This window comes from Corvus cornix, chromosome 2 (genome assembly GCF_000738735.6).
Source record: "Corvus cornix cornix isolate S_Up_H32 chromosome 2, ASM73873v5, whole genome shotgun sequence".
Taxonomy (NCBI): domain Eukaryota; kingdom Metazoa; phylum Chordata; class Aves; order Passeriformes; family Corvidae; genus Corvus; species Corvus cornix.
Window position 1 is genome coordinate 45,668,223 of NC_046333.1, and position 141,757 is coordinate 45,809,979.

Below are 141,757 nucleotides of genomic sequence, written 5' to 3' on the forward strand. Positions count from 1 at the left end.
AGAGACAGCCCACATAGCGATGTAAAACTAATTAGAACCACATTTTCGCATGCACAGTATTTACACGCGATTTTAATCATTACTCAGTCGTCCCTACCATTTGCTGGGCTCTATTTTTAATACAAGGTATTTCGAGTAAATTGAGCCTCTCATGGAGATTTTTTTGTGCCCCCTGCATCTTAGTGACCGCGCTCCTTCGCCAGCCACGGGGATAAACAGCGTGAATGTCCGCCAGGGAGAAACCAGGGAGTCGCAAGCATGTTTGCCAAGCGCTCAGCCACGACTTTAATTCCTAACACTGGACTTGGATCTGGCCGCCTCTTACTTTCCCCCGCGCACCCTCCCCTCCTTCTGCGGAGGATTGTAACCCTCCGCTCGGCTTCCGATGCCGCTAGCGTGTGTCCTGCAGTCACAGGAGGTGCCAGCAAATAAATAACTATATTTGCACATAAATTTGATTCACCAGAATGCGGGACGGCCGACTGCGAACGCCCCTTTGATAGCCGCCTGGAGAAGCAGGGTGCCTTTCGGCAGAGGGGAGACGGGGCATTTTCTCCCGTTTCCCCCCGCTGCTTGCCTGCATAGTTGAAGAATTAATTGTGGTGATAAATACCGCTGCCCGGCTCTGCCCGCACTCCTTCCCTCCCGGCCAGGACGGCGGCTCCGCTCCGCTCTGCTGCGGCCGCTGCCGCCCCGCCGCCCAGCCCCGGCTCCTCTCCCCGGCCTGGCGAGGGGGTCCCCGGTCCAAGGGCAGAGGCGGCGGGGAGGACGAGGAGGGTGTTTCGGTCACTGCCGCGCCATGCCCGGCGGGGTGGGCTGGTGAAGTGCACTTTGGTGCGGGCCAGGCTAAATACCGAGCCAGCGCCTGCCCCTGTCCTTCTCCGGCCGGGCGGGGAGGGCCGGCTTTGCGCCGGGATTTCGGAAAGGGGATACGTTGAGTTTGACTTTCCCCTGCCAGCTCTGTGCCGAACGGAACGGTATTATTTACAGTGGGTTCCCAAACTAAACACAATAGTATAATTTAACCTTTCCAAGCACTCGTAAATTTTTACTGCTGTGAAACACAGCGATGCAAATGAGCGCGCTCATAGTTACTGACTTAATAACAACCCCGTGGCTCCCGAAACAATAACTCCTTATGAAATATAATAAATGTATATTTAAATACAGTATACCGCAACTACTATTTTACTCTTTTTATTGCTTCAGTTATTGTATCATTTTATGTGAAGGTCTCCGATCACAAGGGTGGTGGGATTTTTTTTCACGGAGAACACGACCCACTGATGGGATGATTAATTATGATATAAAATAGTCCGCTTGAATGAAAAAAAAAAAAAGAAGAGAAAAAGAGAGGAGAAAGAGAGAGGGAGAGAGAGAGAGAAAGAGGGAAGGGGGGGCTGTAATACGGAATCTGATCTTTTAATCTCAGTTGGCCGCAATTAAAACAAACCCCGCCGTATAACTCAAATATCCCTTTGCATAAAAACATATGGCCTCGCTATAAAAATTATGGCTGGAAAACACTGACCCATTAATAGCCCGCGGACTGATTTATACTTTATTGTTCTGCTCCCCCGCCACGTGACAGGCGCAGCCAATGGGCGCCTGCGCTGCCTTCAACTTATTACTGACTCTACTTCTCCGCCAGCACCAAGTTGTTACGTGAAACCCGCAGCCCCGAACCGCGGCGGGTCCGCCGCCGCCCGCCTGCCCGCCATGTCGGCTCCCGGGACCCTCAGCAATTACTACGTGGACTCCTTCCTGGTGCCGGAGGGGGACGAGCTGGCGGCGCCCCGCTACGCCCCCGCCCCGCTGGGGCCGCCGCCGCGGCCGGCGGCGCTGGCCGAGCACCCCGAGCTGGCCCCCTGCAGCTTCCAGCCCAAGGCGCCCGTCTTCGGCCCCCCCTGGAGCCCCGCGCACCCCGCCGGCGCCAGCGGCGTCCCCGCCGTCTACCACCCCTACGCGCACCACCAGGCGCCCGTGGCACCGCCCGACGGCAGGTACATGCGTTCGTGGCTTGAGCCTGTGCCGGGCTCCTTGTCTTTCCCCGGGTTACCTACCAGCAGGCATTACGGCATTAAACCTGAACCGCTGGCGGCCAGGAGGGCTGACTGTACCACGTTTGACACTCACACTTTGTCTCTCTCTGATTATGCTTGTGGTTCTCCTCCAGTTGATAGGGATAAGCAAAGCCACGAAGGCGCATTCTCTGAAAGCAATGGAGAAAGTGAGGCAAACGGAGAGAAACCGCAGATCGATCCAAGTAAGTGGGACGGCAAGGGTAATGGACTTAAGGGCTCTGCGCCGGCCGCGGGGAGGTGTCGAGGCGCTGGGGCTAATTACGCGGCCGAGCACCGGCCGCTACCGCCGCCGCTGCGCCAGCCTGCCGGGGTCTGCCATCTGCAAAAGCCAGAGCTGCCTTTCTCAGGCTCGAACGGGATCTCGTACGGCTTTGGCTTTCCAGGCTGAAAGGAAAACAAAAACCCACCCTACAACTGCAACTTAAACAAACATTAAAAAAAAAAAAAAGAAAAAGGAGAGAGAGAGAGAGAAATGCAATAGCCGCCTATCCCCGCTCCTGCCACCCCAGCAAACTCAGCAGGACGTGCTCACATCCTCCTGCCTCGCCGCGCTCCCAGGCGTGGGCAGACGCCAGGGAGAAGGGTGCCTAGAAAGCACTGGATGTGAATCTGATCTTTTTTGAGACGGCTCTCAGGCCAGGGCGGTTATTGCTGGGCTGAGAACAGAAACCTCGCCGTTGACTTGGTTCCTCCCCTCCCCCCTTCGTCTCCTCGGTGGAAAACCCCGGGCTGGATGCTCCCAGGACTACGAGACTGGTGGCAGAGTGCCTCGGGATTACTATCGCGATTAACGCCGTGCGAATGAGGGTCCTAAGAGGGCGAGGGTTTAATTATGCCGGCTGTAGACTACTTCTCCATCTCCCTGGGTCTTGCCAGGGATGACACCGGAGAACGTAGAAATTAAAAAGAGAAACAATTTCGATGACATGTTGACCTGGCTGGTCACTCCCCGGGCTGGCAGTTTGAGGTGTGGGGTGGCCAGGAAGGAGGGAGGGAGCTAGAGAGAGAGGAAGAGAGAGGAGGAGAAAGTATTTTAAAACTGTATGCTACAAACAATAAAAAAGGCGAGGGGAGGCGGGGGTAACGGGGCTTTGCCGCGTGTGGTTGCGTGTGAGCTCCCCATGTGTCTGTATTTTGGAGTCCATTGTGCCTCACGATCCTCTGTGCCTGGGGAAATGAGAGCCACGTCCTAAACACGAATACCGGGACACCTGATCGGCTGTTTCTGCGTGGATTTCCCTCCCAGCCCCCTCCCTCCACACCCCACCCTCCCCCTCAGCCTGAACTTCTGTTGTTTTCGTTGTAGATAATCCAGCTGCAAACTGGCTCCACGCAAGGTCCACCAGGAAAAAGCGATGCCCTTACACCAAGCATCAGACATTGGAACTGGAGAAGGAGTTTCTGTTCAATATGTATCTCACTAGGGACCGTAGATACGAGGTGGCCAGACTCCTCAATTTAACAGAGAGACAAGTGAAAATCTGGTTTCAGAACAGGAGGATGAAAATGAAGAAAATCAACAAAGATCGAGCGAAGGACGAATGATGGCGACACGTGGGTTAAATTGAAAATGCATAAAGTAAAAGGAAAAAAAAAAGAAAAAAGTTAAAACAAAAAAATCATCCCCTCGAGCCCTGCCATGCAATGCATCTGGGTCCAGGCCTCATTTTTTCCCTTGGCAAATTCTGATTATGATTGTACAATGATAGTCACAGAGGCCAGATTGCCAGGAGAGGTACAGTAAGACTTTTAATTTTCTAATAGGAAAGAAAAAGGGGGCATTAGCACGAAAAGGCTGTTTAACTGGCTTGTATAAATCTACCTGTTTCTTCACTTATGGAAAGAAAAAAAAAGAAAAAAACTACCTTTTCATAATGCACAACTATTTACGGACTGTATAGTTTAGTCTACGTAGTTAATTTTATTCGCTCTTTGCGTGGCAGAGAGATCTCTGCTCTAATACTTGAACACTGTGTTTTATTGTGGTAATTATGTTTGTGACTCAATTTATGTGCTTGGGTGCTGTACCGGATGTAATGGTGTAAGCTAGAATTCAATTTGAACTCAGGTTGTTTATTATAAAAATTGCATAGAGTATAGCTCTGTAGTGTATTAAGTCTTTTCTGTATAATTAGACAGTTAACCTTTGATTGTAAAATATATATATTATATATCCCAATGCAAAATAATAAAATAAAGGTAGAAAAAAATTCGTTCGGGATGTCTGGGAATTACGGTTCTCAAAATATGAAGCAAGTCATTTTAGTATGCACAGTTGATATATATATAGTACTGTCTTCGTCGGTTGTATATATAATCTATATATTAAAAAAAAGTAAATAAACAGACTAGCTTAAATATTGTTTTTGCACCAGTGAGCAGTTAGCAGATTTCGGAGCTATACGTATATGTGAAAAGGGTAACTACCTATGGTTTATGTTTGAATTTTAATCGAATGATTTGATGGTTATTGTAATGAAGGTTAATTTTATTGATAATAAATTATACATTATAAAAACCTACATTTGGTTATTGTAAATTTGTATCAATTAAAAAAATAAATCTGGGAAGTTATGTTGATGCAGAACGTACACTGTCTATTTTGAAATAGTTACCTCATGGCCTACTGACCAAATCGTTGTGTTGAAATGATATTTAACTTTTTGCAAAATAAAATATATTGATTCTTTTATATTTTGTGATGTTTTAGCATTATTGAGGAGAGGTTCTTCCACAGCACACTGAATCTCGCCAGCAGATTTGGCAGGGCTAGGGCAGCTGCAGAGGTGAGGCAAGGAGTGGTATTATTTTCGAGCCAAGGCAAACCCACGGTTTTATAAACGCAGCCCCCAGGTGATGGAAATTTGGGCTTATGTTCATCCTAAATGGACAGATTCAGGTCCTAAATGCCATAGCTTCTCTGAGGGTAGGCATCCTTCCTCCCTTCCGGATAAGATTTGGTAAGCCGGTGCTTAGCAGTGTGCGGAGGAAGCCCCTTGGATGGCAGCGGGGCACGGTGCCGAGCTAACGCCGTTTTAATAAAATTCGCCGGCGGGGCGGGGGAACTAGGACCAAACCAAAATGTCCGACGTTCTTCAGTGCGGACAATAATGTAAATCAGCTCAGACAGCGACATTTAAACTGAGATTGTTAATTAGCCTCCACCAGAAAATGTCCAGCACTAAGTGTGCTCCCACAACCCTTTTGAGAAGGCTCGCCTTACCAGGGCGTTAATTTCAAATTCCCTGCTAGAGATAATTGTCCATGCAAAATATGTTATTTCAAACGTCATCCACTTTTTTCCTTCCCTTGCCTTCACTTTTGGGGTTTTTTTTTGTTCCCCCCCCCCTTTAAATGTCCCGTGGCAAAAAATACAACCCACTGCGTTTTACTAGCGCCTCAGATGATATATGTATTTATAGATAGATATAGATACAGATAAAATTTTACTGACAATTATGGTAGAATTTATGGTGTCCATTTTAGTCGCTGATTTAGCCGAAGGAAAGCGGTGGGCTGGCAACAGTCTACAGCAGAGAAGACGAAATAGTATTTATTTTTAAAAAGAGAAGGATGGTTTCTTTGGAGTGAAAGATTTCCATACACCCCCTCCCCATTCCACCTACCCCTCCCCCGCCGCCCCAAGCCAAACCAAGCTCAGCAACAAAAGAAAATAGCGAAGTCTATGAGCTTGCTCAAATTTACCCTTGTTTTGGGCGGACATCTTACTGCTCAGAGTGGATATCCTCCATAACATGAATCGCAGCACAGCTCTGCACCACACCGACCCTTGTTCGCAAATATGGCGAATAACAATAAAATCCTTCTTGTTTTACGAAGGTACCCTTACATATATATATGTATATATATACTTAAAGCAAAATAAGACGGAACACGCTTATGGTCTTGGCAGAAGTTGTTGTTAGGAAAATTCAGAGCCATACTACAGTGCAATAAAAGAAAATGACTGCTGTAACCGTTTATGGGGTGTAAAACGCTGCAGGGCTAAAGACAAAACTTAGGGAGCCGGCAAGAAGTTTACAGATGTGCAGAACGGCGGGAGGAAAAAAAATGCTTTCGACTTCACCTTAAAAAAAAAAAAAAAAAGGAAATAAATCCGAGGTAAGATTTGATGAGTTCTAATTAGCAAAAGGGAGCTCGTTCTGGCGTGCACACACACAAAAAGCCCCTAATTGATCCCTGAGCCAGTATTTGGGGATGCTGGGACGCCCTCTGTTGTTGCAGACAGAGGCAACTTCAAAGAATCAGCATTAAGAGTGTGTAATAAATGACGGGTCTGCAAACTGTCTGGAATTCGGCTCTTAATGAGTTTACAACTGTCCAGCCACAATTAAGATTTTCTACAAAAGCCTTTTCATTTGTTTTGTCTGGCTGTTTTAGATAAAGCGGGAGAGCGGAAATAACAACCTTTTATTGGCCTTCCCGTGCTTAAATCCAGGCTGGGAGGTGGACATTTATCTTGCCGGGGGCTGGCGGGCAGAGGCGCGGGCTCCGGCGGGCCGGGCCGGGCGGCGGCGGGGCGGCCGTGGCGGCCGAGCGGCGGCAGGTGGCGCTGTGAGCCCGCGGAACAGCGCCCGGCCGCCCTCCGCCATCAAGCGCTCGGCCGCCTCCCCGACAGCTCCTAAAATGTCGACTTTATGGGAGCATAACCGTGCTTGGAAGCGCTGGGTTGGTTTTAACAAAGGCCGATAGGTTTGAGGGTGTTTTTACCCCTCTTATCCTCGAGTTTTTTCCCCACCTTATCCGGCCGACCGGGCGCCGTCAGGGTGGCATTTACCGCCTGGCCACGCTCAGTGCACTCGTGGCAAAAGTAAAGCTTGATCTGCACCAGGGACACGCTGTTCATTTATTATTCTCAAAATACCGAGACATTTCCTACTATGTGATAGAGACGGATGGAGCCCTGGCACCGAACTGCCAGCTCCTCTTTCTTTCCCTTGCCCCAAAGGTTTGCTCTTCCCTGGTTAAGCTCTGAGCCTGCAAACAGGGTATCCTGATTTCCCGAAAGGCTGGTGTGAAATGAAATATTGTGAGAAAGGGGGAATTGAAGGGTTCGAGCAGGATGTAACAGAGTCTCCCCGGCTCAGCCCGGGAGGAGAACGCCCAAAGAGCTTCACCTTTGGAGATCTGGGGCTAGCCGACGAATTTTCCAATGCCCTTGTCCGCTCCGCGTGGCTGAGACACAGCCGTGCGGGGAACCGGCAGTGCCGCAAAAATCTCGTTTGAAAATTATTTACCGGCGGCTAAAATTCTTCAACAGCTGTCTTTGATACAAATAAAAAGCCTTGCTTGTGTCCGAAGCAATTTCAGCTCTGTGGGACCCGTTGTGATTATATTACACAGATGTGAGAAGGCTGATGCTCTGCAAACTTGACGTGTCTCTCAAAGTCATTCCTAACTTGTTCTCGCCGTCTATTTTGTTTCCTCGAATGGTTTTCCTTTTTTTTTTTTTTTTTTTTTTTTTTTTTTTTTTTTTTTTTTGACGCTTTGCTTTTGTTGGCTTCCACGTCTTGAGAATGAGGCTTAGTGTGGAGTTGTGGAATATTTTCAGATGCCAATTGCCAAAAGAGACGGGGAAAAAAAGTAATTGGAAGGAAAATAAATGCAGGAGGAAAGGAAGCATAAAATATGGGCTGGAGTATAAACGTTTTATTTTGTAAGTTTAAGCCAGACAACTAAACAAATCGCTGCATAGTATTCCATAACAGAACTACTTTCTCTGCATCTTACTTACATTTCCTTAAATCAAAGCCAATCTCTTTATATCGAAATTCAGCACAGGGAAAGAATGCACTGAGCTAGTTTTTCCCCGCACTGATTCAAAGATTTAATTCTTTCTAGGGATAAAGACTAACAGCCACTCCCTGCTTTCTAACAAGAGCCTTCCTATCAAATGTTTGCCTACATTGGCAGTGCTAAACTTATTATGATTAATTATTTTTTCCTTGGGCAGTAAAATTACACTGAAATTTGAAAGTGTTTATGCATCGTCATACTAAGTAATAACTTGGCGCAGCACGTTCCATTATAATCGTGGATAAATTACGGCGAGAACAGATTCCAAACCAACAAAATCATCTCTAGTATGAACCACATCAAGATACTGCTTAGTACACAAGCCATAATCATGTAGTGCTCCCAGGTCGCTTATAACTTACGAGCACCGTTTTATCACTACGTTTTACTTCCCGGAAAAGCTCAGCGGCAAAGAGGTGTATCCCAGAGTTTACAAGGAAAAAAAAATTACAATTAATCCCTCCTAGACGACTATTTTTAAAGCGTGTGAGAATATAGCCATGACCAAAAACTTGAAATCTGCTCCTGTTCACCCTTTCTCCGATTGGAAAAAAAAATAAATTCAAATGAAAAGCGTGTTTACAGGCGCGGGAATCTAACCTGATCTTGTAAGCGACAAAACGAGATATTTCAGAGGGTGTTTCAGAAGCAGCGTTATGCCTAACTCGCAGAGGTGGGGGAAGTCAACAAGGTGGCGGGGATCCATGTCTAGGGGTCCTTCTAGCATTTATTCAGTGAAGGCTTTTTGATAAATCTAAAGGGCTGGCAGGGGAAAAAAAAAGCTGAAAGCAAAATACATTTTTAAAAACCGTGGCGGCGATAAGAACACGTAAGGAAAGAAAAAAAACACATAAACGTGCAAATTGTAGAGAATCAGAGAGCTCGAAATACAACCACCCAGACAATCTATTCGGTCCTACACTATTCATATTTAAGTCTAGTCATTGGTTATATTTGCTATTTCTTTCTTCTTGCATCTTGCTATGTTGTCACCAGAGGAGCAATTTATTGGTCTAATGTCATCTACTCCAGCCTCTTTGATCTTCTTGGTCGTCGTCTTGTTTGCATCGCATTCGTTTAAGTTCTTGGGCCTCTATTCCTTTCCAGCAACCTCTTCTGCCGGCGTGTTCCCACACCGTGATTGCGACCGCAGGGATATTGTTTAATATTGGTGAATTGGAAGAAATAACCGAAGGGGCTCTTTCGGCGGCTTCTCCCTTATGCCTGCGAATAATAACTGCGTTTTCACATACTTAACACTTGGCAAACATTTACATGCATCTGCCACATCTGCATGCTCTGAAGCACCAGTATCTCAGGGATCTGGCTTTCAAGAATTGACTTGCTTCTGTCAGTAACCTGTATTCATGGGGCTGCAATAACCACGCATAAAGGGTGCCAAAGGGTGCGCGGTGTGTGTGCGGGTGTGTGTTGGAGGTGTGTAGGGGGGCAGAGGGTGCTCCACTTTTACAAAACATAAAGTTTAGGGTCCGTGCGAAATATCGCCAAGAACAATTTTAACTGGTGAGAAAGTCTTTGTACAAGGGGCACCAAACTATAATTGAAAGGAGAATTTCCGGGGCAATTCCATTGTGCTTCTTCCAGTTTATGATGTGCAATACAGGCAGGCAGTAAAAGCTGTCTTTACCAGGACTCCCTGTCTGAGGGAAGGAAACTCATTTTACGATCCGTTTAAAGGAAGGGCACGGAGCAGCATCCTCAATGGAGAGCCATTCGCATTGTTGGGGAGCCCAGTGTTTAGAAAGGCAGCCACTCTCCCCGTCATCCGCGCGTACCGCTGCTGCCTCACGCTCTGGACTGCAAGGTATGTAGGGCGGAAAGGTAACTCGGGCAGTAAACAGGCGGCGGCAATTTGAAGCCATTTGTAGGCGATTTCTTCAACTCTGGAGTTTCGGTTTATTCTGTTTTTTCTTCTTGAGAAGTTCAGAAAGTTGAACCCCCAATTTTTAAAATTCTTTTTGCCATTATTTTTGGTGGGTGGTGGTTTTTTTTGGTGTGTTCTATTGCTGGGTGGGAGTTTTTTGTTTGGTTGGATGTCGTTGTTTGTTTGGGGGGTTGGTTTTTGTTTTGTTTGGGTTGTTTTTCGCCTTTCCCCGGGGAGGGTGACTGTGATTTTTTTTTTTCCCCCGGTGCTGACTGCTAGGGAGTGCCTTGATTTCCAAGGCTCGGCACCCCTCGGGACCAGAGGGGGGTGCCCTCGCAAACCCTGTTGCAGGGCTACCTCCTGATTCTTTCCATTACGAGAAAACAACGCGGGGGGAATGAGCCACCCCCTTTAAACTTGATATAGATACATATACACACACATAGACATATATATTTAAAATTTTTAAATTTGATTTGTCGCAACGCCCCCCGGTCCATCAGCGACCACGCGGGGTGCGCGCGTCCCCGGGGGCCGAGGGGCCGGCCCGGGCGGCGGCTGGAGGGCGGCTGGAGGGCGGCTGGAGGGCGCTGTCGGGCGCGGCGGCAGCGGCGGGAGCGGCGGCAGCGGGAGCGGCGGCGGCAGCAGCAGCAGCAGCAGCAGCAGCAGCAGCAGCGGCGGCGACGGCGGCCCCAGCCCGTCCATGGCCGGGCACCGTCGGGCCCCGGCCGGCACCACCTGTGAGGCGGGCGGGGATTGGCGGGCGGCGTCACATGACCGGTCACGTGCTCCGGGCAGCTCAGTCCAAAAGAAAATGGGGTTTGGTGTAAATCTGGGGGTGTAATGTTATCATATATCACGCTACCTCGTAAAACCGACACTGAAGCCTGCCGGACAACAAATCACAGGTCAAAATTATGAGCTCTTCGTATTATGTGAATGCGCTTTTTAGCAAATATACGGCGGGGGCTTCTCTTTTCCAAAATGCGGAGCCTACTTCTTGCTCCTTTGCAAGCAACTCCCAGAGAAGCGGCTATGGACCAGGCGCGGGTGCCTTCGCCTCCTCCATGCCCGGCTTGTACAATGTGAACAGTACCATATATCAAAGCCCGTTCTCTTCCGGATACAGCCTGGGCTCTGATGCCTACAACCTGCATTGTTCCTCTTTTGATCAGAACATTCCCGTCCTCTGCAATGAGCTAACCAAACCCAGCTGTGAGAAAGCGGAGGAAAGCAACCTGCACAACCAGGCTGAGCCTAATTTCCGGATATACCCCTGGATGAGGTCTTCAGGTAGGGGCGAGCGGAGAGGGCTCGGAGCCGTGGCAGTCAGGCAAAGCGTGTCGCCAGGATTACTGTCAGCACAGCCTTTATGGTTTTAATTATAGCCGAGGCGCCATTGCGTAGAAAGCCCGTGGCATTGTATGTAAATGAGTATCATAAAACTTTTTATTGCCCAATTAATGGGTTCTAGCCTCGTAAATTTATTTAACTCCATTTGCTATGGAATTTTAGCATTGAGTTGATTTGCGCTGTTTGCTACTAAAAAGCGGAGAGTTGGCTGCGGGCTCCCAGAGCCCCCGCGGGTAAGCGTCTCCCCTGCCCTGCTGTCGAAGTTGGGAAAAAAAATCCCGCTCGCTGGGGAAGGCGGAGGGGACAGGGGCGTTTAGGACCGAGGGACGGCATACTGAGGACTTTGCCAGCCCGCGTTGCCGAGACGTGCCACTCTCGTCCCCCCCTGCCCTTTCCACGGAGATAAGGATCTATAGAAATGTACTAAACAGGAAAACGGATGGGGGAGGGGGGGCTGGGGGACGAGAGTCTGTGTGAAAAAGGAGAGCTCTCTTCTGGAGCTAAATGCTATGTATTGTTTACGATCCAGGCGGGATGGGGGGGGTGGGGGGGGAGCCCACGACATTAAAATAAAATAAATACAGCCCAGCCTTCCAGCTTTTTATTTCCCCTTGTGAAACGTGAAAGTCTGGAAGGTTTTAGGGAAATACATCGCCTGGGGGAAAAGTTCCTCCTCCCAAAAGCAATTTCCTCCCCCACCTCCTCTCCTGAATGCTTTCTCTTCACTTTTTCTAGGTCTCGAGCAACTTAATTTTTGCCCTGCCTGAGCAGGGCAGGTCGTGTGGTTGAAATGTCTTTGTTAGGGCAAAGTGTGGGGGCGGGTGGAAGTCGAAGAAGGGGATCGTTCAGTCTGGCTCGGCCACTTTTTTGTTTGTTTATTTATTTATTCATTAAAAACATCAACAAGAAAAATAAAAAGAGAAAACTTTCCACTTCTCTTCTTGTCTAACTCCTGGCCGTGTGTTTGCCTGTTTTCAGGTCCAGATAGGAAGCGAGGGCGCCAGACCTACACCCGCTACCAGACCCTGGAGCTGGAGAAGGAATTTCACTTCAATCGTTATCTGACTCGGCGGCGAAGGATAGAGATCGCCCATGCCCTCTGCCTGACGGAGAGGCAGATCAAAATCTGGTTCCAAAACCGGAGGATGAAGTGGAAGAAGGAGCACAAGGAGGAGAGCTCCAGCACCCCGGCTCCCAACGAGCCCACGTCAGCAGCAGCTTCTGTCGAGAAAGTGGAAGAAGACGAAGAGGAGGAGGACTAAGAAGTCCCACTCAAGGAAGTGATCTCTTAGAATAGTGTATGCACATGACAGTTGGAAAAGCTCCCTTTAAAGGAAAAAAAAAAAGAAAAAGAGAGACTTACTGTTTTTATTAAAAAAGAAAATCAGTTCCCTTTAATAATCATCTTGAAAGCGAGCATTTGCAAACATGAAAACATTTCTTGGGTTGGTTTTCCAGCCTTCTCTCCACTCTCCCATACTCCCCAAACCTGCCCTATGCCGAACCTTTCGGTAATATTTCCTAAGAGCATCTTACAATCAGTTTGGTTTTTTTCTTCATTAACCCAAACCTGGGTGGGCTTCTTCAGGGGACATTTCAGTGGGAGAACTGCTGCTTGCACAGATAGTAAACCGTGACCTTCCGAAGTAACTACCTGACTCAATAGTCCCAATCATGTGTAAGGGGAAAAGTGCATTAGGCTGACATTAAGAAAAACTACCTAATTTTGAATAAGTAGCTCTGCACTTCTCTTTTTGTTTTCTTTTTTTTTTATTGTTGTTAGAAAAGTATCATAAGTAATAGCTACACTAACAAAAGGTTAAAACAGCAAGTAAGGGGGAAAAAATGTTCCACAAACCACTACACTCTACAGCAATTATTTGTACTACCTATTTTCCAGACTACCTACCTATATATCTTGCTCTGCCTACCTATCTTCGAAAGTATACTGTATTTTAGTAGTCAAAAGGATGTTACAAGATTACTAATGTGAATCGCAAAATGCTTTTAGACATGTAAGTGTAGTAATTCGAAAAGCACGCATCAATAGCTTTGGTATAGAATTTGGTACCGAAAAGTCTGAATATATTTAAATTTAAAATAATATATTTATTCCAAAGCAATTATAAATGAAAACCATATGCTGCAATATATCTTTGTTCTCGATTCTTTGCTATTCTGAGAGAGGAAGCAAACACACGCCAATATTGTACAAAGCGGTTTAATATCTCCCGTTGGCTTCTACCTTCGGCTGCTTCTGCTAAAGGCCGTTTTCTTATTCTACATTGATCTTACTTAATACAGCGGAAAGTGTTCTTTGAAAAGTGAATTTAAATGATCATGTAACCACCTTAAAAAAAAAAAAATCCACAAACTGTTTGTCCTGATTATCTGAACGTGTTAATATGTAATACCATGAATTTTCCTACAATAGCAGATATTGTAATTTTTTTGTCATTTATATTCGTCTTGAACCTCATTTGTAAGATCATGTCATAAATTCGGAAGTATGTAATTAATTTGGAAAGTTTGTAGCATGATGTATTGTTAAGAACTCTGTATAAATCCGTCTTGAAGGTTTGGCTAAAGTTTATTCACAAATTGTATGTTACAATGTGTTTCGATGTGTTCGTTGTGAACATTTGGATATGCCGTGTAAGTATTGGAAGTGGGAAAAAAAATGTCTGTGAACTCTCTTTGGAAGTGATACCGTGTTCAACTATCTCCCACGATAAATGTGTTTTATGTTACACAGAAAATAAATATGCTTGTTGACAATGAATTGTGTTTCTTTATTAAGGAACCAGTTCGAGGGAAGCATAAAAAAATATATTACACAGTCAAATAAAGAAATTAGACCCTCTAAACATTTTTTTTTTGTTGTTAATCAGAAAGGAAAAAAAAAAAATCCCAGGTGATGAATTGATAGGAATCAGTCAATATCTCTATCTCGACTTCGTGATTTTTTTTTCCCTGGCGTTGTTGATTAATAAAGCGGAAAGCCTTCTTTATGGGAGAGCTTCCTTCCACCGTGTTCCCGTGTCCTCTTGCAGTCATAACCCCAGTCCAGACGATCGGCGATCAAGTCGAAATCGCATGCAGTGAAAGAATATTTTGTAATGAACAGAAAGTGCAATGCGAAACTTCCAAGTGTAAATGATCTGATCGGATATATATGTGGTTTGTGTGTGCGGCTTTTGGGGGCCAGGGGGCATCACGGTGGCACGAAAATGGGAAAAAATTGCCCCACTTTAGAAAACGTCTCATTTTTGTCAGGTACCACGTAATATCAATGAGATCTAATATTTCCCTTTTTTAATTTTAATTTAAAAAAAAAAATCTAACCCGAAAAGTCCCTTTATTCGGCCGGGTAAATAGAGGTAGACCTGGAGCATTTTTTGCGCTGAAGTTCCCTTTTTTCTACTACACTCCATTCCTGGTCAATGTACTAATTGTAATTTTAATAAAATTAGTACAAAGTCCAGGTCTTTTAAAAAACTCCAGGGCTGCCTCTGTGGTAAGATGGCGCCTCTCTAAGACCTGCCTCTTCTTAGTGATGAGGAAAAGGCCATAAATCCGTTGTTGTTTATGAAAATTTACAACTTTGCAATACAACTTTATGAGTTGTTCGGTTTTTCCATTGGTCGTTGTCGGTCATGTGGATGGTAACCGTGAACATGAACTTTTTTATAATTTCCCTTGCGAGAATAGAGCCGCATTCTTTTGCTGAGCTCTGTCCTGCTTCGGATCTCTCTGGCTTTCAATCCCCATTTCATTTGTTCTTTGTAAGGCAATAGTGAACAAAGTGTGCGGAGGTTCGGCATAAGCAGCCGCCTAGAACACAGATCCGGGATGGCAATTTCCAGTTCCCCCGCTGGAAGGTGTGGCATATTGGATTCAAAGCACTGGCGTGGCAGATTTTCAACTTGCAACCTGGCTAATTTCCTGCTTCTTCTGGCACCAAAAGGAGGGCGATTCGTCTCCTGTGCAGCCAAAGCGACAGCTGTCAAAGTCGCAGGGGCTCCTGTGAGCCAGAACCTAAAAGGTGAGAAATGTATATGACACTACTGTAAGCAGGGAAAAATGGTTTAATACGTTTAAATATTAGACATGTGCAATTAAACCAAATGGAAATGTTACCGGCCAAAAATAGAGATGGCTGCAGCTCAGTTGATTTTGACTTAACCAGTGCATGCAAAAATATGCCTAAATAAAATGTTTGTTTTCTGTGATTTAGCAAGGAAGCGGTGTATATATATATTTCTTTTTTCACGAAGTTGATTTCTTTTTGCATTAGCCAGGGGTATGTTGTGACGTTCAGGTTATTTTCTAATAATTCAGTTTTACAGCATCAGTGAAGGGGATTTTTTTTTCCCAGCACGAGGGAAAAAAAGTGATATCCCCAAACATTTTAAAATATTAATTCGCATCATTAACTCATTAACTTAAATTTCATTTGCGGTTGACGAAATTTAGATGTAATTTATTTTTTACTATTTCATTAAAAAAATACCAAAAAACACCCCAAAAAACAAACAGCACAATGTCTCCTAGCTTCTCTGCCATGTCCGGGAGGAAGGCTATTTCTAGACGGGGGGAAACAGCGCGAATGTGCCTTGGATTTTCTTTATCAGATCAAGCGCTGCCTGCATAAATCCCTTGCCCCGCCGTGGGTCCGTTCCCGGCGGTTCGCGGCGTGGGCGGCTTGCGCGCCTCGGCTGCGCGGAGCGGGCTTGGCGGCGGCTTAGCCCATTTCAGCGCCGGAGACGGAGCTTTCCCCCCCTTTCTCTCCTTGTTGTGACTGTTACGGTGCGGCGCTGGGGAGGGGGAGCGGCGGCCGGCGGGCCGGTGCCCCGCGGTGTGTGCCGGCGGGGAGCAGCGGGGACCCGGGGACAGCGCCCCCGGCACTCCCCGCCGCGAAGCCCGGCTCCGCTCCCGCCTCCTCACGGCGAAGGAGCGGCTCGGAGGGCTTTAAGCGGCAGCCTCGGCTCTGCTTGTGCCGCCGGGCTGATAAAGCACTGCATTTGCATTGCATTGCGGTATCCGCCGGACTGGAGCTGCAGTGAGCGCCGGATTATTTATTGCGGGGCCGCGGGTGCTCAGTGCTGCCACGGCGTGGCGGGATGGGGGAGGCGGGCGCGGAATGGAGCGGCACCCGCAGTCCCTGGAAGAGCAGCGCTGGCAGCCTGCGCTGCTCTGGGGAGCCTAAATAAAAGACCAAGATGGCAAAAAAAAAAAAAAAAAAAAAAAAAAAAAAAAAATCCGGCCTACCTTTTTCTGCGGGAGTATCGGAGCTCGCCCCCGGGCTAAATATTCCGGCAGGGCCGGCTCTGCCCACTCCACTTGCCCTCCGCTTCTACCTCGGTGTGTGTCAACTGCAAGTTACCACGGTGGGAGCCGGCGGGGGAGGACCCGCCCGCGTCCCCCGGCCGGGCTCCCTGTACCCCGCCAGTCTAAACAACGGTCCGCCTTGCCCAAACTGTTTGGATTAGGAGCTATTAGTTAAAGGTTGGTTTTCATGACGCTGGCGAGCACGAGAATGATTTGAAAGTGGTTTTATATACCAGGAGAAGGAGGCTTTTAAGCTTAAGAGGGTAACTACCCCCGCACCTGTATCCGAAAGTGTCTGGGGTCGCGGACGCGTTTTCGGCGGGAGGAGGAAGGCGAAGTGTTCTGTGGAGGAGGTGCTGGGTGGAATTACGAAAACAAATAAACGGGGTATGAAATACACAGGTATCGCGAAGTGTGACTTTGTTTCGGTGGCAAAATGCAGAGGCTGGCTTTCTTTCTGCTTTCCAGAGTGGGGGCAGGAATGGTGAAGGAAAACTGCTGCGAAATGTGTCCAGGCAGGACATTTCCTCAGCAGATCTGGGGGGTAGCAGATTATTGTAATTCGGGGTTTTCTGGGGTAGGGGGAGGAGCGGAAAGGACGCCTGAATGTGACTGAAGCAGAGATTGCAGTGCAGATTGTTTAGCTGTCACTGTAACTACTCTAACACGACCCGGTCAGGCAAACGTGCACATTTCATTTCTTTTCATATTATGGGATCGACGAAGAAATATTTTTCCTGCCTGCGGCCGGGCTTTCACAACTTGGTTTGGACGTAAACAGTAACTTGAAAAACGGGAAAGAAACAAAAAGAAACAGAGGGAGGAAAAATTAGGCTCTAACCGATGCTATAAAATGCAAATATAACTAAGCCTGGAGCGATTTTTATTTTAAATTTTGTTTTGGTCTTTGTGTGATGGATTCAAACAAAAGATCGTCTGCCCATAACTTTTTAAAGTAAGGCCGGTGGGGTTTGCTTGTCCCTAGTATTCATTTTTTCTTGGTGCGTTTTCGGTCTGACCTAAACTGGCGAAAATATGCTCTTTTAAAAACCTTTCCGCATTTAGAGTGCTGTGTATGGGTGCTTGCTTGCTGATGTTTCCTCCTTTTTAAACTCTATTCTCACTGAGTAAAAAAACCTTATTTTTCCGGAGGAATCTGCTTTTCAGGAAATACATGTTTCTGAAATGACCTCTCAAAGCATGCAGCTAGAGAGCTGTAATTCTACCAGGTGTGTTTGTGGATTAGCTGAGCTGAAGAGGTTAAGGAAGTTGAAAAAAAACCCGAAGGCAATCAACATCTGAATGTGAAAGTCCAGCTGAGACTGCAAACAATACAAACTATTGTGGAGCGATGTTTTAACTCGCTACTGTTTTATAGGTATCGTAATCTGCCCCCGGAAATGAGACAAATAGTCTCCCAACAACAACAAAACTCTCCTTTGAAAGCTGCTTTAGGAAACGGGGCTCGTACGAATGTCACTTTAGGTGACAGAGCGCGTTTAAAATTAGTCTATTCAATCTGTTGTAATGGGCACGGATTATGAGTAAACACAGCTTGGAATGAACAACCTCCTGTTATCTGCAGGAACTGCAGGGTTACGGCTGAATTAAATGCGCATCAGCAAATTTCATCAGCACTGTTACTGTCCGAGCCCTGGGCCAAGAATTATATTTCCGCTATGGGGTAACTGCCATGTTGAAAAATGAAGGTGGAAATGTTTGTTTCGTGTATTGTTCTTCCCCTGTTAAAGACACACACCCACGTTTAATCAAATTATTCGGAGCAACAACGAAACCGATTGGCTTCTGCTGACTCATTAGCGGGGTTGTATTAATTAGGAATAGTCCTACTGGCTCGTTTTTGAATTTGAATGTTTGATTCCCTCGGCTCTACTCTGGCGGGAGGGGGGTAGACTTGGGGAGAAGAGACACATGGAACTTTATCTGGGCTGCCGGGGGGCGCCGGGAGCTCATACAGATCTTCCCGAGGCCTCCTGGGGCACTTGGTGCAAATCAAAAATCCCACTCCCCAGAAGGCCTCCGCCACAATCTCCTAATCACGGGGATGTTCATTAAGATACGAGACCTCTTCCATTGCAGGACGCGTTAGCCTCTCTCACAAAAGCTGGGTTCGGCGCCGGGGCGGGCTCCCTGATCTCCGAAGGGAAGCCTTAGTGGAGGGGCAATTTTCGACTGAATGGATAAATAAATACATTTTAGAATCGCTTAAAAACTGTTGGATGCGGTTGTGGCATCGCGACGGCAAAATGGAGAGAGGCCGGCCCCCCCCGGCCCCCACTCTGCGCGGCGCTCCGCTCCCCCCTTCACGTGCTCCCTCCGCTCCAAAGTTTCCCTCCGCAGCATCCTCCACTGCCGCCTCCTTCCCTCCCTCCTTCTCCCCTCCGCCGGAGAGCCGGGGGCAGTTCGCCCACCCTTCCCACGGGGTTGCGCGACTCCCTTGTCGTGGGGCCTCCAACTTTTAAGGGCGCCCCCCTACACACACCTCCAGCAGCCGGGGGTTGTGCCCGTTAGTCGCTTTCCCAACGCCCGCGCTGCCGGGAATTATCGCTGTTGCTGTTGTTATTATTATTGGATTATTTTCCCGCGGAGGGGCGGTGCCGCGGCGGGGGCGCGGCCGGTCCCGCGGGCTGCGCGGCGCGGTGCGGGGGGCGCGGGGCGGCGCGGCGGGGCCGGGGCTGCCGGTAAGTTGGCGGCGCGGTGGCGGCGGCCCCGGGGGAGCGGGCGCCGCGCGCGCTCCCATTGGCCGCCCCGCCGTCAGCTGCTCCTATTTTCTGCTGTCGCTTTTGGCGCTCGGCCATCCAGAAACAAACCACTTCGATGACTCCTAATAGTTATCGCCAGATGTACTAATACACAACAAATCACGGTCCGGGAGAGGGGGAGAGCAAATGAGTTCCTATTTCGTGAATCCCACTTTCCCGGGGAGCCTGCCCGGGGGCCAGGACTCCTTCCTCGGGCAGATCCCCCTGTACCCGGCGGGCTATGATGCTCTCAGGCATTTTCCGGCTTCGTACGGGGCAAGCAGCCTGCAGGACAAGACTTACACCTCACCTTGTTTCTACCAACAGTCCAACACCGTCATTGCTTGCAATCGGGCTTCCTATGAGTACGGAGCCTCTTGTTTTTATTCGGACAAGGACATTAGTAGCGCCTCTCCTTCCGGCAGTGGCAAACAGAGGGGGCCCGGGGACTACCTGCACTTTTCTCCCGATCAACAGTACAAATCCAGCGGCGGCCAAGCCAAAATTATAAATGACGAAGGCACCGACCGGAAGTACACGAGCCCTGTTTACCCCTGGATGCAGCGGATGAACTCCTGCGCTGGTAAGGCATCTCGGCGCAGTCAAGGGCGGGGAGGGGAGGAAAAGGAAAAGTTTCTTTTTTTTTTTTTTTTTTTCTTAGATAAAGTCCAGATTGCTGGAGAAACACGGTTCCTGCAGGGCAATATGTAACATGAAACCTTCCCAGGTTATTTTAGACCTGGCACGCTGGCACCCAGGGAATGGTGGCCAATATCCCAGTATGTAGGTTTACCGGTGAAAGTTACTGGGGAATCCTTAGGAAGTAGAGGGGGGAAAAAAAGAAGTAAAAAGGAGCAAAGCAGTTTTATCACTGTCTTAAAGCCATACCAAAGCCTCTGCTCTGCTTCTTCATTGTCAGAGAGCGATGCATGGAATATGCCCTCTGTACTGAGGATCCAATGCATTTATGGTACATTCCTCCTCGCCCCCCTCCCCCAGCTCATTAGCCTGTGAGTATTGGATATTGAGAGCACGTTTCTGGGGCCGTGGGCGCACTTCCATGGCATCGCGAATTTTTTCTGACTTAGGAGTGAACTTCACATAATTGAACTATTCTGTACAGGAGTGGTGCTGGGGGAGTGGAGGGTGGGGGTGGAGTGGGAGGGTTGTATTGGGGTGACATTTATTTTTTATAATTCCAAATTTAAACGTTTATTTCAAGTGTTTGCTAATGACTCGCCTTCTCTCCCATCCTCCCGAGTTTATGTTTGCTGCAGGGTAGGTCTCATTCCTGTTTTTGAAAATTAAACTTTTAGCAAGATCATTCCGATGCTGCTTTGCATTCAAGAGCAATAAATTCCGGAGCAAATGGCAAAACGGTCTTCTACGATCTTTAGCTGATGTCTATAGTTATACTTAGAGACCTTCTGTAGTCCCAGCCATGGCAATGGCTGTGTGTTTGTGTCAACACAGCCACATGTGCGTGCACACACACACGCACGGACACATGCGTGAGGCTCCCCGGATAGCACACGTGTGCCTGTGTCTGTGTGTGTGTGTGCGCACAGGCTCCCAGAGCGCACAGAGCAGCCTCTGCTCAGCGACTCACACCGTGCTACCTCCTGCACCTTCCCTAGGTCCACCTTAAAGCCTCTTTGTATCCCACTTACCCTGCCACTGCCTCCGTAAGCACACTGCACGTCCGCATTTACAGCTCGTCAGGCAGTAGAAAAGGAAAAGAGAGAATTAAAAAAAAAAAAAAAAAGCCTCCAGGAAACCAGAGCAGCTTCCCCCACTCTCCGTGATTGTGCCTGCAAAAGGAGGCAGAATATACTAATCGCTCTTTCTGGTCTGAAATCACTGGGCCCTGTCCAATGCGATCATTTTGTCTTTACTTCTACAGGTACAGTATATGGAACACATGGGAGACGAGGGAGGCAAACTTACACCAGATACCAAACGCTAGAGTTAGAGAAGGAATTTCATTTTAACAGATACTTAACCCGAAGACGACGCATTGAGATTGCAAACGCTCTCTGCCTTACTGAACGCCAGATTAAAATATGGTTTCAAAACAGGCGGATGAAATGGAAAAAGGAAAACAAATTCATAAATTCCACACAGCCCAGCAGCGAAGAAACAGAGGAAAAGTCAGGGGAGTAGAACCATGTTTAATAAACGCTACCAGGCCTTTCCCTAGCGCTTACTACTACTATTACCATTATTATTTACCTTGTGTTCCTTCTGCTACTGAAATCCTATAGGTTCGTCACAGTCTATTAATCCCCAAAAGGCTTGGTTAAAAGATGTATATTTGCAATCATCTGTGACTTACTTTAATATATGTGGAAGCCCCAGCTTTCGAGCTACAGGCATGTATGTATGTAACCACCTTCCCAAAGCATATATGGCGTTGGTTAAAGTATTAGAGAATTGGCCCAGAATTGTAAATATTTGAGATGAGCATCTATGTGTGGGCGAGTGTCCCTGGTGTGGTTGTGTGAGAAAAGATAAGCAAATTATTTTTAATCTTTTTTTTTAATTAGAAATGTTCATACTGTAGAAAGACAAGAGATTTTAGAAAATATTTGGTTTATGTTTTTGCCAGCTCCCACTACAGCGGGCCATCTCGTTGTGCTGTGTTTGGGAGTTTATGATCTGCAGGGGGAAAAAAAGTTTTAGTTATGTATAAGATATTTAAATGGCAAAAGGAAGAAAAATTCTTTTAAAAAGTCGTTGTGTAAATCCCTGTGTATAAACTTTCAGTTAAAGCGAAGATGAATTGCAGGGAGATTTTTTTTTTTAATGCCGCTAAACTGCTTAATCTGCACTACTAGTATTAAAGTAAAAACTCAGCGTTAAACTTCAGGGGAAGCAAGGGAAGAGGTTCCGAAGCAGGCAATTTTCTGTGGTTGCCGTTGAGCTTACGCTGAGGTTTTTTTGAGCTCCTCTCTACACTAAAGGGGCTTTGAATTATGGACTGCATTTCTTGGGGCTTCGTGAGCTTAGATTGATCCTTTTTTCTTTTATCTCTCTTTCATTCTCTCTTTCTTTCTTCCTCTCTTTCATTTTTTCTTTCTTATTTAAAGAAAAGGTCTTATTAACTCGGGGATTTTCTTTCCTGCTTCTGCGGTGTCTTAATTCACATTTGCATTACTTAGCACTGGAAAAAATAAATTGATACTCTGAAGAAAAATAGCTGCCATAAAATGCTTCCACTTCGAGTTCTGTAAAAGTAAAATAAGAGCAGCAAAAATATTGATTAATATGTGTGTTATACCTCTCTATATTATATTGAGTGTGCATGAGTGTGCATGTGAAGCTGTGTACAAACGCACTTGTATATGCATCGAGGCTCTTTTGTTTGGAAGGCAGCACAATTTGGGCTACCACTCCAAATGTTTTAAAAGCCAAATCTGGAGAATATAATGCAAAATGGCTACCGCCGCATTTAGAGGTTTTTTTTTCCTTCCGAGAGGCGATAAAATAACGGCGGCCGTAAAGCCGCCTGGAATTTGACCCCCTAGTTGGAAAAACGCTGCACGATATTTATCTTCAATAGATATCTGCCATTTCACATCGGCAGGACCCGGCTGCCTCTCGAAAGGTCCAGCACGGAAATAAGTGTGGGAGGAAATTATATATACATACATATATATATGTAGAAGAGACACAAGCCTTGTCAGCACCCGAGAACGGTTCGTATAGGATTTGTGAACTGGTGTAAATAAGCCTCGCACGGAGGAGAAGGCAGACACAAAGCGGAGCGCTCTCTGCACACCCGGCTCTCCGGCGGCCGGCTCGGAGAAGCGATCCCCGCCGGCCCCGCAGCCTCGCCGCCGGTTGCCGGTGCCGGTGGCTGCGAGCCCCGCTCCGCTCCGCGCCTCTCCGCGCCGCTCCGCGCCGCCGTCGGGGACCGTCACCCCGGGCCGACCCCGCGGAGCCGCCGCCATCCCCCGCGCCGCCAGCGGGTGGCGCTGGAGGCCGGCGGACGGGCGGGCGGCGGCAGCGGCGGCGCGCACGGGAGGCGCGCCCCGGGCCGCCCGCGCCCTCCCAGCTCCCCCACCAGTGCACGAGTTTACCTCTAGAGGTCATCAGGCAGGATTTACGACTGGACAACAAAAGCACGTGATGTGAAGCCGTACCCCATATTTGGGTGCCTACGTAGGAGGGAACCAAGTACATGTCCCAGTCATTTCCATAATTCATCATAAATTGTGCAAGGGTGCTATAGACGCACAAAACGACCAAGAGCCACAAATCAAGCACACATATCAAAAAACAAATGAGCTCTTATTTTGTAAACTCATTTTGCGGTCGCTATCCAAATGGCCCGGACTACCAGTTACATAATTATGGAGATCACAGCTCGGTGAGCGAGCAATACAGGGACTCCGCCAGCATGCACTCCGGCAGGTACGGATACGGCTACAATGGCATGGACCTCAGCGTCGGGCGCTCTGCTTCTACCCACTTTGGTGCCAATGAGAGACCCCGCAGTTACCCGGCCAACACCACCTCTGCCTCGACAGAGCCCAGGTACAACCAGCCCGCGACGTCTTCCCACTCGCCTCCCCCTGACCCTCTGCCCTGCACCGCCGTGGCCGGTTCGCCTGTCAGCGAGAGTCACCACGGGGTGAAAAACTCCCTCGCCAACTCCACCAGCACTTCGTCCAATTCCAGCAGCAACACGCACATCAGCAGAGACGGGGTTGGCACCTCGTCTGGGACTGAGGAAGACACTCCAGCAAGCAGCGAGCAGGCAAGTGCCCCGACCGACCAAAGCACAGCCCAGCCTTCACAGCCCCAGATCTACCCCTGGATGCGAAAACTGCACATAAGTCATGGTAAAGCAAATACCCTCTTCTTTCTTTATTTCTCTGGAGGAAAAGGAGGGTTTAATGTAAACCGGGTGGCTGCGCCGAGCAAGGTCGGGGAGAGGGGGAGAGGAGGGCGTGAGAGCGGGCAGTCTCCGCGCACACCACAACTCTGCTCGCAGGGAAGCACGCTCCCTTCTCTGGGCGAGTCCCCCCCGAAAGGAAAAAAACCGCCCGGCCCCGAAAACACCTCCCGCCTGGCTCCCAGCGCCGGCGGGGGGAGTAGAAGGCGCCTTGCCGAAGGGAGATCGGGAGCAGAGGCTGCTCCCGGCTCTCCTCCGGATGGGGTGTCTTCCAGAGGGAACGGCGCGGCTGACCCCATTTATTTTGCTTAGACATATTAAAAAGAGAATAGGAAAGGGCGAGAAGGGCAGTTTTCACTGCTGGGAAGCCGTGGGGGAGGGGGGAGGGCGAATCGCCCCAAACTCGGAGGAGAGGGCTTGAGGGGCGCGGGGAAGCGAAGCAACTTTCAGCCCCGGGTACCTGCCCTGCCCTCGCTGCTGGGAGAGCGGCCGGAGGCTCGCTGCCTCCCAGAGCCTCCCCAGCTCAGCCGTGGGAAAGGGCTGCACGCTTCAGCCTTGCTCTCTCAACTCTGAAAACCCAGCTACCAGCAGACACATCCTCCAAATCAGCTTATCTGGAGGAGGCATGGGGGAGAATTAACCTTGTTAAAAAAAAAAAAAGAAAAAAAAAAAAGAAAAAAATTCAATTAAAAAAAAATCGAATCGCAAATTCAAGCGAAAACTTACCGAGACTACCAAATCCCCCTCCCCCAAGCCTTTCCTAAGAGGGGCTGAAGGGGGAAACTTGTTGAGTGTTTATCCAAACCAGAAACAAAACCAAGCAGGACTGAGAATAACGGTCCTGGTCGCTGGTAGCTGCAATGAGACACGAAGGCTCCGAGTGGCTGCTGAGAATCTAAATCATGTACTTTTCTCTTCCAGACAACATAGGGGGACCAGAAGGGAAAAGGGCTCGGACTGCTTACACCCGCTATCAGACCTTGGAGCTCGAAAAGGAATTTCACTTCAATAGATACCTGACCCGCAGAAGAAGGATTGAAATAGCACATGCTCTTTGCCTCTCAGAGAGACAAATAAAGATCTGGTTCCAAAACAGGAGAATGAAATGGAAAAAGGATAATAAGCTGAAAAGTATGAGCATGGCAGCTGCAGGAGGGGCATTCCGTCCCTAAGCGTTTGATCAATTAAAAGTACTGAGCAGTATTAGCTGACCCTGCGTCGTCTCATGTCAGTACTAAGTTGACTTTCTAAAACTTCCTTGTGTTACTTCTGTGAAGAAACCCTGTTCTTGTCGCCCTTATTCATCTTTTAATCATGAGCCTGTTTATTACCATTCTCTCGCGTGTATAAGTAGATCTGCTTTTATCGTACATTTCTTTGTCTTGAATGGCTTTGTCTTGAAAAAAATAATAGATGTTTTAACTTATTTATATGAAGCGAGCTGTGTTACTTGAAGTAACTGTTAAAACAAAACAAAACTAAACAAAAAAGAACAAAAAGGAAAAAAAAAAAGAAGTTAAAAAAAAAGGAGAGAGAGAAAGGAAACCCTCCCCCGGTTTAGTACAAATGTTATGTGTTGCACTCAACCTGCTTAACTGTGCATGTGTGGTCAAGTGTTAATGTCTGTATAGCTCCAAGCTGTTAAAAATATTTTTATTCAAACTACCTATATAATTCCTGTGTAATTAATGCTGTTGTAGAGGTGAAATGATGAAATCAACTGAACTTGTCCTACGTGTAGTGAATAGTGAATCTGTGACGAAAACTGTGATTCCAAGCAGTATGTCCTTGCTGTGCCTTTGTATATGACTCTTTGCACGAACTCTTAGAAGTGGCTCTTATTAAGCGCAGCTTCTGTGATGTATGTTTTTTGTGAACAAAGTTACAAATATAGTCAAAGTCTGGCTGTTTGAGCAAACTGTGATCAGCTTTTTTTTTATTATTATTATTATTATTTGTTTTTAAAAAAACCTGACTGGAAATCAACAAAAAAATAAACTTTCTATTGTAAAGTTTTTGTGATCTGGTTTGTGCAAAGCAAGAAGTTGTGCTTCCTGATTTGCCTCTGAAAAAAAAAAAAAATTAGCCCGTGCAGAGTTTGTTATAATATTTTACCTGGCTCCTGCTGCACGTTGCAAATGGTGGATGCTGCAATTGTCCGCTATCAGTATTTTTAATTGAAAGTTTGACCATAAGTTCTTCCTTGCTTGTTTCTCGCTAGGTGGAAAGCTGCATCGCAGGACCACAATCAACACCCTTTGTGGCTGAATCAACTGTTAGCTGTTTGCTGATGGTTAAAATTTAAAAAACAAAACAAAACAAAACAAAAAACCCAAACCCCAAAACATGTGCTTTGTTAAAATATGCTGCAAGCTCCAGGGTGTGTTTGCATCGCTCTAGAATTTCTCCTGTGGTTTCATTAAGTATATTTCAGGACAACCATGTCCAAGCCCTCTGCGTCTATTAGTAACCCTCTCTAGCCACATTCCCACTCTTCACCCTTTAAAGATTTTTGGTTTTCTTCGCTACAATTAGTTTGCTATAAACGTAATGTTACTTACCCCATCAGAGCTTGAATGGTTAACTCTTCTGAGCTTCTAAGAGCAACTAAAGATTTGCACATTTACTGACTGGTTACATTGATGCCTTCCCTTAAAAGTTATAAAACAGTAAACTTTATAAGCCCTAGTTCCGGCTATATGACATTTGGGTGCCAAATGAATAGGGTTTTGTCTATGAATTAGATCGTAAAATCATCCATAGCACAGACAGATAGGCTCACTGGCTATAAAAAGTCACGTGGTGCCATTAAAGTAAGTTTTATGGTTTTGGGGAGTTGACATCCAACATTATATACCACATAACATATAATCTCACTGACGCTGGACTTCATTTGACTCTTTTGCAGGCTACGTGTGCCTCCTGGCCATTCAAATTGTCAGGTTTAGGGACAGAAGTATCCAAACCACAAGTTCTCAGTACTATGTGAAAAATGTCTCCTTGCAAGTCAAAGGTAAGTTTTGTGCACAAGTTCCTTAAAGTTTATTTGTACAGTGGGGAAGCTGAGGCTCCTGCTCGCTCTCGCTGCCTCTTGCCTCTCTCTTTCTTTCTCTTTCTCTTTCTCTTTCCCTTTCCCTTCCTCTCTGCCTGGAGGTTTTCAGGACGGTCCCACCGAGCCTGAGAGGCAGGATCAAGCACTAATGATCCAGGTTGTGCTGCAAATACCTCCCCCCCATCCCTTCACTCGCAGCAGCTAGCTCTCTATTTTAATGATCAAATCAAAGTAAACCACAATAAGCGACTTTGGCAGAGATGGATTTTGGGGCCTAGCTTTAATCACTTTGACTACCACAGAAGATAATTACTTCCTTTGCTCCAATAGACTCTCCAAGTTTGGAGAGGTTTTGTTTAGCAAAGAGTAGTTACTGCAGGCGATTAAAAAAAGGGGGAAACAAAATAGATTGGGCTCGATATTATCTGGGCAGCATCTAATGTAGGCATGATAGAGTTGGAGGCGTGATGATATGGTAATAATCTTTGGATTGGTGAAATATGTTGCACATCAGAGCCAGTATTAAAATGGCACAGACTGTATTGGACCGCTTAGATACATATTTTCTGCATTGGGTTGTGCAGAAAGCTTTAGCTGTGTGTATATGTACATCTGCGGCTGTGTAGTGTGTTTTGGGGATGCGCATTCATAACGTTGCTGTAACTTTTTCCTGATTCTATATGTAACTGCATAAATATAAATATATTTAAATTATATGTGTGTGTGCCTGCATGTACAAATCAGTGTGTATGTCTGTGTAAAGCCGTGCACATGCATATATGTGTCTCACATTGGTGTATTCATGGATACAAAGGGTGTGTACGTGTGTGTACATATATATGTTCCTGTGACTTCCTTTTTTTTTTCTTTTAAAGCGAACCAATTGACTGTAACTTGTAGCATTAATACAAGAGACTACAGGTCATTAGAGTGCTGCAAATTATGAAATACGGGCTTGGTTTATTGAAGATTGTAAATATCCCCCTAGCTCTGCTCTCTCCCTTTCTGCCTTATATTGCTGGCTGCCATTGTTGGGTAGGCCCCAGCTGCGTGTTTACTTCAACATTCTTTTTATTTAAGTGGACTGTTCTCACTAGAGTGTGATCACTCAGCAATAAACTTTATGGCCGGATTTAACTTCAGTCTTTGAATTTCCAGGACTTGAATGAAAGGGTGAAAGGAACTCTATCTTTCTCTGGGTAACATTAAGGCCTGATCCTTATCCTCAGAGCTGTTACTTTGGCAAGTGATCTCGGGGGGTGAAAACAGACTAGTCAGGGGCTAGGGTAGAATTTTGAGAATTGCTATCTATCTATCTATCTATCTATCTATCTATCTATCTCTCCAAACCAGCTGTGGCTATCTTTCTCTGCACAGGTTTGGAGTAACATTGATTCAGCAGATTGCACTGTTTTCCTTCATGTGTCATAAAGTCGGGTTTGCAAAAGAATAGGGTGGTTTGATGTGAGAGATGGGCTTTCTTTTATTTTGCTAGTGCTATGCCATTTGAATATTGTGGTTTAGGCTGCTTTTGCTACTGTGAGCAAAAATGGGAGAAAGGTGCAGGGTTTTTAGGAGGGCAAGGTTGTTGTGTACCTCTGCAAGGTCTGCATATTTCTGGCTGATTCCTATTTTTAATTTATTAGTCTTTAAAGAAATGGTAGTATCTAAGGTAGGTTCATCCCAAAGAGCTCAGTTTTAAGAACATTTATTATTTAAAGTCAACCCTCGTGGAAGATAAATAGTCTGATGCCTTTGTGTCTGTCGATCCTTCCTATCAACACTAAACAAACACATCTGCCTATATTTCATATTAAAAAAAAAGAGAAAGTCTTTAAAAGAGCATATCCAAATGCACATTTGAAAATCATTTCCTTATAAACAGCTGGAGATTTTATAGCACTCTAGTTGACACGTTCTCGTCAATAGGAATATCAGAAAGTTATATATGATAGGCGTGTATTATATTATACTATATGCCATAAAATTTTATAGTTTGAGGCAAGGCATGAAAAACCCTTTAAAGTTTGGTCTTCATTTATATATGGGTCCTTTTCCAAGGAAAACCCTTTGCCTGTAAACGGGAATTATACTAGACACAAACAGCTCATGATTACTCAATATTCAACAACACTGCGCAATTTGAATTATCTGGTGAATATATAAGCATGCACAGACACCCGTTTGACTAATATTTTAGGATCCTGGAAAATCCTGGATTGTAATTTTTCATTGTCTAGAGTGAAAAGATTTGCTACCATGTATTTTCCACATTTTTGAATGTGGCTTCTGGACCATATCCCACACAAAACAATGTACAGACGTTCAAGAACTACGGAAAAGAAAAATATCCCTAAGTCCAGAACCGTATAAACCCGCCTGTACTGCAAGAAACACTAACAACAAAAGAAAGTTAGCTAGAAATGACAACTTCACCATGTTTCTGGCCCTGCCTTATCCTAAGCATCACAGTTGAAACCATTCAAACCCAGAAATGCATTAAGATTTCTTAATACGCTTTGAAATTTGAAATTTGAAATTCAAACGAGCCCAGGCTGCCGAACTCTGTGAAAATAGTCCCAGGTCCGAATTGTTTTCGGAGGGAAAATGTCATGGAGAATTATCACAGGGAATCAAGCGAGAGGTTTTATCTGCACATGTTATTTTTCTGATGTGTTTGGGGGATTAATAAGTGCGCGTTTTTTCTAGTTTAGGAATGGCAAGTTGCGTTCGGCAATTCGAAATACAGTTTACCTAATCCTTTGAAAGAAATACTTGCGTGTAGTGTCTCCTGTCTAAGTGTAAGGCCAATTAAAGATTAGGCAGCTGTCTTAATGTGTGGAACCAGTGACTTTGCAAGACATAACTTTCTCTAAACCAGAAGTATAACAATCCAATGGAAAGTCATCCGTAAATTACAGCTCTGCAGCCTTGTCTAAACCATGCAAACGCCCTAATTTCATAACATTCCAGGGAAATTATTATTCTGCCATTTCCTTACATTTAATAAGTGTGTATCTGTGGAAGGGTGACAATAGAGGAGTTTGCAATCTGCTCCATGGGAAATTGAATGGAACTGATCATGAGGGGGGGACCAGGAGGTTTCGATTTCAAATCCTGAATACGGGAGCAGTGCCCCTTCCATCCCCGCAAATACAGATTTAACGCATTTAGTGCAGACACAAGTAAATCTCCTGACTAGGTTAAGATGTCGTTGGCTTTCTTAGTTCTTTCTCTTTCCTGCCCTCAAAATCTTCCCGATTTGAGGTTAGGGTTACTAGCTAGAGCAGAAAACCACAGTTCCCACAGTCGTCTGGTCATCTTTGAAAATATTATGCCTTTCAAATTAAAGCATCTTCACTAATGTCTCTCTGGAAGGCAAATGCTCATGGACCACCCCAGTCACATGTTCCTGTAGCTACGCGCACAAACAATATCAAATCTGACACAGAGAGTGTGCAAAATTTGCATGGATTTTGCCTTATAACATGCAAAAGGAATCTTTTCTATATCCCCTCCCCCCAAAAATGTCTTTTCAATAATAATATTTGCTATGAAGGTTATTGGGTAATTATTGCAATTTTGTGGAACAGTCCTTGCTTGAGGTGAAGTCTGTCTCCGGATAATAAATGGCAGCCCGTGCAGTTCACTGCCAGGTTAAGTAAATGCAGAAAAGATAAATCTGCACACCCTAGGAATCACCAGCAGAGCTCGCTTTAGACCAAGTTCACAGTCAACTCGTTTGCCTAGACAAGGCTTCGCAAACAATTAGAGTTGTTTCTTTATGTTTAAATCAAGGAGAAATGACTAAAACCCTTCAGCAGAGAGCTGCAGCTTTTCCCCCAACGCTCGTCGCTCCATTCCTTCCAACCTCACGCCCAGAACTTACCCAGCATTTCACCTGCAATTGTAACCATATAGCGCCTTTGAGTAACAGGCTTCCCTCCAACGCTGCCGAAAGGCTGTGCAAACTGATCTAACAGCATTTTACAAAGCTGCGAGATTAAGAAAAAGAAAAAAAATAATTAAAAATGCAAAAGTATCCGATTTCTCAACAGCAAGAAGAAGAAGAAGAAGAAAAAAGCGCCCTTAGAAAGCTGGGGGAAACGGCAGAAGTATTGAAACAAACAGTGCGAGTCTCTTACTCCTAAAAGAAGCTGCATAGCTTTTGTATATCTTTGTGGTTAAGGGCGTTACAACTGCAGGTCAAAAAGTTGAGGGTCAAAAGTTTACGTTTTGCACCACTCTTAGTCATTCGCCCAGACAGAGTTTGATGTCAATGTTATAGCCGAGATCTTGACTATCAGCACAAAAGATAAAATAGCTTTGAGTTACGTGTGTATCACAGTATGGACTCCAGGTGAACCCTACTGGCTGAATGACCTCAATTACCGAGGAAAGGATAGAAAATTCCTCTTTTCAAGAGTAATACACGTTGTATTTCATCTTGAATTATCAGCCACATTTGTGTCTGAATATCTTGGGTTCAGCCGCGGCAAGTAAACACGCGTGTTACCCCCACAGAAGACACTGATGTTGCCTCCTCCAAAAGTCAGGTAGCAAAATGCCTCACCCTTGTTTATTATATAATAACCTGCTCTAAGAGGTTTAATGTTACGCCTTCTCACTTTGCAAAATGGCAGGCAGATAAGATAGGAGCGAAGCTATTAACGCGTGTATTGATCCTAGCCGCGTCTTTGTTTTTGCTCTCAATTCTGTAGCGACCGCTAAACTGTGCTTAAACAGGACATGCCGGAGATAATACGGGCTATATGTTTGGTCCGAAGGACCTCGTTTAAAATGAGGAGCGGTGGAGCCGTGTTGCGATACCCATGGAAATATTACAGAGAAGCTGGCGCCCTGCGCCTCTCCGTGTTTTGGAGGGTTCTCACAGCCTTCTGGAATTACCCGGGGCGACAATTCCCAGCGAAACTGGGAGTAGGACGCGTTGTTTTTCCTCTCGCCACCCACCCCTCTTCACTCCTCCAAGAAAAAGTTTAGTGGAATTTCTTAGCGCAGAGAGATTCCCACATTGCTGGGATTTTTTGTTCCCAGTGCCGCCTCTGAGTGAAAGCTTCAGCTCCTTGGTTAGACGTGTCTGCAGAGAGAACTAGCCAATATTGATCCAGCAGCTTCATTCTGGAGGACATAATCGCGATTCAGGGGTCGGTGGAAATGGGAAAGGATATTCCCAAATAGCCATAATCAGACCTGGAAGGTGTGAAGGAGGGGACAGTGCGACAAGGAAATCCGGGAAAGAGCGCACCTCACCCCCAACTACGCATTGCTGCCTTTCCACTCCCAAGGCAGCAGCCTAAACCGGCCTCTGTTTAACTGGTACGCGTGAATTATTCGCCAGAGACACAGCTGGATCGTGGCAGGCGAGCGCTGTATCTTGGGAACAAGTACGCGAGAGATTTAGATATCAGATTAGCCAAAGTGATTATCGGATATTGTGCCTAAAGTACCTGCTGAAGCCTGGGAAGTGTGTAATGCAAGTGTTTGCTCGGCGTGTAGACGCTGTTCACAAGTTGTTGCTGCTGCTCACTTGTAGCGAGCCCTGGTACTGCACGGTTAGGGAGCCTGCCCGCTCTGGAGATAGTATATAACCTTTCACATGCAGACTATTTATTTGGTGTAAGAGCGAAGCCTGATAACAAGCTAAAAACCGTAGCCAAATATCTATTTTGTTAGAGAATAGCAGGCGGATTGTTTCCAAGAATAACAATGCGTCTTTGATATACCCAGAATGAAAGCTGTTACTATAATCGGCTTACTCAAGAGTAGGTGACAGAAATCCATTTACTTCCTCACTAAAACAATTAGTGGTCCGGATTCCATATTTTAAATCTGGTTTAGAATAAAAATATCAACGAGAATAATTTCAAAGAAGTTGAAGCCGCGACTTATATACATATGGACTCTTTTCAATTATTGTTTAAATTGTTCCCCCCCCCAAAAAAAAAAAAAAAGAAAGAAAAAAAAAAGAAAGAAAAAAAAAAGGCAACAGGCTAGAACAGAACAGTTAATAATTTGAGACGAACTCTTTCTGTCCTTTCACTCTCTGCATTCAGTACGCTGCTCTCTGGCGTGGAAGGTCTGCTCAAAAGCCCATTCATTTAAAATCCGGGCACAAATCACATTTTACGTGTGTTTATTTAAGCGCACCAGGACAGAGTGAGCAAATCCCGCCAACTATCCCGTTGTTAAGAGGAGCCCCAGTGCCAGGGAAACCACCGCTTTTACCAAATGCTGAACTTGGGGCAAAAATGCCAACATTGCCCTGGCAGCGCCCATCGGGAAGGACGCTCTCGTCCGCGGAGGCAGGAGCAGCTTCGGGGTTGTATCATTCCCAGGAACAAAGAAATTAATACAGTCGATACATTCCATAACGTTTACATTTTCCCTCGATTTTTTTCTTATTTTTCTCTTAGAAGTAGTGACCTGGGCAAAGCACCCTGCTATCTAAAAGACACTGTTATAGACCTTTTAGAAAAACTAAGTCCAAGGCCGAGGTGAACTTCAGGTCACCGCGTCTAACAAATATGAAAATGTCGCCTGGTGAAGGGCACGCCTTGTTATTTAACAAAGACTGTCAATGTGTAAGATTAATAAGAAACAAAATGCACACGGTGTCACTTTTCGGTCACTTTGAAACTTGGGACAGCCTCGCATTCAAGAGGGGAAAGCTGGGACTAAATATATTCAAAATGGTTCAAATCAAAGTCAAGCCAGGCTGCTAGTGCGATTCTTCCTCCTCCTACCGCTCTCGGTGGAGGATGCCCGGCACGGCGAGAGGTTGACTTGACTTACTATTATTATTATTACTACTACTATTACTATTATTATTGCTGTTGTTATTATTCTTTTCTCTTTCGTGGTAATTACGTTTTAGCTGCGTATGTGGAGGGTAGCAGGAATGCTTGTCTGTTTCACCAGAAAAAGAGGGATCCCCTTTTCCCCCCTCTTTCGGTATGTATTGAGTTGCCTCTTCTTGGTGCATGAGCATTTACTCTCTCCCTCTCAACTTAATTCCAGTGCTGTCCCCATCCTGGTCTCGGCCAGCCTCGGCCAGGAAACTCTCGCTTCTTTATTAATTGATTGAAGTCTCCTTCTCCAGTGAAATCGAGCCTTTAGTCCTTCTGGTAAAATAAGGGAGCTGGCCTATTTTATCCTGTCCTTTTCTTTCTTTGAGAACTTAGGGTGATGGTACAAGTTTGTTAAAGGGAAGTACTGGGGGAAAAAAGGGGTTTGAGATTGTTTATTACAGCCATAAATCTTGCAGTAAAATGTCGAAATGGCCGTGTGCAAGATAACACTTGGTGGTCTTGGCTGGGTTCTTGTTTATGATAACAAAACCACAAAGACACGGAACAGGCCTTTTGGAGGTCCTGCCTCAGCACATCTTCGCAGACTAATAGAACCACACGAAAAAACCAGACTTGAGCTGAGTAGCTCAGGTCACCTTGCAGATTTACACTCGTATACAAAATTGAGTCCTTCTCTCTGTAACCAAGCGCCAGAGCCCCACCGTAGAAAGAGGCACGGTGAAACTTTGAGATCTAATCACAGTAAATAATACGAAGCAGAGCCCGGTCAACTCTCCCAATATAACGCTGAGCTTACAAACCGAGACAACACTTTTCGTTGTGTTCTACTGTGGCGTGGGAACACAGCAGCCCGCTGTAGTGCTCCGGCCAGAGTGCCTCAGGACTTATGCCGAGGATAATATTTACGATACCCCAGTGTAATTCATCTGGTGCTAGCCGGCAGGTATTTGTATGTATGCGTCTCTGTGTGTGCATGTATCTCTTTACGCCGGGAAAATGCTATCGTGGTGGATTGCTTCGGCAATCTTTTGGTTTTTACAGTCATATAGATGGGACCTTTTTTTCTTTTAGGAAATAGGTTGCTGTTGTCTCCTTGTTGTTGTTTTGAATATAAATAAAACAATCTCCCCTTTTCTGTCAAACGTGTGCTGTTGAACAGTTGCGGCTGTCTCTGTGTGTAGCCGCGTGTGTGTAACCGCATTTCCTCTCCACGCAGAGTAAATAGAGAAACTTATCTATACACCAGTTAGAGTTCCATAGATGTGCTGTTGGAAATGAGTAAGTAAATGTGTTTTAACTCTCTTTACAAATTAGACATTCGATAGTAGGAGGAAATGAGTGATTGTTTAGATAAGTATCCCAGTATACCCAAGTGCTGGAAATGTTCTAACATATTACAAGCCGCATGCAATGTGCATGGCTGTGTGTCTGTGGATAAAATATAAATCGATACGATGTGTGTCTTGTTAGATAGAATATATATTCAAATAGAATTTTATTGCATGTATCCATTATCTATAAAACTGCAAAAGACAATAATCTGAATTTAAACCTGGGTAACTGTTAATGTAATATCTTTAGGAGGGTAAGATCTAAACCGTATCATATTTACGCTTGATATATTAGAAGTATTTTCCCATACCAGCAGATGAGATTAGCCACTCAGCAATTATATTCTCTAAGGGTGCGGTAAATATTTCTATGTGTTTATATGCTTTCCTGTAAAGATGAAAAAAATAATCCGAAAAGTTCGCGCCTACTCCAAATGTGGCAGACTAGCTGATGTTCAATAAGCATTTTTTTCCCTCTTAGAATAAGAGCGTAATTAGTTTAACCATCAAATTTCAATTACCTAAGGTCAGGGCGGTTGCCTCGTTTCCCCCTGAGCTGCAAATACCGTTAACAGTCTCAGTTTTAGCAACCTAGAAGTGCCCGAGTGCCCTCGCCCTCCTACACCAGGGTTTGTGAGTTACTTCTGCGAAGGCGCTAGCGTTTTCTCATGGAAGTGAAAATTAAGAAATAAACCCAAGACGAGGCATACCGAACCTACGGACTTAAATTCGTAGTTCAGAAAGCTCTCCTCCGCGGGGAGGGATGCTCACAGTGAGCCCTGCAATCGCCGGTAGGAAGTGTTTGATACCGTCGTGTCCGTCTTCCCCTCTCCCTTCCCCCTCTGTTCCCCGTTATTTTCAGGCTCGCTCTATGCCTCACACTCCGCAAGCCCCCCGATGACTCTCCTCGGCCTCCCCGCGACCTTCATTCTAACTTTTGCATCTATTCCTCCAATTAGCACAGCTTCAAAGGCGCAAAGGGCTGTCCCTGGAGCTCGCGGCTGCCCGCGGTCCGCAGCGGCGGGGCGCTGGGGACAGACCCAGGAGGGCGGCCGGTGGCCTGTGCCCGACAGCCGCTGCCGCCCTCTGCCTGCGCGCAGCCCCGGCGTTTGGAGATGGGCTTGTTTAAAAGGATTGTGCAACGCCTTGTGCAATGCCTGCCTCCCTCTGGATCACGCAGCTGGGCTGCGCTCCGCTTCCTCGCCCCGCTTCCTACACTCTCCCACGGGAGAACGAAGACACAAAAAGTGCTGGGGCGGGCGGGGTGGGTGGGACACTGTCAAAGCCGGATTAGTTTTATCTCGCTTGACACCGCGACTGCTGGACGCGGCCCGGGTCGGCGAGCGGGAGGAGCCGGGGATGCTGGTGAGGAGAGGACGCGGGGCGCTCCCTCGCCAGGCGGCCGCCGCCCGTGGGGGAGGCGCGGTCCCCGCGGAGGGTCCGCGGGCGCGGAGCTGCCCTGCGGCCGCTCGTCCCTCTTCCATTTCCTGATCCGGGGTCCGCGGCCCCGCGCGGTAATTGGCGCTGGCGGTCAGGTGGTGGCGGGGCGGTGGGGGGTGCGGGTGTGTGTGTGCGCGGGTGTGTGTTTGTGTGTGTTGTAGGCGCTCCAGGGGTGGGAAGAGAGGAAGGGAGGGGAGTGCAGCGGGGAAGGGGGGGAAGGGCTGGAGGCCCAAACTTTGGCAGCGGCAGCACTTGACAGCAGCGGGAGGGGGAGAGGGAGGGAAGGGAGGGAAGGGGGGGGGAAGGGGAGGGCCTCGCCGAGCCCAGAAAAACGACAACGCGAGAAAAATTAGTATTTTTGCACTTCACAAATTAATGACCATGAGTTCGTTTTTGATAAACTCCAACTACATCGAGCCCAAATTCCCTCCCTGCGAGGAATACACGCAGCACAGCGGCAGCGCCGGCAGCTCCGCCAGCTACCACCCTCACCACTCGCACCCGCACGGTCCGCCGCCGCCGCCGCCGCCGCACCTGCACGCCGCGCACCCGGGCCCGGCGCTGCCCGAGTACTTCCCGCGGCAGCGCCGGGAACCGGGCTACCAGGCTCCCGCGGCGCCGCCGGGGCCGCCGGGGCCGCCTCCCGAGGCGCTCTACCCCGCGCAGGCACCCTCCTACCCCCAGGCGCCCTACAGCTACAGCAGCGCCGGCAGCGCCGCCCCGGGCCCCGAGCAGCCGCCCCCGGGCGCCTCGCCGCCGCCGCCCGCCAAGGGCCACCCCGGCCCGCCCCAGCCCCTGCTCCCAGGCCATGCCCTGCAGCGCCGCTGCGAAGCAGCCCCCGCCGCCGGGGCCGGCACCGGGCCCGCCTGTCCTCTGCTGCCCGACAAGAGTCTGCCCGGGTTGAAGGGGAAGGAGCCGGTGGTCTACCCCTGGATGAAGAAGATCCATGTGAGCACGGGTGAGTTGCCCTTGCCAGGGGGAGGTGGGGATGCGCCTGCAGAGGAGGGAAGGGGGGAGGGTGCTCCCGGGGCCGGGATGGGTCGTTGCGTGTGTGGCTTTTTTTTCCCTCCTTCTCCCTCCGCGTTTCCTAATAGGAAAAATGAAAGAAAAAAAAAAAAAAAAAAAGAGAGAGAAAAAAAAAAGAGAAAAAAAAAAAGAAAAAGTGAGAAACCTTTTGTATCCGGGGTCCTTTATCAAAAGATTTACGAGACGCCAAACTGTTAGGGCAGTAATTATAGCCCCCATAAATTTAATTGCCCTGCAGTGGCTCTGGGCCATGTGTCTTTGAAGCTTTTCTTCTAACCCAAATGCCCATCACCATTTTTTATTGCTCCTCGATTGTCCCCACTGTCGATAGGCTGTGAAACAATTTTTCTTGCCGTTTATGTATCTTATGTGAACCCGGTGTCAAGTTATTATATAATGATTATGTTCCATCCCTTCCCCTCTCCTTCTTTCCCATCCGCGTGTGTATCTGTGTGCCTGTGTGTGCACGTTTCAGTCAATCCCAATTACAACGGAGGGGAGCCCAAGAGGTCTCGCACTGCCTACACCAGACAGCAGGTCCTGGAGCTGGAGAAGGAGTTTCACTTCAACCGCTACCTGACCAGAAGGCGACGCATCGAGATCGCGCACACCCTCTGCCTCTCCGAGCGCCAGGTCAAAATCTGGTTCCAGAACAGGCGCATGAAGTGGAAGAAAGACCATAAACTGCCTAACACAAAGATGCGCTCCTCAAACCAGTCCACACTGAGCCAGCAGTCCAAAGCACAGACACAGGGCCACCCCCATCCGCTCGATGGGGCTACACCCAACGCAGCCGCGCTATAAATACGGTTTTTGGTTTGAGTCTTTTTGTTGGTTTTTGGTTGGTTTTTTTGTTTGTTTGTTTTTTGGGTTTTTTTTTAAATATATATATTTACCTATCTATTGGGGTTTTCAAGCTGCCTCGAGGTGGAGGCTGGCCTTTTGGACCAAACTGTGTAAAACAAAACAGGAGCAGAAAAGGAAGATGAGACGTGTCCAAGAACGGGCACATGTTTAAACCAAAACCCGGACGATTGTCTACATTGTATATAGATAATGGTTCCATGCCCATCATTTTTTTCTATTTATGGAAACGCTCTCTTGCCCTCGGTGTAAGAGAGGGCTGGATGCTGTCATGGACAAATTCTCTGTACCTAAGACGGACTCTTTTTCTTTTTTCTTTTTTTTTTATATTTCTTTTTTGTTTTAGGGAACATTTTAAAAATAAAAAAACCCAACATTTAAAGCAAAGAGCTCGTGAGACGCTTGTGTAAGGCATTGACTTGAATAGCGCTGTTTTGTGGTGTGTTCATGGATTCCTCTGTGCGTGCTTGTGTGTGTGATGGTGCACAGGCACGTATACACACAGACCAACATGGGAGAGAACGAACACGTCCACAAGAGGTTAAAGACTTATGAAAAAGTCCCCTTACGTTGTCTAAAGGAAAATGTTTTATGTATCAAAGGTAACTTAACTGGTTTTAAGTGTAGCCCCCTCAGTAGCTGTGATCTATTAGTTTTTCTCCACATTCCCTATTGCATTTATTTAAAGAAATATTGCTATAAAGGCTGTTGCTGTCTTCATATTTGGCACCGTCTAAATAGTTTGGGTACATGTACAATTTGTGGATTTTTGGTGTAATGTATAACAGTGCCAAATGCTAGTAATAAAGATTATTCTGTACAAAAGAATTAAATGCTTGAAACACAAGTCCACTACGTGCTCTTTCATCCACCTTGTGCTTGGCTGGTGTTGGCATCAGGAATGGAAAACAACGGTTTAATGCATTGTTTTAGCTTGGATTCATCTTGTCAATAAGGTAATGGTTATTTTAAATGTGATGAAAAACGTCCTGACTCCTACATGCCTGGCTGGGAAAAATTGTGTCGCAGGACGAGGAAGGGTCTTGCTTCATTGTATAGGTGAGTGGTGCTCTCTTTAGCTGACTTAGAATGAGTCTGATACCACTGATGGCCGTGCAACTGTTTTCAGCTGCCTGACAAGAGAAACTGTGCATCTTCTGGGAGCCAATAAGCTCCCATGCCGTGATAACACTTTAAATCTTTAGCCAGTCGTGATTTATTCGTTCATTTTCACCCGATTATGATTTCTTAGCTGGCTAGCCCTATTTAAGGGGAATACATGAACAGTAATCTAAACTTTCTTTTTAAGCTGCCTTTTCTGTTTCTGTTTCTTTTGCTTTGTTTTGAGATTATTTCGAAATGTGTTCGGAAAGCCTCGGTAGACACATGAATTTGTATACAACTCATGAGGCTTATTCGACCGAGATTGTCACAACTACTGTGGCAAAATGGGATTCAACTGGTTCCAGCTCAGCCTGTGCATCTTGCTGCTTCCAGGCAGCTAAGGAGTTCAGGCAAAGCAGGGCTGCTAACAGAGAGCCCTGCTTGGGGCTTTCACGACACGGTATAGCACTGAGCTGAGTAGGAAAAGTCTTGGAAAGGAGCTCAAGTGCTAGTAAATCTTCCAGGGAAGGCCTGAAGGCCAATATTTATTTACTTACCCAAATACATACAAGATGGATTCTTGGAATCAGTGCTTGTCCTCACGTGAGGCCACCCGGACCAGGGGCATCATCACCCCTGGTTGAGGCAGCACCAGGCTCCAAAGGTGGTACCAGCATCGTTGCCTAGCCATGGAATATGGACCATCCCAGAGAAAAATGTAACGTGCCACTGGCAGAACAGGTTCAGCATCAGGGAGGTGGCGGCTGTAAATACCCTCAGCGAACACTGCTGTCCCCATACCTGACCAAAGAGCAGGCCTGAAAAGCACATTTCTGCTCACATATTGCTGTTTACTAAATCCCGAGTAGCCAGTTGTCGCCTTATAAATGGAAAAATATATAGCTGTATGTGAGGTAACTATTATCCACAAATGTGTAACTTTTCATTTGGGTTATTGTTGAGAATCCCTTAACATGTTTAGAGCCAAAATTAGCACAACTGAGCAAAATTCCAGCTGAAATGTATTAACTGGCAGTGCAGGATTTCTTTAGCGTGCAGCCTATGTGTATCAACCTGGTTTGCTCCCATTGTAAAGAGAAATGAAATCACGCTGCAAATAGCAATTTTAGCGAGAATCATTAATCACCTCCTACAATAAATACTTCTTTGTAATTCAACAGCGGTTCTGAAAGGCATTCTCTTGGAAAAGTCTGTGAAGACGCAAAGGATTTTCCTGGGGGAAAAAAAAAGTGGTCATGTGTAAAGACACAGCATCTTGGCTGTCTGCTAAAAAAATGTACACTCTCTTGTTGGAGATTGAACTGCGGACTGCAAAATACCCCATGGCAGATTATCATCGTTTAAGGTAAATTCTCCTTCCGTCTTTTCCCCCCTCTGCCTGTGCTGGGAGCAGAATGCTGCTCCCGGGCTGGGAGCCCTCTGCTCCCCATCCCATACCTCTCCTCTTTACAATAACTTCAAAAATTACATCGTCCTGTTTAAATTCTCGCATTGTGCTCCCTTTGCTAAGGCAACCAGGAGTTCACCGAGAGGACAAATTTTCTATCCCATTAATTGTTTTTTTTAGAGGAGCAGACTGACCCTTCAAACCCTTGACCTTTAAAGACAGTATTCTTTTTAATCCGGCACTTGGACCTAAATGTCTCTTCCCCCCTCCCTCTCTCTCGATCTCCCGGTGTCTCTCACACACGAATTTATCTGCTCTGGCCACAAAGGAGAGTGCAGCCCAAAACGCTGGAAGTGGAAGTGTGTCAATATTTCAAAGAAAGAGCAAATCACCTCGGAGTCAATTTGCTGTCCGCAGGGAACGCCACTCGGTTAACCCCGGCACCCAGCTCCCCTCCACCCACCAAGAAGAATGCTCCTCTTCCAAGATCCCCCTCCTCGTTTCTCCTGCAAGCTCTTGCTATACCTGGTGTTTCATTACATGAGGAGCTGAACTGTGACAAGCGCCTTGTGGTATTTAATAACCAGGGCCATCCTGCATTGGGGGATTACGCAATGCTAGGATTTTTTGGTTTGCTTGCTTGGTTGGTTTTTTAAATTTTTTTTATTATTTCTCTTTTTTCTTTCTTTCTTTTTTTTTTTTCCCCCCCCAGGGTGCTTGCAGTCCCAGGTCTTCTTGCCCCGTGTTTGTAAACGAGAAGGGGTGGGGGGAGCCCTCACACAGGCGGAGATCCTGACAGGCTTGCCGTGAAACTCCAGCTCTCCCCGGCCCCCCCGTCTCGCGTCGGGGCCGTATTCGGGCAGCCCGGGGCTCGCCCGCCGTTCGCCGCACCTCCGCCAACGAGCCGGCCGGGCGGCGCGGCCGCGGGACCCGCACGTCACGTCCCCGAGGGAGGCGGAGGCTCTTGCCATGTCCGCAGCCTCATGGCCTGGGCCGGGCCGGCGGCGGGGTGGGACTCCGGGGGTGTCGCTCCAGGGCTGTCCCCTCCAGCGGGGCCCCTGCGCGGGCGCCCAAGCCCTGCCCACGGGGGTCCCGGTGGGGTCGGGGCTCCCCGCGTGGGCAGGGGAAGCTTCCGCGGCCGCCTCCCTCCGGCCCCGGGCAGCCCTACTGGCTCCGCCCGGGCCCGCGGACAGGCAGCACTCACCCGAGGAAGACGGCCCGTGGAATGCCGCCCTGATGCTCTCCCGTCCCCCTGCCAGCAGAGCACAGAGCCCCCTCCCCGCTGCAGACAATGACGATCTGGGTTCTACTGATTCATCTGGCGGGGGAGGGAGGGTGTAAATCTGACCCAGCTCGCTGTGCAGAACGGGACAAACCCTTGTTAATAACGCCCCAGAGCTCTCCCTGGAAACTGAGGAGCTGTCAAAGGCAGTAGAGATTAGGGGACCCAAGTACGAGCATCCCTGCCCTCTCAGATAAAGGTGTTGCGTCTGTTCTGGGGGAGATATTGAAATTTTAATCTTTAGGGTCACGTGACTCATTAAATAATTAATGCAGATAGTCAGGAATGGATTTGTGGCCGTCAGTCCTCACTAGGAGTGATTCTCTCAGAAGTGAAACTCAACTCCTTATTACTGGAGTTTGTCTTTTCTTTTTCTTTCTTTCTTTCTTCTTTCTTTTTCTTTCTTTCTTTCTTTCTTTCTTTCTTTCTTTCTTTCTTTCTTTCTTTCTTTCTTTCTTTCTTTCTTTCTTTCTTTCTTTCCTTCCTTCCTTCCTTCCTTCTTTCCTTCTTTCTTTCTTTCTCTTTCTCTTTCTTTCTTTTTTCTTTTTTTTTCCCTCTTAAAAAAACCCCCACCTGATTTATCTTGAAAGATTCTAAACTTCTTAAGCAAGCAATAGGGTCTGTGTTGGTAAGTAGGTAGTGTGTATTTCTAGCTTGATGACTTTAATTGTTTGTGCTTGCTTTGTCTGCTGAGCATTTGCTTAACAAGTTTAATATTTAGAAATGTTAAATCTTTGTTTTAGCTGCCTTGTGGTCACATTACGGCTTTTAGTGATTAAGTGTTACGGAGGCAAACACACTTGATAATGTTCTAATTCACACTGTGGAAGGCTGGGTGCCACAGTGCAGGAGGACCTGCTTTGTTCAATTTTCTTGGCGATAATAAATCACCGTCTCTTAATACAGGGCCAAAAAAGCAATGGAGAGGCAGTGAGCATTGCAAAGGAAAAGTCATGGGCGAATTTCTCAACGACTCATTAGTCTGAACGATTTATGTACGAACTTACAGTGCTGCAATGAATATTAGAGTTTGGGATAACAACAAATTTTTAAAAAGTCATAGTTTTCGTAAAGTGCTTTATTGCTACTTAGCAACTCTTTCAAGAAACAGCATACTTTAAAGGACCGTGGCAGTGTAAAATATGGTAGCGTGACCTAATAGCTCCAAAATAAATAACAGAAAGTCGCTGGCACCATTTTCAGGTACACGCTCCATATTTAACACGAGTGGGACAACCCAGTCACGGCACGCTTGATCGATGATTATTGCTGTTTGTAACATGATTATTGATTACGGATCAAAACAGCTAAGGTATGACTTTGAGCCTAAAATGCCAGGGGGTTCCCCCTGCACTGAAGCCGAGTGGAAGGAAAGGTAGAGCTTAGGATAACTACAGGAAGCAGCGCCGGGCTCCGTGATTGCAGTTCGAACTTTCCATTTTCTTTTGTGTTTGCCAGTAGATTTTAACAGTCAGCACTCGGAAATTTATGAGACAGCAATAAACAGTTTAGTAGGCTATTATTGCATGATTTTATGTGGACTGGAGTTCAACACCAAATTTAAAATTATTAGTGTAATTATGGAACTACTAAATTACCAAAGCAAAGTATCTGCTGGAAAAGTTCTCCCAAGACAGACTTAATATTTCCAGGGCTCAGATAACACCCTTCAGCAAGAACGGTGTTATTTAATTATTAGCATTTACATTTACTGACGATTGTAAGATGCATTAGATGGGTTTTATTAGCAAGACTGAATACAGGGGTAGATTACTATGTGTGACAAATTCATATGTAAAAGTGATTCAGTAAGTAGCATGCAAATAATCTGACTATTGTCTTTTTGGACTGTGCAATAGTGTTTATTTTAGGGGAAAAGAAGCAGCCCGATTTTTTCCCCTCTGTCAATGGCTTTCAGTGATGTTGGTTTTTTTCGTTGATTTTTTTTTTTCCCCCCAAGCATTTGGGCCCGATCCCGCTTCACTGAGGTCAATTGTTAGTCTCTTACTGAGCTTGCGGTGGCAGGATTGGGCCCCGGCTAACCGTTTGAATAAAAGCCCAACCACAATACGCCCCGCATTTAAACTGGAACCCTTTCCGAGTTTAATTCAGCAGAGATGAACACCACGACTTGTGTTTAATGTCTGTTCTTGATTAAATGATCCTAAACAAAGGTTTCCCAGAGGAAAATAAAGCAGACGTTCATGTAACAAGAGTTAGGAATGACAATATTTCCAAACACTTGGAGACAGAAGGCATAGCTGTCTACGGGGGAAAAAAAAATTAAGGAAAAAACCCCAACCAAAACAACGGCACGCTTTTATTTCTCAGCTCCCCGTGCTCTTCACCCGGGTGGGAATCCACGTTCCTCGCGGGAGCCCGAGTCCTCTCGGTCCCCTCCCGCCCCTCTCCGGGCTCTCCCAGCGCACCCGGCAAACCATGTATTGCCAATGAAGGAGCAAAATACCTCCCCCTGCACTCCCCGGTAAGGCACTGTTTGTTGCTTGTTTGCAGGGAGCCCCGAAACGAAGCCGCTCGGCCAGGGCGGTGGAAGAAGCTGGGAGCGCCTCAGCCCAACCCTGCGCAGCTGGAGGAGGTAAGAGCAGCGGCCGCTGCTTTTGTGCCCGTGGCAGCTGTAAGAATGCGATTTGCCCGGTACCTGCATGAAGAACAAGACTGCTGGAATGAGATTTTGTTGTTGTTGCGATAAATATTTAACCTAGCTGGAATTTTTTTTTCTGGATTGGCTCTATTCATCTTCCATGGGTGGTGAATGCGCGTGTCTGGGCAGACAAAGAAGTGTACGGGACCTGAGTGATCGCCATCCTTATAAAGGCATTGGGGACAGGAAGGATGCAAAGTCATCTGAAGAGCGAAAGAGTTAGAAAATTTCTTTGTCCGTTCTTAGCTCCTTCCGAATCAAAGGCACCAGGCGAGGGAGAGAGGGTTGGAGCCAATTCGGTGTTGAATGGCTGCTTATCGCGGCTTGTCTGTTCGCCTCCTCCTCGAGGAGTTCCGCAGCCAGTCCTGCAAACGAGAAGTGCGTGTGGGGATGTTAGAAAACCTGATTTTTGTCTGCGTGCATACAACAGAATGGCTCGCGAATAAATTTCGGGTATTTGTCCGTCCTGGCCTGCTTTGCACTCAGTGGAGGTCGGTGTCTGGTGGTTCGGAGTTGCTGAAGTCCTTGATGCGCTTGGTCCTTTGGCAGGAGAAAAGAAATGCTTTCCATAGTGACAATGTTTTTATGTCGGCCGTCGAGAGGGGAGGATTACATAGAATTAGCTCAAATTCCTGCTAGATTTACCTGCTTCTTTTTGGATGTTGATGTACAATTAGTGTATTTTACTACCTTTTAAAAGCGGCCATAAATTACAGGACTACAAGGGCTCTTTGTGTTGGCTTAATGAGCTGCTTAAATCTTAACTACAAAAAGGCGCTGCAAATGTCTATTCACGCTTGTGTTCGGAAATTGAAAGCGAAAACACGGTGCGAAGGAACCTTCCTCCGGTGGCATGTACCCACAACATTGAGGGCAGAGATATTTGGGATTCCTTAACGGACCCAACACCGGCAGACTCAGCTGACTCTGAGCAGAGCTTCTCACACAAGGGCACAGTCGATAACGCTGCTCTTTTTATCTACTTGGAAATGATCAAAGACCAACTTTATCAGACGCACGGATGTAGGTAAACAGCTCTGCGTCCCAGCAGATTGCAAATCTTTCGAGGTAGCGAGGAAATAAGTACTTAAATCGTACGGATGATTCCCATTTCATCTCCACACGGGAGTGATAGGCACACCTCTTACCAACTGGCATAAAAGTAAACTTGAAGCACAGTAAAAATTCTAAATCTAATTATACTGGAGATAACTTTAAATAGCATTAATGCTAAGAGTGGCTATTAATACCAGAACGGGCACAAAGGGTCTCCCTTAATGAAGGCACGTTATGAACTCAGATCTGTTTGTTGTTACTGAGGCTGGAATTTAAACTCAGCTCGAAGCCATGTGTATAAAGCACAGAAAAATCAGTAGCAGACCTACTGATAAACTCCACATTTTTCTACTAGAAACAGTCTTTCGGGTCTCCAAAACACAACGTTGAGCGTCCAGGAACAGGAGCAAAGCAATAAATGGGGTGGTGAGGAAAGTTTAGCTCCTGCGACTCGCAAGATCATTTGAATTTGTATCTGAAAACTCGTGATCACGCTACTAGAGCAAGGAAAACTTTCTCCAAATTCGGCGGAAGGGAATAATTTTCAGCTGCAATTCAGGACAACACAAAGTTAGGCAGACTCCCCCTTCTGCCTTCCCAAAGCACACTCTGTGAAAGGTATTCACACGTCAAGAAGTTACTTTTCTTAAGAATTAATTAGTTTCCCCACTATAAACACCAAGTTAATTGTTAAACAGTAGTTTTAGGATTAACTTGACCATTAATACTAATAAAGATGTTCACAGAAACAGGGTTTGAAGCCAATAGCCACAGCTAGCGTTAAGGCATTTCAGATGACTTATGATTGTGATTTATTGCTTTTGTAGTTTCTATTTGCTCAAGACTGTAACTTCTAAAGCCATCTTTCTACTTTTGACGCAAAGCAGTCGATAACTTTTTACAACAGCCCCAAGAAAGACTTGCTTTGCTTTTTTCAACATCTGCTCCATTCCCCATTAATTTCAGTTTCATTGTTGCAGAAGAACTTCTCTATGTGTTTCTTCTATGGGATGTAAACACACCAAATTTAAAAGAACTGCGAATCCATCTCAAGCAAGTATCAGCCTTGGCTTACAATAAGTATGAGAGCTGTGGAGTTACCAAGCATGCTGATAGTTATAGATTCGGGCATGCCGAGTGTGCCTAATGCCCTCTCTTTTTAAAAAAGTCTGTAGTTTTTATTCCAGTTCCTAGTGAGGGATAATATATGTATACCCTGGTCCTAGCTTAGTCACTTCCATATGAAAAATTGCAAAGTTTTCTCCTGCTGTAACGTCATGCTGACTTTGCTGCAATGCCACTACTCTACACTGTTACTAATGGGTTTACATTCCAGTGGCCCGCTTCTACAATCCAGGCGAGAGTGTAACAAGACTTGGCCATAACACTAAAAGTCACCTTTAAAAAGAAAACTCCTTCCATTCTGTTCAATGAAGTGCAGGTGAAACAGTGAAAGAGTAAGGATATGTAGTTAGCTTCTTTGAGCTCATGGGAGATGGTGCAAAGATTTAGGCAAGGGTGTGTAGATGATGATGCACAATGCTGGACTCGCAGAACTGAACCAGGAGCACGCTAAAAGCGTGAACTATCTGATTTACTTTGACTCCTTCCAGAAAAGTTGTGTGAGTGAAGGGTTTCTTTTGTTTGTTTAGCTTATTGTGTCAATAGCACAAGTTAAACAATCTTACAGGGAGGATGTGATGGGTTCACACACAGGCAAAGCTGCCTGGCTCAGGGGCCACATACAACTTTGCTTTTTCCTTTTTTTTCTTAATTTTTTCCCCTTAGGCAAAGAGCTCCCCCTCCCCAATTCTTTTTTTTTTTTTCCAACGTTAGAAACCTATAATTTTGTGCATCACTCAAACTAGCTGTATAGGAAATGCGTAAGCACAGGTTTAACAGCAAGGTCCCAAAAGATTTTGCAAAATTCAGAGGCACGCCAGTGAAGGAAGGTGTATTCTTCATAGTGTGTTACGAGGACAAAAATCAACTAGCCTCTTAGAAGAGACTCTTTTTTGCCTTTGTCAGGTAATTATAGGTCTTTTTAGTTTCTACAGGAGCCCTGATGTAGCGTGTGGGAGTTGAGCAAGCCCTGTACAATGGCAGAGTAGAGGCAGCTGGGGGTGGGGGGAAGGCTGATAATCGTCCCGTTTAGAAGGGGGCTGGAAATAATGGCATTAAGATTTGGGCTTTCTTCGGGGCTTGCAGAGGACATGCGACGTGGAGCAGAGTGGCGGGCCCGGGGAGCAAATGCCGGTTAATTAGGCTAAGTATCAAAGTGCAGCGTTATAAGAATTCCTCTTACCTTCCAATGGGCTTTGTGTGAAGAAATATTGGTGTGGGAGGAAAGAGAATCAGACCAATCTCTCCCCATAGTCATCTGCATCTCTTAGACTTTTTTTTCCCCTCCCTTAAAACTCTTCTTTAACATATTGGGTTAAGGCTTTAAAAAGCGAAGGCTCGCGCTAAGAAACCCTGTTCCTTCAATGATTCCCTATTTCAAATAAAAGGATTTAAGTTGACGTATGACCACGTGAGCACATAATACAGCGCATTATTGTGGCATTTGGAGTGGAGACCCGGTCTGGCTCTGTCTGCGATTACGCTTTTCCAGTTTCTGTTCAGAGCAAGCACTGCTTTCTATTATTTTTTTTTTTCTCCTGCCCCCATCACCGTCCCCACAAGAGCTGGCTATTTCGCTGACAGCTTTCGTTCCTTATGGAAAGGTTATTGTCGAGTCGAGAGGACGAAATGCTTCGTTAGAAAGGATGGATTTTATTTTAAGGTATTTCCGTTGATTGTTCATTTATGTGGTGAGTTATTGCTGTTCGAGGCAAAGGTCAGTAGCAGAGGCTGGAGTGAGTGCGTGTGTGTGCGTGCGGGTGTGTGTGCACCCGGAGCCAGGCTGCTTCCCCCTTTGTTTCAATTTGCTGTGGTAAATATTCAACTCTACCCTCGCAGCGAGCTGAGCAGGGAGAGTTTGCTTCTTTATTTATTTTTCTCCATAGAGATCCCACACTGCTGTTGATGGCCAGCTGCCTCTGCTACAGCCCCTCGATTGCCATCTTACCATTATTTATGACCGGCTAGAGATAGGAAGCCTCTCTTATTGTCGTGTTTGAATATTTTCCCCCTTAATTTTATTCTATTGTTTTCTCTGTGTGTTTGTGTGTTTATTTATTTATGTATTAGAGCAAGTCGGAGAAAACGATGTGGGGGGCGTGTGATGCTCCTCGGTCGGGGTCGTGCTCGAGTGTGCGGCGATGGTTGTTGTTTCATGGGTGTTTGTTCGGCCGCTGCCGCTCCGTAAATCGATGACTGTGCGATCGTGCTGCCATTTTATTTATGATGCTTTAGTGGTACTTTGTTTATTGTGCGAGGAGCGCTGCATGAGTGCTCGGCTCTATGGCAAAGCTTCCCCTTCCCAAATGAGCCAAGGCGCTCCTTTTTATTTCTCCGTGGTGAGAAGGAGCTGAACCAAGAGCCAGCCACGGCTTCTAACAATAAATCAGTCTTGAAAATGTGGGGGTTTATTCTGTCTCTCTGAATGGGGATCTGGATAGAGAGAATAAAAAGGAGAGGAGTGGAAAGTATCTTCTAGGAGAGCATATACTAGTCCTAAATCCATATCCATGCCGTCGCTTACATAAATATATATATATATCCATATATATAAATATGTAAGTATTTGCATATACTTATCAATATGAATGAATAGATATGTATGAAGGACGTACTTTAAATGACAAAAATGAAAGATTACCTTGCTATCCAAAGAGAGCAAAATGCTATATGAAACCCTATTTCCCTGGTGTGCCCCGGCATTGGGAAAGGTTGGAGCACAGGGACTCGCTTTCCTCCAGGTCGCTCCATGCCTCTCGCCTATTCCTGTTGAACCATTTTCTGTCCAGTTACACGCTGTTTGTAATTGCTCGTCTTCTAAGGGGTCAGAAAGAGAGGGAAAGAAGAAGAAAAGTGACCGATGATAAAAACTCCGCTGAGAGCACCAAAAAAAAGGTTATTTCCACTTGGAGATATTCGCGGCCATTCTGCAGAGACCTTCGGGGTTATGTTTGGGATGGTCTCACATTTTCCTGCTCTTTAAAGCCGCTCTCAAAGCAGAACTGACCCAAATAAATTTTATTTCCCCTTCTCGCCATGCTGAAGCATGGTGTTTCTCTCTTCAACAAGGGAAGGAGAGCTCTTTCGCTCCCATCTGTATGTCTAAAAGGCAAGACTGGCATTGCCGTATTTTGAAATGGGCCAAAACGTGCCTCAAAAATAAAATCCAAGCTTTAATTGCAGCTAAATTACTTGGCAGCCTTTCCTCTGATTTATGACCCAGTTTGGATGCATATTGACCCAGTTAAAATGCTCATAAATAATACAGTCCTGCTCTAGAGTAAAAAGAAGCAAGAAGAGTTCTGGAGGAGAGGGGGATTTCGGCGAGTTATGTAAATAACTTCAGTCTGTTGAGCAAATAGCAAAGAGTGCATCGCCTCTCTAGTGTTAGAAAATATCAACAAAAATTTAGATTGACCACGGCTTGCTTCGATTGTCCAGTCCTTCTCTAATTCAGTTGATATCCCCTTCTTACACTCTAACGACTTGGACAGGGACCACTTCCAGGATTGTCCCACTTCTCCCTCAACTCCCTGCCTTGCTATTTCATCCCTAAGAGATCCCCCAGAACCAGCCTTGAATTATGGTGCTGCCTGCTTCCATTTCGGGGCATCCAAGGACAAGGCGCTTTACAGGCATTATTTTATTCGGAAAATAGTAATTCGGGGGAGGTGGGGAGGGAGGGAGGGAGGGAGTGCCACAGAGTGGGACTCTTCGGGGAGAAAAGGCAGTCATTTCTGACTCAGAAATCAGCCCCAAACACTGCCCGTCCCTCCCCGAGCTAAGCCCTATCTCTCTCAGCGGAATGGAGCAGAAAGAAAATATTCGGCCTCTGGGAGGGAAAGACAGATAAAAGCAGCGGGGATCTGTGCGTTGGGACACTTATCCCGACATCATAGGAGACATTAAAAAAAATAATCATCTTCTCATGTTTAAAATTACCTCTTTGGGGAGAGAGGGGGCGTGGGGAAATGGAACTAATTGGAGAAATCTCGCAAAATACTCTTTGCAGGCAGTAAGATGAATGGAAGAAACACTTCAATATTCCTATGAACCACTTCGGTTCTCACAATTGAAGTCCTTACATATCCTTTCATTTTTAAAAAACCTCCCCCCGCTTCCCGTTCCCCGTTCTTAAATACAGACATTTAGTCAGAATATCCCGCTGGAGATGGTTCCCAAGTTGAAACGCCCTCTTAGGAAAAACTCGTCCAGCTTTCGGCGGGGATCCCCAAACCCGGCAGGCTCCACGGTGTTCGTAGGTTTCGGCAGTCCCCATCTTTTCTCTCCCTGTCCATATCCTCCTCGCCGGTCCGGGGGGCTCCGTCGGGCGCAGCGCTGCCTCTCAGTATTTGGCCGGGCAAGTGGGCGAATGGCAGATCAGCAGTTTCAGAAGAAAGTGTGGGGTTGATTATTGACTAAAAAGAGTTTTTGTTGGGTTTTTTTTTTTTTTTCCTTCCAAAGCAACATTCACAGGATTGTTTGAAGCAAAACGCATACGAAGGATTTTTGCCTCTTCTCTCCTCCTACGCTGGCCGCTTCCCCTTTCATGTGGTGCCTTCTCACTTATGCCATAAGGAGCAAGTGTTTTCTGTTTTAGTGCTCTGTTTACAGCTTTGGTGCACGAAGTCATAAATCTTGCATAGCCATAAATGACAAAAACCATTGGTATGCGTAAGAGGCCACCCCAGCCTTATAGTGCTTTTTATTTCTCGCTTCCTCCTCGCTTTGTTTGTATTTAAAGATGACGCTGGGTTCCCTCGTGCTTTAAACGGACTAGTTATATTTATAATGCCTTAATTAACGAAGTAACGTCAAATTTACACCTAGATTTTATTCGCAGGCTCTGCTTAATGCACGGAGCCCACAGCCCCGTTACCGTCTGCCAGACGGTCAGGGTCTGCAACTTTGTTTAAGTTCTCGTTTGCACGGTCGCTGCCGTGTTTCTGTTGCAGGAAACTGGGGGGACACCACCACCCCCAAACCCCGTGGCGCTGAGGAAAGAGGCGAGCGCCTTCCCCAGCTGTGCCGCGGAAAGAAGGAGAAGGCGAACTGAGAAGCTCCGGGCCCGCGTCCACGCGGGGCTCCCGCCCACGCGTCCCCACGGGGTGCTGCGGGCACCCCGGACCGTCTGTGCAGCACATGTGTGTGTGTGAGCGCCTCTGTGCCCGTGCCGGGCGCTGGGGATATTTGAGGGGGGCAGGGGGTGTCTGTGTGTACATCTGTGTGTGTGTGCGCTCACGCATGCATGAGTTAATAATTAGTAACTCTAATGATTTCCAGCGTGGCTCTGAAAGCATTGCCCAGAGCGGGGATCCTGGTGGGCTTCGGTTGGCTCTCCGGACCCAGCCCCGGCTCTCCGGGCTTTGCTCCCCTCCCCGGGACTCAGCCGGGGCTGTGCGGGGCTCCCGGCCGTGGGGAGAGGCAGAGGGGCTATTCTGCAGCTGCCCCCCAGGCCCACCGGTAAGAGGGACAAACTCAACCCCCCACAGCAGCACCCTGGAGGCTGGTGAGAGCGACCCTTTGTGAGCGCCGTTTGTCTTCATTAGCATAATTTTCCTGGACTTCGGTGACGCCCGGGTGCGGGGGGCCGCACTCCTTCACTGCCGTGCTCCTGCGCTCCCTCCCCAGCCCCACCCTGCCCCATGCTTCCCCAGGCGGCCGCCTTCCTTTCTTTCTTCCTTTTTTTTTATTTTTTCCTTTTTTCCCCCCTCCAACTCCCCCCCCTCCTCCTTTCCTCTCTCTTCTTCCCTTCCCAGAGCAGCCCTGGGAAACAACCCCGTTCTCCGTGCCCCGCACAGGGGGAGCCCGGTACGCCGGGGACCGGCTCGGGGTAGGGTGCGCAGCCTGAAGTGTCAGGGGAGCGGGGTAGGCGGGTGTCCGGAGCCACCGACCCCATCCTGTGCGGAGCAGGACTCGCCCCTCCCGGCCGGGGGGTGCCGGGTGCGGATGAGCTGAGCCGGTGCCCACCCGCGGCCACAGGGATCGAGCTGGGGCAGACAGCCCCTGCTCTCTGGGTTGTGTCGCCTGCAAAAAAAAAAAAAAAAGAGAGAGAGAGAGAGCGAGCATGCTGGCTTCCGCCTCAGTCGTCAGAAGTTAAGGTAAGCAGGCCACAAATACGCTGCTATCAGTCGTGAATGGCGGAGTTTATGTCCCAGTGATTTATGACCGTAGACTTAAATGTCGGTTCAAGAAGAGTTCACAAGCTGGGGCTTCCTTCCAGGCAGTGACTGATACCCTTACACTTCGTGTTCAGGCAGCTCTCTCTCCTCTCTTCCCCCCACCCCCCACCTTCTCTCAACTTTGTCTTTATCTTTCAGGAAATCTTTCAGGGGGGCTGCCTGGTTTTTCGTCCTAGAGTCAGAGTTTGGGGCTCGGTTGGGAGTTACAGGACAAATACCTGGTGTGCTTGGGAAGGGGGGAAGCACAGGGAAGCAGAGGGTGGGAGAGAGCTGAAGTGGTGAGTGGGGGAAACCAAGCGGACTTGCCTCCCCAAGCAACTTTCATCTGCTGTCTCTGGGCTGTCTGGGTTGGGGGGAGAGAAGTTGGTAAAGTGCAGAGCTGTGTACTGCACAAAACGAGATGGAGCCGATAAAACAGGCATTGGAAAGATTGGGGGCCCATGTGTGTTTGTAAGACCTGTCTTTTTGTCTTCGAAGGGGAGAGGAGAGCTCTTCCCATCCCAGGCACCGGCTGGGGTGGTAAACCCACCTCCTCTCCCCTCTCCCGTTAGGACGCTATCGTGATCGTTATCGCTCTTAATCCCGCTATTCCCACTTTCTCCTGGAATGACCGGGCGTTCCTCAGGTTACCCTCGCTCCTCTATAACTTTGTAGGAAGTGATTAACTCGGCGAACCCGAACTCGGGATCTGATTTTTTTTTTTTTTACTTGCTGGCAGACGGCCGAGGCTCCAATAATATTTTGCCTTCCAAGTAAAGTTGCCTATTGTCTGCAGGCCGGCAGCTACGGGAGCAGCCACCCCGAATCCTCGCTCCGCGCTGCCCGTCCTGCCAGCGCTACAAAACTTCGCAGCAGCCGAAGGAAGGTGAAATGTTTGGTGTCGCGGTCATGAAAGGCGGGTGCCTTTGTGAAATCACCCCTGGCTGATTGTTTCCTCCTTCTCCTCTGGTAGTGGTGTCTATCGTCTCTCTTTCAAAGGAATTGAGAAAAATCACACCAGGCCTCGATAGCACAGGGAAGGAGAGGCGAGGAGCTGGAAATTGTTTGTGCGCCTCAGATCTCCATCGGCTTATTAGCTTAATAGCATCCCAAGAGCTTGATTAGTGCAATAACAGGGTAACCGCCCTGCTGTAGGTGTGTTACCTTCATTTTGTTACGATCTAACAAAGGGAATACAGTTTTCTAAGAACTTGTATAACTTGAAAGGCGTAGAATGAGCTCGTTTGGTGCATGTGTTGTGTAAGGCTTTTCGCCCCTAAGCATTTGTCCTCGTTAGATGTTTTGGGGGGGAAATATCCAGCTGCTTAAGTACAAGGAAAGTGGTAAAAGAAAAGAGGCTCTTCTGATCTGAAAAGACGTGGTTATTTGCCAGCGAGGGGGTAGGGGGACGGTGAGTAACACACTTCAATTTCGGAGAACAATGTGAGTGCGTGTGGAAACACCTCCTGGATCGGAGGTTACGCACAGGTCTCCTCTCTCATTAATATAGGCAATTCTTTAATTGGCTATTTTCAGGCAGGTGACGAAGTAGACTTTAAATGGGTGAGTGGGAATCCCAGAAAGAAAGGAGGATGGGTGACAAAAAAAAAAAAAAAAGGGGAGGGGGGGGGGAAGGGATTCGCCCGGGCAGGAGAAGCATTCTCTGAGTTTGTGTCCACCCTCTCCCCAGCCAAGTGACCCTCATACATCAAATTACATAGCAGTTTCCAAGACAGAACCTATTATCGCTAAGTTGGAAGGAAAGTTCAAGCCGTGGTCATGGAGATGAACGCTGGTTTTTCAGGTTTCTGGTGTGTTTTTTTCCCCCAATCCATCATGTTTTAACAGGTAGGATCTGGCTGATTCCACGAAAAGTTAGTGTCTTGAAAACAACTGCTGAAAAAGCCAAACCGACGACCGCCCCTGCTGGTCCCTGAAGGGGCTTTGCGCGGCACCGGGTTCAGTTGAGGCTCCAGACCCACTCAAGAGTGGGAGGCAGGCTCGGGGGCTCCGTGGGGTGGCCCAAGCCGAGTTCCGGGACCGAGAGGTAGCCGCTGCGGGCGGCGGGCGGGGCTCGCCCGGGCAGAAACCGCTGCTGCCAGGGTGCGTGACCTGGGCGGCTCGGGGTGGTGTGCGGGCACGGAGGGGAGAAGGTGCCAGCTTTGTTTATTTTCCTATCGAGCGTTTCACAGACAAGCCAAAATCCATCACTTGGGTTCGGGGTGTTTAAATATCCCTTCCTAGGAAACCTTTCTACCCCGCTCCTGCCCCCTGCCACACGTAGACGGGAACCATCTCATATATTTCTTTGAAGTTGTATGAAGAGCCTTAACCAGGAGAGAAAGGCTAAAAATAAAACAACGCTGGTTAAAGGAGAGGGTTTGATCTTAGAGTTGGACTGAAGTAACAGCCCAGCCCCTTCGCATTACTGATTCCTCGATCACCCTTATCTCTGAAACCGGTATTAAAACAGCCTATTGGTGACAAATGATCAACCCTCTTGCTCTGTTCCTTAAGAAGAAAGAAATAATAAAAAAAAAAACAAACCTAGAAAGCCCCTATCCCAGTGCAGCAAAGCACATATTTGTAGATGCCAGTAAGTCCAGGCAGCTTTTATATCGAAATGCTCCACGCCTGAGGCCAAGTCATGCTGCTAAATATTGCTGACCACTTTTTCTTTTATGGCTTTCATGTCACTTAGCTATTGAAAGTAAGATGGATTTGTACCATTTCTTCACCCTGCTCTGCTCTCCCCACACCCCAGGTCTGCCCGGAGAGGCCATTGGAGGAAGAGCGCCACGTGACAGAGGGGTGCCAATGTTATTCTCCAAGGGTGTCAAGACCCTGTCAGTTTGCGAAATAAATATTGGGAAACAACGAAATGCAAAAAGCGACCTACTACGACAGCTCTGCAATCTATGGTGCCTACCCCTACCAAGGAGCAAATGGTTTCACTTATAATGTGAGTCAGCAGCAATATCCTCCATCTTCATCACTTGTGGAAACTGAGTACCACCGCCCCGCGTGCTCCCTCCAGTCCCCCGGCAGCTCTGTGTCCCATCACAAGGCCAATGACATCAGTGAGAGTTGCATGAGGACCCTCCCCAGCCAGACTCTCCAGCCCCCCAGCCTCGCTGACCCACAGGCTCCACCGCAGCCACCTCCAGCCCAGCAGTCACAACCTCCACCTCCGTCCTCCACCTCACCATCTCAAAATGCCAGCAGCAACCCTGCCCCGGCCAACCCCACCAAGAGCCCAGCTCTTAACTCACCCACCGTGTCCAAACAGATATTCCCGTGGATGAAAGAGTCTCGGCAAAACACAAAGCAGAAAAACAGCAGTTCCAGTTCAGGTATGAAATGTGTTCCCCCTCTCCCTGGGTATTTCTGGGCTGACTATGCATCCTGTGGGGAGGAGGGCTGTCGTACCCACCTTCACTTTAGGGAGGGGAGGATGGGGGGTTTTTTATCCTCTGAGTTCACCCCATGAAACTTTTGGAACGGGCTTGCCATCACTCAGCTTATTCACTGAGGGGAGCTCAGTGTAAAAAACACCCCATGCAAAACTTTCCCAGCCTTGCAGAATGGGTCTGAATTGACTTTGCTTCCTAGTGGCAGAACCACTTGTGCCCTCCAGCATCTATCATATTTCCTAGGTAATCCCCCCTTCAGTAAATCATGTCAGTGCGGAGCAGCCCAGGCCTCAAGCCAGAGGCTTGTCCCGAGTACTTTGTTGGCATGGTGCTGTTAGATTAATAAGACAGTGACCTATCTCTGCTGAAGTGTAACGGGAATAAAATAGCTCATAATCATGTGCAGGCAGGATCAATGCCCTGCATGCAGTCAGAACCTCTTCCTATTTTAATAAGCTGATTGGCAAAGTTACAAGCCTGGTAAACAAAAGTGATTCTGGAGTGCTATAAACTTCAGGCCGTAAAACATTATTTGAGGGATGGAAGTGTATATCAATGCTTTTATTACTCAAGGAAACCCAAACTGATAACACCAGTGCTAGCTCCAATGCCCAGAAGTTGGGCTTATTCTGACTTCTTTTTCACTTAAATGTGCCTTGGAAATAGAGTTCAAAACTTTAGCAAGTGTTCTGCCAGTCTGCTTTTTAAAGCTGTGGTAACACTGCTGTTTACAGTCTTCCATATGATGTATTTATTTTATCAAAAAGCAGCAACACTTAAATATATCTCCATGCCTATATGCAAGCCTAGGTACTGTATGTTCTTCTTTATATATATTATTCTTCCCAATCACTACCATCTGCTTATATTACGCTATATATTTGATATGATAAAAACCATTATACTGACAATTCTATATTTATTTGTTAAAATTTTGTATTGTGGATACCTAACTTTCAGGTATTTGTAGCTGATGTATACATATACATACATGGGTTTTCAGAAAAGAGGGTTTTAGGTCTTTACAGCAATAGAGAACAGCTAGTTTTTGAAGACCCTGGTCCCACTATGTCAGCAGAGGCACAAGTTCACCTTCAGAGTTTGTAAACCTCACTGTGTTTCCCTGAACCCTCCTTGCTCCTCTCCACCAAGCTCAAGACATGTTGCATGCTGTCATTCTTAAGGGAAGCACATGTAGTCATATAGTGACATTAACGAGGTGAAGGAAGTCTTCTGAGTCTTGTAGTTTGGCGCGACTGAGCTCGTGCCATGGGGGAGGACTCGCTCCACGCATGGGCATCCATCTTGCCTTTGGGAGCCAAACTCTCCAGGCGCTGGTGTTGTTGGCCATTTTCTCGTGTTGCCATGTGTAGGTTCGCCATGCTGATTGTGTTCTTTGTGTGATTTACATAGGTGAGAGTTGTGCTGGTGATAAAAGCCCTCCAGGGCAAGCCTCCTCTAAGCGAGCCCGTACAGCTTACACAAGTGCCCAGCTGGTAGAACTGGAAAAGGAGTTCCACTTCAATAGGTACCTTTGCAGGCCACGAAGGGTAGAAATGGCTAATTTGCTCAATCTCACAGAAAGACAGATCAAAATCTGGTTTCAAAACCGCAGAATGAAATACAAAAAGGATCAGAAGGGCAAGGGTATGATGACCTCTTCAGGAGGACAGTCCCCAAGCAGAAGCCCTGTCCCTCCAGCTGCTGGGGGATATCTAAACTCTATGCATTCTTTAGTAAACAGTGTCCCCTACGAGCCCCAGTCGCCTCCACCATTTAACAAGCCTCATCAAAACACCTATGGCATCCCTGCATCGTATACTGCTCCTCTTAATAACTGCCCACCTCCTCAAAAGAGATACACGGGGACAGCAGCTGTGACACCTGAATATGATACTCATCCTCTTCAAGGCAACGGTTATGGGAATCCACATATACAGGGAAGCCCCGTCTATGTAGGGGGCAACTACGTGGAGACCATGACCAATTCTGGGCCTTCCATCTTTGGTCTAACTCATCTCCCTCATCCTCCCTCTGCCAACATGGACTACAGCGGGGCTGGGCCAATGGCCAACAATCACCACCATGGACCTTGTGATCCACATCCAACATACACAGACCTTACTGCTCACCATCCTTCTCAGGGAAGAATTCAGGAAGCGCCCAAACTCACTCATCTGTAAGAGACAGGAGTCACTAAGAGGAACACACCAAGCCCCCAAGTTTTGGAAAGTACTCATCCCTTCCCTTCTCTCTCCTCTCCCCAACATGTGCCCTCCCCTTCCCTTCTCGTTTCTTTTGTTCGTTTTGGTTTGTTTTGTTTCCTTTCGTAAAAGCGTTTTCTAGTTTATGTGACGTAGCAATATTTGTTGCTTGAATTGCTCTATAGTTTCACTAGTGGATATTTATCTTCTTGAACTGTAGCCTTGTGTCTCACTTTGGGAGTATGCAGAGGCTTTATACTTTACCTTCTACACTTTTATCAAAACAGGGTATATGAACAAATTTTCTATAAAAGGAATTCTTAAATGTGAATTTGTTCGTACATGATTGATCCCACGGGGAAGCAATTTTTTTTATTGCACTTCTTTTAAATAGCAAGAAAGACATCAAAAGCGCTTGGACAGGGACTCCCTGGACAATTATTGATACGTGTAAGTCTTTCAATGTGTGTATGCTGGTGAACATTCAGATTTATTTATATTTTTTTTTCGCAAACATTGAATAATCTAAGTGTTTAAAATTTTATTTATCCCCATTTGTTCATATTTATATATATATTAAAAAATCTGTACCCTGAATATTCAGGAGGCCATATATTAGATGGCATATCGGCACGCGTTAGAAATATCATTTGAAAGGAAACTATTAACTCCTTTTATTAAAAATAGTGATAATAATGATGATGACGATGCAATAAAATCTGGGAAAAAAGATCACGGTTTGAATATTTTATGCTTGTGACATCCAGCTAGGCAAAAAGTGTGTGAAGCTGAAAAGGCTAGATTTGTTTTGAAAGTTATACATTCCTTGCTGCTCACGTTCTGGAAAAAAAAAATAAAGTTTTTATTCTGAATAATAAAGAGTTAAGAACATGTTCTTCGCAGCGGAGGGGAATGAAGAGCCCTTCATGACGTGGGGAGCTAGGAAACCCGTCTATAAACTTACACTAGGATCTGCTCGCCCACCCGAAGGGCCCCGCGATGCCTTTTCAGCATTTCATAGGCAGGGAGAGAGATTTTTCTTTTCCTCTCTCTCTCTCGCTCTGTTTTTTTTTCCTTTCTTCCAGCAGGGGAGGTTTCAGGGCCGCGGCGGCCGCCTCCTCCCGCACCCGCTGCGCGGTGCCCGGCGGGCGCGGATCGCCCCCTCCCCGTGGAGCAGCGCCGGAGGACAGCCGAGGGTGTGGGCGTCCCAGCGTGTGTGAAGCACACGGCACAGGAGCGCAGGATAAAGGCCCGCGTGGGTGCGAGGGGCCTCCCGGGCGCTGGGCTGGCGCCCTGAGCCGGGCGGCGGGGGCTGCGGAGCCCTCAGCACTGGGGAGCAGGGGGCAGAGCAGGGTCTGGCCGAGCCGCGAATGCGCTGGCGGGGGGGGGTGGATGCGCGCACCGCTGCTCCTTCCACCCGCTACCCGCGCCGTTTTCCCCTTTTCCTTTAAGAAGTGGATTTTACCTTTTCCTTTCCCTATGTTTCCCCCCCGAATTAATATTTTTTTATATTTTACTGGGGCTTGTTTCATTCTTGCTGAGCCGCCTTTCCTCCCACGGCAGCCTGAAGGTGTGGGGGAGGGGAGCCTTGTGCTCCGTTTCTTCCCGCGGGGGTGGTGTGGATGTGTGTGCGGGTGCTTGTGTCGGAGGGGGGGGACACGGTACTGTAGAAGGGCGACGGTCCCGGCCCCAAACGGGCACCCGTAGGGGTCTCCGGTCCGAATTGGCTCGAGGTAGAACGTAGAAACCCACAAGCTTGTGCTAAAATCCGGTTTTTATTCCTTTCAGGCAAAATGTCTGTAATTTTTAGATTGAAACTTGAAAGATAAATCAAAACGGACCTTAATAGACTAGGTAAAATATACCCCTGCACGTTTATAAAGACATATTCCTATGCTGTGTAGATAATAACACACGCTGTTCACCATCTGTATCTTTTAGAGCCCAGAAAAAAAATTGTCGCCATTTTGGTCTCATGCTGAAATATTATTAATCTTTGGGCTTTACCTTGTTCCCAGAACCATCCTTGCCTGATGCTGAAACGTTGTCATGCACCCGTGAATCTATACAGAGCTTTTCTGCATAAATAGATAAAGCATGCCCAGTCAAAGAAAAGGATAGCAAATAGATTTATGCCGTGCTGTTTATTGTATATATAGACATGTAACCGTGGAAGGAAAGGCTATGTAGGCTAATATTTTTAACTGAAACCTGATTATTACCCAATACAGACCGACGACTGATTATTATTTTTGTAGGCGAAGGAACCATTTTTGCAACATTGCAAGACAATGCTCGTTTCAAAGGAGCGCCCGTATAAAATTCAAGCCGCCCCCCCACCTCTCGGATCAGTTAGGTTAGATACAACAAAAGGTAACGGTGTAGTCACGATACTTACTGTGTGGTTCCTTTAGCACCACGAATTACATTTAGAAAAATGTTCAAATGGAAGGAAGTTGGCGTTTTACTCCCCTCCCACCCTGAAGAAAGAAAAATACAGGGGATTTTCCCCTCTTCTTTCCATAGACCGTATTCAATCCTCTCTTCAGAGCCTGTAGGTTGCAAATAAGAATTTGTAATTTTGCATTTAAGATTCGTCCGATTAAAAGATCCCCCTGGAGGCAGCAGTAATTGATTTTCCCAAGAATTTCGCGTCCTCTCTGCAAAGGTTTTGTTCCAGGTGGTTTTTGTATTAGACTGACCACAAGAAACAAATGTGCAGAATAGAGACACCCACACAGGTTTTACTCACAAAGCCTGGTTAAAATCCAAACCTCTCTCTTTATTATTTGTCATCCTGCTGTTAATCCCAATATTTTCCAGAGGGGAAAAAAAGAAATCAGAGAAAAGAAAAAGAAAAGCCCGACCCCAACGTAGGCACCAAGAAGCAAAATAAAACCGGACTTTTCCCACAAGCAGCCCAGTCCTCTGCCAGAATATTTTAAAAGCAGCTTTTTTCCTTGTTTACTTGCGTTTCTTGCTCTGCCTCTTTTCACGGCCACATTTGATCTTGGAAAGAGCAAGAAGCTTTAAATGTGTTCTTAAGGGCCAGTAGCTGTCAAACCTTTTGGCGGCCAAGATTGATCGCGGGCAGACACCACCAGAGCTTTGTTTGGACTAAAAGCAAGAAAATTAAACCCCTTGCATTTTCCAACAGCATCGATATTTGTAAGGCATCCCTTTCGAGGGATTAAATGACAAGTCTCGTTCTATATTTTATTTAAACAAGCAACCACCAAAAAGCCCATTTAAAGCCTCCCGGCCCCTCCCCTCCCCCTCTCTCCAATGCCTTCGCAGATATGCTACATCTTGTGGGTGCATTAACTTAAAACCGATTTTTAAAATGCACTTCCTGCAGACTGGACGAAGACTGATCCACTGAGCGCTTGGGGTCTTGTTCTCTATTTTTTTTCCCCGTCTTTTTTTTTTTTTTTTTTAAATATAATTACGAAGACGGTTGCCGACCCCTCTTTGGCAACTCCGAAAATAAAGCGAGACGGCACCTCATCGCGCTGGCGATGGCTCCTGGCTCCTGGAGGATGCAGAGAGCGGCTGGGAAGTGGCCTTTCCCCCGGCCCCGGAGCACCCCACCCCGCCGGCACCCCGGTCTCTGCGGGCAAGCAAGCCCCAACCGGGCTGTCTAGGGCGGCTGTGACCATAGGATTCATCCGGTTGGTGATTGTGGCCATCATTGTCATCGCTCTCCCTGTCGCCTCAGTATAGTTGGAAAATTATGCCAAAAGCATCCAAATTCGGGACTTGCCTCGACCTGGCGGGGGTGACTGGAGGCAGCGGCGGCAAGAGCCAAGCATCGGAGGCGAGTGCCGTCTCTCAAGTCATAACCTCGCAGCATTTTCGCTCTGTCTGGCCCCTAGAAAACAAAACCGCTACCAGCCCATATATTTCCTGGTAATCGAAAATACTCACCAGACCCAGCCTACTACGGTTACTAAGCAAATTATGCCAGCAGACGGGAGTATCGTTTGCAAGCTAATGCACGGGATATATACTTTTTTTTAAGAGCCAACAGCCAGACTCGTTTGCAGCCTCGCGATTTGGCTCGCCCAGAGATGTTCTCCTAGGGTTATGTTTTACGGTCCAATCCCGGGAAGCCAACTGGAGAGGGAAGTCATGAAGCTCCAGGGCTGCTGCCTATGTGACTCTTCCCCTCGAAGCAAGGTTGCTGAGGAAGATCCTGATAAACAATGGCTCAGCACCGGCGACCAATTGTTCTCCGTACTGTACACCCGATAGCCACCAAAAAAAAAAAAAAAAAAAAAAAAAAAAAAAGAAAAGAAAAATAAAAGGACGAAAAGAGGAAAAAAGGAAAAAAGAAAGAAAAAAATCGAACAAGAACACAAAGCCAAACAAATAAACAAACAAAAAATACAAAGGAGCTCATTGAGGCTGAGTCGGGAAGGAGAAACTAGTTTTGGAGGAAGTGCTATTCCTAAGAAAAAATCAAGACCCAGTGCTTCAGACTCCTGCCTGGGTGCAACTTCTTATGCGGGGGCCTGACGGTGTCAAAACTTTGAAGATTAATGGATTACTTTGTTAATGACTCAAGGCGTCAGATTGAGGTGCTTAAATGATTTGTGAGGTGCAAAGCGTTTTCCTGACAGTCCCAAACAATGAGAGAAGAGTGTGCGGGTGGATGCAAGGAAGGCAGCAGGCTGCAGGACAAGCAGCCACACACACACACACACACAGACACACACATTCGCAGCCTCTCACACAAACGTATCCACGCACACGCACCCTCCTCCCCACCCCCGATCATTTCGGATTAGGACGCCAAGGGGATAGATACTCGAGATATCATTTCCCCTTTTAAAAAAAGTGTAAATAAAGCCTTTCTGGCCCCCAATGAGGCGTTCCTTCCCGACTTTTTTGGATCAATCAAACAGACAGTGGCTTCTTTTGATTAAAGCCCAAATTGTCATTGGGCAGAGGCAATCATGTGACAGCCAATTCGGTCCAATTTCAACCTTGTCTCCATGAATTCAATAGTTTAATAGTAGCACGGTCCCCATACGGCTGTAATCAGTGAATTAGAAAAAAAACACCCCACCAGCGATCTTCTATGCTATATTTTTTTCTCCTCTCTCTCCTTTTTCCTGGGCCTTCCCCTCCCCCCGAGCCCCCTGAATCCGAGGGAACTTTTTCTCCGCGGGGGCTGCCAGTTGAAGGCCATGAATTTCGCATTTGAGCGAGAGATCGGTTTTATCAATAGCCAGCCATCGCTTGCTGAGTGCCTGACATCTTTTCCCCCTGTCGGTGATACATTTCAAAGTTCATCAATCAAGAACTCGACGCTTTCACACTCGACACTGATTCCTCCTCCTTTCGAGCAGACCATCCCCAGCCTGAACCCCGGCAGCCACCCTCGCCACAGCGGCGGCGGTCGCCCCAAGGCGAGCCCCCGCGGCCGCAGCAGCAGCCCGGGCCCCGCCGGCGCCCCGCCGCCCCCGGAGTACCCCTGGATGAAAGAGAAAAAGGCGTCCAAGCGATCCGCGCTGCCGCCCGCCTCGGCCTCCGCCTCAGCCGCTGGACCTGCCTGCCTCAGCCACAAAGGTCAGTCCAAAGACGTGCCGCCAGCCCCGCCGGGCCGCTATTTTGGCTCCCCGCATCCCCCCGGCTTCGCGGGGGGACGAGGCGGAGGGCGGGCGGGCGGGAAGGACGGAGCTGGCGGGGCTCGATGGAAACCCAAACTTTCCCCAAACTTGCCTAATGCGGGATGATTTATTTGAGTTGGAGCTGACCTCTCTTGTCTCGCCGTCCTAGAGTTAGGATATTTGACAGTAATGAAGAGTGATAGATTGCTCCCGCTCAGCTAAGCAGCTGATGCATTAATTATAAATTGCGGTATGGCTAATATAAAGTTTGCTCTGGTGTGGGGAGGTTGGGGAGCTGGAGGCAGCGATTTGGCGGAGGTGGCCGAGGGGCACGCAGCACCGGGCGCTCAGCAGTGCAACACAATGGGTTTACTGCATCCAAAGGCGGCCATTTTGTTGCAGTTGCTATTTTATGGTATATGGACATATAGATATAGACATATACATGCAGAGAGAGCACTCCCTCCACCCCCCCGGGATGCGATGTGCTGGGGTGCTGAAATTCAATCCGTGCATTTTGTTTTGTGTGTGTGTCCGTGTGTCTTTGCTTTCACTGTTCTGGCTGTGATGCTTTGGGGTGCGTGTGGTGGTGGTGTTTTTCTTTTTTTTTTTTTTCTTTCTTTTTTAACAGACCCCCTTGAAATCCCCGATAGCGGTAGCGGTGGATCTAGGCGCCTGAGGACGGCTTACACCAACACCCAGCTTTTGGAGCTAGAGAAAGAATTTCATTTCAACAAGTATCTCTGTAGACCAAGGAGGGTTGAGATTGCAGCCTTGCTGGATCTGACTGAGAGACAAGTCAAAGTCTGGTTCCAGAACAGGAGGATGAAGCACAAGAGACAGACCCAGTGCAAGGAGAATCAAAACAGCGAGGGGAAATTTAAGAACCTCGAGGACCCCGAAAAAGCGGTGGAGGAAGAGGAAGAGGAGGAGGAGGAGAAATCCCTCTTCGAGCAAGCCCTCAGCAACGTCTCCGGCGCTCTCCTGGAGCGGGAAGGCTACGCTTTCCAGCAGAATGCCCTCTCCCAGCAGCAGGCGCAGAATGCGCACAATGGCGAATCCCAAACTTTCCCCGTTTCGCCTTTAACGAGCAATGAGAAAAATCTGAAACATTTTCAACATCAGTCACCCACTGTTCAAAACTGCCTCTCAACAATGGCCCAGAACTGTGCAGCTGGCCTGAACAATGACAGTCCTGAGGCCCTAGATGTCCCTTCTTTACAGGACTTTAACGTTTTCTCCACAGATTCCTGCCTACAGCTTTCAGATGCAGTTTCCCCCAGTTTGCCAGGATCTCTGGACAGTCCTGTAGATATCTCTGCTGACAGTTTTGACTTTTTTACAGACACACTCACCACAATTGACTTGCAGCATCTGAATTACTAAGAAATTAAAGACATCCTCTCCAAGGGTCCTGCTTTCTCCTCCTTATTCTTCTTTATTTTTTTCCCCCCAGTGAATTAATTTTATTTTCCCCCTCCCTTCCCTCTTCAGTATTTTCTGTTTGTTACTTCCCTCTGATATGCCATTTTGCCGTTTCTTTTGAAGTTTTAGTTGTGTTCAATTTTAACCTAGCCACATTCTAGGTCCTTCTATGAAAGCAATATATGAGGTCTGTAAGAAAGTGATCGTATAGGAATGTATCTTCACTTTCTTTTTATTTTTGTATTACATTAGGATGCGTTGTCATAAGTATTTTTGGTAGAATAAATTCTTGTTTGCTACAAGGAGCTTTCTCTTTTTTCTTTCTCTTTCTCCTCTCTTTCTCTCTGCTTTCAAGATGGATAACATGACGGGCATCTCTCCCCATCTCTTCCACTACTAATTTGCCAATAAACAAAATTCAGTGTTCTAACAACGAGCAATTGCCCTTTTGGCAATTTAGGACATTCATTAGAGAGGAAAACTCGTTCGTTTTCTTTATTGTAAGGGTACTCACAAGGGAAGGAAAAACAGACTAAAGAAATTAAAATCGTTCACGGGTTTGATGGAGATTTGTTCCTTTTAATATATAAATGTGGCATCTTATCTCCGTGAGGATACAAAGCTTGGAAGTGGTGAGCTGTAACAAAAGCATGAACGAGGACTTTCTCTGTTACAGGCAGAACGTAAGAGAGACTCAGTAGGATAAGCATCTCCTGCAGAAACCAGCCTGTTACATGAACGAAAGAAAAGGCGTTGTTTTGTTGTTTTTTGTTCCTTTTTTAAAAAAAAATAATCCTGTTTTTCTAAAAAGTAGTGCTTAGCAGCCAGCAAGATTTTTCAGAAAACGTGTCTTAAAAAATATCATAGCTCACAAAGAATGTGGTTGGTTACCTCTCACGTGCTGAGCAACCCAAGAAATCAGCCCTAGGAGGAGAGGAAATGGAGAAGTTAGTGCCTGTGAAATCAAAAGGGTGGGAGAAACGCAGGGGGAAGAAAAAGTATTTAGGGAGGAACCAGCCTCTCCACTCCATACTTTTCGGGGGCGGTGCGGGGGCAGACCCGAAGATATTTTCCTGTGTAAACCTTCTTGCGAGACGAGACTGATAACGAAAAGGGGAAACTCTGACTTTAAAGTTACATTATCCTCGCCCCCCCCCCTCTTCTGCTGGAGGCAGCAAAGACGGGCTTTCAGAAATCTCCACCAAATTGCCTGCCACCCGGCGTTGCCGAACCCCAAAGCAGAGGGTGAGCCCCGTCCTTCGGGCTAAAAGCGAGCAACAGATGCCAGCGGGCTCTGCTGCTCCGGGGCCGGGGGATCCCGGGCGGGTACGTTCGCGGCTCCTTGCGTGCGTGTGGGTCCGAGTGAGTGTGTGTGGTTACATTACACAGGCGAGTGGGGCTTGGGTGGAGGTTTGTGAGCGGGGCTCTGCTGTCCGTCCATGCGAGGAGTGTTGTCTCCCAGCCCTGTAACACGTTGTGGAGCTGGGATGCGTGGGTTATAGCTGGAAGGGCTGAACGCAATTCTTCCGAAAGTCATAAATCAAACTCTTTCTATGAATGAGAATGTCATCAAAGAGATCAATTGCAGGAACACATGCACAAATAAAAATCCTCTTACGTATTTGCCGGGGCTGGGGATCCCCGTCTAAAACCATTAAGTGAGAAGGCGTTTAGTCATAATTCACTTTTATTGCTCTTTTAAAACAACAGCTTGGCTGAGCTGCGGGCGCGGTGAAACCTCGGCCTTGGTTCTCCTTCTCTCTGCTCCAGCCATGTCCCTGCGGAAAGCGAGCAGCCTCACCGGCATTTTCACTCCTCTGCCACTGAGTTAAATTGGACCGCAATGAGCATGTAAGGGTTGGGGTTTCTTTTGTGCCCAGATTTCCGGATGCTGACAACGCTTAAAGAAAACCAAAGCAAAACGAACTAAAAGAAACCCCAGACATTAAAACAACCCCCCCAAACCCCAATCAGAAACCAGAAACATCAAACAAAAAGAAAAAAAAAGAAAAGAAAAATAAAAAGGAAATGTGTTACAAGGTTTAAACTTCTCGTAAACTCCATTTAAATAAATGGGGGAATTCAGCAAGTAGGAGCCGCCTCCGAGGCTCCGACTGAACCCTGGGGCCACAGCGGGGGCACACTCCCACGGAAAAGCCTAAACAGCCGGGATCGCCTCCTTAGCCTCAGTCCCGTGGCAGGAAACGCGGAGCGAAGCCGCGGAGGGGCGCGGAGGGGTCGAGATGGCCTGAGGGCGGGGGGAAGCGGCAGTAGCTCCCCCTCGCCTGGCCGCGGGGGAGGGAGGGTTTGGTGTGTGTTCCCCCTCTGCTCCGACCCTTCTCATGATGTTGCCCCCATGCTTAGAACGGGCAGCAAAAACCGAAAGCCCCGCCAGAGAGACAATGCAACAAGAGACAATGGCACCAAAAAGGCAGAGAAAAAAGGATTTCAGAATGCTGGAGGCTATAAGAAAAGTGATTCATCGGAATTTACGGGTAAAAGGGATCTACTTGTATTAATTTTTTTTTTTTCTTGGCTGACTGAAAAAGCACTGAGAAGATGTCAGCCCTTTTATTAGTAAAGAGTCCTAATCGCCTGTCTTTTCTCTCTGCTTTATGCAGTACTTATCTGGTTTACAAGAATTAAATAAATGTGTTTACAGCTGTAACCATAGCCAAAATTGGCGCAGTATAATACCATAAATGCCTCTGGGGTGTTGTTGCTCTTGTCCTCCACTCCGCCCCCCTGCAGTTTAAGAAACGGAACCTTTCCAGAGGGCCCTTAACCATCCCTGCCTCTGTAGTAAATCAGAACAAATAGACATACTGAGGGCACCGAGATAGGAGTGTGGGGGAGAGAGGCGCCCTTCGGTTTTGGCTGACAGTAGAGAGGCCGTGCAGATGCCATGGGATAAGGGCTGACCTAACAGCAATAGGAGAGCTTTGCACCTAGGGGAGAGTGTTGTAGTTCATGTGGGAGGGAGGAGCTTGAGGGTGTGTGTATGTATTCGTGAGCAGGGAGTGGTGGCGGGGTAGAAGAGCCTTTTGGATTTCAAAACAAGCGAGAACCGAGCGTGAGAACACAGGGACATAAGAGTCGGCACCTGCAGAAATAGAAGGGGCAGCCCCTCCTGGGGCTGGTGTCAGGGGACATGACTTTCCATCCATCTTTCTCGGAGGCTGACGTTTTGCAGAACTTCTTTCGAAGACTTTTGGTGCCGTCCTTTCTGCCGGCAGACGGCTGGGCGCGCCGGGACAGACGGATGCCCGGCCTTTACCTCCCCTTTCCTTTTCCGCATACGTAAACCGAATATGAGGTCGTAACCCATATCTCACCGCCATCCCTCCTTCTCTGGCCACGGACCCACTTTTTTGACCCAGCTCCCCACGGGGTTGGGGAGGGGTGTGTTGGAGTCGATGCTCAGCGCGGTTCCCAAGGGTCCTGGGGCCGCCTCTGCCACTGGCCATCTGCCACCCCTCCCCACCGCCGACCCGGGTGGCGGAGCGCAGGGACAAAGGGGCCGGGGCGGCGGGCCCTGCGAGTCCTGCTGCTCCTCTGCCCCTGTCCCGGGTCGTCTCCTCGGGCTGCGACCCGCGGCACCCCGGACAGCCGTCCCCCCACCCTGTCCCAGGGCGGGCGGGCGGCAGCGGCGCCGCGGGACCACAGCAGATGGGCTGCGGAGCCCCCGGGCCCCCGTCCAATCATTCGTCCTCCTGCCCCCGGCTCCTCCTTCCCTACCCCAACCCTGGGCTGGCGAGGGTGAGCCCAGCGGAGGTGCGGGGGGAGCAGGGATGAGGGCCAGAGGGTGGCCGGTGAGCCTGGGAGAGCACAATGGCCGTCAGTCCCAAAAGCGCCTCATTTCCATGCTAATGTCCGCGGCCGCCTGGTGATGCGGCTGGGCAAGCCCCTTTAACTCTTGGCGTGGCGTCGCGCTGGCACTGCGGCGAGGCAGGACCGGCGAGATCCCTCAGCACTGGCACTGTTACCGTCTCCATCTCTACCCGCATCCCGTCCACATCCATATCCTCGGTCCCATGCCTATTCTCCACCTTACCCTTACCTTCATTCCTGTCCCTATCTCCATTCCCATCCCCACAGAAGTCCCCAGCCGCATCCCCGGTCCCATTCTCGTTCCCGTTCCAAGGGCTGATGCTCTTAGCACTGTCCCTGCCTCTCTCCGCCGCATCCCTCGCCCCGTGCTGTGGATCCAGTCGCCTCCCCACTCCACACGCCCCCCACCCCCATCCCCACCCCCCCGCTGCTGCCCCGGCCGGGGGTTGGTGGGCGGCAGACGTGCCCCGTGCAAGCCTGACAGCGCCGACAGCAGGGGTGATGCTGGGGCACCCTGGCAGCAGCACTCACCCTGGAGGGGACGGCGGTGGGCTCCGCGGGCCGGGCGCAGCCTCCGGGTCTCTCTGCCTTCCTCTCTCAGCTGGCGGACGAGACCCAAGGGGCTGCGGCGGCGGGCGTGTGTGTGTGGTGTGTGTGTGTGTGTGTGTGTGTGTACAGCTCAGCCCGGCCCGGACCGCCCCTCCACCCCCCGGGGGCCACTGCCACCGCCTCCCTGCCCCGCGGTGCCGCGCCGTCGGAGCGCTCGGCGTTTAAATGCCCCCGACGCGGCGCTGTATCAGCGACAGGAGCCGGGGAAGCCCGCGGGCGCCGCAGCCATGGCTGCCGCCCCCCACGTGCCTGCCCGCTGCCGGCGCCTTCGTGTCATTTTCCTGCCGGCCCCATGGAGGAAGTGGGAAAGTTGGCGCGGCCCCGCCGGACGCTGAAGACCCGGTGGCGGCGTGACAGAGGGACGCGGCGAGGATGAGCTCCTTCCTCGAGTACCCCGTCCTTGGCGGCGAGGCGGGGGGCTGCGCCGCCCGCGCCTACCACCCCGACCACGGGATTACAACTTTCCAGCCCTGCGCCGTCAGCGCCGGCAGCTGCAGTGGAGAGGACCGCTTCCTGGCGGGCCGCGGGGTGCCTATCAGCCCTCACCGCCACCACCACCACACCCCGGCCCAGCCCGCCACCTACCAGCATCACAGCGGGCTTGGGGGTGTCCTACGCGCACCCCGGCTGCGGCCCGACCTACAGCGCGCAGGGCTTCGGACCGGCGTATGGCCCCTACCCCCTGGGGCAGGACGCGGAGCTGGGCGGCGGCTTCCCTCCCTGTGCCCCCGCCGTGTACTCGGGGAGCATCTCCTCCTCCGCCGCTGCGCAGCACCCGCTCCCGCACCAGGGCTACGCGGGAGCCCCCGCTCAGTACGTGCCTCCCCCTTACGGGCAGGAGCAGCAGAGCCTGCCCCTGGGCACCTACAACCATGCCCTGTCTCCCCTCCACGCTGGCCACCGGGAAAACTCCCGTTCCCCCTCCACCGAGACCTCGCCGCCGGCGCAAACCTTCGACTGGATGAAAGTGAAAAGAAACCCACCCAAAACAGGTCAGTGGCCGGCGGGAGGGCCGGGTGGGGGCCGCTCCTCTCTCTCTCCGCCGCGGGTGCGGGGAAAGAGGCGGTGTCCCGCGGGGCGCTGAGCAGGTAGGGCGGCCCGCACCTCTGGGAGCACTCCCGGCTCTCTGCCCGCGGAGCTGAAAGCCAGCGCCGCTTATTCCTCACTTATTCCTGACTCCCCCTTCTCCTCCTCTCCGTGGTCATATTTCTCGTAATTCATAAACCACTTATCAAGTTTCCTCTGACACTAGAGGCTGACTCCGGTTTAGCACCTCGCACTCCATCACTCACCCTGCCGGGGTTTCCCTCTTATCCCAAGAAGTTCTTTCTCCCTATCGCTTAGCCGGTGTGGACATATTGATTACATCGCCTATAAATCATTTGCGCTCACTTACTTACCGCTGCATGTCCCCTTGCAGGCAAGGCTGGCGAGTACGGCTTCGTGGGGCAGCCCAATACCGTCAGAACTAACTTCACCACCAAGCAGCTCACCGAGCTGGAGAAGGAGTTTCATTTCAACAAATACCTGACCAGGGCCAGGCGGGTGGAGATCGCGGCCTCCCTCCAGCTCAACGAGACGCAGGTGAAGATCTGGTTCCAGAACCGGCGGATGAAGCAAAAGAAACGGGAGAAAGAGGGGCTGCTGCCCATCTCCCCCCCCACCCCCACGGGCTGCGAGGAGAAGGCGGAGGAGTCATCGGAGAAGTCCTGCTCCTCGCCCTGCAGCGCCTCGCCCGCCTCCTCCGCCTCGGACACTCTCGCTGCCTCCAACTGAGACCGGCCGCGCCCCGACGGCCGCCCGGCGAGACGCCCCCCGCCAGCGCGGCACGCGTCCGTCACCGCCGCTGTGTCGGTCCCTCGGTCGGTCGGTATCGCCGAGAGGTTCCGGCGAGCTGCCGCTCGCTCCCCTGCTACCTCCGCCGCCCCCGCCGCCGCCCGGCCCCGGGGGTTCCGGCTCCGCCGGGTCCGGCGCCTTGGTGCCAGGGGATTTTCTTCCCGGGCCCCCTCTTCCTTTTCTGCTGGAGGAGCTGTGTTGGCACACGCGTCTCCCTCCTCCACTGTAAGGACGTTCTATCGAGCTTCCCTGAGTGAAAGACAGGTTATTTAGGGTACATAACCTCACAAAGAGATGCACTATTGCAAGTGTTTACACGACTTATAGGACTTTCATCCCCTTAATTTAATGTATTCTTTGTTCGTGTCAATGAGTTCGTTGCTTGTAAATACTTTGTCCGAGAGATTTATCTTTTTACAGATTTTTCTAGAATGATGTTTCGATTATCAGGTTAAGCAGGGTGAGTGCATTCGCCAAACTGGATCCATTTTTATATTGGTAAAGCAGACGACCGTATCAAGTAAATGTCTTAAGCTCAAGCAGATACCTCAAAAAAAGTAGCGCTATTTCTTTAAATGTGACAAACAAGGCTTCAATTGCACTAGGTTTTTTAAACCTTACCCGGTGTGCTTGCTCCCTCTCCTTTTCCCCCTGCCCCGAAAGCTGTGTTGGATTACGCTCAGCTAAAGGGTGCAACCATCCAAAAGACCTTGCCTCTTCCTATTTTCATATTAACCTTCCTTTAGACTCGATGTCTTTTCAAACTACTCGTGAATGTGACAAATGGCCAAATGAATGTATAATTTCTGTGGTTGGTGTCCAGACCTTTGCATGACGCACCGTGCTTTGCTGTACTGCGGGTACACTGAGTTCTATCAGTTGTCGTGTGTGAGCAAAATGTCCTCCTGATTTTTCTGTACAATCATGAAAGGCACTGTGATTCCACTAGTGGTGGAGTCCAGGGCAGGATTTACGGGTCCTTATAATGTCTGTAATAAATATATTCCACTTTCAGGTAGCCCTCGTCTGCCTACCTCTGCGTGACGTCAGCGCTGAGTCACAGGCTGGGCTCAGCAGTTTTGTTTCCCTTACTTTCTTCTACTGGGTTTTTTCCAAGGGGGAAAGGGAGTGAGAGTCTCACAGCCTTACTCCTCCTGTGTTGTTTTGTCAGGGTAAGAGCTCTGGCTGCCCAATCTGAGTTCTTACACAAAACTTCTTCCTCTCCTATGCTAAAATAATATTATTTTTAGAAAATATAAGGCCCTTCTCTCCATTCTCTGTAACTGGGAGGAATTTATGATCCCAATCTATTTCTGAAGCACAAACAGGAGAACTTCCTGGGTCAAGTGCTAACCTTTTCACCTCGGGATGGATGCTGACACTTAAATAAATAGAACACTCTTCAAAAGCAGAAGCTCTCTTCAGCCAGTCTTTCCTCACACTGCAGGCCCCTCTCCAAGGACTCAACATTTAGTTAGCCTGGGCACTAAGCTTGTCTGTCTTCTCTCTCCCATCGCAGGCTGCTATCCCCAGCGCTTGATGGGGTGCCAAGGTGGGAGATTTTGTCCCACTGTGTTTTTGGCGTTAATCCCAGCCCGTTCCCCCGTCCCTCCCTCTCTTTTTATTAATTTACTTATTTTTTCCCCCGTGTACAAGAGCAAGCTCTTGCAGGTAAATATAGTAAGTATTCCAAAAAATGTCAAGTGAACAGCAGGTCGGGAAGGGAGAGGAGCCTCTGTGGGGAGAACCTGGGTGGCAGGACAGAGCAGAGGCATGCTCAGCTGGACAGGGGGTGTCTCAAGGCACTGATGCCACTTGAATTACAACGCAAACACGCCTAACATCTCCTTCAGCCGGCCCAGCTGCGGGAAGTGCTACCGGGCTTCTCCTGGGGCTGGGCTGCCCACGCAGGCTTTGCTTTGCGGGATCGGCAGAGAGTCAACGAAATTTTCTTCACTTCAGTGTCAAAAGACACATACCCTGATTTGCAAGGCGCGGCGGCCATATCAAGAGCCGAGCTATCTGCAAGGGAGCAGGGCTGTCTCCAAAGGCTCCCGCCGATGCCTCTATTTCTTTCATTTCCCCGCCTGCCATATACTTTACCTTTTGTTTATTAGTGTAAAGCCACAAAGCAAAACAGATGGCCTTCTTCCAGAGTCTTGGATGTGTTAAAGTGGCATTTACATGCCAATGAGAGCATTTCAATATCGAAATCTGGATCTAAACATTGCTGAAATCCGGATCTACAACTCGCTTCCACCGGTGTTGACTTAATGTGTTAGAAAGAGCGGCCATAAATTACAGCCTAAATACGAGAGACGAGACTCTTGTCAGTGCGTCAATGAGCGATTCGCGGGCAAAGAATCCCATCTCCTTCCAAGCCCAAACCCCACTTATATATATATACACACATACATATATATATATATATATATACATATATACACATACACACACACATATGTATATGTAATACGTATATATATATTTTTTTTTCCCCCCTCAATCATAATGTATTTCAAGCAAAGACGCTCCAAACCTCCCGATCCTGTCTCATTTTGCTAGCGTTAATACTATTTCGATACTATCAGCCTTTGGGGTCAGGGGTGCGGGGAAGAGAAATGAAAATCTCTATCTTATAGTTTCTACCACAGAAATATCCCTAAAACCCCGCCACAGAGTGCGTTCAATGAAGACACTAATTTACCCTGCAGCTTGTAAGGATTTTTTTTTTTTTACACCTTTTAAAATTAAAAAAAAAAAAAAATTCTCTAGCGTCTCAGGGGGAAGAATGAGGGGAAAAAAAAAACCGTCTCATCAAAACCCGTCAACACAAATAGCATTCAAATGTCAAACGGAGTTTAGTATCTTCCTATCATACTTAAGGCCATTTCTGCTGTTCACCTTTAAAGTTTACTTTTGGAGGCTATTGAGATGCTTTGGTGTTTTCCTCTGGGGCAATCAGATTGAAACCGATCAATATTTACTCAGTCTGAAAGGGCTGTTGAAAAGGCAGCTAACAACAAACTGCTTAGCTGCTCTCCCCTCTTTAATCTCAGGTTCACCGAAAGTTCAAGCAGAAATGAATTCCGTGATGGGTCACTTTAGAATAAATCCCAGTAGTTAATCTCACAGCCTTGATAAAGGCAACAATTACAGAGTCATCCCTCTCCCTCTCTCTCTCGCTGTCTCCCCGACAGCAGCAACTTTCCTCTCATTTTTGCCCAGCACATTTTTACTAAATTTTAACCGCTTTCCGCTGTTTTGTGGAGACAGCAAAAACTCGGCATCTCCCCCGCGCCGCATCTGACACTCAGGCGGGTATCCCCGGCGAGAGGTACCGGAGTGCGGGAAAAAAAAAAACATCCCGCAAAGGACCGGGCATTTTCAAGCGGGGGTCCGGAGGCAAAGGGAGGGGTGCTTGGGGCTTTCTCCTCAGCAGTGATGGCGGGTGGAAAGGGACGGCTGGAGAGGCACCCGGCAGCTGGAGGCGCTGGTGGAGCCGTGCTCCCCTCTCCATCCTGTATGGGAAAAGAGTAGAAATCAGGGCAAAACGCGATAGACATCGCCTTTAATTGCTGGGACTCTTCAAAGGCCAAAGTTCACATAATCATTGCATAAATGCATGCTTAATAGGGATTTATTAGTAACTCTCTAATGGCAGCTCACGTTTGGGCTATAGACTTCAGCGGCTTTTTACCGGCAAACTGCCTTTCAGGAGCGATGCCCCCTCCTACCCAGGAATTGCCGGGGGACCCTGGGCACGGAAGGCGATGACCCCCCGGCCAGGCCCCGGGGATGCTCCAAACGGGGCCAGAGCTCGGGGCCGCCCGCGGGAGAGCCCGGGCGGCAGCGCCACGCAGGGGATGGCCCCGGGGAGGCCGCTCCCGCCCGCGGCCCGGGCGGGCCCTGCGCCCGGCGGGAACACGGGGCTGTCATTCTTTATGAGGGGGGAAAAGGGTAGTTTAGGAATGTTTTCCGCATAAGCTTAGGAGCAAGATCTCCTATTCGGTTTTTTTTTTAGTAATTAGCTCTGTGTGATCACAGAAAATTTGTAACCACAAAAAAGGATTACATAAATAATGAGATTAATAATATAGGAATAAACAGATATGTAACGTATTTTGAGAAACCTCCCTTCCTCCCTTCCTCCCTTCCTCCCTTCCTTCCTCCCTTCCTTCCTCCCTTCCTTCCTCCCTTCCACCCTCCCTCCCTCCGTCCCTTCCTCCCTTCCTCCCTTCCTCCCTTCCTTCCTTCCTTCCTTCCTTCCTTCCTTCCTTCCTTCCTTCCTTCCTTCCTTCCTTCCTTCCTTCCTTCCTTCCTTCCTTCCTTCCTTCCTTCCTTCCTTCCTTCCTTCCTTCCTTCCTTCCTTCCTTCCTTCCTTCCTTCCTTCCTTCCTTCCTTCCTTCCTTCCCACTCTTCCTTCCCACTCTCCCGTCCTCCCTCCCTCCCTCCCTCCCTCCCTCTCTCTCGTCCTCCCTCCCTCTCTCCCTCCCTCCCTCCTTCCCTCCCTCTTTTCCCTCTTTCCATCTTTTTTCTTTCGGTCTGCCTTGCTAACTTTTTCTCTCTTTCTCTCCCTCTTTCTCTTTCCCTTTTCCCTTTCTCCTTTTCCAAGACAAACATTCCTCTTCTCCCCCAGGCACACTACTTGGCCGACTTTCATTGTTAACATTATTCTTTTATGGTTTATGTGTCATAAAATATTACAGGTCACAGTTACTTCTGTTTCAAGCTCGGAAAAGACCAATGAAATCAATGGGCGCTCTGGGGAAGAGAAGTCTTCTCTTGTGCCTAGGCATTTGGGAGCAAACTGTGTTGATTTTGGTCGAGCAAGGAGTTCTCTTTGCCATATAACTTCAAACGGATTACGCATTTCACTATTACGAGCAGGAATGGGTCCGGAGAATGCTTCTTTGCTACTTTTTATAGGGCAGTTACACATTTTAAACCTTTATTCCACATGGAGAATGGTTCAACTATTACTTTTACAGTTATTTTGGCTTTCCAATCTATTTTCCTTGAAAGTATATATCTCACAAAATTAAATCGGGACTACTGATTCTGATAAAAATGTGGTCGAATAATGATCAGCCTCGACTATGACGAAACCGATAGCCAGTTGATGACTTTTCCGAGTGCAAACTCAGCGTATTGCAAAATTTCTCCCGCTCAAGTAAGTAAAAGTAGCAAAAAGAAAAAAAACCAAGTAACCCCAGATACAAGAGAGACAGCGGGAGGTACGAAGCCAATCTCAGTCACAAACTCTCGTGCCTGTGTTCACATCGGTCTCAGATGTGGTGCAGCCAGCGGGAGGCGGAGGGATTAGGAATATGTGGGGACTCATGGAGCGTTTTGCTCACCAGAGTTGTAGGTAGTGTCCGAGAGGTCGAGAGCCAGGGTACGTGCGCGCCCTGCCCCGGTGTTTGCCCCGGTGCCTGTCTCGATGCCCGCCTGGCGTCTCGGCGCTGCGCAGCGGTTCTTGTTTGCATCCGATAAGCTCGGCTTTGCCAAGGTACTTATGCAGTTTCCAATTCTACCCCATGCGGGGTTGTAACTCTTCGCCAGCAAAAAAAAAAAAAAAAGAAAAGGAAAATCAAAAAATAGCAATATGCTATCGACTATTATAAATTAAAAAAAAAAAAAAACCAAACAAAACCCCCCCAAGGAAATACCTATTTTGACTGAACACTTCGCTAAGGCATTTTGTAGGGATCGATTTCATTCGCAGCTGTACTCGTACTTGATCTTCGAGAAATTACTGATACGAGGAAAATTCGTTGTGTGAATTGTAATAACAACAGAGCGGGCTACCACCGCCGGGCCGCTGTGCTCGGCGCCCGGCCCGGGGGCGGCGGGGGGAGCGGTACCCGGCTGCCGCGCTCCTCCGCACCCAGCTCAGCCGGTCTCTCCCTCGGGACTCGCCTGCGGGAACGGCAAAAGTCAGGCCAACCCGAGAGATGCCCCGGCGCCCACCCCGTCTCTGCGGGAGGGAGGCTGCGGGCCGGCTGGCCGAGCCTGAGGTGGCACCGCAGCGCTGAGCCGGGGATATCGCTTCTGATGTCCTTTGTCTATTAATACAGCCATCACCAAATCCCGGATAACCTTCCTTTCCCTCTGTCAACACCCCTCCGCTTCAGCCCGTGCTGGGGGAAGAGGGATGGGACATGCCATCGGGGTCCTGTAGCAAGGGGGTGCCCCTCTTAGGGGTAACTTGGTGACAGATGTTGACGTTTCTAGGGAGCTCGGTAAACAGAAAGTTGGACTGGACTTTTTCATAGCCCATGTGTTTTTCATCATTCCCCGTCAGGCTCAGACCAAAGGCAGAAGCTTCCCGCTTCACACTCCTCATCCCTTCTCATCTTCAGCAGTCACTCAGCCTCGGTGACAAGCAATAAAGAGCAGAGAAAACACAGGAGACCAGCTTTGTTAAGTAATGAAAAGAGATGGGGGTGAGGATGAGGCTGGTGGTGGAAATAGGGGGCCTCCTCCTCTGCACACCAGTGAGCCCTCAGGTGCAAAGCACACCTGTATAAATCACAGACCCCTTCTGGGAACAGTGGGGGCATACTGGAGAAGTCTTGGAGAAAAACTGCTTGTCCAAACGTCCTACTGCCTTCATAGGAAGGTGAAGGTCATGGAAGGGGCTAAGTCACAGAATGGGAATTTCTACACAGTTTTAATTGAAACTCTTCTGTTCCAATAAAATCAAGATTTTTCTTTACTTTTGCAACTGGTCTATTATCTCAAATAACCCTAGTACAAAGCATCAGTTGCAGTGGAAATATCATCCAAACCCCAATTTATTTTCTTAGCATAGTAGTAAAATATTCCCACTAGCACCTAGCAAAGTAGACACTTGGACCAGATTAGTCTATTTTGGAAGAAATAAAATCACTGCAACACTGCTCTGCACTATCAGTGGATTTAACATCCCTGCATAGTTCTGTGGACAGATGGGTCATAAAACAAAAGGCATTGGTGGGGTAGTGTTGTGTTCTTCATGCTGTGATGGGAAAAAAAAAAGGGTAAAAAAAATAACACTGTCTAGAAACTGAAAGGTGATCCCATCTGAGCTGAGCCATCTGAGAGCCATGCATATTTCACTGCACAAAAATGTTATCTTGGAGGAACACTCCTACCAGCAAACAGTATTAACATGAACAATATGTTTAGACATAGAAGTGGGTATTGCAGACAGGCAGGACCCCATGGGGCTTTGCAGTTCATTACATCTCCCTGTATATTTTATTTTCTGTATTTCTGACATGAGTGCTATGAGGCAAGGCAGTGATCATGGAAATAGAAGGTGAGGCAAAAAGGGTCTGAGAAGACCTGTCTTCAATGACACAGCTCAGATCCCACTGCACAGGAAACATGCAGTGTTTTTCTATATCCATAGGAACATGTATGTCCCCAAGAACTTAGATTTACATAAAAAGGCATTACCCAAGCTTCTTTCAAGTCAGCTCACAAATGGAAAGATTCAAATGTTAGCAGAGGCTTGTACCTGATACATATCTCGGCTTTGAGTGGAACCTACTGTGGCTCATTGCTCAGGGAGACTCAGCTCACCTGAGACCCACAAGTCTGCAAATCCAAAAATTAGCCTCATTGAGCCTGGTAATCCACCAGTAAAGATAAGTTTTCTCTCTTCAGATCACATCTTTCTCACCCCAGGGTTTGAATGGCATTTATACTGTGAAGTATATAAGGAGCACAGCCAAACCCACTGAAAATTCTGCTGAGGACCCTCTAAAAAGACAGTTTTATTGCAAATCAGATGAGAGACTCTAGAAATCCAGAAAATCTCTATGTAATCCCTTTTTTGAACATCATGATGTATTTTGAGCCTTGTTAACCATACAGGGTGACTCCCACTTTTATTGGAGCTGAAAGAAAAGAAGACATAGCTATTACCTTGGGCTTTAGATCAGGCCCTAACTGCAAACTCCACATTCAACAATGGGCAAAAATTTCCCCTTTGCTTTTCACTAAGAAGACAACAGGGCAGACTGTGCACTGAAAGCAGTGAAAATCTAGCAAGAAATCTGATCACAGATCAGGTTTTTTTTTTTGTATCCTGTATGTAAGCAACCACAGATGAATTCTGATTGCAGAAGGGGAAGGCGATGCATTTAAAATATTTGCTTCTATCAGAAAGAAAAAAATTTGTCACCCTGTCCTGCAGGTAGGAATCAAAATAAATGCAAATCTTTGAAGTTTAAATACAAATCTTAGCTGCAACCTGAACTATGATATTGTTCAAAACATGGGAATGGAGGAGGTCCTTTAGTAACCAGTCTTAACCAGGATAAAATAGAGAATACATAGTGGGACCTTCTTCTACAGATTTTTTTCATTAAAATCAGTGGAGTTTTGCCTTAGAAAATACTCCAGACAGGACTTTTTAGCCACTAAACATTTTTCAATGTGACATTTTACAAATTAAAATAAGAAATGAAAATTAGTTACCACAAATGCAGCATTTAAAGCAACGGTGAGCCCATGTTAACATTGATTTTTCTCTCTGTGTCTCCTCTCTCTTTCTTTATAAAACTTATGTACTCTGTCGATAAAATACCATCCTCTTTGACAATAAATCTGTTGTTTCAAGCTAGGATGCTACCGTTTCCTTTCCCATGTAATTTATAGTTATATTGATTCTAAAGCTGTGGTTCTCTATTTCCCGCCTGTTGTATTAAAAATGAGTTCTAATTGTGAGGCAGATAATCTTTGGTCGAAGGACCTCACAGGGTATTTTAACAGTAGCTAAGGAGATTTAATTTGATTAATAGAAAAATTAAAGCCTTGAATATTTAAAATGATAATTTTCAGTTTAGGAAAAAAAGAGAGACAGACAAAGAAGGGAGGTTAATGGTTCCAGGAAAAGCATTCATAGATCAGCATGAGCAGATGTTCTTTTACTTTTCTGTCAACGTTTCTGGTTTGTTGTGCATATAGAAAAACAAGCTTTTCAACTCTCACCACGATTTCAGCCTGTTGCCAGCTTTGCTTGCCTGCAGGATATCTGCTTATCTCGCACGGGAGCAGGATCAGGCCTCCTCCCCTTTGGTCTAGAAACAAACCTTTCATATGGGCTAGAAGGTTTGTCACGCTCCCCACCCCCCCTCCTTTGCACGCACATTTTCAGCCCTTAGATCTTCATTTCATAAAATTCCTTTCCTCTTAGAGACTGAAAAACTGGCCAGGAGATGAATGGAGGAGCTGAGCAATATTAACTGCATTCAGGTGTGTGTTGGCTGAGATGAACCTGGCCCTCTTCCTTGAGGGCAGGACGCATGTTCAGCCACGTGGGACAGCAATCCCCAGGCAGCTGTAGAGGGTCACCTGCACCCCTGGTGTCTGCACTCAGCATGTAACCTCAGGGTGGGAAGGGTGCTCTTACTACTGTAGGAAATTCCAATAGCCATTTTCCTTGGTGAAGCACCTTTGAGAGCTGCCCCATCTGCTGACATGTCTGAAGTGTCCATGTTGAAGGAGAAGACCGATCTGAGGGTGCACGGGTGTGTCCTTTAGGATTCACGAGAATGAGGCACGTTATTTCATGTTTTTAATCCTTAGAGCAGGTATTTTGTTTAGTGCAATTCCATATTAGTTTGGAACAGCAGCACTAAAAGTGATGGAGTCCAGCCTGAGCCTTAAAATTAGGTTTGTTTGTCTGTAAATATTCTCCAGGGCAAGGAATATATATCAGCCTTTGGAAAAAACAATCTACATTTAAGTGAAGATTAAATAATCTAAGATGCATTGTTCACATCTCAGAGGGTAGGACACTTTTTTTTTTATTGTTGTAAAATATTTAGAGTAAAAAAATGCCAGCAGGCATCAAATAGAAGATTTCCTTTAATCACAAAAGCTTAACTCCTGCTGTATTTGTGCTATATAAAAACGCCTAGTAGTTTCAATGGGGAGTTTCTCAGAAAAAGGGCTGTGGAAGTAGCCGCAGAAGTCACACTACTCATGAGGTGAACACTATCTGAACTCAAAAGAAGAGGGAGAAAGGAACGAAGTCCATCAGCAGCACTGTCTTGGGACATACCTGCTTAATGTGAGTTTGTCCAAAGGCAGGCACTGTGCTCTGCTCCAGAGATCCTGTCAGCTGGATCTGAAGGACATTCCTTGAGCTGTCATGTGAGAACATCCCTTTAATTGTGAGCAGGAGCATGTGTGGTTATCCAGAATGCCACTACTGAAAAATACTGCTTTTTCTTGTCCAGCAAAATGAATTCTAGATGCACTCATAAGCTGAGGAGCTGCAAAATTTCTTTTTAGGAAAATGGAGGAAATGAATTCCTCCTTGTATCCATTGTACTCTCCTACTTAAAAGAATATTAAGAATAAAGCTTTATCTAGATGTTTCCTAGGTACTTACCCACAGCTATGAGACAAGCTCTTCAGCATCTCTTCACTGGTGATCCAAGCCTTTCCAGTTTTCCAGACTTCATGAGCTTATGTTCTCCAGCCTTTGGCACAGTTCTTCCATTTCTACAGTCTAGGTTAGGATGAAGGTGGTCAAAAGGGCAAAGCGTGTGTGAGGAAGGAAGATGGACAACTGTGGAGGGGCTCTGCTGGACACGGCTGCCACTGTCCCCAAGAATATTGGCTATAGAGCAGTGGGGTAGCTGAAAGGAGAGACTGTTGCCCAGGAGTAGGGGCAGGAGTAGGTGCAGAACATGGAGAGGAGAGCCCTCAGTGGTGATACCTCATCCTTTCCCAAGCAGTGTGAAATTCTATATTACATAGAGAGGCATTTCAAGTTACACTTTACATGACCACCAACAGGATTGCTATTCTTTAATGCATTTTTAATTCCTCAAGGTTTTTTCTTCCAGGTTTTTGCACTCTTTAGCTCAGCTACCATCACCCATGGTTTTATGCTTTTGAAGGAGCATAAAAGCTTGCTTTTCTTTAAAAGGCGTGTGGATATCATGATAGAGAATGAATGACTTAAAGATTTTTTTAAGACATTTTTCACAGAAGATTGATTCCTTCCTTCCTTCCTTCCTTCCTTCCTAATGGGAAAATATTTCCCTTGTCACCCAGGTGTGACTATAAGATATATGTACTTCCATCTCCTTTCTGGAATGCCCTGCCAGGTTTATACTGGGGTGTGTGGGAAGGAAAAGAGTCTGTACAGTTTCCTTCTCAGTGTGAGGTTTGAAAGTGAGGCTTTGATCTGAGCATTGATAACTCTGCTGAGGGTAAGGGTGGTGTTTTATTGTCATTGGATGCTTGTTTGTTGTTTGCTGATTTCATGTCTTGCCCCAATTTCTTCAGTCTGGAATTCACAGACTCAGACTTCTGCTGCAGGGAAAACATGGAAATTGTTTTTTCCCTTGTCACAATGTGTTCTGTAATAGTTGCCTCCTTTTCTGCTGTCTTTTCTTCTGCTTTAATATCTTTAATAAGTGTTACCATCTGCTTGGGTGCTGGGTACTACACATTGTGAGCAAGGCCAAGAGTTTCTGAGGGGCTGGAACAGTGTTGTTTACTATTAGGCATAATGGAGATTATTGTCTTTGCCTGGGGCAGGTGTGCTGTGGCTGGAACAGACATAGAAATGCAGAACATGTGCTGGGGTTCAGCTATTTACAGTTTTCTTAAAGGGAGGTTTGGCTGTTGATGTGTTGGTGTTTACTTAATATGCAGGGACTCTTTTCTCCTGCCATTCTCTGGCCCCTAACATGCTTAGCCTTAGAAAGACAAAACACATTGTGATGCTACTAAGTGGTCAAAAGACACTATCAATTTTAGATGCGATAGGTACATGTCAGAATCAGAATAATTAACTGGAATGACAATCCTGTTAAATGTGTTTATGCCATTGCACTGGTAATAAAGCATGTGTAAATTTACAATTAAGGCCTGTCTTTCTTCTATACCTTGGAGACTAGTGACAAACATTAAGAAGTTGTATAGCTGCAGAAGCTGAAGAGAGGTATTTATCACAATAAAAACTTTAGGTGATGCATTTCCCAGATTATCTGTCCTTCCTATGCAAATACTCTTTTGCTGGAAATTTCAGGCTAAGTAATAATTATATTTCTGATCTGAAGGGTGATATTTCACCCCCTGAATTATTGTTTTCATTTGCAAGATGGATGAGAACCATATTGTTAACTACCTTGCATAAAGGTATTTGAAGTAGCTCCCATTTCACATTATGCATCGAGCTGCACTTTCTTTATATTGAGTGCACTGCACATTGCAGATCCACAGAGAAATTTTCAGGGATGCTGTAAGACATTTCCCTACATTGTACATAGATGATACAGCTCCTGCTACAGTGATGGCTGGAAAGCATCAGCACAAGTAAGATAAAGGTGATTTAAAGTTCGTCTGTGAGTCAGGCAGAGAACTGACAGCCATCTTTAACCAGCCTGACCCTGGGATGACCCTGAGCTCAGCTGGTTGTGAGATAGTTGGGTCTATTATGGGACAAAGGATCATATGTCTGACAGGATGCAGAGAACACATTACAGGATCACAGCTGAGTAACAGTGCAAGACATAACGTACATTTATTTGACGAACAACACAAGCAAATCTTGCCAAGAAAATTTAATTTCAACTATTTTGTTTATTTCAAGTCAATCTCTTTCTGCTGCCTATTTCAAGAAATTAATACAGCTTTTTCTCTTCTAGGAATGAAATAGATGATCACGCTAGTGAAATTTATAAAGCATGCAGAATGTACACTGATAAATTGTTATAATGGGGTTCCACATATCTACTGTATTTCCCTCCCATGTGGGCTCAATCTGCATCTATTCAACATTAAACTTCAAACGTCTTTGCCTACAACCACATATAATTTGGTCAAGTGAGATTGGAAATGTCTGACCTAGTGCAGCAGTAGCTAGAGAGAGAGCCGTGGGCTTGAAACTGCATGCGGCCTTGTAAGGGCGTAGCTGCACTCCTGTGAAAAGTGCCAGGAACCCAAAATTTTGGCATGGCAGCCTTCTCAAGAAGGGGGAAAAATAACCAAGCAGACTGATAGGCTGAACTTCCTTCACTTCTAGTTTCAGAGATAATACTGTGGCAAGGGATCTGATATCCTCAATTTTAGCACTGGGAAAAGGGCTGACAGAGATATGGAGAACCCATATAACCTTGTACATAAAGAATTAGATCAGCTCTACTAGCCTCTCCACTGCAGAGCTCATCATGTGCCGTGGAAGGGAATGATTGTTGGGCTGAAGATATGGAAGGCAAGGCTGGGGATTGCTGGGGCTTGCCTGGTTGGTTGATCAGGCATTATGCAATGTGCCCTGACCCTGTTGCCGACCACACCAGGTCTCTGTTGTGGAGGAAAGGGAGAGTGGTATCTCATTGCTAGTGTGTCAAGCAAGAGAGGTGGAGTGATGGGGAAAGAGGTCAGTACGTCTGTCAAATGACAAGACTCTTGTCCCCCTGCGAGGGAGGTAGGACCACATCTGCCACAACTCCTGGCAGTGCTGTGCCCCTGTCCCTCTGCTGCCCCAAAGCTGCCATCCAGCATCACCAGGCAGGAGGCAAAAGCTTCAATCAGCAGAAGGAAAATTGAGAGTTAACCCCCTGCCCTTCCCGCGACCCCCACCACCGATGTGGAGGGGTGATGAGAGAGGGGGGATGAAGAGCTGCACCACAGGCAAAGCTGAGAGCAGCGCTTTACCTCAGCCAGCTTTCATGGGGACGGGGGGTTAATCTGCTTCCCAGGCTCTGTTGTCAGTAGCCACACGTCCTATTGCTCCAGGCAGGCTTGGATCTGGCTCAGAGTCCTATACAAACAGCTCACTCTTTACAGAGCTACTGCGCTGGGTGACCTCTTCTAATGTATTACTGGTTTATATTTGTGCTGATTGCTTCCAAAGGGGAAATGACATGAAGTGAATCAGTGTGACCTCATTAGCGTGGCTCACACTGCTAAATGGATGACCACCATTAGGAAGGCTCTGTTGTGGCAGTGCTTCCATCGTGTTACCTGTGGATAGTATCATCATCTTGCTATAACCTGCTGCAAAGATTTATGCACTATGCTAACTTGCGAGCTGCAGCTGCTTTCTGTCTTATAAATATTGACTTCTGTGCCAAAAACAACAACTTGGTACAACAGGAATTAATCTTCTGCTTGACTGATGCATCTTTACAGACCAGTTTGTCTTTAGAAAATAGAGCTCAAGAGAGTTTTATGATTTAGAAAAATACTTTGTGAGTTGATTTAAAATATAGGCTGTGATAAGCAGAGGCATCATTAAAGTGACATGGGGGCTATATTTTGCCTTCTAGATTTTCCTAACCATGCCATCTGCTTGTCATCTCGACTTGCGTGAAATTTTAAAGAAATTGCCAGACTCTGGGTCCTGAATCTTTTCTGTATGTTGTGGTTTCTCAGATAATTTATCTATCACACTATTCAAATGGTTTTAATTATCTTTATTATTATTATTATTATTATTTTAATTTAAAAAAAGAAAAAAAATCTTTAGTCAATCTGATTTATCAGAAAACTTGGCAATGTCCTCTGTTGGGGAAGATGAAACAGGAAAGTCTTATAAATATGATTGCCTGACAAAAGATTTTGGGAATATGAAAAATATAAGCGACATCGAAATGAAAGCCGCTTTTGAAATACCAAGTCTTAGTTACTGAACAACTGGAAAACAATGGTATGGCCACTGAAGGTAATCCCCTCTTGATGGAACAATACCCTCTGCTTGCAGGCAGGTCCAAGGGTCAGAGCAGACCCTACTAGCTCAGCAGAAGGGGTCCAAAGAGTAGTTTTTAGAAGTTAAGATGTAACACTCTATGGTAATATAAGAACTCTTATAGGCTGTATGTAAATGCTATAGGATTTGTATCTTGTATTAGATTGGTTAGTGACAATTAGAATATTCAGTACAGAAGATGATTTATTGTATTGTAACCAGGACTTCAGACACTCTTACTCTCATCACTTCTTCATTCTCACTCTTACTCTTACTACTTCTTCTTCACTCTCTTTGCTCTTACACTCTCTCTCTCTTACCCGCTTACTCTCTTGCTCTCTTGGGCCTGCTCAGAGATGAGTCTGGCAGCTCTGAGCAGTGCCCCTATACCCACGCCCTTTGCAATAAACCGCATGGTCCCAGATCTGCTTATAGAGATCTCCCGACTGAACCCCATAACCTACAGTCCTCCACTGACAGAGGACACCTTTTGTCCTCAGGAAGAGCATTACAGTGCCAAGGGAGGCAAAGCACATCTCCCACCTAATGTTAGACACTAGGATGAGGTTGCAATACTGCAGAATTCTGGAGTTGACAGTAAATAACAATGTCCAAAGTCAGGGTCCTAAAAGATTAAAAGACAAGACATCAGCTTATCTTAACCAAGATCCTTCTAGGAAGACTTGTGCACTCTAATGCCTAAACAAAGGTATTTTACTGTGCAAAGGAACCATTGAGGATATTTGATCTGAAGATGAACTCACAGTATTTTGACAATTGCCCTCTGTTGAAGTTCAGGTGTTCACGGCTCCAATTACAGGCATTTTTTGTAAGCCTGTCCACACTACACATGACAGTGAGAGAAAGTGAGTACTCCCTACTGCAACAGAATTTCTGACTTGATTATGCTCTTATGTATCATGTGAAAATTAGAAAGGTGGTGTGGTTTAGAACAGTATTGACTCAGATATGTTACCATGTATTATGGTATTATACTCCAGAGGCCAGATCTGATGGACTTGCAACTGAATTTTTGCTCAGATGGAGACTTCCGTGCTGGCTCTCTAAGAGTTTTTGTAAAGCTCATTGCCATGCATCCCTGAATAAGCGGGCTGGTGGCAGTAACTCCACTCCTGGGGTGAAATTTTTATCTCCAAAATGGAGCCAGTCACTGGGTTTTCTCACAGTCCTCACCCAGGCAGCTGTTTGGTTTGTGCAATGTCGCAATGATGCTTTCAGAGTCACTAGCTTATACTCTCCACACTGAAATACACCTTTAGGTCAGTAAAATTTGTGGTGAAATACCAATAACCACTGTGGGGTGGAACCACAAATAGAGAGCTGGTCTGGCTAAGGCTGCCACTGGTATGAGATTTGAGAAATCCTAGACCGCAATCCCTCTGAAGGCTGAAGTAATCTGAATGGCCCATGTTGGTTATCCCACACCAATGGTTATTTTTGTCATAGATATAAGGTTTATATATCTCAGAAAAAAAGAACAATGAGAAATGCTACAGGTGCATAATATCTAGTCTTTTAGAAAGCTTACTTGTTATGTAGTGATATTAAGGATTTGGGTTTTACATTTGATAAACCAGAAGCTTTTTTCTTTTATAGCTGATTCTTGTGCTTGCTCAGTGTTTAAGAATCCAAGCAGGTAGATGTTTGCTCTGGCTGAGCTGTTTGGTAGTCTCAGAAATGGACTTTTAAAAATTTTCTGATGTCTTATCCATTGGAGATGGATATCCTCATGCACTTAAAATTATGGTGCTGAAAGTCTTCAAGAGAAGAGTTGTTTTTCCCTTCAGAGGAGACAGCTAGACAAAGTAAACCAACACTGAATTTTAAGCTTCATCCCTGAATGGCTCCCAGTAATGCAAATATTCTCATATGGGAAAAGAGTATTTATTTTGTGGTCAATCCTCTAAAAAAACAACTGAACCGATTAAAATCACTTTCAATCAATAGGAATTGTAATCAGTGGGAATTTTCATCAATAGGACTTTGAAATTGTTAACTGAGAATTCAATTTCTGCTGTGATTATAAGCTCCACATCTATTTAATCACTTCAGGTGCAATGCTGTTACTAGGAAAAGGTTCATTCATAGCAAAGGACATATAATTGAAGCATTTTAATATATAGTTTCAAATTGTGGCAGTGATTAGTTTACAAAAAAAATCTTCTGTAACTGACTGATAAACTGTGCATCTAATTATAAATATGCCAAAGCACAGATGGGATCTTCAGTAAATACATGTTCATACCGCACATTAAGGGATTCATATTAAGAAAATGAACATATTTTGAACTCTAGAAATGATTAACGTATGGAAAGTAACATGAAGCTGTAGTTTAGATCTGTTAAATCACAGACATCAGACTCCAACGTAGGAAACCTTATGATAGCTTAGTCTTAATTCCAAAGTCAAACCTATAAAGCAAAGGGTCTTTAGTTCATTTTTCAACACCTTCCACAAATGGGATACTGATCAACAGCAGAGTAGTAATTGCTACTGGTTTTCATTTACAGAAAGCAAACCCAGACACTGGCACTTGGGCAGCACTCTGGGTCTGTGGGCTCATCAGCAGGAGCTGTGACTGAAGGCTCAGAACTGGCCAAGATCATGTGAACCCTCACCTCGTCTACAAAAGTTGCCTGCTCTGTCAGTGTAGCTGTCTGTGCTCCTGAGGGCTGGGTTGCCCTGACACTTTGTGTTATTTCAGGAAATTATGATTTTATTACACACTGGGCTCAATGATACCTTTGTTTCTGAGAAGGCGAAGGTTTTGTAGAAAGGGTTTCCTCCTTATTCAACTTTAATCTTGAGATCTTAATCAAACAAGCAGATCAGAGTCAGTGATACATGGACAATGTTTCGTGTTTTCATGGCTCTCTTGAGGCATAGTCCGCTAATATTTCAATCCCTGACAGCACTGGTAGTTTTTGGGGTGTGTGCTACTTGATATTACTGATTTGCTTAGGCTCTGATGTCGCATGCACTTGTGATTCTGTCCCAGAGGTATGAAGCCAAGCACAGGCATTTATCTGGATTTCTGGATTAAAGAAAAGCTAAGAACAGGTATCCTGCTTCTTCAGGCACAGCTGAATCTTAGGTGGCAGCTGAGCCCAGCTCTGTGCCAGTACAACTGCAAGAGAAAAAGACTTCTGACACACTCTGCACAAGGTATGCAACCCTCAAGTTGCCTGAAAAATCTGCTAGGACTATGAGTTGTCCATCAGAGTGGATGAGGTGAGCATTTTTTGTGTTGGAGATTCAGCACAGTCATTCATTTAAATTTAGGAGAGGAAGGAAAGATCTTTCCCATTTCTGCTTCTCCCTCCTCACTTTCCTTTTGCTGTATTAAGGTGAACCTGAATGAGACTGCTAGCAGAAAGCCAGCAAAAAGTGAGTGGAAGACTTAGCCTTGAGCCCTGCTCATGCTGCTCTGAAAAAGTTGAAATTTGTTTTAACTGGAGGCCATGGCAAGGGCAAAGGCAGAAGCAGCATTTCCCCAGGTGTCAGGGAAGTCACTCTTGGCATGAATTCTTTTTCACCCCTCAATTTCAAATACTTACAAATTTCTCCCAAGCTCCTTTAGGGCTGGAAACTTTGATGCTTGATCTCAGCTCATAAAAGATGTTTTCTTCTGCTGAAATCTGGAGGAAAATTCTTTGATCAAACTTTGAATCACAGAAGAGTGAGACAGTGAACCTTCTTACAGACTACAACTTAAGCAAGCAAGCAAGCAAGCAGAGATGCCTCAGAGAAAATGATATCTAGTTTTGACATCTGAATGTTCTTTTGTAAAGGCTAATGTCCTACCCCAGATGCACAAAATTCAAGAAATGCCATGCACAGAAGAATCCTATGTAAAATCTCAAGTTTGTAAAACAGTGGTGAGAAACAATTTCTAAGTGTACATGGGAAAAGTATTCCTTTGAGAAACACAAACAGAGGCAAACCCTCTAGTATGACAGCCTGGGAACTGGAGAAGCACTGTCTATTCCATTTGGCTGAATGCCACACTGGGACCAGAGTGCTGTGGGGGACTTGGAAATGCCTTCAAATGGACTCATCTCAGCCTAGTGAGGACTTGCCCATCCCATATAACTGATGGTCTTTTTGGAAATCAGATCAAGCCCTGAATTTTAATAACTGCCTTATGCACTCAAAATGATCCAAGCAATGCATTTGCTACTAGTGTTTGCTGCATTTAAGCAGTAAGTTTGCAGCAAATATCTTACTGTTGCATTTAATATTTATTTTAAAATATCTCGATAATGGCCTTAAAATCAGTTTAAATCTTCTAACACTTTAAAGTGATGGTTGAACGCGGAGATGGCAGGAGTGTATCTCAATTGCCAATAGGGATCCACAGACATGGCTGGATTTGGGCTTTACACTGATAACCACTTCTCTCTGATCCAATAGTGAGTGTGGATGCCTGCTTAACAGGGCTTTGGGATGTCCAAGCATACAAAGGTGCTGTTAGCCACAACATTCCCCTCCCTGTGTGTTACTGGTGGCAGAAATTCAGTGAGCTTTAATCTTTTTTGTCTGATGGGTCATCTAGATCTGGGCAGATATTTATATGGATACACAGATTCTATTTGAATTTCAAGTACTTGTCCTTCATAAATCACCACGTTGATTTTGGGGTTTTTTAAGCTATGAGGTGCTAAGCATATTCTGATGGCTTGATTTAATATGGTGCCAAATAAAAGCTGGTAAAAGAGCTGATGCCATAAAATAACACCAGCAGGAATATGTAATGAAAGCAAAGTAATAATGTTTATAAAATCAAGGCTTATCATGCTGTGTAAAGCAAGGGTCTTATTTCAGCTGTATTCAAATCTGGACTCTTCTCACTTGTTTTGTCTTAATAAAGAAAACAGTCTCATACTGGCAAATAGAGCAATCCCTATTGAGAATAAAATGCCTGTTGTTGTCATAATGGATCTCCGTTGACACATTTAACAGCTTGAATGTATACATTTCAGACACTATAACTTACACTAATTAATCTTTATTACATCGTTAGTGCCTTGTAAAAAAAATCAACAAGCAGAACCTCTGCAAGAACAAGTCATTGTTCTGCCTGATCTTACTAAAGTTAAACTTTATTTTGAAACAGAGGTGCTCTAAGAACCTTATTCACTGACTGGATAAACCCAGACAAATGAAATGCTGTCCTCCATCCTTTAGAGTATAAATACAACATATTCTTATCTGATAATGAGTTACGGGTTTCTGTGTTTAGAATTCAGAGGATTACTAAAGAGATTATCTGATCTGTCAATCAAACTGATATCTTGATGACTTGGAATACTGCAACAGATTTAGCAAAGTGTCTTTGCTCTAATGCTCATTCTGGATGTCACGGTTAACCAACATCTTAATTACATACAATGAATAATCTCTCCAATGGCTTATTATACTAATACAAGTCTCAGGAGTGACATATCAGCATTGTACATAGCTGAGTCACTTAAAACTTCAGGGCCCCACAGAAGGACTGCTATAATAAAGAATTCAGTAAGCCTTACACATACTGAGTTGAATGAATTTGATTATGCCATGCTTTGGAAACTAAGCACCCTTCAGCCAGTCCAGGGGTCTCAGATGACCGTAAAGAAAGTCCAGGTACAGCAAGCACATGGCCAAATACTTGGCCACAGAAACTAGATAACTGAAGTTGAAATAATCTGCTCGTATCTACTGCTGCTACTATACTGATGCACGTGGTGAACAGAAAAAGCCACAGCACAGTCAGCTGAAAGAAATTTTTCTCATTAAGTACTGGCCTGCATCCAGGTGTCTAGTAGGGCCTGGAGGCTTTGCAATGCCCTACTGGCCTCTGGGCTAATAGACTAATGAATTGGCAAGCTCACCTGCCTTCTTTACCTCGTCCTCTCTGCTTTCCTGGATCAACTTTTTGTTCTCATCCCTCCATCTGTCTGCTCTCTCACGTAAGAGGAGGGACATTTTAATGAGGAAAAGAGGACTCCCCAGGTAGTGATGGACACTCATCTGCATGCTACCTGAGCACCGATGGTGTGGAATAAATGGTATTTTGCACTCACAGCTGTGTAATATTGTTTGAGAAAAGGGTTGGGGGGGGGGGGTGGGTGGGAGCACAGACGCTTAACAATGCCATGCACAAGGGAAAGGAGGTACAGATATTCCCGGAAATCCAGTGAAAAAAACCCCAATAAGTGGGAACAGTTTCAGCACAGCACTTCTTAATTTACCTGCCTTAGACTTGTCAGGCATGTTATCTGTGCTATTTAGGCAGCCCTGAGTATAACTGCTGAATGATCTAACATGATTTAAACATGAAAGCTTATCCTGGCTGCAGCTGACAGGGCTGACTGCTCTCCATCACAGCCTAATATGGAATTGCAGCTGAACAGTGAAAGTGGGCTATCACTGCCCCCTCTGCAGAGGAAGGGAACGTTGCTAACATAGCCGGATCCCTTAAAACAGGGCACTGCTGAAGGAAGTTGGTTTCACTGAGAATTCTTGCAGAAAAGAGCTACATCTATAAGCTTTTGTCTTTACAGGAGGCCAGAGATTATTTTCAGAGATGCTCTAAAATGGTTGAGTGCTTATTCTCACAATCATGCAAACTCATCTGTGTTGTGCAGTTCACCCTCATCTAAAATGCAGATCCCTAAAAATCAATGCAATTAATTCTCTGTCTGGGTAGTGAAAACAAACACAACAGTTATGGTGGATAATACATATGACATATTCCTCTGATTTGTATTGGACATGTTTCTGTGATGTCCTGCCATAGCTAAACGTAGACGGTACAAAAAGAACCATATTCTCAAGTGGTACAAGCTGATATGATGCCCCAAACTCACAGCTAGGCTAGCTGATGGGAGATCAAACATTTCTTTCAAGAATATCTAGGAAAAAAGCTCAAAGGATAAACAAATGTGAATTCTTGTAACTGCATTTTCTTTATCTGGGTCTATTTATAGCCATTTTCTGTGGAAGTTCTTGTGTTCCTGTTTCTAGATACAACTATCCACGTGAAGTACATTTGAGTATTTGCTTCAGGATTGCTCACATGCTTATACCAGGAGGAAATGGAAACCATCTGAAATGACCAGCTACAGCATAGCTGCATGGCCTAATATGAGAATAGTCACAGCCAGGCAATGGAAAAGTCGATCAGTGATTAGGTGACTAAGATTTAGAAGGAAATATGGTTAAAATGAATCAAATTATTAACACTCAGCATTGTATTAAAGTTTTGGTGCATTGTTATAGGGTATTTTAATGTTTGGCTAATTGAACTGTAGCCAGCTGTGCCTGGTATGTGTAACAGGTCCTCTGTAACTAAGACAGAAAGCAATGATCTGCAAATTCTAACTGTGCCCTATAGCAGTTATGACTTAAATGTGCAGAACAGATGAGAGAGCTACAAAGTTTCTTTTACCTCATTGATGCACTCCTGGCATAGGACAATGACTGGTAAAAGCTGCATGATCCTTATGGTGGGGTGGACCACTTTGATTTACCATTTGCATGTCAAGACAGATCTTTTGCTACCATAGGGTCATTGACTTTCACATAGCAATAGACACTCCTCAACTGGAGAGGAAAAAAATCCCCCATGTTTCTTACTTTGGGCTCAATAGCATCAAATGAACAAATTGACCTAGCATAGACATTACCCCAAATGATGTGCATGCCGTGTTGTTCCCAGTTCAAAGAAACAGCACACTGCTTTAAAAATAAAATGGTAGAAATCGGTAATTTAACGGCATGCAACAAGCAGTTTTCAGCTTTCCCTGCTGTGAATCGAGTCCATGCCTTTCTGTCTTAATCAGAATTTTATTTAAATAAGTTTCATTGTACCACAAGAAACAAAATTGTCAACTCATTGTCTTGCAGTGAGCTGTGTTGTCTGCAGGGCCAGCTCAAAGCTTTCAGCAGTGCTAGCAGAATTGAATTTTGCAGTCCCAAAGTTGGAGGACTGGGCTCATCCTGCTGCTGGATGGGGAAGGACAAAAGAAGGGCTGGAATGGAGGCCAGTCCTGGAGAGCAAGGCTTGCTACTCCTGTGCCACTGGGGTGGGACATCTGCCACATCCCCTTACTTGACTTTCCAGGGCTCTGCTGGTAGGTAATGCAAAAGCTGTCTTGCCCATTTCTATCAGTCATCTGCTCGAGGTAACTGCTGACTTTGCCAGCGGCAGTGCCAGCTGTGGTTATTAGCTTGTCATGTTGAATGCTCTGTGAAAGGCAGAGCAAATACTGGGGCCACTGAGCCACAGTGGGAGAGAGGTTTTGATTGGCAATGCGCCTGTAAAACTGCCTTTCCCCCAGTGAAAGTCTGGCTGTTCTTGTTTACTACTTTTTGCAGGTATTACTTCCATCTCCCACAGAACTGCAATGAAATGTGTGTCCTGCCTTTGAACTCAAAGATCAGGATGAATTCTCCCCTTCACCAGCGTTTGACTTTGGTTGGGCAGGGTGAAAGGGAGAGAGGCAACATTAATTTGATCCTGGATGTAATTTGTATTTACTGAGAAATGTTAAACCCTGGGTCTGTCCTGCCTTCTCCTCAACAATCAGCATTCCTACTGCACCAGTGCCAGCCCTGCATCCTTCATCTCTGCTTACCTTCTTGGTAAGGATTCTTTCTTGGAGGGAACTCCCCGTTGTCCATTGCGCACCATAAATGGTGTCACCTCAAGGATGCAAAGAATTGGAATTCAGTGAGTTACCTAATTTACCCCAACTTGAGGAACAAAGGATCATGTAATCTTTTATTGGTTGTAATTCCTGCAACTTGCTGCTTTCAGGCATCAGGAACAAAAACTTTTCTTGGTCCTGAACTGGTTGAGGAGGCTTTATTAGGATAAGACTACATTGGCTTAACAAACAAGATGACCTAATATTAAATCTAATTATAAATTCCTAACTGAAATACAGAAACTGCAGTAACTTTGAAGCCAGGTGTACCTGTGTTACCAGAGAGGGGCAACATGATGTCCTTGGGGCCAACCCAGCCTGCATATACAGGTGCTTCTGGGGCATCCCCTCTGGGAGATGTTTTGAGTGCTTTGGGTCAGTCTCTGGGCTCCAACTATCCTATCAGCCCTGCCTGGAGTGATTAGGGCAAGAAAGGTGAGTCAAGGGTGGTCTTGCACATGGATCCTTCTTATCTCTGATAGCACTTGCAACCAGCACAGGCAAGATACAGTCTGCCTACCCTTTGTCTTGTGAGTGTTTGGTTGTGTCTTAGGAACACACTTGGGGTCCCAACACTTTTTGGAGCACTGTCTCTGGGATTGCTGCTGCTCTGGAGACACTCCATGAACACTTCTCCCACTCATAAGGTATCCTGTGATGAATATTTGAAACACTTAGTTATGGCCTTAAATACTTGGGTTAAAGCAGTAATTGTAGCTAATCACTGAAGGGAATAATGAGACACTTCTAGATATCAGATGACCTTACCACAGTAATACCTGTCTTGTCACGTTTTATTGTCTAGTGACATGATGAAGGTTTGGAAAATAATTGAATAGCAGGCATTCACGAGTGCAGCAGTGATTAAAGGAGCAAATAGCCTAACAAGCATGGTCAGGTACTGCATGTGTTTCAGCTGTTCATTTTGCTGAAGGCCAACAATTTATGCTATGCCCAGTGGCTACTGACTCTCTTCAGGCCAGGTACATGCAATAAAAGTGGAATGTTAATTGGGGCAGAATGCAAGGCCTTAAAGGGACAGTGTTCTAGCAGGTACTGGTGATACTTTATTCCAAGCTGTTATGCTCTTGCCTTTTAATTTAAACCGTGGTCATTGAAATGCTGATGGGAAGGAATTAATAAAAGAGGCAGCATGTTTTGACACATATTGGGCATCCTCATTTCAAAGTGAAGTCCAGGGCTCATTTTTTCCTGCGGACAAGAAGACATAGCAAATGTTTTCAAGTAATGCTAGTGGTATATGAGAGAGGCACTGTACTAATAGATGTGGAGAATGCCAGTGTTGTAGAATCATTGACAGGTCTGACATAAAATTCAGTTTCTTCAACACCATTCCATCTAAACAGAATTAATGGGATATTAGAGTACCAGGGTCTGTGACTGCAGGTGTATCACTCACTAAACCGTTTCCCAGCTATGCAGTTAAGGGGGAAAGGCCAATGTTACGCTTAAAAGTATAAACCTGTCAATACTTTTTGTACAGCAGGTAGCTGCCTTGCTGCTTGAAGGATTACTGACTCACTGTGGAAACAGTTATAATCTGTTCCCCACACAGTTCGAGCTTTTTAACAGATGTAGGGATTCTTGAAACTTGGGAACAGCTTGAGAAAGAGCTCCTCAGGAGACAGTTTAAATGTTAAGTGTCCAGGCTCGGTTTCACAAAGGTGTTTAAGGTTTAACCCTCCAGAGACTAAATTCCCACTAAGACCAGAGGGAAGTACCCCTGGAGGTTTTAGGTTTTCAGATATCATTGTGAATTTGACCTCTAGCATCTATAAAGCCTCCTGTTGAGTGGCATAAAATGTTTCCACTCTCCAGAGATTAGGCATATTGGTTAGCTACACTAATCCCCATCTGTCATGGAAAAAAAAAGAAAAAAAAAAGAAAAAAAAAAGTAACTGAGATCAGTAGCTGGAAAGCAGCTGTCTCTCCCATGCTATACTAACTTGCTGGCTTGGTGGACCATCAAACCAAGCTATGCTTGGAGGTTTGTCACATCTTCTGTTTTCTCATGAATGGGACACTGGCAGCAGTTTAGACCCTCATATTGCCCAAGCTCTCCTGACATGAGAACTGTGCAGTGATTACAGATGAAGGGTGTTGGTTACATCTGTTCCAGGGCTGCTCCGCTCTCTCTGCTAACAAGCTGAACTGCCTCAGGCCAGTTCCCTGTTGTTTGTGGCACTCCTATCTTTTCTCACACTTGCTCATGAGGCAATGCACTGATATTTGTTCTGTGTGGAGCTTGGCTGCCAAGCATGTCCTCATCAGCTCATGCCACCAGCTGGATCAGCCAGCCAGCAGGCTAGAATGGGGAGATATGGTTGTGGTGCTATTTGAATGCTATTTAATGCACAAAGGCTTAGGAGATTTTAGCTTTGCAGTTTTAAAGATCACTTAACTTGTAAAGGTATGATAATTCCTTCTTAAGGAATTCTCCACATATTTCCTCTTTGAAAAACTGGATATATTCTATCATGTGGAAGTGCTATACCATGTTTTAATAGTTTTTGCTTAGATTTTTAGACTGTCTTGAATGTGATAGGTTTATATTTTCACTCAAATGCCACAGATTTCTTTTACATAACCCCCTTTTAAAATTCAAATCAATAAAGAGGGATCAAAAGTCTACATCCCCAGTCTTACTGAATGAGGCCATGGACTAAAATCAGAACAGTAAGTTCCATTTAGAAAAAAATGAGAGCAGAAATAACATATGAAAGTATGGAGAAAAAATAATTTATGAAACACAGTCATAAGCATCTTGACTTATGTGATCCACTTTATCTTTTTAGATCCTTTTTTTTAAAATTTCAGGGAAGACAAAGTTTCACTTTGTGGCACAGTGCAAAGGAGAGGTGAGCTAGGGGAGGAGGATGCTGAGCTGCTGGGATTTTTGCTTCTCATAAATGGCCAATCTTGGGGCTCCAGTAAGGTTTTGATGTTGTGTCAGCTCCTTTCTGCCTCCTCTTGTTGTGTTTGGATAGCACCTCCTGCAGAGAGGGGGAAGCATGCTAGTCCAGGAGGTGGTCACACGCCTCATGTAGCCTCAATTCCTCAGAGTACATTGTCCTTGTGGGCCATTTGTCACCTAGCCTTACATTTGGGATAAAAGAAATGAGCCTTTCAAGTGAACTTTCCCATCTTTTCTACTCTCGCTTTGTTCCCAGTCATCACAGTCAGGCAATACTGAGTTCTACAGTCCAGAATGCAGCCTTCAGCAATCTCTGTTTGACAGCAGGGCCAGGGTATCTCAGTTGGGCCTTAATTTTAAGTTTCAGGACCTCACTAGGTCCCACCTTATTTTATCCTTGTTTTCTTCTGCGTGGGATTAGAGTGCCTCTGCTGTCAAAATTACTAATAGACCCCTGAGGCAGAAAATGTTTCTTCTGTAATGATACGTACTGTGCTACTTCACATCTGGAGTGCTGCAGGGCCACTATTTTGGCTACCTCTCACTTTGCTGGGGAGTGAGATGGAAAAATGACTGTCTTTCCTGGTACACCTTTAACATACTTTAGTTCAGTTTACATTAAATACCCAGGAGTGAGGACAGAATGACAGCTACTGTACTGTGTGAGCTGCCCAAAGGTAGACTCTGTTAATACAGAAGTTAGACAGTGTGACAGATAGATGGGAGATAAGCAAAAGGCTATTATCCCAAGGTAAAGTTATTTCAACATACTGCCAATAACCCCTACTTATAATTTGGATGAGAGGTGGGAGAGGCATGACTTCAGCTGAGATTCTTTGACTGCCATCTACACCTTTCAGTGAGGCTCTGACACTTTATCAAAGAAAGGGAAAAAAAAAGAAAGATCAGTCTTTATATTCTGGGCAGATGTCCAATAAGAAACTCCAGCAGAAGATTAAAGTCTTTAACATGAAAGGGAGATCTAGTGTAATGTGTAATATCCAGCAGTTCTAAAAATAATCATGTTTGTCAAGTCTGCAACAATCAGGCTGATTGCTAGCCTTGACAGCATGACATACAGCTCACAATCTGGCACAGGGGAAAAATGTTATTCAAATATCTTCACACACAAGCTTGCCTTTGCATTTACAGGAGAGCAACTGCACAACAGCTCTGGCCCAGCATGCCTAGTGTCTCTCCCCAGCTGTGACACCCCATTCCTGAGGAGCTCAGGAGGAGCTGGAAGACAGTTTCTGAGGAGGATTCAACAAAAACAGCTGCCTGATGTTGCAGGTCTGACCAGACCCTTCTAATAGTCATCAGAGAGGGAGTCCTTGGCATGTCTGCTTGAGTGCCACATGTTGGCTGCTAAGTTGTTCAGACTGCCATCAGGAGAAGGGAAGCGGTCAGCCAAGGGAGGTGATGACTTTTCAGAACCAGTGGCTGAGCAGGGGGTAGGACCATCCTCCACCCTGAAGCACAGAACAGGTAACTGACCAGAGAAAGGGCTGTACACAGCAAATGACTGCTTGTGTGCTGATTGATTTCACAGCGTACTTCCTTTTGAAGGCCAAGTTGTCCCCTGGGAGTAGGAAAGGAGCACTACACCAGATCCAACAATGGGGGTGGAAAAGACATGTAACTTGACCGCAGCTCTAAAGGAAGATGAAGTTCAGAAAAGGATTCACATATGGAATTGCTATCTTCCTGCTTCTAAGCATGCTGAAGGAGCATTAGATATATGTTCAGGATATGGACAAACTGCTAGTCCATGCTCAGAAAGCTTCCTGATATTTATGGCCAGAAATCTGAACAGTGGCACACAGAGGAATTCAATTTGCTTCCTGGGAAGGAGCTGCTGTCTTTGGGCTCCAAGTGGTGTCTCTGTAGCAGTGCTCTGCTCCTGGGCTGACCCCTGCTTCTCTGGGGGAGGCATCAGTGCACAGACAGCCCTCTTGCAGGGACTGAGCTCCAGTCAGAACTGAACTGGGACCAAGAGCAAACGATATTCCCTAAAAAAGAAGTCCCCAGACAGTAAGCATTTGTTCTTTCTAACAAGTATGATTGACCTGGTTTTCTCTTGAAGGGAAAAAGATCTTAAAAATTCACTTCAGCTTTCAGCTCTTCCTAAGTGGGAATGTAATAGGACACTTAGTGCTTTCTGCGAGTCTGAGACCTGCAGTGAAGTCTCTGGGTATGAAACTCTAACACCGGGTTCCTTGTCTTTCCTGGCTAGCCTTACTCATCACTCCATGAGTTCCTCATTTGCAAATCACTCCTTTCATTTCCAAGTGTCCTTCTGATCCCCTTCAATGCATAGGATTCCTTTTACTTATTTTTACTTTCCAGTAAGCCAAACACTAAAATCTAAACGTGAACATAATGTTAACCCTGTTATGACCTGTTACAGGCCAAAAGAAAAGCCATGGGAATTACATAGCTAATGTTCTTCAGAACCTCATTAAAATCCAGGACAGCTGAATGCAGATGCTCACATGACCAGAACTGCAGGCATTTGCAACACTTCACATTAACAAAATTCCAGAGTACTTTATTAAAACATTGCAACTCCACCCACTCCCCAACACACCTCTGGGGTCTGTGAGCCTGAGGAAAGAAAGCATCAGGCAACAGAACTATTTCTGGTTCTGGCAGGCGCCCTCTGTTCCCTGATGAAGTCTTTGATTCCTGTAGCTTTTTTTCTTCTTTTAAATGCAGAACTTATGACTTCATACTTTCTTCCTGGGGCTAAGTAGTGCTGGTTCATACCCGTTACTGCACATCACCTTCCAGAATAAATAACTCCTCCTGTGAAAATAAAATACAAGCTCCTGACTCCTGTCATCTGGCACAGGTCCTGTTTTTATGGCAATTCACTATTTTTGGAAAAATATAAACATTTTAGGGAAATACAGCAACAAATAGCTGGCTTACTGTCTCACAGTTTGTCCCCAGGGCTGGACTGGATGGGGAACACCCAGTTTCTCTTACTAGAGGTCAAACCAGAGTTCATTGCTTCTTAACTGTTCCTGTGCCAGACCACAAGGCTGTTATCCATGCTGTTGAGAGCCTACTGCATCTCTGAGGGATGCTAAGGGAATTGTTCTATCCTTACTGTAGAGACATTGGATATACTAGGTCCATTAAATGATTTGAAATGGTTCCGAAAGTTTAAGTAATGAGAAGTGACCTTCTGGCAGTGTTTTGAGTGAGGACTGGGGAAGTGTCCCCATATACAAACATGTCCAAAATGTTGCTGTTTTCTGGGAAAGCCTTGTCCAATTTATCTTTGTAAGGTAAGCAATTAGTTAAATACTATAATTTATGTGCTTACTCACCCATAAGTGTGAATTGCAATTCCTTGCCTCCTTGACCCTAAAAAGATATATCTGGGTTTAATGACTCTAATTCAGCTGGTATTTTACCCACAGACACTGTTGGCTGCATCAGCATCTCTTGCATGACAGGGTAAGGGTACATTACCCCAGGAAAGCAAATCCAAACCCATACCTAGGAACAGATCCAGCACTGCTCTAGCCATGCTCCAGCATCCAACAACCTGAGCACTGCTGATCGAATCTACCATCAGCAATGTGTTTTTCGAGATCCCAGCTGTTACCCTGGGCTCATTAGGACGACTGGCATGCAAAGCTTTCAGGAGGGAAAGAAAGATCCTGTTTTCTGCCAGTTTCAACACTACTGCGTGATGTGTAGGAGGCAGCAAAGCATGTCCATAAACCAGCTAAGCAGGAAGAACAGCCAAATCTTTTGTGAGAGAAGTTCCCACTTTCAGCTGAGCAAAGGGACTAATGTTTCCTGAATGCATTATTTCTGACATTTAAAAATGCCTGGCTTTAAAACAGTTCAGTAAAACTTGGCTCTGTGACTGTTAGTATGAACTTCATCATTGATTTCAGCAGAGCCAGAATTTTATATAGACCCACAAATCAACTATAAAAATCCACCTATTTAAGCTTAGTACAAAATGTTTTTATATTCAGGTTTATGATAGAATATGGAAGACCACACTGCCAGTTTAGGTTGAGTCAGATGCTGAAAGCTCTTTTACATTTAAGACATGATACTTGGGAATAGGATGACAGCCCATACCATTTCACTCTTTAGTAGCACATAATAGAGCAAGTGCCACCTGTTACAAAAGCTGTCAGCGCTCTCTTTGGTGGAAGGGTGATTGAACAATGAAAAACACCTCTCTGATCCAGTCAGGATTTATGATTACATGCTGCTGACCACATTTTGGGGTTTAACATACATACATGAATTAAACATTAAACATACAAACATGAATGTATCTGTCTGCATCACTGACCTTTGCCCCTGAGCTAGCAAATTTATTTATTCCTTCTTTTGCCTGTGACATATTTTGCTTGCAAATATTTTATTCCATATCTCCTAACAAAGTTTCTTCTTCCATAATATTTCTTTTGATCACCTCTTTCATACACCCCATTACTGAGTTACCCCAAATCTACATGAAAGAAAATGTGCCTAACTCACCAGAAAGAAGTTAGATTTTTTTTTTTCCCAGTTATTCCTCTCCTCCCCTGTTGCCTAAGATTAGGAGAACAGGTTTCCAACCAAGCTGTGGGGGCAAGAGACCTAGTAGGGAACGGAGACCACTTCTTTTTGCAGAAGTGCCTAGGAGGATCATGCTCTGTTTAAACAGGCCTTCTTGCCATCACAGAAAGGATGCATATGGCTGGCTTCTGTTATTTTATTAAGGAGAGTATTTTTTCTCTCTCACTCGTAAATAAATTTTGCAAGTCCCCTGAAGGCTTTGGGTGAGTTGTGCCAGATGAACCTTGTTTGTTAGGATACTTAGCACAATTACCATAGAACACTTGTTTTGTTATGACAACATTTTGCATATGTACAATCAATTCACTGTAGTCAGCCAGAGCCTGAGGACTTCACTCTTTGCTTAAGGTTTGTTTCTGTTTGTTTAAATAAGCATTTGAGCCAAAGCAAAATGGAAATTCCAGCGTTTGATCAGGTTCTGGCAAGTAGCTCAGGGAGCTGTGTGGCAAACCAAGGAGGAGACTGCAGAGGCGCATTTCTACCCCATCACTGTCATGCTTGGAGAAATGAGGACGGTTAAAATGAAGGTGACAGAAGAAACTACTGCCCAAGGACTTTAAAGCAGGTGAGCTCTTAGGGTTATCTAGGTTCTCCCCAATGCCCTTAGCTAATCCTATGATTGCAGGAATTGAGCAAATAAGGTGCTTCTTGCAGGCTCAAGATGGAGCTGCCAACAGCTTATCAATGTCTCTCTTGTATTAGGTGATCCAGCATGGAACCTCATGTATCTGGGATGAAGACAGAAAAGCATCAGAAATAATAATACCACCTGCACTGGGTTTTATTTTGTGCCTAATCACAGGCACAGGGAAGTTCTTTCTCACTTTCAGCTCTGTGAAAATGTCACAAAATTTTAAAGCAGATTTTATTTGTTACTAACTTTTGGGTTTTAGAAATACTAGATTTTATACAGAGTTAGGAAGTACATACATGTAGTATCAAAGCACTGAAACCAGATAGAGTACTACTGCTATTCTGTAACATTTTCTTTTATATTAGTTGGGTTTGCAATTTATAGGTCTACAAAAACTACCTTAAAAAAATCAGAATACAAAGCTTCAAGTTATTTTCAAGATTTATTTTGAATCACTATGGAAAAACTCTATCAAAATGACAGATTTCAGCACACTGTTATTTTAACGTTATAAAAAACTGCTTACACTAGAAGATGAGTCAGTTAAAAAGTTTATGAAGCTGAAGCAGTTGTTATATTAATGTTGAGTTTTCTAAGGGGTGAATTCTTATTTGATAGAAACTGGCATGCCAACATGCCATCAACTGCAGCTGACAATCTCATTCTGAATGCAGTCTCCTAACTTGAAAAAGTATAAATGCATTCAAAAAACAATTAGAAAAAAAAATAATGCATGAAACACCATCATGAACAATTCCATAAAAAAGATGTAAGTTCTTAGGGTGTTCTTATAGCATGGATATCTGGGTACTAAGAGGTTTTACTGAAGAAAAATATGCTTGTCCTGTTCTGATAATATTCTGTAATCATTAAGTGCCAGCCACCGAGCAAGCATGGACTGAGCTATGTGGATCCTTGGTCTGGCACAGTTCTGTCATTCAGATATTATTTTACTCCTTCAAAACCGGCACAGTTCTGTCACTCGGATATTATTTTACTCCTTCAAAACTAACAACATGCTAGCTGTCGTCAATCACACAGTTCTCCTTCATATAGTAGAGACTACTGTACTTCTCAGATTTTCAAATGAAGATATGTTTAACTTTATCTACATATATTGTGTGAAATATAAAATGTGTGGTGCAAAATATTGCTGTGCTTTATTTCTGTAAAATATCCATTTAAGATACCCCAACTGACTTCAGTCACTGAGAAAAATGCATTTAAAATGTCTATGCTCTGACTTGCTTTTGCACAAGAAATCACATGCCACAGATGCACATTTTGTTTTCAACTACAAATTTCAGACTTTTTTCCTCCCTGCTAGGCATACTGAGCTACCACTGCTGAGTGGTGCAGGGGATTTAGCAGGCACAGTTAGAAAAGAACCCCCTGGAAATCCCATCAGTGTGTCAAGGCTGATGTTATTGATGTATATGGGGAGACTTCTCACTGCAACCCCTGCTGCTCCTTTAGAAACCCAGAGGATTGTTAACATGGTTAGAGAGAGTTCATGAACTCTGCTCTGTATGAATGCAAAGTATCTGGAACATTGATATGGAAGTGAAGACTCTCCTGCCTTTGTTTCTATTCATGTTCCTTTACATAATATTTTAATGATTAAGAACCAGGTTTAGCCCTCTGATATGCCTACTGATTTCTCTGAAGTCAGCTGATTGTTACCAAACATAGAATTTAGTTCTGAATTTTGAAAAAATTAAGTGATAAATTTCCCACCTCTTCCAACTTCATAGAACTTTCAAATAAAATCATCTCCTTTGGCTAGTGACATCTATTGTTGATTCAACTAGAAAAGTAGAAAAGACTACTAGAAAAAGAGAAAAGGAAGCTTAGAAGACACAGCACAACCCTGTGGATGTGACTTTTGTGCGGGAGGCATAAATACAGGGTAAGTTCCTTGCAGGGCATTTTTAACAGTGTTGCAGAGTCCACCAGGCAGGTGAAAGGCCTGATCCTTTCCAGCATCCCTAGAGTGCAGTGTGTACCACTGAGGAGATCCTGAACTAAATAACACGAAGCAGGGAATTAATTACAGCAGCAGTTAATTAATTTACACACCCAAGCCTCACTCAAGAAAACTTAAGGTTTTTGCTGGGCTAGGTCTAGCTCCTTCCAGCTGCCTCCAACAGCTGCCTCCACTGCCTTCCCTCCTCTCCTGCAGAGGGTCAGAAGAGCTTGTTAGACTGGGCCCCACTCTTCACCTGTGAAGTGCTCCCACATCATGAGCTGGCACCAAGTACTGCCTGAGAGCTTCTGGAAGGGCGGAAGTTCTACGCTAGAGCCTTACAGACACTTCATGAACTACCTGTTTATCTATTTGCAAGCATAGCTGAGATGCCCCTCACCATTTTTTTTTTTTTTAATATAGCTTTCTCTTTTTGACAGCTTGGACTCTTTTATATTCAATGGGTCAAATTCTAAGGAGTATAAAATTGATTTAGCTTGCATACAAAAGGTCATCTTACACTGTGCTCTGAATTTCAATTTCTTGGTACTTCAGAGTTACAGGATGAGTTACAAAATGTACAATAGCTACTAAATAATTTTAAACACCTTTTAGTTATAACTAATACAATGTTTACAGCTAGCATGCAATTAAGAAAACTGGTTGACACAGCTCTAGGCTGGTAGGTCACTTTGGGAGAGTAAATATATGCTGCATCAGGAGTCTGTTTTTTACCAGGGGTTTGTTCAGAGTAATAGCTAGGGCAGTCACTTAATTTTCACAGCTATCATACTGATTAATCTTTGAAAGATGATGAGACAGAGCTCAGACATGTAGAAAAGAGGCATTCTTGACTGTCCTCTCTACCATACCTTCTCATTTTGTTGGCTTACTTACTGTGTTTAGGTATGGGGAAGTTCAAATAAAAGGTTTTAGCCTGAGACTGTAACAAAATACTGAGATTTTAGATGTGGTGGTTGGTAAACATGGTATTTGATGTAACCTGATACCACATTTTCTCTGTAGTAAAGAAAATAAGTAAGAGATTTATTGACAGTGGCTTATGGACAGAGCAATTTGTTCAAACCAGATGCTAAAACAACAAGAAGCCTTCTGGCGCTGCCACCACTGAAGCCACAAGCAAAGAGCTCTTATCTTGGGACTGAAGTCTAACTATAAACACACTGCCTCTCTGCATCTAGAGAGCATGTAGCCAGAAGAATGCTGAGCAATATTGCCATTTCTGGTTAGCTTTGCCTAACGATAGCCACAATGTTTTTATTCTTTTTTTCAGTAGACATGTATCCAATGGCACACTCTCTTGGAGTGTAAACTTCAGCAGAAATAAAACACATTTCAACCAGCTACATTTTGGCATTAAACATAACATTTCTCTGCTTGTACTGTCAATGATCCTGTCATTTTTTTCCAGAGTGTTGTATGATATTGTGCTTCTGGGTCCCTCTATAACAACTGAAGTCAGGAATTCCCTTCTCAGAGTGAAGCCTTCATTGCTGATGGCTGTATTGACATGGAGATGATGGCTGAGGGTAATATGTATTGAAGGCGCATCAGTCTGTTGAGACTGGTAATAGTCATTCCTGAAATGTTAAAAATAATCCTAAATTTTTCAACATTTTTTCATGTTAGGACATGCTTTATTGGAAGGCATCATATTTTAAAGAGTTCAGGTCTGAATCTAGCTTTGTTTTATATGGGAGCAGATGTGCAGACTCCTGAATTTTTTCCTTGTATCCAGGTCTTTTTACTTGGTGAAGTAAATGAAAAAGGCATCAGAGTCAGATGTGACTGTAGGCTGTGTGGGATTTCTGTTCTTAGCAGTGCCAGTACACTCGCATGTGAGTTCCTGTCATGCAAGTCTGCAGCAAAGCCCAAGCTCAGCTTTCCTGGTATTTAAAAGGCTTCATTAGTCTCCAAGAAGGAAGAACCTACTGCTTCTGGCTGCCCAGGTAGACAGCTAAAAAGGACGGATAAGATATCATAAGAAGGATGCAGGTTCATTGAGGATGTGGTTTCATTATGTTTGCCAGCAGGAACACAAAAAGAAACCTCAGTTGTGCAGAAGGCTGTGAGTACAGAGAGAAACTGGAAAGAATCTAAGCCTCTGTTTTTCCTTCATCCAAAGGTGAAAGGACCACTGAGATCAGTGGCTTATGACTGAATATTGTTACTATCCCTTATCGTCAAGAATGTGAGATCTTCATTTATATATTATAACGTTCCTGGCTGTGGTGCAATTTTGGGGACTGGATGCAAAGTAATAGTCCTTTGTGAGGACACTGTTGGTTCCTGTGTATCCTCTTCACATCTCAGGGAGCAAATCTTGCATTAGCAGGAATATAAATGATCATTTCTGCTGCTGATGCATAAATTAGAACAGATCCCAGGTTGTTCATCAATTGTTCTAGAGCAATTCTTACATGTAGCAACATGTATTCACCCACGTGCTCTTGCTTGCTGCCTGGACAGGAATCATCCTTTCAATACACTTGAGGCTGAATGTCCCAGATACTTGTTTTACCAGCTTCTAGCTATTTGGTGGTCAGCAAAACAAGGGTTAAAAATAGGGTTCAGCTGTTTTATTGATGAATTTATGATTGTTAACTTACAAAATTAAATTACATAGTGAAAGGTTCAGTGGTTTGGAACTCTGAAATATAACTTTTATGCAAGTGTTTATTTCAATTTCTGATCAATAATTCTCAGAAGATGGCTTCATTTTTATTGCCAAGAGCTGTGTAATTATGAAGGGTATTTTCTTCAAAATAACCAGTGGTTCAGGTGATTTCTATCTATTTTTAAACACAATGTCTTAGTATGCACTTTACCTTATTATGGATGTCTGCCACTCATGCTTCAGTCCAGTGGAATTACTGGTGAAACTATGACTAATAAAATTGGTTGTGAACAAAAATTCAATAACAGCAAAGTTAATTACATGTTTACAAGAGTATAAACTTACAGTTTGATCAATATGTAAATTCTGACCTTCAATGGTCTTTTCAGCCTTCTTTTAAGCTTTTAGTCTTGCAAAGATTAACCTAACTGCCTAGAACTTCCTTTTATGAAGTTACCAGAATATGAGAACGAAGAACTTAAAATGGTGACTTTATATTTTCCAAAAATTTTAAAAAATACAAACTGATGATGCCGTGACTACTCATTCCTCTTACTAAATAGCAGCGTTAAACTGATACATATTTACTAACAAGAATAGCTCCTTAACATTTTTTGTATTTATTTTCATAGAAATGGTGTGATTAGCTATATTAACACAGCATTCTTGAAACACACTGTTTGAGACTCCTGACAAAAGTGAAGAGTTCTGTATAAAGGATGGTTGCTGAATCAAAGCATTTTTGAAGTTAACTGTTTCACAGAGCCTGCCAGATCAGTCTTAATATATTGATGATCATATTTCCCTGACCAAAAGACAATTTTTTATCTATCTTTCCTGAAGAGCATCTAAAGACACCAGTGTGCTTGATTTTATACTGTTTCTTCTATGGAACCCATTTCTCCTGCAGATGAAACAGGCATATCATTCCCTATTTAACATTACTATGGATAGTAATAAGCTTGATGCATAGAAGCTTTATTCAGGCCAGTCAAGAAAATATAGTTTTGGACAGATAACTTTCTCTTTAAGCTCTAATCTGACTTAGGAATGACATGTTGTTGGAGTGAACAATTTGCAGAATATTGCCAGCTGCACCACAAAAATTCTCTGAGAAGGACATTATTTCTCTCTAGACATTCATCATTTGCATGTTTGCTTGTCTGGTTTTGTGTGTTACATTTCTGTCCTCAGAGCCAGAAAGGAATTACGGTGGGACAGAAACTGAAGGAAGTTGTAGCTCAGAATGAATATATCCTATTGTGTAATATGAAGCTGTTATTTTTCTGAAGGATTTGTGGTTACAAAGCAAACCACAAGACCAAAGAAATAAGAGGCTTTCTAGCATGTCCAGACTAAATGGCTTCTACAGTAGGACATGTTCTGGTTCAGCACTTAGGCAGCTCTTAGAAAATGAAGTAGGTTCCTTGGCTAACTTTAAAATAACCTGCAGAATTTCATTCAATGTTTCAAAATGTTTATTCCCTCAGGAAGATTATATCTTTGATTTGCAGTAACCCAGAGAACGCTGGGAGGCGTGAAATGTTATGGCTTACCCAGCTGTAACTTTTGGCTTCTGCAGCTTCCCTCCATGTCCTACCATACCACCATGTTTAGACCTATCAAAAGTCCTAAATGTTCCTTCTCTCCTTTGTAGCAGGCTTTGTCAGTGTGTTAGAGAAGAAGTCCTGGCCCAGGAAGGTTTACTACTTCATTTTAAATAGCTATGAGAAACTACTTTTTCTCTTGGTTTAAAATGATATCCTTTGATACTGTCAGTGTTACCTACCTTAATGCCTCATGAAGTTAAGTCAGTGATTTCCTTCTTGTTAAGGTAACTGAATTACAGAAGAGAATAAACCACCCAAACATTGTAATTTGCTTCAGTATCAGCAATCATTTCAGTCCTGACTAAAGGGGGAATAATGTTGCACGGGAATAGCATTTTAAATGTACAAACTCAGAACATCATACACATCTAACACATCCTACAGGATCGTAGGTGGTCAGGTTATAACAGCATGGAAAGCTTACTCTAGCATCCAAACCAAGAGATACTCTTTAGAAGGAAGTGTAGTTTTCATGATCTGGAGCACGCCTTTTCCCCAGCGCTAGGGACATAACTGGGAAGAGACCCCAAGCAACTTGCATGAGGCATGTAATACCTTGCAGAACTGGCTGCAGCATTTCTGTTGATGAAAAAGCCAGAGCTGTATTATGACTCTCTGTTGGAGTATCAAGTTTTTAGTGTATTTTGTATGGTGTTTGTGAGATATGGCTAAAAAAGGCTTGGTAACATAGAATGAACATATATTTTGCCCTTGTTACTGCAACCTAATTATGATGCAGAAACCAAAAAGGGAGTGTAAAGTATCAGGTGACATACAAGAAGCGAACCTAGTGAGAATTACTTGGTCATTGAAATCTAAAAGTCAGGAAGGTTTCGATCTTTGGGCTCACCTATAATTTGTGCACCATAAATGTAGACTGAAGTCGTTAGGGACTTTGTAATGACAGTGCTGTCTATAACAGTATCATCAAGCAAGACATTGGCATAAATCATTGGCACTTTGCAAAGTGTCACTTCTGTCAACCTCCCAGTGATGTGATCTTTAGTCTTTCAAATCTATAGACTGGCATTTGGATCAGCTAAGCACCTAACATCCTGTCTTGCATATTAAAGCTGCTTTAGCCAATATCTAAATGCTGAAGTAATGCTTGCTTAAAAATATTTTTGAATTATTTGCATAATATAATCCCACTATTTTAAAGCTTTCCTTTAGGGCATAACTGTACAGTCTGTCCTCTGTTGATGGATTCACAGCTACCTTAATCAATAATAAAAAAATGGTATTAATTGAGGCAAGCAGCCCTATAAAATGATAAAATAGATGTTAAGAAAAATTAGATACTAAAATAATCCCAGTCTATAAAATGCTTTCAAAGAAATGCTGTGAAGGTTAAAGCCTCTCAGTTTGGAATTATTTTAGATGATACATTTTTATTATGGATAGAAATTGTGCTTGTATGGGTTGAATATGTAGACTAAGTAACATAGGTAAATTTAATAACATCTTAAAGTGGACAGCAAGCAAGGAAAACTCTCTTTTGCTGCTCCAATGAACCTCAAACTAGAGTAATGTAGCACCTCACTGGACAATACTGAATTCCTATTGGAATTGTCTTGCTTTAGCTCTGGGTGAGCTTTTAAAGATGATGTATTGGTAGTTGTGTAAGCACTGCTGGGTATGTTCCCAGCCCTGGATATCTGTTTGTGTTACTGATAAATTGTTACACAGTCCCTGCTATGGTCTTGTTCCCTGACTGTTGTCTCAAGAACACCGATTGGTACAGATGTTTTTGTAATGGCTGCCTGAAGCTACCAGAAAGCATGTGCAGAATTTGCAGGTGTCCTTGTGACTGCACTGAGATGACAAACCATAGTCACTCCATTATACTCTTCTAATCCTTTCTCAAGCTATTACTACTCAGGGTTGTATTTTGTATGAGATTTTAGATGAGTTTTCTCTTGGATTATGGGTATATTTGTTGCACTCTAAGAGCCTTTGTGCCAAAGCCAATCTGATTGATACACCTGCCACCTTATTAAAAAGATATTGCAGTTGCATTTGCATGCACAATTTCAGTCAAAGGCGTGAAATCATATTGGCCACAAATAAAATTACATGTAGGTCTATGAAAGTCAACAATTTCATGATTATCTATACCCAAGACTAAACTAGCATACTCACAGCCTAGAAGTATGTGACTCTTAACACTGTTTGGAAAAGGCTGTATTAGGCAAGTGGATGTTATTCTCTTGTCCACTGGCCTATGGAGGTTTTGGACTACTTCTAAAGTGTCTACACAAGGTTACTAAAACCAGACCTGTTTTCATTACATATAGGTATTTGTTGAAAAAATTGAAGAGGTTAAATAGAAGACAATGAGGTGTAGCAATTAGATTAACAGTAAGCAAATTCAGGTTGAGTTTCAAGAAAGATAGATGTGCTTAGATTTTAAAAAGACCTTTCAAAATTCTGGCATAGGTAGCTGTAAAGTCTCATTTGTCAGTAAAAACACAAATCTGAAAATATTATTTAGAATATTGTGGTGTATAAGCTCTTTGATGATCTGAAGTCCTATTGTTCTATATTCTTTGTCCAGGCATAACATAATTTTGGTTTATAGTTACCATCACAACAGAAGTGGACAGTATAAGAATGGCAACAATCTCACAAAAGCTTTGCAACAGTGAGAATCACAGATGGATGACCTTACAAATTGATTTTACTGTGTTTTTGATTGCCAAAGCTAATAAATGAGTAACTTAGCTGGGTTGTATCGATAAATTTGAAGCAAAATGGCTACAGCTGGACATGAATAAACAAACATGCTCAGAGTTGAAAGATTTATACCTCTTTTAGCATAAAAGCTGCCATATCTTTCTAGATACATTGAGGTCTTCAATGTCTAGCTTGGAAAAGCTCTTTTACAGGCAAGAGGAAAGAATAAGACTCTACAATACAAGCCTTTAATGATCAAAACTACAAGCAATATATGTAGTTTCTCATTTCAAAGACCAGAAGGTCTTTTAAAATTAACTTGGAGATACAGTAAGAGCGTCATCCATCATCCACCTGAAATTCAAAGGAGAAGACCCACTTCCACCATTGTTATTCGACGTTAACATATTCATAGTATATGTCCTAGATTTCTTTTTCTGTCTGTGTTTTTAAGCTGAATGAAGTCATAGCTCTCTGTAAATACCAGGAAGGAAAACTGAACTAACACTTCCATTTCTGCTTACCAATATTGTTTTGTCTGTAAGCTCAAAAAGACATTTTCATATTTGCATAACTTTTTCTACCGTGCTATGTTAAGTGATGAGGGTTGAGACAATATGTGTGTATCTAAAGGGATAAGAAAAAAGAATTACAAAAATTATTTCCATCAGATATTTGACTAGTAATTAGAAACAAAAGAAGAAACCTTTAGCAGTGAAATTAATGACTGTCTTGCGATAGGCTGTATGGGGTCAGAATTTTTTCCCCTAGTATGGGGACAAGAGTAAGAAATATAATTGCACAAATCATAATGAATTCAGGCTTAAGTCTGGAAAATAAAGAGCTGATACTCCAACCCCATTTCTAGTCTCTCCTTAGCTACATGTTTTATCTAACCAATCAGAGGCAAAAGACAGGCTCACTAGATTTCATACTTAACATTTCATTGCCATGAATAAATTTATTACATCCAAGGCATGGACAGAGGAAGGGTCTTGGCGGGAAAAAAACCACAAACTCACCCTGCCCTGATACTCCAGCTCTTCCTTATAATGGACACTGCATGAAAAGAGCTAAATGATTTCACCAGATACTGAGGTCAGTGAGCTAAATTCTCTGCTCTTACACAGTGCCACTACAGCATAACTGCTGAAGCCATTTAAGTCAGACCAGTGGAAAACTAGTCTAAATGAGAATGGATCTGTCTCAGGAAGGAGGCAGGAAGCTCAGCAACTCAAGAAATGTGTATCTCCTACAGCATAGCTTCTTGGCAGAAGGGAGAATAACATTAAGGGAAGTTCCACTTCCTTTCAGGTTTATATGCACTCTCCCACTTAACACAATGTGTTTTTTTCCCTATCTATAAGCAGCAATAAGTTCAAATCAAACTCAGTAGTTCAAGCACAATTGCTGCACACCTGCAAAAACCCAATTACATTAATTCAGTGCTGGGAGACGCTGAGTGGCAGGGTAGCCTTATATCACTACAGGCATAAATTTCTTCAAGACAGAGCCTGGATCTCTTTGTAGTGCTCAGATGGACAGGCCCTCTCTGTGGTATTTCATCTGTCTGCAGAGAGCTTTACTGATGGGTGTGACCACACTTGAGAGCACGGTTGCTTGTTCTCTCTCTCCCTCCCCAGTTTGCCCCTTTTTTGGATTTTATCTGCTTTCAAAATACACTGAGATTTCCTGCATCTTCCTTTCCATCTATTGTGCATGATATTTCTACTTTCTCAGTTGCTATGATGCAGACAATTCCTCTCTCTGCTCTCCTCTTTTGCTCCCAGGGCAAGAGTTTGGAGAAGCAGCATCAGCAACTGGCCCTTCCCAACATCCAAGATTCATCTGGCCTGGAAGAAGAAGACAGCAGTAGTAACTAGTAACTTTAGTAACTGTGGGCATAACTGTAGGTGATAAATGTTAAGAGGTCAGCTACCAAAGTTGCTAATTTAACAGGTTGCTGTGCCGGTTTCCCATTCTGGGACCTTCACTGAGTTCTTACTGCTTTTCAGGAAACTGGGCCTGGCTTTCCCAAGATTTCTGTTATTATTTAATCAAGTATTTAAATTCGTGTACCAGTTCTAATACAAGGTGTTATTGCTTATGATTTACCAGGGAGGCTGACTACCTGGGATATAGTAGACAGTAATGATTCATCCCCTTAATGCCTGGTCCTAAGTGGGACATAGTTGTAGCAAACTAAAATATCTTCTTATTTCCTTTCTTTCTGCCTCTGTCACCAACAAAATATTCTTTCTCACCACACTTAATAAGGAGCTTTCACCTGATATGAATTTTATACCTAGTATTATTTGTGATGCTCTGTGTGTGTCCCAGTCCTTTTGTACATTTTGTCAATATAGCTGAAAATGCTTCAAGCCTGGATGTCACTATGTGTTTGTAGAACAACATAACCTGTGCTGGTCAGGACTGCAGGGTGATACTGCTGTAGTTAATTGACTAGCTTGACTCTTTAGTAGCAAATTGGGTTTTGTACTAATACTGAGTCATTCTCAGGACTGACACATCTGAAGGAGTGGAAAATTCCTTTGATCTAGCCATTGTAATCAAAACAGTGCAAAAGATAAATTTAAAAATGTGTTATATAGTTTAAAATTATAAATCATAATAGTGAAGCCTGACTTTTAAAGGTAAAGATGTAAGGGGTACTTGTGCTTCCTAAAGTTTCAGGAAATGGTTCTTCAGCTTTGCTTGAAGTATTACTTACCCTTTACAACTAGTATCTGGTAAAGGAGCTTTGAAAAGTGTTTGCATCCTTAAAAACTTATCAGAAAACATGTGTAAAAATACTCAGAGACAATGCACACAACTGTTCCTTATGGACTTACGATGACAATATGTATCAAACACTCAGCACATATCTAGGCAGCAGCTAAAGTTCAGCTACTCAACTTTAACCCCCAAGAGGAGGTCAACAGGAAAAAGGAATGCATGTTAAAGCTCACACCGATGTTAAGTGAGATTCCTTCAATGGGGCTTGAACTCCTACTCGAGATAGCAGCAGCAGGACTGAGTGCCTTGGAATGCAAATCGAGCTTGTTACTCAGCATCACAGGAGTCATAAAAGTTCTACATCAAAGATACAGATACAGGCTGAATTTTATCCGAGGGGTATTTCACCACCTACCCAACGGCCAGCTTCCAGTCTGAGACAGTGGCAGGGAATACTTTGAACTACTCCTGCTGATTAGACTTCCTCTGACTTCACAAATACTTTATCATTGTTTGTTCCACTAAATTAACAATAGAAATGCAAGATCTTGGAATACAGACCTCATGAAATGCTCTCAAAGATGAAAATCCTTGCACCTTACAACCTGCATTGTTATTGAATGATCTTTCATTTTGAGTCTTTCATGTACAATTAAAAAAAAAGAAATCTCATTTCTGAGTGTTGCCAGACTAAATACTACTGACCATGAGATGACTCCAAACTATAGTGATTAATTTAAAATAATTTAGCTACCCTGCCTCATCTGCAAGCATACAAAAAAAACCAGCAGGGGGACATGTATAAGAATGGTACAGGTAACAAAACTGCCTCAGTTTTTGTTGCTTGTTGTTCAAAGTTCAAAGCACATGGAAGGGCCCAGCAAGGAACCATAGAGTTCACATTTTATTAATCTCTTAAATTAGGGGGAAAGATGTACCAAGGAAGTGAAGAAATTCAGATAAATTGAAGTGATATAAAGTGGAGCAATAAAATTCAAAATAGTGAAAATTTGCATAAAGTCAGGTGTATTACTGTTAGTAGATCAAGAAATTGAATGAAAGAGAAAATAAAACCATGCAACAAAAGGCGCACAAAGGATTAAAATAAAGAGAGTGGGACAATGGGTTTTTTCATGGTACTGGCCACACAGGCTATAAGTTATAAAACAAGACCAATGAAAACAAGGCCCAGCAGCTTGGACACTTTTTTTTTTCCTTCTTGTGATGAAGATAAAAGAAGACATACATCAATCAGATTTCTTCTTGAATTCTGGAATGTTTTAAGACACTGCACTGCAGAAAGAGGTACAAAACTGCAGACAACAGACAGGTGAACTGGAATGTTCATGGAGGAAAGAAGATCTGCACCTTTGGTCTTTTATTTCAACCTTTTTTTTTTTTACTGCTTGTCTTTGTACTGTTTTTGCTGAGAGAAGTTTACCCACTGTTTCCTTCCATGTCGTTTTCCGTATGTGTCCTTCTAAGGTGTGAACTTGACCCTTCATGCTGATCACCCTTTGGTGAAGGCTGTCCTGCCATCACCCATACACAATGCCGGTGAGTACCACCATGCAGCTGGCCCTAATAGAGCAAATAAAACCATGGGGAGTCTGAAAGTGTGCCAAATCTGCCCTCACCCAAGGAAGATGTTTTATTCTGTGCAGTTGTTTCCTGGTGAATCTATGTGCTCTGCTTCTTCTGCAATATTCATTAACACAAGTCACTCGTACAGTAAATATTTATTTAACTTTAAGATTTATATAGTGTCTTTCCCTACAGCATCTAGGTGGTATTTGCAGAAATTAAAAACATAAGTTATATGAAGCTTTCAATAGTGTTTTGCATTAAATCGCTACTGTTGTCAGAAATAAATCAGCTATATTGTCATGAAATGAAATAAACCTAACAATACCCAAACAAGCAGAAGTACAAAATCAATCAAGCAAAAGCTAACCAAATAAATGTGGCTTGCATAAATAAAAGCAAGAAAGATTGGCTATCAGCTACATCAATGAAATACCTAGACATGAATGAAAGCAGGCATCATTAATCTGCATTGATTGCACTTGTTTGCTGGGCCGTGCTTCCTATCTGACCTGAACACCCGCTGGAAGCCATATTGCTGGTGTTACTTGTAGGCAGATGTCTGTTTGTGGCAGAGCCGGTGTTAAAGGCGAGCGCTAGGTTTAGGAATGTGAAAGGGGAGCATTTTTCTGTGGCAGTAAAGGTGGTTTGAAGGGTTCCAGTCTTGTTGATGATTTTCTCCTTTGTCTCTCTGTCCATCACTGCAGCAGTTGCTTAAGGGCAGCCATCAGTGCGATTTTGCTATATGGTCAATCGGTGAGTTGTTTTAGATTAAATACCTCCAAAAGCACTATTAACAAAGAAAGTCAGAGAGAACAGCAAGCTCCTTCAGTCATTGCAATGACCCACTTTAGGCCGCAGTATCAAAAACCAGCTATACCAGCATCACTGAGAGACCAGTGACCTCTGGGAGGGAGAGGAAAGGGAGAAGGAGATGCTGCAGAAAGCTTTTCAGTTGGCTGTCCTGCCAGGGAAAATGTTGGTGCAACTACAGACCAAGTTAGGGAGCCATGCCAGTCTCCATGGTAGCTGTGGGAGAAAAAGAGACCTTTCAATTTCCCAAGTCCCTCAGATGTCTGAAGGTGACTGTGGTCAGTCACAGACACAGTGCCACATGTGAGCTTCTGTTTTAAACACTCCCCACATCATTGCTTTAGTTTTGCTTTTAGCATTGGGCTACATGCTCAGCCCCGGGGTAGGGTGAAGCGCTTAACCCACTGACTTCACACATCCAAGTTAGGAAGGCTGCAGTGAACAATGGCTTTCTATTTGCATACATTGTTGCCACAGGTTTCCTTTAATCATGGATTTCTCCCATAACAAAATACACAAAGAGAGGGAGGAAGCCTGGATCTGCCACAGTGCTTCCAACTGAGCAGCTCCCAGTGAAAAATGTCAGATTTACCAGGTGCCTACATGGAAAGCCAAGCACTCTCAAAACCCAAATCCACTCTCAGAGCACCTTGTGCCCCATTATCAACACTTCAATTTTACCTTTACACCATCTGGTTATTTAAGTTCTAAAGTGTGCTGGGTTAAGGTTGGTTTTCATTTGTACCCAGCCGAAGAAATAACATTATTCATCTCTAGAAGAGAGCAAAACCAAATCTAGACTAGTTTCACTTGAATATCTGTCCTGCAGCCATGACTCTCCCTGCTTGCATTAGGTGGGATTTATTTTTCCCTTTGTGAAGAAACAGTGGTTTGACTTATGGTATTACTTAGTGTGATTATAGTAGAGCAGAGATAGTAGACCAGCTGGTATTACACCAATTTGGTAAGAGATTCAGATATGAACAAGTATACCTTAGAACAGCATTTTCCTAGCTTTCTCCTTTTAGTACCACATTGTGCTATTTAAAAGATCCTTTACAAGTCCTTGCTAAGGAAACCCATCTGCATCATTTGCCCCTTTAAAGACCATCTTTAGTAAAATGGGTTTCACGGGCAATGTAACGAGGGTTTCATATGAAATTGGATTTTTTTCCTCACTTTGTTGTACAAAAGGTTAAAATTTATTTCTGTTTGATCGTGCTCACCTCAAAGATGTCCCCTGCAGGCTCTGTCTGTTGGCAGTTAACATGGGTTTAAAGAATGCTCTCTAGGCCATTCTGCAGCAAGAAAGTAGTAGGTCTTACATGGAAATGCAAACAAAACCTTTAAAGCTTTTGATCTTCTTGGGGACTTGATGAAATCTCTTGAGCAAATTTAAGGATTACATTCAACAGCAAATATGTACAAGTATAACAAATTAACTGTAAATGATATAACCAATCTAAAATGGAAGTATAAGACATTACTGTCTTATGGCAGTATTTGAACTTTGTTTCACTGAAACTCAAGGATATTTTAAAAGCAATGGTAAATGACTATTGACTACAAATATTCATTCAAATGCAAAGGGGAATTGCTCTGGGGTTTCTTTTCCTTTAATCTCCTTCTGATTTGATCTAAGCACATCCTTCTAACCTTAATGCAGAGGGGTGGGAGGGAGTGGGGGGGACGAGCTGTGAAATTCATACTGCTAATCCCCTGAGGACTTTCTAATCAGACAAGAGCCACTAGGGAGACAGTTTCCTAAAGGTCTTTTGTTTCTCCTCATGTAAAGAACACAGAGAGCAGGTACTGCTGTGCATAGTACACTGAGACTTTTGCATGGTAAAACAAAAATGCTTTGAAAGGCAGCAGGATTACCATATCTTCTTGTACTAATTGTCATTCAAAAAGGTGACCTATAAATTTCCCCCTGCTTTGAGCAGAGGTGGTGTGGTGACCTGGTCAACCCAGGTTCAAGTGTCATTGATTGGATGATGATGGACAAGGAAGAGTCCTTTGCCAGACATGAATCTACTTGACATTTCACTCATCAAGCACCTTGGGTTTATTTTCTAAATCAGCCTTTTCTTACAGTTTAGCAACAGTGGCATGCACAGGCACATCATCGTGTTTGCATCTGGTCACAGTTCTTGGGAGCAAGCACAAAGGAAGAAAAGCCTATGGATAATTTTCAATTCACATTACTTTTAAATGAATGGGGTGAAGAGCAGCCAGGACAGAAACACTGAGAAACTCACATCATTAGGAACTTCAAAAGAGGAGGACTGCAGAGCCTCTCTTGCAGCATCATCAACTAATTTGTCTTTCCTTTGGGAATACTTCTGTTCAAAACGCTAGAAAATAATTCACAATCATGATAACGGTTTGAGAAAAAAGTCAAAGCGATCACCTTAATCAGGCCCTTTTGAAGTTAAATGTACTCCACTTCAAGACAAGTAAAGTATTCTTATTATAGGCAAACATTAAGCAGATGATGTACAGAAGTCTGCATCTTTCACTACTCTTGTGTTTACAGACAGGATTACAAATCCATGTTCTCTATTGAAATCATGCAATCAAACCTTTCAAACTTGCGGTTTAATTACTACTGCTTCCTGAGATGCTTAACAGGTTGCAGACATTAAGACGCAGTTTTAACATCTGCCTTTCCAGTTAGACAGGCATAACCTTGAGTGTGAACTGAGTAGGAGTAGCGTATTGGCATTGAACAGAGTGTTTTGGCCATACATAAAATGTGTCACTTGAACCAAATTGCTACTGAAAATATGGTACAGTCCCCCTCTCCTTCCCATGCCAACAGAGGTGTAGTTTCATTATGACAAAAGTGCTTCATTTTGATATGAATAACTGACATCAATAAAGTGGATGTACTACAACACTCCTCCTGCATCAGTAGCAAGGAGCATGTCAGCCTAGCCACTTCAATATAAAATATTGCCAGAACAGGCATGACTGTGTGTTCAGGCCTGCTGGTAGTCCACCCCAAGGCCATGAGACACAAAATAGCCTGGGGGAGTCAAAGGGAGCAGAGCACTTCTGCTTATCAGGAGGTGGCTCAGTCCTATCAAGCAGACTGAGCCCCACCGAGTGCAAAGCCTTTTCAGCACTGATTTGCTCTGTCAGAATGACAGGCTTATCTGAGACCTCCCCATGGCTGGCTAGGAGAGATATCCGGGGTCTGGTGCATTGAGGCACCACTCCTTCCTTTGCAAACTTACCACCAGGGTTGAGCTCCCATGTGCTATCATTCCCAATAATGACAGCAAGTGGTTTGGCTAGCTATACCACGCTGTCAAGGCCCTATGCTCGTACAGTATGAAGCTCTGGATACAACCGGTTCAAATTTGCAAAGAAAATGTTTGTTCACTACAAAAAGCAGCTTTGGTTCAGCTGAAAAAATGGACAAATTCATGCCAAGTTTAATGACTTTTTCTTTTCCCCTAACAGTTAAAACACTTTAACTGCTGTTCAAGAATGTTTTAATTTTTCCAGAAAAGAGAAGGTCTCTTCCCCAGAAACCTCTCTCCCCTAGACCCTGGTATCTGAATGAAACATCTTCATTATACAAAGTTGATTCTTGTTTTTTAAGGGTGAAGGATGTAACTTCACCGTGAAAACTGAGAGTACTTTTGTGTGAAGCAATATTTCCATTCAGCTTGCAGACTGTAAAATCAGTTTTCTCAGCTCTACTAATGTGAATACCTGCTCTTCTACTAATACAACATGATAAAAAAGATCTTGAAAGAAATTAACAATTCTGATATATGCAAGAATACAGAAAAATGGTGTTTGGCACATACTGTTGAGCAAGCAAAGACTGAATATTAGGTATGAGATGATGGAAGAGCAATGCAGGAGGCACTGGCACTGCTGATTTAGCTGCATAATTTAACAGGTGAAAGAGAGATAGTGTCAGTTCCCTGGCTAGTTTTGCATCTGTCTTTGGTAAAGTGCATATTGTCCACACAAACTAACGGGAATCCATGAAATATGGCTGGGCAGAAGTAAGCTGCAAGCCAAATACAGCAGGAGGCAGTGATTTGGGAGCATCAGGGCAGAAGATAAGCATGTCCTTGGCAAGGGCCCATGAATGTTTTTTATGAGGACAAGCCATGAGACCCCATCATGTGGATAATGGAAATTCCTTGCAGGACAGATGAGGCCTCCTGTTGTACAGGCTGGTGTCTGACTGTTCCAGCAAGGGCTCAGCATGGCCCTTCCTCATGCAGATGCACTTATAGTATTTTCCTCCTTTACGTGACTGATAATTTCCAGGATTACCTCAAGAACTTAATATATCTGACACCTTTATCCACCTTTCAGACTAGGATGAATCAGCTGGGAAGCTCAGAGAAGAAGGAAGGACAGGCAGATGGGGGCCTGACTAGTAAGAAAACAGACAGAAAACATGATCTGCTTCTTTTAGCTGCTCTTCATGGACAGGCTAGCAACCACCTGGGATCAGTCCACCACAGGTGACAACCAGCCACATAGAGTGATCCCACCACTTATCCTAAAAGCCATGCACTGTTCTCCCCTTGCCAGTAGGTCATGTCCATCTTCCTCAGCTTCTCTTTTTGGTCATGTGTTGGTTTACTGAAGAATACCCATAACCTAACCCCAAATCTAGTTTAAGCTTCAGAGCAAATTTGCTATTTTAAATCTCTACATCTTTGAAAAAAATGGCATGTCCTGGAGTATTATGTAAATATTGACCATAGCAAATAAAAATAAAAACAGCAGAGCAAACCTGGCTGAAGGTAAAGCAGACATTGCAAGGAACAGCACAGTCTTAGATTAAGCGTGCACCATTTTTCTTGAGACATATTTTTATTGATACAGTTTAAAGAAATTTTCAAATGAAAAGCCATAATTAGAAAATGAATAAAACTCAGAGCACATGTTTGAAGGTATACAGCACCCCACAGAGAGTTCTTTCTTTGTTCCCCTTTCCTCAAAGCCAGCTTGTGAAGTGGCATTGCAACCTGACTGCTCCTCTATGATTTTTTGCAAGTTCAGCCAATAAAAAGCTAGGAATTTCCCATCTTTGGTTATGAAAAGGAAGTTTCTGAGATTGGAGTCACTGATAAACTGAATAACCCCTCTCAAAATTGCCTTATTACTTCCGTCTCCTTCCCCAAGCTTTGAGCAGAATAAAATATTTATATGCATCCTGGCAACAGCCCAACTCAAAAATATTATACAGCTGGTCCTATTGATTTTGAGTCCTGTGGAATAAATGTCTACCCATGTGAGTAATGGAGACAGAAATAACAGTCAAAATTATAATATTTAAAATTTGTGTTTTAAATATGTATAGGAATTCTCAAGTAATGAGAGTTTGTCTTTTTGTTTTAATCACAGCTGTAATACATGGTCTTATCCTGATTTTAAATCTTCACAGAATAATCCTGTTCTTGCTAAAGGATATGCCTGTCTGATGGCAGGAAGCAATCTGGTTTGGACCATTTCTACATGCATTTCCTTAATAACAGCTATTACAATATTCTGGATTTGAGACAGGCTATACAGCTTTCTTTCCTTTGATTTTATCCTTTAGATTGTAGCATAAATGCTATTTAAAACATTCCGCTGTCTAACTTTAGAACAGAAACTATGTCTACATAAAAGGGATTTTTTTAACTTGCTGAGAAAATTAAAAAAATTCAACATCAACTAAACTACAAATGAAGCCCAGGGCACTTGCTAAGTACACTTTGCTTTTTAAAAAAGGCGTATAAACAATAATCTTTCACAGCAAGGCTGCACTTAAATTCATGTTGGGAAAATGTATATGAATTCTCATGCTCATGAAATGAAATGATTCTCAGGACTGGTTTGTCTGAGCAAGCAGAAGCTATATGAGCTTTGAAAGGGAAATTTATCTCGAGGAAAAATTATTTTTGCCAAAATGATTAAGTATTTGGGGAGATGACTGTCAAAAAAGAACTGCAAACTTTCTTGGTTAAAACCTTTATTGATTAAATTCCTGTGAAAATATTCATAGGACAAAGCCATGAACACATTTTCTATTCCACAATGCAATGAAAAAAAAATCAAATATATCAAAATAACATTATGGGTAACTGTAAATTTCAGTCAGATCTGATGATACAATAAATTTCATGTGTAGGAGAAAAATGAGGGTATTATACTTAGGAAACATATACTTCCTAATGTTACATTTAGGAAGCATACATTTAAAAAAAGTATTTATTCTCTGAAAGGATTTAAAAGCATTTTTTAGAAATGTAAATTAGGCATAAAATGGTGAAAAGCTTTTTTTAAGGCCTTTTTGAAGCAGTTGTAGATACGTGCTGTTCTCCATTAAGACTCAAACCAGAACAAAGCATAGGACAGGAGGTGTAAAGGGAAAGAGGTATATGAAAGATTTGTCTTCGCTCTTGCTATAAAACAAGAAAGCCAGTTCTTTCATCAGATTTTTGTCAGTGAGCAGAGGCACAAACTCCCCTCCTCCTGCAGCAGGCCAGGGTCTTGATGTATAGTTCAACTGCACAAAAGTTTTGAAAAATCCAAGCAGCACCTTTTAAGAATTATTGTGTAAATGAGTTTACCAGGATTATTACAGAATGAAGGGTCATCATCTAGCCTGGAGGCAACTACCAACCTGTGTAAGAGGTCAGATCTGATTCCCTGTGAATTCCTGAGATGTGCCACTGTATTTGTATTTCCACTATGAAATCACATAGCTTTTATTTGACTGGAATCAATAAATTGAAAATACGTTATTCATCTGAATTACTACTTAACATGCGATTTTTCAGCAGAAGCAACAATCTTATATCAGTGTGTGTAAACATTCAGTGACTATCTCTTAAGCACTAGCAGAGAATGTGATAATGAAGTGCCTGCTATTTAGATATCATTTCCTTAGTAACAAAGTTACATGGAGAAGACTACTCATAGCTTGGAAAGAGGTTCTTATTTTTTTATTACTAGCAAGGTTTTCTTTGATTTTCAGACTTTCTAAAGATCCACACCTTCCTAAGGAAGTCTGCTGAACAGCCACCTGGTCCTCAGCTGTTCTGATGTTAACACCCACCACGGCAGCCTGTGAAAAAGCTAATTCTTCTTTCGTCTCAGGAAATTACTGAAGGTAGCAGGCTACCCACAATTTGAAGACTTGAGAAATTAAAATACTTGAGAATTTCTGATCTTGGGGAAAATAAGGCTAAGTACCTCATTCACATTTTTATCTGATTTAGAAAAGAACAATCAGGAGACTGGGAGCTGGAATATTTATTTCCATTAAGTTTTATCTCATCTTGGTTTAAAACTGGTGAATCCTGCACAGAGGAAAGACCATTTGTCCATATATCAACTAAGAAAAGTTCACCTAGTCAACACTAACTACTGTAATCGTCCCCTATTTGTAAAATTAGGCTCAGCAGTACTTGAATGAAAAGATTTTAAGGATAGGAAGTGGCATTTAGAAACAATGCCATTTCTCCAAAATCAAGCTCAGCCCTCCTGCTTGTCTAGAAAACTGCTCCTTCTCTGGCACTGACACCATCCTTGACTTAAAGGCCATTAAAGGTCTCACTCAACAGAGCACATAAATATAACCATATGGTACAAAGAAATGGAGTCACTGCAGAGAAAAGAGACGAACAGCCTGTTTTCAAACTCTCCCTGGTCAGAAACTGCTGAAAAGCAAGTGCAGCTTAATCTTCATCTAGAGCCGTACCTCTCCAGGGAATCTGAGGCTCAGTTGGTTTCTGCCCACAGTACAACCATCTAAAGGGATGTCGTGACAAATGAGAGGTGAAATGAAGTCGACTGATATGCTAGCAGGCTGACAGCACACAGATTTGGTCAATCATGGAAAAAAGAGATTGCACTGCTGCACACTATTTCAGCTCAGAATAATTAGTTTCAGAGACATCCTTTCCAAAAAAAAGGAAAATTTTGACTGCAGACAGAATCAGTTTGTAACTAGTGTGTTGACCACTTACAAGGCAATTGAAAAAAAAAAGTTTTAGTACAGTTTGTGACACCCCAGAAACAAACATTTTTTGAGTCTAAACATTCTTCATGTAGGAAATATTAATGAAACAGCCATGCATGTTCATACCCATTTCACTGGAGACAGTGTTCAAAACCAGCTTGTGCTAAAAATTTTACCAAACTTAACTGGCAAAGATCACTGGAAAGTTAGTTTATTTTCCTTGAGAGGTTAAGCAAAGTGAAATCACTAGGAGCAGTATAAACCTCCAAGGCCAAGTTATTACAAGAACTTTCTACCTCTCCTTTCAGGATATTTTAGTCTATAAATTGCACAATTCTGCTCCCGTCATCCTGCAATGTCTGTCTGGATTGTGCAGTCTCTGATCAGACAAGTACATCTGACAGTAATTTGTATATTTAAGGAGACTACAATGTACCCTGGAAAGATGTGAATTAGCAGGACAGAAGACAGCTGCCCCAACAACTGTTTCACCCTCTTTATGAGCTTACTGCAATGCCTGTTTTCACTTCAGGAGCCGTACTAGCTACGGCACTATGTTTTTCCTCTTCTACGGTAAGCATTTTCTCTCCTGTTCTGCCTTTGAGTGAGGAAAGAGCTCTCAGATAAAAGATGAAGTTTGTACTGCAGTTCCTCTTGCCTGGTCATCTGCAGCAGAGCCACACAGGTGGAGAGTTCCAGCTTTTCAGGACAGCTAATGTTATTTATGCTGCTTGTCTGGCATCTCCAAAAGTGGTCTCTAAGCAGGCTGTGCCCATCTTATACCCCACAATATGAACTTTTTACAACAAGCACTTTCTTAACCACTCCCTCAGACTTCATTGCTTAGGCTTGATCAGGATGGATGCAAAAACATAAGCAGGTGTCTTATGAAGACATTTTATTTGAGGGGAGGCAGAAGTGCAGCAGTGTCCTCAAAGGAGAGAAAAGGACAGGTTTTCCTACTGCAGAGACAAAGATGGTTCTTATTTGATAAGATATCCTTGCTCTTATTATATATTTCTGTTTATCTTCCTCTTCGTGTCCTGACAGGAAGCCTGGAAGAACAAAAAACTCCACAATACAAGTGTTTCTTCCTGCTATTTCTGCTTCAGGGGCTTGCATATTCGGACTGACCCCACCAGCTTACTGCTTTGGGAGAGGAAAGGTGCTGGAGCTACCCACAGACTTCCCTCAAACTATGTTCCCCCTGATCCCTGCTTCCTTCTAACTGCTTGGGATTTATTTCTTCACTGAGTATTGCAAAGTTCACCGGTAAACCTTTGAGCCTTTTGCTGAAATATACTCCTTTCAATGACACAGACAGGTTTTGTTAAAAAAACCCCAAAATGTATCTGAGGAAAATTTTCTCTTGCCTGACTGAAATTTCTGAAGAGAATTCCTTTTTTTTTCTGTGTTTATGCCTATCCCCACCAAACACTTCATATTTTCTCTCATTAGTGGAAGATTCATGTGATTTACGGCCACCCCCAAATGATCTGGTATTCCATCATAAATTTTACCTGAGCAAATGGCTCCTTAGAAAAAAATCTCTGCAAAGCTTTCATTCTAAACAAAACAAAATAGGACTGCTCTCTCTTTTTAGTTTTTCAAGCTGAAATAACTGAGCAGGTGGTAGACTTAAGCCTTACAACCCAGGATAATGAACTGCATTTTCACATTATGTGAACAGGGCAGAAGAACCCAGTGAATGAGAAAATGAATAATTTCTAGGAATCCACACCCTATTCCTCTCACAGACATTGTAGTCTATAGCAATATCTAGGCAATTTCTGTTCTCTTTTTCTCCTGTTCTAGTTTCATCCTTGAATACTTTTGAAGCAGGAGATACTCAAATGCCCAACTGTTTGTTTGTTTGTTTGTTTTTTAAAGACAAAATACCTCCTGTCACTGTGCTTTCTAACAGTCAAAATAAAAATTAGGTGATATTAAGAAAGAAAAAAATACTCAGCTATGTTTATAGACAAATCTTGCTCTGAGATTCTGTCAGTATCTTGCTAGATGCGTCTTGACTAAGTGCTGCTTTAAGAAAATAAAAATTAAGAAATCATTAAAAATGTATTGTATCTGTTCAATTCAAGGCCCTAGTAATCAACTTCAGACCCCCAAGGTCACTTGGCCAGCTTGTGATTACAACAGCAACTTCAGCGCTCGGTATTGTCCTACGGCTGTGGCAGGTCAATGGAAAATGTTCTTTAAACACCATAAGCATCTGATTGTGCAATACCTAAATCAGTGTCATTGATTATTCACAGTGCTGGACCGCTCAAAGCTGGGGAAGTAATTAGGGCTTTTTGTGTGGATTATTCACTGAGAAAAGGTCAAATAACTACAAACAGTGTCAGAAAACAGGAGTCACCAAGGACCTCAGCCTCCGTGATCAGTTAAGAAATGCTAAAGCAGGGTTTGATAATGATGTGCTTATGCCAGGTTCTACAGGATTTGATCATTCTGTCATAGAAATCCAATGAAGCATGAGTGATGGCTACTTTTTCCTTTGAAGCTTGCCTCAGGTCCCTGATGCCTGTCAAGCAAGTTTGTCAGTGAAAGTTGACTGAGAAGAATTTAAAAGGCAGTTTTTGTTCCAAGGGGAAACGTACATATGTATATGTATATACGTGTGGGTGTGTAAGTAAATGACTGACCAGTCATTTTAGACACATACTTCCTAATTTAGATCAATATACTTGTTTTGCTCCATATTTTTGTCTTCCCTATACAAAAACCTGCATTTGCCAAAGGGTCATGCTGTATCATCTCACAGATCTTTTATCAGAATACACCTCCCAACTCTCCAAATGGGAAGTCTGTACAAAGAACAGCCTTCTGCTAATGACTTTCTCCCTATTGAAATGTGAGAAGCAATAAAAGAAGTCTCTAGTTTTGTAACAGCATTTCCAGCGTTTGCTGAGTTTACAGGGGTACTGCTACTTAGCAACACCTTGTAAATTTAATTGCTAAGCCAGGGTGTACAAAGCATTCCAGTTCCATATGGGAGCCATTCCTTACAGACCTCCTTCCCTGGGAGTTCCCAATGTTGTAAATCTCTTCCCCTCCTCCTGTCTCTAAATTGCACTAACACTTTGGATGATTAGGGCTGCAGCAGTGATCAACATTTTCCCCTAGTCATTCCTTTCCATTGATCATTTAAATGAGGGATTATTCTGTTTTCCCATTTTAGCCCATGGATCAATTGTTTAAAACAATAGGTGGAGGTTAGTTCAGAAAATTGGTGCATCAAGAGAAACACATAAAGATGCTCTGCACAGGGAAAAGTTACTTTATATTAAAAACCAATGAAAGAGGACAAACAACGAAAAGAAACTTAAACAAAAAAGGAACAGTAGTAGCTAACAATATGTAGATTTGGCAGAGTAAAAGCAGGATCTAGTAATGCCTGCAGTAAAAATGCTGGAAGGGAGTGTAGGATGGCACTACTCAGATGGGAATTATAGGGGCAATTCACAACCCCCTGGCTTCTGCTTCATCATGGAAGCGTATTTCAAGTGTGCAATGAACGCTCGAGGGCTTTATTTTTAATGGAAATCTTATGCCACTGGAAAGAGAATTGGAAGACTGACAAACTTTTGACAGGCTGAGCAGTTGGATCATCTTGTAGGACTTGATGGATAAAGAGCTTGGAAAGATGAATAGTTCCTCTCAGGCTCATCAAACATCTAAAGGTAGACATGTAGATATTTAGTGGGGTTATAATCCTTGGACTTATGATTTTGGCAAAAGAAAAGAACTTGTCCTGGTAGACAGGACAAAGCTAAGAGGGTGCGCTATTTTCATTAAAATGTCTTAAATATTGTTATCTGGAAAATTTCTGTGTCACTTTCCTTTTAGGACCCCCATTGAACTCAAACATTAATGACATGGAATTAAACATTTCATGACCACAAATTAAGTTAGACCCAGTGCTATCAGGTAGGACTGCAGCCCAATTAATATATCTATATAATAAATTCCACAGGGTGATTAATTTACCTTTAGTGTTCTTAAATTTGTTACGGTTCTGTATTTGTCACAATATTAGATATCAGGCCCAGGTGTTTTGCAGACCTCTGGAAAATTTTTATTTGGCGCTTTTTTTCCCACCTCCTTTCTCTCTACTGAGACTAAGGAGGTAGCTCAGGTACAAAGCAGGAGGAGTGATGAACAGGCAAAAAGCCATAACACACAGAGCCAGCTACAGCTTCTCTTTGCCAGTGTGATGTTCCAGACCTTCTGATACTCTGCAGGACAGTTTATAATTTGAACAACTGTTACTTAGAAATATATGCTTGGGAAAAAAGAAATTAGATAGGAGATATAAGGGGAGAGAAAGGGTGTAAGCTAACATTTCATGTTATTCAAAAATTCAATCCAGAGTAAAATGATGTAGACATCACTTAAACCTTAGAAGAAAGATCTGCTGTAGAAATCATCTATTACTGACATCTTATTTCCCATTCCCAAAGTTCCGGAAAAGAGCAATGCAGCATCTCTGTTGTTGAATTTAGCATGAAAGGGCACTACTATAAGCAGCAGAAGGGAGCTGGCACCAATTTTTGCAGGTATTCAGCTGCAGAGAGTTACAAGAGGCCAAATGGATGCAAAGCAGAGAAGCCCCTGATCCATGCATTTCCATGGCTCTTGAGGCCCTAACAGCCAGTGGGGAGGGCGCGGGGAGGCTGAGGCAGCAGCGCTGGCTTGAGCTGCATGGCAGTCCTGCCTGCTGGGCACAGGCTGAACCAAGAGAGAATTCCATATCCCCTGGCTGCTCTGCACCTTGCCTGTACTGTGTCCAAATACTTGAGCAAGCAACAAACATGGCTTAGAGCAGACTTGCCATTCCAGGGCAAACTTGGAAGCTGTTCTGCAGTTAATCCTTACTGAGATAAGGAGGTTTATCACTATCTCCTGTGTAACCATGACAGGGAGATTCCACTATGGCCCTTTTATCATCCATACACAACAGAGAGGATTTGAGTTCTGGCACCTGCCTTTATTCCAGTCAGTAAAAATAAGTATTGCTTAACTATTTTATCAGACTTTTATTTTATTTCCCACTGTGAATTACACAGTAAAACTTTATTGTAACATATTGCAACTTAAGGTATATGGCTCTCCTATCAACAGCTGTATTCTGATTTGTAGTCCAATAAACTTTCCTGCTGCAGATTTCATGTGTACAGTTGTGTTGAGGTGTAATATATCACCGCAGCATTTTTAAACTCAGAGCAATAATGTATTCAATTAGGCTGAAATAAAACATGTAGTTTTCCTTACAATAAATCTTTTACTAAAACCTCTACATCACAAGTTCAACAAGGAAATAATACATGTCATTCAGACTAAGGGTGATTGTAGACTGCTGAGGGAAACAAGAAATTCTGGAGGTTTCATCAGTCCTGTGAAATCCCGCAACCTGGTAAGTGTACAAATTAGAAAAGGATGTAATATGTTACTAATGACACCTCTTGGGATATTCTTTGAGCCCATATTTACTGTTATGATCAGTAGGCTCATTTAAGCTGCAGGAGTTGAAAAGTAATACCAAAGTTGAGTGAAAAACACCTCTGAGCTCATTAGATGTGGCTGTAATTCAAACTCAGAAGGTATTTCTTTTCTTCTCTGTCATTCTTTATATTACTGGAAATATAGTGCTTGAGCTCCTAATAAAAGCATTATACATGATCACATATCTACAGTCCCTGCAAAACACGTTTACACCTCGACATCTGTAGCAGTGCCACAGCCTGAGCAGCGCCCTAATTCACCCCAGATGTCTCTTTAAAGGAAATACTGTAGTAGGGCTACTGTTCATAATATTTTCTGAGCATTGCCTTTATTACTTTGAAAGACTTTGATTTTTCAAGTGTCACAGACATTTGCAGTAATTTTTTTTCCTGTGGAGGAAAAAGCTATATCACATGTTTAAATGTGAAAAAAGATTTTGGTAATATTCACCCCTGGAAACGTCAGTTGGTGAATATATATCTATCCCTATCCATCAGCTGTGTTATACAAGAAGGATTTCATTATATGCAGTTTCTGTGCAGCAGAGCACACACAGTTGGGCCAGTATTGTATTGGATGTTGCTTTGAGCGCTCTCAGAGAGTGGCGTGCCAGAGCTCTTTACTCACACTTCAGTCAGCATTTTGCCAGCTCAGAAGCGTGCCAGATGGTCTGCAGTGTTTGGTGATGCTCGCTTCACAGCCAGGACTGTGGTGAATGAGAGCCCATGAGGATGGGTCCCCAAACAACTCTGTCCCTCTCTTTCAGACAGAGCAGTGCAGATGGGCGGGTCAGCAGCCGTCCCAGCACTGCTGTGAAGAGGGAACAAGCCAAACTAGACTGTAAGGATCCACAGTACTAGAAGCACTGAGAAGAGCCAAAACCTTTTCTGGAAGGGTTTTCCCAGGTCCAGATTTCTACAGACATGCAGGTTTCCCTGGTCAAAATTATAGCTACACAAAATCTGACCCATGCTATCTGTACTTATCCCAGCGTTCATAAGGAGCATGATCAAACTCTGGCCACCACAGAATCACAAACTGAGGGTGGGAGGAACCTCTGGAGATGATCTAATCCAACCCTCCTGCTCAGAGCAATGTCAGCTGGGGCAGCTTGCTAATTGAACAGTCAACATTGCCCAGTCTAGTTCCAATTATCTTCAGAGATGGAAATTCTGTGACCTCCCTGGGCAAACTTGTTTTAGTGTTTGATCATCCTGAGATTTCTTCAATCTGAAAAATCCTCCCTTTCAGCCTCTCCTTGCACATCAGATGCTCTTTTCCTTTAATTGTCTTCATGGCCCCTTTCTGAACTTGCTCCGGTGTGCTCAAGTCAATCGTGTACAGGGGAGCCCAGAACTGGACACAGCACTTCAGGTGTGGTCTCATCGGTTCTGAGTAGAGGAAAATAATTACCTTTCTTAACCTGCTGGTTATCATCTTCCTGATGCAACCCAGGATGCTGTTAGCCTTTGTAGCCACCCTGGCACATTGCTGGCTCATGTTCAGCATGGTGTCCACAGGGATTGTGAAATCCTTTACCACCAAGCTGCTTTCTGGGTGGTGGCCCCCAGTGTGTAATTGGTGCATGGAATTATTCCTCTTCAGCTGCAGAACCCTGCAATGCCCTTTATGAAGTGCAGGACTTTGCACTTCTCCTCCAGCTAGACCCCATGGTCTAGCTGGTGCAGAGGCTGCTGAGTCTGGTGGTGTGTGGGCTCTGTTTAGTAGGACATGTATTGGCAAAAGTGCACTGGTTTTAGCAATATCAGCCCTGACTTTGGAGCTATTTAATTGTTGGAGATGATGAAATGTTGGACATGCAGCTGGTAGGGACCACAGCTACTACTCCAAGCTCACCTGAGAATCCCTTCACCCTGAGCCCCAAGTTTCAGTACCATTACACTGGTACTTTGGGCTGCAGTGTTTGAAGATGTAAAAGTGCTAAATAAATGTGGTCGTACCTGTTGTGTGCACACAATCACAACTGAGCAACTTGAAGACCAGAATTAACACTTCAATTTCTTGTTTTTCCCCCCTCCTCCCTGCCCCAATTCAATATTACATTAAGAAAGGATACAGCCCTGAACACCTCTTGAAGAAAAGTCACACTGATGTCAATTTGCAGTCAGGTAAGGAAACAATAAGGTTTCTTCCTTGTGCTTCCTTTCTTGTTTAGTCTGTTTAGCTCCTGAGCCCTGCAAAATGTACATGAGGACATTTCACGGTAATGGAAAAGTTCATAAACAAGATCAAGATATACATAGAATCAGTCATTGTTTAAATATGAAAGCTGTGATCTCTTTGAGACAAAGAAAACGGACAGGTACAATACGTATTTAAAGAATGTAGCATATTTTTGAATCATTCCAGCCTAATTTTCAATCCTCTTTTCCCACAAAACCCAGTTAGGCAGCTATCCAGGGCACTTGTAAAAGCAGTGCACTGGATGACTTACTGAAAAGTTTAAATTTTGGGGGAAAAAATTCAAAGCATTCTTCACAGTTCATTTTTTAATTTGAAGAAAATACAGACATGAAAAATAATTTAATTTCCCATTAAGGTATACCAAATTGAAACCTTTATGAGTGGATAAAACAGTGATCAAAATATCATGAATATGGCTCTTATTTTTTTCTTTTGTGCCTACCATGTAGGTATTTTTTAAATAAGGTAAGGCTCATGTTTTGAATTTCATGGAATACATTCCAGTGGGGGGAAGACAGGGAGAAGAAACAACTAGGGAGAGAAGTTGAGCTGACAGTGCAGTTTCTTTGCAGTGACAACCACATGTATTCATAAATATTTTACAAGTACAGCTTTCAGACTAGTAAATTTAACTGCCACATTAATTCAGCTTGCAAGTTTATAACCTGGACATTTGTGTGTTGTGAATGTCCAGTATTCTGTCCACGGTGACAGTAAAAGGTTTGTATTTTGAAGGCTTTTCTCCTGTAGACTGATTTCCAGCTGTAAGACTCTTGTCTTATACAGCACCTGTGCTTCTTGTATAATACTACAATGCATCAATTATTAAAGATGTTGAAAGATGTCACAAATATACTACTTACGACATATTCCTTGCTGTCCAGGAATGGAGCAGAATATTTTCATGTCCAAGATCACCACAGAATCGTCTCAGGAGCACTGCAGAGAAAGTGGTATGCTTTTTACATTCAGTGCATTTTATTATTAATGCTACAGAGGTTCTAAAATGAAACTGATGAAAATAAATGTTGTAATCAGAACCAATTATGAGCCAAATGATTGTAGCTGACATTCAGAAATGTTATCAGTATCACAAATACCACTACTCAGCATTAAGACTGTTCCCCATAAGTCAGTGTTAAAATTAGTGGTCTCTTGGAGAGCTTAGATATCATTCAGCAAATGGTGTGGATCTTTCCACTTCTTTGGATAACGCAGGGAGAGAATGAAAAAAGAAGATGATATTGTTAAAGGGCAGACTAGAATCCAAAAAAAATTAGAGGGTCTGGAAATGTGAAAAGAGAAAAAGCCAGCTAAAGTGGACTTCGTGAGGGCAAATGCCATGATCGCCATAGAGAGGAGAGGTATTTCATATTGAGTCTCTCCATCTAACTTCTGGATTCTGACATTATAATGAGAGAAATAAAGAAAAGCCAAGGGGAAAGCAATACAAAGTAAGAAAGAACTTCTTTCTGGAAATTTCTAACCTGTTGTGAAATCTGATTTGCCCTAATCCTGTACTGAAACTTATTTTAATCTTTCAGAAGAATTATACTCTTGGCTGCAAAACCAGACCCACCCCACTAGCTGTCATGTCAAGGGAGCATTAAGCCCGTGTCAAAGGATGTCATTTGATCCATCTTGTCTTCCCTACAGCTTCTGCTGATGACAGTTCTGCAGAGCTTTTGATGAAAACTAAATCTTCTCATCTCTGGCATATTCCTCACTAAAAGACAATGACAAACACTTCAAGCACAGAAGGTATGTGCTACATGCATTTCCCTCTACAAACCAAGGTGAATTTATCCCTGTGGACAAATGCTTCAAAAAAGCTGTCTGCCAATAGAATTGATGTCTGGCTCCTTGACTGTTTTCTGCCAGAGTCAAATCCTTTCGATATGCACCAGTCCGATTAATCCTTCAGTGGATAGAAGGTGGTGCTTGTTAGAAGAAGTTATACTTTGCAATGAAATGAGCTGCATATGGAAAAATTCTTCTATTTTGCCCTTTGCATGCACACATCACAATAGTTTGCAGCCAGTTACAACCAAAACCACTCTGGATCTCTTCTAGATGACTTTGGTCTGAAGAGTAAGACCCTGTAAACTGCAGATACTACTTCTTTCCATTGTTTCTAATGAAAGGAATAAAACCAGCCAAGTGTTTGTTACAGTAACTCACAAAAACTGCTTTTAAACGGATAGAATCAATTTCCCTCTATCTGTTACTTCTGACCTGAGCAATTTTAAAGAGTTCAGACCAAGTAAGTGCAATCCATGACTCACATTATATCCATACATCTCTTTCTTTTCCTTTCTGTTCCAGGAGTTCTACTGTACGTCCCAGAGGGCTAAGTCTTCCAAGCAAGAAATGAGCCACATGAGAGGGTATAATGCATTGGAACACGAAATTCAAGTGTTTTCTGTAATAATTGCCAAGATACTCCACTTTCTCACACCGTACTGCATGTGTGTGTGGTAATTGTTTGTCTTCTAGGTGTAAGAACAAAGTATTAATTTATTTATTGCCTAGTGTCTTAAAAGTCAATGGGATAAAGACACAAGGAGCTATGAGCCTTCCTCTAGGTTTTCCATTTACACATAGGTATGTAAAACATTCCTGAAGTGGGAATTGTTTAAGAAACACTATTTTTTTAACAAACAAGATGGCCAAAACCCAGATAACACATTCTAATGCACTTCATCATCTTACATGCCTAAATGTTCAAAATGGAAACTTCTCAGTTATCCCAGCAAGGAAAAATTCATTCTGTTACTGAAATGAATATGATAATATTGCATTTGTATCTTACCATCAGCCTCCTTTTCAGAGGAGGTCTTATTTCTCTCAAATGTTCTAGGAGGTAGGAAGAAAGGTTGTTTGTACTTATACTGGGACTACCCTTGCCCTGCTACGACTCTAAATTTTTTTCTAAAACCTCTTCAGAAACCTTTCTGGATTTGATTTATTTTTCATCCCAGTCCCAGGTAGATACAGGCAAGAAGAAATATGCCCTCTGCTTGCTCCTTTCCAATCTTGTATGCACAGTTATTAATCTTCATAATGTTTCTCAGACAGGTCTTTGTTCCCTAATGACTTCAGGCACACCTTTGGGCATATTAGTAGGCAAAACCCCTGGTGTTTTTCAGGACAGATTTCCCATAGTTTAGTTTATGAACCAAGTTCTGAATGTTTACCTAGGCACTCATTCAAGTTTAGACTGAGATTTTTAAAAATAGCAATCAGTTGCTGCCATCAGTGTTGCATGGGTTGAGACTTTTTTCTGATGTATTTTCAGCACTTAAGAACCTAACTTTTGTTGGAAGTCAATGTCATCAAAGTTGCTTAATCACATTTTTAAAGTGAACCATCGCTGTGGTTCACTTTAAACCTAAAATGTGGAGTGAATCAATGCATGCATCCTTTAAAAAATACTACAGAAATTGCAAGGAATTTAAATTACATACCATGTTGCCAGTCTTCAGAGTTCTAATATTTTTGTTTCAGAAAAATGAATAAAAGGAAAATATACTTCATGAACTGTCAGCCTATCAAATGTACAATATACCCAAAGTCACAAAATTTACAATAAGATGTGATGCTAAAATCCACATATCAATAGAAAAATGTCAGTATTATTCCTTAGCCTTACTATTCAGAATTAAGGAATAAATTAGTTAAACTTTTGAAAGTCTTAACCTCTTCAAGAAGGCTTTCTTTCACCATGTTTTGTCTAAAGATTATTTATTGGAACAATTTATTGAGCAAATTAATATTCAGAAATAATTTTGTAATTTTCAGGCTAACTACCTTAACTGTCATCATTGCCAGTAGTGCAATGCCCTCAACAGCTGCTGCATGGACTTTATTTTAGAATTAATTAACTTTTTACCTTTCCATTTCCAGAGGTGGAATAAGACTTCACCTGTTACTTCTAAGAGTTTATCTTAGTGCTTAGGGAACTTACACTGAAGAGGCCTCTCTCTTGTGAGCTGGGACAGTCAGCTCTGCAGGTTAGGCCAAGCCAGACTATATCTCACTCAACAACAGATACTGCACCGAAATAAATATTTAAGATTTCCTACTAATATTTAGCTATTATCCATGCATTTATTATTTATTAGTTACACTATCATGTTCTTTCCCTCCATCCTTTATTGCTCAATAGTCTATAGTTCCAGTTTGTAAGAGAGGATTTACTCATGAAGAAGGCTTGTATATGGAAAAACAATGTGAGCAAGTTCTTGTGATACAGTCTTTGTTGCACTGACTGAAATGCCAAGCCTCCTACAGCCCCAATACTTTTTAGCAGTTCACTTTATTAGGCTCCACCTGTGAAGTGAAAAGGAATACGATTATTGAAGAAAGCTTCCTTTTACTTGACAGGTTTCAAGTACCAGATCTAATTATCATGCCATAAACTGACAATTTCAAAGGATAATGTTCTGATAAATACTGTGTTAAAGCCAACACATTAAACGCAGTTTCTCATTATGCCAATTGGAATGGAAGCAATATTTTCCTTGCCATGGGCACATTAGAACGTGGTCAGGCAGAAGCTGTAACAAAACCAGGTGACATTTTTATTATAATTAAGGAGAATATGTCCAGCTTCAAACATGGAACTGGACATCATCCTGCAGGCAGCTACTATCCGTAACGTGTCAATTTAACCAAGCCACTCAAGAATATGCTGGTTTTGGTGCGATGCATTTATACACGTATATCTATGTTTGTACCCAATACTGTCTTGGAAACTTTCTGGTTTAAACCTCATTAGAAATGAGCAAATGTTTCTCAGATACTTCAATTATTTAAAAGTTCATGAAAATACGAAGATGAATAGGAGAGGAGGTTCTATAAATTCTGTAGAGAGGCTGAAGTGTGAGTTTTAAGACCTAAGAGAACCCACACAGAAGACAGCAAGAGCTTTCATACGTGCCAGAGTGAGAAAAAACCTCCCTCAGAAGTCAATCACAAGACCAAAGTAGATCCAGAGCTCAACTTATTTGGAAAGAAGGCAGTATTTTCTGTGAAATAATAGATCAAAGGTTTGCTCTTCCATGCATTCACAAGCCCCGTGTGATCTGGAGTCCCTTACTTGATAGCTTCTCCTGTCCAGAGAGGCTACTGGGCTGGCAGGGCTTCCCACATCCCTCAGAAGTGGTGTACTTTTGCAAGCAACACCCAGACATACCCAGATATTCCTTGCAGTGAAAACAAATCATCATCTGTCTCCCAGCTTTCCTCTTTGATTTAGGAACATGTAGAAACAAGTGTTGAGCTTGACACCATTATTTGCTTTCTTTTGTAGAAAACTGAGAGATGCAGCTAGCAATCTGTGTGATAAAAGCACTATGCCTACCAGTATGCCATCCCCACCCCTTTTAGATAAATATATGGCATGAAATGTACAAAAATGTGCGTATCAGGTTCTCCTCCTACAGTCCTGCTTTCAGATAAGTCATCTACAGAGTGCTTTACTTTGCTAGTGTCACAAAACCAAAAGAAAACTAAATATGGAGGAGAGAGAGATTGAGAGAAAAAGGACAATCTTTGAGTAATATAGCCTTCAGATCTATGTTCATGAAGCCACAACACAGGAGATTAACAAATCTTGCTGCAGCCTTCCTGAGGTACAGGTTTGAATCTTCTCTAATACTGATTCGAGCACCAGCTGCTGCTGTTATGTTACTGAATCTTTTAAAGAAAAAGTTAATGATGTTTTGAAGGACTACAAGTGAACATGATTTCTTCCACTTCATTTCTGCTCTCCAAGTGACCTGATATTGCTGAAAAAGGAGTGAAGAAACTGTCCACAGGGGTTTTCACCCCAAGGTGTTCGCTGTTATGCAGGACAGCGCTGGGACGCATTGATGTATTGCATTTATTCAAGACTGTGATACTATTCTAGTACTGCTGTATCTTCACGTTCACATCACTCTTGCACTCATCTCTTGATGCATGTCTGAGAAAGGATATACATATTTTTGCGTTGGTGCTGTTAATATGTAACTCACAAAGATACCTTAGTTTAATCGTATTGCTGGCCAGCAAAGATCTGTTGCATAGTTTTGGCAAAGCATCAATACCTCTTTAACCACACTGCACTCACATGTGTCAATTTTTATATTCAGAGCCATGTCCCATCAAGACAAGAATGTGAAAATTAATTCAGATGACATGTGGTTGGTATGGTGAAAATAAACAGTGTTCTGACATATCTCAAAGGCATTTGCATAACTGCAAGGTGCAGGTGTTTCCAAGAATCCCTGGCATGGCTTATGAATGACAGAGTATTTAGCTTCAGGCTTCCTGGCCAAAATACATTCCAAACACTATGGAAAGAAAAGAAACATACCAGCTCATATAATAATTTCTAAATATTACTATATCAGATGGTAATGACTTTCTGAAGAAGCTACAGGTAAGGTGGGGGGGAGAATGAAAAATCCCAAGAGAAGGCAAGTGTATGTATGAATATGAACTGGCAATCTTAAATACCTGAGACATTAAACCCCTTTGGATCAAGTTTATACACTAAGCTGGCAATGCTTTGAGATAGACAGTTCTTTTCCTGTTGCTTGCAGTTGCCATGAATTTACTGGAAGCACTGACTCATGCTTAATTAGTGGTGCCTTAGGTTATTTTTATATTGTTTTATGCTTTTACAGCATCTGCTATTTTTAAGCCATATTATTATTCTTCAGAAGATTTCATTGTGATCTGGCACAATGATTTTTACGTAAGATATTGAAACCTGAAAAACATATATTTTTAGTATCTTGTTATGACTTAATTCCAAGCAGACAAATCTGTGGATGATAAGCTTTCTTCATGTAAGTCACTTAATCAAGTAATGGATTGGTTATTAACTAATACATGGAGTTGCTCCATACCTAAATTCCTCAGAGATAATGAAATTATACCTATTAGAATGATTGCACAGCTCTTTGTATCTGCATAGCAACACTTTTTCTATCTGTAAGGAGAGTAGGAAAGTGTTAAAATTTTAAATCCCTGGCAAACCTCAGAGGAAAACATCTTTGCTTGCAGTGTTTGTTCACCACATGGTGCATGCTTCAGAAGGTGCTAAATCAGCAAAACTGCTGAATTTGAAATATCGGGAACGTTCATCTGCCTCTGAATTCAGTTATGCTATATGTAAAGATCATGAATAGAATCTGATAATGTAACAGCAATGTGGAATTGCATATTAAACATACCTAACCTGTCATTAAAAACCTCTAATTACAGTAATCAGAAGAGTCCCTGTGCTGCTACTTGTCATGCTATATCTATATCTCATTTTAATAGGAGAAGATAGTATTTCCGATTATGTCGCTTAATATACAATGTATGAAAGTTATGGGCCTGAACCTGTTCCCATGGAGGTCAATGGCAGTTTTGCCATTGTCTTCAATTAGAACAGTATGTTGTTTTATGACACTAGAGTTTCATTTGCCTTAATTAACTTACTTAGCAGGTAATGAAAAACTTGAAAAAAATAGCCCTCTGGCTCATGAGTTTGGCACCGTATTTAATATTTTCATTAGGAACAATTGCATTGATAAACTTTTATGCAGAAAAGTGTAAGGTAAATCAATGTATTAGGTAAAATCAAGCAGTTGATTGGGAAGCCCTGAGACTGCCTTCCATGCCCTGACCTCGTTTTCTTTTATTCATCAGTGACTAGGTCTAGGATGTTGAATGTCTAATGATTCGCAGTGTTAGATTTAGGCACAACAGTTCCATACTTTATGGATGATATACTTTATACATCATGGAGACATTTGCTCAGCAGGCACTACAGAAGTGGCAGCTGGTTTTCAGGTCAGCAGCCTCAATGGAAACAGCAAAGATAGATGGGAGATGAGGCTGAGGTGCTTCTTCACATCATGGTTGAAGCTAGGAGATACCCATCTGGGAAGATCCATACAAATGTCAGTGAAGGCAAACAAAACCCTGCGGAAGCAGACTTATATAAGGTGCTTTGATTTCTTAAATTAAATGTAAACCA

The 141,757-nt window shown here is 44.3% G+C and overlaps 8 protein-coding genes and 1 long non-coding RNA gene across 11 annotated transcripts; all 9 read left to right on the forward strand.

The window, feature by feature from the left end:
• The first annotated feature begins 1,431 nt into the window (after positions 1-1,431).
• On the forward strand, positions 1,432-4,611 carry HOXA9 (homeobox A9). Its single transcript, XM_010399004.3, has 2 exons — positions 1,432-2,266; positions 3,391-4,611. The coding sequence occupies exons 1-2, from the start codon at positions 1,720-1,722 to the stop codon at positions 3,627-3,629; spliced, it is 786 nt and encodes a 261-aa protein (XP_010397306.2). The 5' UTR covers positions 1,432-1,719; the 3' UTR covers positions 3,630-4,611.
• A 5,864-nt stretch (positions 4,612-10,475) lies between these two features.
• HOXA7 (homeobox A7) lies at positions 10,476-13,921 on the forward strand. Its single transcript, XM_010399005.4, has 2 exons — positions 10,476-11,079; positions 12,118-13,921. The coding sequence occupies exons 1-2, from the start codon at positions 10,704-10,706 to the stop codon at positions 12,399-12,401; spliced, it is 660 nt and encodes a 219-aa protein (XP_010397307.1). The 5' UTR covers positions 10,476-10,703; the 3' UTR covers positions 12,402-13,921.
• A 226-nt stretch (positions 13,922-14,147) lies between these two features.
• HOXA3 (homeobox A3) lies at positions 14,148-59,819 on the forward strand. 3 transcript variants are annotated; one of them, XM_010399009.3, is made up of 6 exons: positions 15,097-15,184; positions 27,041-27,145; positions 40,961-41,145; positions 44,984-45,065; positions 56,235-56,823; positions 58,297-59,819. In XM_010399009.3, the coding sequence occupies exons 5-6, from the start codon at positions 56,352-56,354 to the stop codon at positions 59,064-59,066; spliced, it is 1,242 nt and encodes a 413-aa protein (XP_010397311.1). In that variant the 5' UTR covers positions 15,097-15,184; positions 27,041-27,145; positions 40,961-41,145; positions 44,984-45,065; positions 56,235-56,351; the 3' UTR covers positions 59,067-59,819. The 3 variants fall into 3 exon arrangements, 2 of the variants coding, with proteins under 2 accessions (XP_039405801.1, XP_010397311.1); XR_005601543.1 differs by lacking the exons at positions 40,961-41,145; positions 58,297-59,819 and adding an exon at positions 55,319-55,573 and having other exon boundaries at positions 14,148-15,184; positions 56,235-56,344; XM_039549867.1 differs by lacking the exons at positions 40,961-41,145; positions 58,297-59,819 and having other exon boundaries at positions 14,151-15,184; positions 56,235-56,344.
• HOXA6 (homeobox A6) lies at positions 19,172-22,494 on the forward strand. Its single transcript, XM_010399006.4, has 2 exons — positions 19,172-19,815; positions 21,136-22,494. The coding sequence occupies exons 1-2, from the start codon at positions 19,380-19,382 to the stop codon at positions 21,393-21,395; spliced, it is 696 nt and encodes a 231-aa protein (XP_010397308.1). The 5' UTR covers positions 19,172-19,379; the 3' UTR covers positions 21,396-22,494.
• On the forward strand, positions 23,241-25,831 carry HOXA5 (homeobox A5). The gene is made up of 2 exons (XM_039549871.1): positions 23,241-24,079; positions 25,054-25,831. Exons 1-2 carry the CDS (start codon positions 23,518-23,520, stop codon positions 25,302-25,304), a joined length of 813 nt encoding a protein of 270 aa, XP_039405805.1. The 5' UTR covers positions 23,241-23,517; the 3' UTR covers positions 25,305-25,831.
• HOXA4 (homeobox A4) lies at positions 37,098-39,522 on the forward strand. The gene is made up of 2 exons (XM_039549870.1): positions 37,098-37,743; positions 38,287-39,522. Exons 1-2 carry the CDS (start codon positions 37,161-37,163, stop codon positions 38,613-38,615), a joined length of 912 nt encoding a protein of 303 aa, XP_039405804.1. The 5' UTR covers positions 37,098-37,160; the 3' UTR covers positions 38,616-39,522.
• Positions 59,820-63,412: 3,593 nt separating the features above from the next.
• HOXA2 (homeobox A2) lies at positions 63,413-66,696 on the forward strand. The gene is made up of 2 exons (XM_039549868.1): positions 63,413-64,661; positions 65,334-66,696. Exons 1-2 carry the CDS (start codon positions 64,280-64,282, stop codon positions 66,086-66,088), a joined length of 1,137 nt encoding a protein of 378 aa, XP_039405802.1. The 5' UTR covers positions 63,413-64,279; the 3' UTR covers positions 66,089-66,696.
• A 3,696-nt stretch (positions 66,697-70,392) lies between these two features.
• Positions 70,393-73,421, forward strand: HOXA1 (homeobox A1). Its single transcript, XM_039549869.1, is given in 3 exon segments — positions 70,393-71,155; positions 71,157-71,559; positions 71,988-73,421. Coding segments are annotated over 3 exon segments (975 nt in total). The 5' UTR covers positions 70,393-70,939; the 3' UTR covers positions 72,344-73,421.
• A 61,148-nt stretch (positions 73,422-134,569) lies between these two features.
• On the forward strand, positions 134,570-136,218 carry LOC120409658. Its single transcript, XR_005601398.1, has 3 exons — positions 134,570-134,690; positions 135,394-135,498; positions 136,063-136,218. It is a non-coding gene; the product is annotated as an uncharacterized LOC120409658 (long non-coding RNA).
• The last annotated feature ends 5,539 nt before the right edge of the window (positions 136,219-141,757 follow it).

What these genes read in the sequence shown, in the direction of transcription:
- HOXA9 (XM_010399004.3), top strand. Translation starts at nt 1,720, where the DNA reads ATGTCGGCTCCCGGGACCCTCAGCAATTACTACGTGGACTCCTTCCTG. An exon ending in GAAACCGCAGATCGATCCAA is followed by an intron (nt 2,267 to 3,390) that starts GTAAGTGGGACG and finishes TTTTCGTTGTAG; the next exon opens with ATAATCCAGCTGCAAACTGG.
- HOXA7 (XM_010399005.4), top strand. Translation starts at nt 10,704, where the DNA reads ATGAGCTCTTCGTATTATGTGAATGCGCTTTTTAGCAAATATACGGCG. An exon ending in CCCCTGGATGAGGTCTTCAG is followed by an intron (nt 11,080 to 12,117) that starts GTAGGGGCGAGC and finishes GCCTGTTTTCAG; the next exon opens with GTCCAGATAGGAAGCGAGGG.
- HOXA6 (XM_010399006.4), top strand. Translation starts at nt 19,380, where the DNA reads ATGAGTTCCTATTTCGTGAATCCCACTTTCCCGGGGAGCCTGCCCGGG. An exon ending in GCGGATGAACTCCTGCGCTG is followed by an intron (nt 19,816 to 21,135) that starts GTAAGGCATCTC and finishes TTACTTCTACAG; the next exon opens with GTACAGTATATGGAACACAT.
- HOXA5 (XM_039549871.1), top strand. Translation starts at nt 23,518, where the DNA reads ATGAGCTCTTATTTTGTAAACTCATTTTGCGGTCGCTATCCAAATGGC. An exon ending in AAAACTGCACATAAGTCATG is followed by an intron (nt 24,080 to 25,053) that starts GTAAAGCAAATA and finishes TTTCTCTTCCAG; the next exon opens with ACAACATAGGGGGACCAGAA.
- HOXA4 (XM_039549870.1), top strand. Translation starts at nt 37,161, where the DNA reads ATGACCATGAGTTCGTTTTTGATAAACTCCAACTACATCGAGCCCAAA. An exon ending in GAAGATCCATGTGAGCACGG is followed by an intron (nt 37,744 to 38,286) that starts GTGAGTTGCCCT and finishes TGCACGTTTCAG; the next exon opens with TCAATCCCAATTACAACGGA.
- HOXA3 (XM_010399009.3), top strand. Translation starts at nt 56,352, where the DNA reads ATGCAAAAAGCGACCTACTACGACAGCTCTGCAATCTATGGTGCCTAC. An exon ending in AAACAGCAGTTCCAGTTCAG is followed by an intron (nt 56,824 to 58,296) that starts GTATGAAATGTG and finishes TGATTTACATAG; the next exon opens with GTGAGAGTTGTGCTGGTGAT.
- HOXA2 (XM_039549868.1), top strand. Translation starts at nt 64,280, where the DNA reads ATGAATTTCGCATTTGAGCGAGAGATCGGTTTTATCAATAGCCAGCCA. An exon ending in TGCCTGCCTCAGCCACAAAG is followed by an intron (nt 64,662 to 65,333) that starts GTCAGTCCAAAG and finishes CTTTTTTAACAG; the next exon opens with ACCCCCTTGAAATCCCCGAT.